Below are 140220 nucleotides of genomic sequence, written 5' to 3'. Positions count from 1 at the left end.
CAGTGAACAAGACACAGATGCTGGCGTATACACTGCACAGAGAACCTTTAAGAGTTACCCGTCACCACATTTAACACTTGGCTTTCATTTTTTTTAAAATAAAATATTTAAAAATTGTACAAATATAGTGATAACTCCAGAATACTTCCACATCTCCAAGCAATTCTGAGACTGTTTCTTTGTGACACATTGTACATTGCTAGGGGTAAATTTTTAAGTCCATAAACTTTGCCGTTTATTTCTGAAAATACTGGCAACTTAAAACATTTACAATTTTTGCACTTTGATTTTTTTTTCCTTTAGAACAGATAGTCATACCATGTAAAATAGTTAACATTTACCACATGTCTATTTGACTTTTTTTTTTTTTTTTTTTTTTTAAATGATTCTGAGTGTTCTCTAGAACGCCAGGAACCCTCCACAGGGTGTAGTGAGCATTTTCTACCAACAAGTTTTTATAATATTGGAATGTAAAACTAAAACACTTCCATTAAAATAGTGTTTTTCTTATATTTGCAAATGTTAACATGAAAAATTGCATTACAAATTCTGGAGTGAGTTTTGTTTTAAGTATGCAAGTTTACAGTATGTGGTCAAAAACTATTGTTCCTGCACATTTCAAAGCTCAAAAGGGAAGAATCATGATATCAGAGTGCAGATTTTACTGTTCTGGTTTGTGGATGCCATGTCACATTGGCAGAGCCCCTGAGGTGCCAGAACAGCAGAAACCACCCCCCACAAGTTACCCCTTATTACAAACTACACCTCTCAATGAATTCATCTAGGGGTGCAGGTGTTATGGCAATTTGGTTGGGATAAATCTATCCCTGTGTGTGCTGACCTTACCAGCTTCTTTCTGCTCAGCATGGGCCAGCAGCCATTTCTTTTCTTCCAGCATGGTCTCAGGTCAGCATTTGTGCACCAGTTTGAAGAGCTGAGTGGCTGTCTGCTGGTCCAGGGCCTGGATGAACTGATTGATTGCAGGGAGCACCTTCAGAATCTTGTACAATATGGTCCTCTCACGCTGGAGCCGGATGTAGCGCAGCCATTTCACGAAGCGGGTAAGGTCCCTTTTGGGTTGAATATCCTGGTCAATGCCAAAGTTCTTAGGCCGTTTCTCAAACAGCGGGTTCACCTAGACCTTCAGATGGTCAGTGACAGTTTGACTCTGGGTGATGGACAGGGGATGCTGGGCCTTATGAGGGTACGAGGTTCCAGACTTGAGTGACACCTGTACTGGCACAACTTAGTCTTTCCACATCCTGGGGTCTTTTGGACCATAGGCTTTTGGGTACTGTGTCCAGCACCTCCTTGGGTAGGCTTGCATCGGTTGTTTGAGGCTCCTGTAGGGCTGCCAGCATGATTGATTCTTCTTGGGTCGGGGGGGAGAAAGTGTAATTTTCCCATCTTCCTCTAACACTTTGGTCACCTTCAGCTTCTGCAGTAGGTCTGCTCCCAGCAGGTTGAGTGGGCAGGTCCTTGACACCACAAACTGGGACAGAATGGAGTGTCCTGGCTGTGTCCACACGCTCAGGGGCTTGTAAGCTGGGAATGTCTGACTTGACCATCAATCCCCACGCAAGACAGAGGATTCTGATAGGCAGGTGGGTTCGGGGAGTTCCACATGTCTCGTCACACTTCTGGCTGCACTAGTGTCCACAAGGAAAGATCTGACAACCCCATCCTACTTTCATTGTAATTTGATGTATTGGGCCCACTGATGGGGTTTCACATGTTAGGAGCGTGGTGTCTTGTAGACCTGTCTCACCCCTGTCCTATGGACGGGGTTCTACACTGCTTCCTGTGCTTGGGGTGAAGGGCACATAGTGTAAGGGTGATGCCTCTATCTGCTCCTGCCTTCTTGGTGTCTGTGGGTTTCTTTCCCTAGTACTGGGCAACATGTATGATATTTCATCTTCATCAGAGGAGAAGCTGTGGTATTGTGTGTTTGGGTCACATACTGGCTGAAGTTTGCACGTAGAAGTTGCCTTTTTGTGTGAGGATGTCCCCCCTCCCTGAGGCTGCGTTGGATTAGGATTAAAGTTCCATGATGTAAATGTTGGCAGCTCTGTCTGGTACTGAGGGTCCTCATTTTTAGCTGCTGCGTCCCCCCCCCTTGCTGAAGCTGCGGTTCTTCATCAGTGTCTGCACCTACACCTCCCCCCCTGCACCCCGAGCTGTGGGCTCTGCTGGCTGTTATATCTGGGGGCTATCTGCGGTGCTTGGGACAGAGAAGGTGCCTTATGGATATAGAGACACCACATTGTCTGGATTGGGCATTGGCCCAGCTGGTAACAAAGAACTGACAGGAAAAGAAAGGGTGGGAAGAAGGAGTAGGCTGTAGGCCAGAAGGAGGAGAGGGGAGTAACAGAGAAAGAGAAGGAGGAAAGAGGTGTGAATGTAAAGAAGGAGGAAATGGAGAAGGAGAAGAAAGAAGTGAGGAAGGAGGAGAGAGAGATGACAGGAGGAGGGAGAAGAGAGGAGAGAGAGAGCAGAGGAGGAGGGGAAAGAGAATTCCTTCCCCTTTTCTGCATCCTGAAAGGGCATGCTTGGACTAGTGGTGCCTTCTCCCTGGAGGGAGGGGTGAGGTGCACCACACACTGGCAGGTCTCCCTATACAATGGATACTGCTGAGAAAACCTTTTCCTATCTTATACAGGTAAAAAATCCTTCCTGGTCCGTTCATATAATTCTCAGTACCTTCTATGCTGTAAGTCTGATGCTACTTTATAAAACGCAGTCAGCAACCCAGCTTCAACTAACTTCCCTTTTTCCTTTCAATACATCATGCCATGCCGCAGCCTGAAGGCTGCCTGTAAATCCACATGCTTAAATCAATCGTCTAAAATTCTTATTCACACCTACTGTGTCTATTCCAAAAAACTTAAAAGGTGATTAAAAGACTTCAAAAAACGTTGGTAAAAAATTTTAAAAAGAAAAGGAAAAAATCAAAAAAATTGCTAAAACCTTTGAAGAGAAAAGAAAAAAATCAAAAAGTTGGTAAAAACTTTAAAAAGTAAAGCAGAATCACGGAGTTGGTACAACTTAACTAAACTCAAGGAAAATTTAAAAAAAATCAAAAGTTGGTAAACTTCCAACATTTCAACAAACACTTCCCCTTTTCTTGCTGGCGTATCTATACTCACTAAAGTCGCGTATCTAAAAAACATGTATCACCCTGCACATTTTCCTCAAAATTCCTACACTGCAGCTAACTCTCAGAATACAAAGAAAAAGACGCAGGAAACAGCACAAAAACTGATGTGACAGTGTGAAATACCAGAGACACGTCCCTGCAAAAAGGCAAAATGAGGAAGCATGTAAAAACGCTTTTCTGCTCCAGGTCTCCATTTAAAGCAGTAGTACATTACAGACAGACACACATGAATAGACATCAGGGAGAAATCGAAGCCCTCTTTATTATTTTGTGACACGTACAAGCCGCTATGGTAACCGACAACTGCCAATCACACAGAGCGCTTAGGCGCTAGGGAGTATCACCCTCCGTCCTGGGAATGGGCCCTGTGATATCCCTCTAGGTTATCACCATCCGTGTATGCACGGGACCCGTGATAACCTATCCAGTGATCAGCCTGTGATATCTCTCCAAGTTAGCACCATCCGTGTATGCTCGGGTCCCGTGATAACCTATCCAGAGAGATTCAACAGTCACAGTTCCAGCTCTCTCCTGGATCTAGACATGAAACAAATACAGCACGCAGCAGACACCTTGGCTTATATCCCAGGGTTTGGATATGAGTGTGGACTTTTTACACTACCTGGGAAATGCGGTGGTGACCATACCTGACCGGCTAGAGGTATAGACCCGGACTGGGCACAGGGGACATTCAGGTAGGATAAGATTTTCTTACCTTACTTATGGAGCTGCACAGTCTCCATCCCGTGAGCCAAGGCTGTTGCCGGCACCTCCATCTCTCCAGTCAGCAAGGTCCCCGTTCGTTTCGTCAACTGCCTCGCGTGCAGGCGCCAGATGTTATGGAAATTTGGTTGGAATAAACCTATCCCTGTGTGTGTGGCGGCCGTTCCCAATTAAACTGAGTATTTTGAGCACTCAAAGAATGACTCTGTACATGCATGGTTACAGGATAGCATTCCCTCAATACTTTTTTTTCAGTAAATATATTTATTAAAGTTTTAAACAGTAAAAGCAGTACAGAGAGCCATTTACCATGTCCAAGGCTAAACATTAAATCTCTGTAAAAGCAGCACACTTATAGCCAAACAAGGACTCAGGCATATATAGGATACATGCTTGCTATCTTGAGAAACATCTCCAGATATGAACCTTATAAACAAAGTAAATAACCTGTAAGAAAAGCAGTTATAGAGATAGAAGAAGAAGGAAAGCAAGATAAAAAGAGAGAAGAGAGAGAAAAAAAAAAGGGGGGGGTGGAATAGGAAAAAAGGGAAGTAGGGAGGGAGAGGGTTAAAGGGGACCCAATAGCATCAGTGTCCACGTATTGGGGGTTGTGAATATGTACGTAGCCAGTTCAGGAACCCCGCGCTCTCCTTGAAGGATTGCCAGAGGAACCAGGTGCGCCCCTGTTCACATGCAACATCACCGTCACCACCGCCACCCGCCACCATTGACTCCAGACGATGAAGTCTCTCCATTTCAGATATCCATTCCTCCGTGGAGGGAACTCAGTGGACCTCCAATGCCGAGGAATAACCGCTCTGGCAGCCGTTAAACAGAATCTTAGAATCCCCTTTTTAACCGAAGCTATCGAATTGGGAATCAGGGACAGTAGGGCAATTTGGGGGGAGGGCTCATGGCGGACCCCAGTCATCAGATGAAAGGCATCAAACACCGAGCTCCAGAAGGGTTGCAGGAGACCACAGGACCACCAAACATGAAGCATAGAGCCTGCGGCGGATCCACATCTCCAACAGGCATCCGGGGTCTCCGGGTTAATCCTATGGAGAAGTGTGGGACATCTATACCAGCGCGTCAGCAATTTATAATTCCTCTCCTGCGACTGACTGGACATTGTCATCTTATGTGCAAGAGTGAAAATTTTTAAACTATCCGCCTCAGAAAAGGTGATCCCCAGGTCCCTCTCCCAAGCCTCCATGAAGCCGAGTGTAGTAGAGGGAAGTGAGTTCAAGACCAGGCCATAGAGCACCGAAACCACATGAGAGGGACCCTCGGTAGGGAGCATCAGAGACTCAAATGGTGTCGGCGCCCCTAATGGTATACTGAGAAGGAAGCTCCGCAATTGCAGAAACTCCAGCCAGGACAGCGGCGCCTTTTGACCAGGGCCCTGCAACCCCCGCACATCGGAGAGCCCTGCAAGTTTATCCCTCACCTGACCCAGTACCACCTCGTCAGGTCGCGACCAACACAAAAACGTAGATCTATTCATTGCTGGGGGAAAGGCCGGATTGTCAAAAAGGGGACTCAATCTGCTCAATCGAGAAGTCAGGCGTAATTTCACGTAGGCTCTGTCCCAGAACCTCAGAACAACCTGTGTGAGTGGAGCATAACTTGACACAGGCGGGCGTCCGATCCCCCCCAGCCAAGGTAGCCAATACAAAGAAGAGGGCGATAAAAGTTTCTCCAAGAACACCCACTGTTTATGAGCATCGCCAAACCTCCAATCGACTATCCTAGAGAGCAAGACTGCCTGATAATAACGCTTAAAATCAGGGAGGCCCACCCCCCCTTTAGTCTTGGGTCTCACTAGTACCGAGAACCGAGTCCGCGGTTTCCTAGTTCCCCAAATAAAGCTATTGATAGCCGATTGCAGGTGCCTGAAAAAGCAATCCGGGACCTGCACTGGAGCCGTCTGAAAAAGATAGAGGAATCGGGGCAAGATTTCCATCTTGATCACTCCTACCCATCCGAACCAAGATAGCTGAGGTCTGCTATATCGTTTAAGGTCCAAGATAGTTTTCCGCAGGAGCGGGACATAGTTAAGAGCATATGTTGCCTTAATGTCAGCAGGTATTAAGACTCCTAAATATTTCAAGGCGGCCGTCTTCCACTTAAAAGAAAAGGACGTCTGGAGCTGAGAAACCAGATCATTAGGCAAGGAGATATTGAGCGCCTCCATCTTGGAGTAGTTGACTTTAAAATTTGAGACCTCCCCGAACCTATGGAACTCTCGGAGAAGTACAGGAAAGGCCACAGTCGGGTTGGTAATGTATACCAGTAAGTCATCCGCATATAGGGATATCTTAAACTCATGTTGACCAATCCGCAAACCCTCAATATCGGGTGTCTTCCGTAATGCCACTGCTAGGTGCTCCATCGCGAGGATATAGAGTAAAGGAGAGAGGGGGCAACCCTGTCGGGTCCCGTTCCTTATATTAATGGGCAGGGAGAGGGTGCCATTAACTGAGACGGGCTGTAGGTCTATGATATAGAGCAAAAATCCTCTCCATCATGTTTGGACCCACTCCTAGTTGCTGCAGAGAAGCACGCAGAAAGGGCCAACCTAAGCGGTCAAACGCCTTCTCAGCGTCAATGGATAATAAGCATGCTGGTACCTTTCCTGTGCGCATGTACGAAGTCAGAAGCAACGTCTTCACCGTGTTATCCCTGGCCTCCCTGTGAGGCACAAAGCCCGCCTGATCATTATGGATGGACCCAGGGAGAACAGGGTTCAGTCTACCAGCTAACACTTTCGCGAACACCTTCACATCTACATTAATACAGGATATGGGCCTATAACTTGCACATAATAGGGGATCTTTTCCCAGTTTAGGAATCACGGTGATTGTAGCCATCAGCGTTTGGGGGCAAAGGGACAGCTGGCCGAGATAGAGTTAAACAGTTTGATCATGAAGGGGACCAGGGAGTTTGCAAACAATTTATAAAAGGCAGTGGAAAATCCATCCGGGCCAGGACTCTTACCATTAGCTAAGGATTTTATTGTGTCGAGAACCTCCTGCTCTGAAAGAGGGCTCTCCAGGGTCTCAGAATCCTCCACCGACATAGGCGGGAGCCCAGAATCCCGGATGTAATCATCCACCCGTGCTTGAAACTCGGGGGGGGGACATATCAGACAACGGGCTATTTAAATTATAAAGAGAGTCGTAATATGTTCTGAACGAGTCCACAATCTCCCCAGGAAAATGGACCAGTTCACCCGTAGCAGATCTCATGGTAGGAATATAGGTGGTAGGGGCACGGGGATGCAGAAACCTCGCCAGGGCTCTCCCAGGTTTATCAGAATATTTGTACAAAAATTTACGGAAGCGGTCCCTCTGTCGTGCTAACGTCGCGTCTAACAAGGTGCTCAACTCACAGCGCGCCCGGAGGAGATCAGTCAGCACACCAGCATCTCTAGTCCGTTTATGGTCCGTCTCCAAAGCTTGGACACAAGTCAACAAACCCATTATATTAGTTTCCCTCTCTCTTTTCAGTCTGGCCCCTTGTTGTATAAATACCCCCGTATGACTCCTTTCAAAACTTCCCATTGATACGGAATAGCCGTAGGGTCGTGTTTGTGAAAATCTAGAAAGTCCGAGATTGCTGTTCGCACGGCCGCCTGACACGTTAGATCTCCAAGGAGACCAGGATTTAAGGACCAGGTCCATTCCTTCAGAACGAGACTCGGCAACCGCAGGGAGAGCAAGACCGGGGCATGGTCCGACCATAACATCGTGTCGATGTCGGACCTAGGGTCAAAAGACAGGAGCCCGTGGCTGATCAAAAAATAATCTAATCTACTGTAGGAATTGTGTATTGTGGAAAAATAGGTATAATCCCGGGCAGTGGGGTGCAGTAACCTCCAGACATCCACCAACCTTGAGTCTGTCAGGGCCTGACATAGTCTCTCCATCTGCGAGGGGGACACCGCTGACCTGCCCGAAGAGGAATCCATAGCGCGGTCCAACACCATATTGAAGTCCCCTCCCATGATCACGTAGCCCTCCGCAAAAGTCGATAGGTCCCGTAAGTACTTTCTGCATGCTCGGACCTGGTCTTGATTGGGGAGATAAATGTTAGCTATGGTGAACAGATCGTGGGCGATTTTAAGCTTCAGAAACACATATCGACCACCAGAATCCGTCTTAGAGGCGACAACCTGAGCCTGTAGAGACTTATGTAATGCAATGCTGACTCCTTTAGACTTGGAATCAGAATTACTTCCATGGAACCACTGTGTGTAGTATTTATGGCTAAGCGTAGGAATTCTGTCTGATCGGAAATGCGTCTCCTGCAGCAGAAGTATGTCAACCCGTTGCTTATGCATACCGTATAGAACCTTCGTTCGCTTTTCGGGGACATTAAACCCCCTGACATTAAGTGAGCAGAGTTGTAGGGATGCCATATGAACTATCGGGCCCACAGGTGGCACAATCAGGTCAGGGAGGAGTAGGGGGGTGCGTAGTGGGAAGAGATAGAGATAGTAAAAGTAAAGCACCAAGGAAAGAGAGTAGTTCAGCCAGAGGACAATGAACCGACCGAAAAGAAAAAAAGAAATAAAGGGAAGACCAAGAGGCCACTAGACCTCTGGTGTAAAGGACAATAGCAGAGAAAACTCTGAGAAGTAGTGTCACAGACACACCCTAGTGGGGAGGTGATTGGGCAAAGAGCAAGCAACCAACAGCCAAGCCCCTGCAGCAAAAAAAAAAAAGAAATCCAAACTCCACCCCATAGGTCTGTAGACCTGTCAATATAAACAATATTAACAAATACAACAGGACAAGTCATAAACCAGATACTTTTGCAGAAGTGAACACAGTCGGAACGGGTCTCCGAAGGGGCATCTCCGAATGCTAAATTTAGGAGAAAGAGTAGCGTTAGTCAGCCTAGGATATAATTAGTGGAATTATAAAGTAATACAACAGATAAGCACGTCATTTGGGGTTCCCATCGGAGTAGGAAACCATTCATAAACAGTGTAAAATAGGCTATGCTGGGAGCTCCATTAAAGAGTCCCAGATAGAATCTGATGAAAATGAAACCGCTACCAAACATATGGCTCCAGTCCCCCTGCATTAATCAAACTTGAGCAAAGTTCCGACCAGACTCCTCTTGGGAGCCCAACAATATGCAGGGGTACTGCAGGAGGAACAAAAGAGACAATAGAAAACAGATAATCTAGGATAGATGATCAAGTGTCGTCGGCCTGAGTGACGGATCCATGTCTCCGGCGGGAGCTCCGCTTCCTCTTTCCCATAGTCCCAGCAGGAGGTCCTCCATCGCGGCGCAGTCCCCATAAGTCAGACGCAGTGAGGCGAGGCCAGTCCCCCAGCGCAACCATGGGTAAGCCCAGAGCAGCGGTGAAGTTCCAGAGATCCGACGGGGATCTCAAAGTTGTCAGACCCTTATCACTGCGTACTTGCAATTGGAATGGGTAGCCCCAACTATAGGGGATCCTATTTTCCCGCAACATCTCCAAGAGGGGACGTAGAGCCTTCCGTTTGGCCAGGGTGAAGCGTGAGAGATCAGACAGAAGAAGAATATCAGATCCATTAAAGTCTATAGCATCGTGGTCCCTCGCCTTACGCATGATGTCATCCTTAGTTTGGAAGTAGTGGATCCTGCATATGACGTCCCTCAGCTTAGATGTGTCGGGGTTCCTTGGCCCTAGCGAGCGATGAGCTCGATCAATTTCAATGTGTTCAGTGGATGGTTTCCCTAAGAGCGAATTAAAAATGCCGTGAAGGGCCGAGGAAAGGTCACGTGGGGCCACAGACTCAGGGATCCCACGGAGCCTGATATTATTCCTCCGGTTTCTGTTCTCAGAGTCCTCCAGCATATCTAGGACCATATTAAAAGACTCCGAGTGTAGATCCAAAAGTTGTTGCTGGCTCTGTAATTGTGAGGAAAGCGACTCCACTCTCGCCTCCAATGCAGAGACGTTAGTAGTAAGGTGGGACACGTCCTCCTTAAGGGACCCTATTTCACCCCTGCACACCGCCTCCAGGCGCTGAATATAGCCCTCCATATCGGCACTGGTGGGGATGGCACTCAGCTGCGCTCTCAGCTCTGAAGCATTTATGGAATCATCAGGGCCCACAGGTCTAGAAGGAGCTTGTGCAGGGGGGCCATGAGATGTATTGGTGGCGGGGACACTGTCTTGGGACACCAGACAGGGAGAAGCCCCACTTTCATATCCCCCTGATGACAGTGAAGGGACCGCTTCTGTTATCTGGGTCTGGTAGGGCTGTAATATAGGAGGAGACCTGTCCTCAGCCTGTGCTATGGTCTGACCGCAGCTCTCACCTCTCCCATGCTTTGTGCCAGGCTCCCTCCTGTCTGCATCTGTGGTGAACGGCTGGTCACAGGAGCAGTAGTCCTCCCTCCCCCATCCAGCACCTTCCCTGCTACAGCTCCAGTCTTCTGAGTGCTTGTGGTCCCAGGCGAAGGGCATCCATGTGCATTCAGCCGCGCAGGGGAGGCACCTTCCCCCTCCACCATTGCCGAGGGCGCCGTTCTCTTTCCCGCGCCTCCCTGGGCCGACATATATCTGGCTATTCCGGCACCTCCGGAACCCGCAGCAAGCTCTATGGGTGCCTGGGAACGGAGACCAGTCTTGCCCTTCATAACAACCGGTGAGTGGAGCTAGATATAGCTGATTAATCGCTGCAGGGGCCTCAGGCACGCCGGAGCTCAGCAGAGATGCAGCCTCACAGCTCCATGTCCAAGCCACCCCCCCCCATTCCCTCAATACTTTGAAGGTTTATTGCACATACATGGTTTTATAATTACATATAGAAAGGAGTGGTTAGTTAATTACCATATTGTCAAGCTTCAAAGTTATTGGCTGTTTGAGTATATGGAATATACAGTATCGTGATCAATGCATGACAAAAGGCTGGATAAGTAACTAAAGTGTAACTCTTGAAACCAGGACAAAGTTGAGACATCTACTCATCACTTTTGCACATCTGTTGTACTTTCTCTTAGCCATGAAAAAACCCTAAAAGCTGTCTGGTTCGTGGCAGCCATTTTAAAGCAGTGGATTATATGTATATATTAGCTGTGATTATATATGAGTATATAGGAGCATACATCCAAGTGAGATCTATATGAAATGTATACAGTATATTTACATCACACAGGTAGCATATTCACACCATATGTGCCTGACAGAATTTTTTACCACTGAGCGATGAAGAGAAAAATTAAATTTTTTACATTAAAATATTGTCTTAGTCCCAGATTTTTAATTCTTACAGGAGGTAACAGGTGAAAACGAACTATATAATTATTCAATTTGTTGTGAATTTGACAATGCCACATACAGGTGCTTCTCACAAAATTAGAATATCATCAAAAAGTTAATTTATTTCAGTTCAATACAAAAAGTGAAACTCATATAGAGTCATTACTATCAGAGTGATCTATTTCTGTTTATGATTATGGCTTACAGCCAATGAAAACCCAAAAGTCATTATCTCAGTAAATTAGAATACTTTATAACATCAGCTTGAAAAATGGTTTTAAAATCCAAAATCTTGGCCTACTGAAAAGTATGCTCAGTAAATGCACTCAATACTTTGTCGGGGCTCCTTTTGCATCAATTACTACATCAATGCGCCATGGAGGCAATCAGCCTGTGGCACTGCTGAGGTGTTATGGAAGCCCAGGTTGCTTTGATAGCAGCCTTCAGCTCATCTGCATTGTTGGGTCAGGTGTCTCTCATCTTCCTCTTGACAATACCCCATAGATTCTCTATGGGGTTATGGTCAGGTGAGATTGCTGGCCAATCAAGCACAGTCATACTGTTGTTTTTAAGTCAGGTATTGGTTCTTTTGGCAGTGTAGACAGGTGCCAAGTCCTGCTGGAGAATGAAATTTCCATCTCCAAACCAATTAATAATAAAACACCGTATGCACTACTTAGAGAGGTGCACAAGTAGGATCCCACACCTTGTGTAAAGTAACAAAGAAACTTGCCACTCAACTTCTGAATGAATGCAGTTGTATTTAATGCAGCCAAATTAAACAAAATGTTTCGGCCTCATGTGGCCTTCATCAGTTAGTAGACTGCTCAGAGATAGGAAAAGACCTTGGTCAATGAAACAGCTAGGGGAATATATCCCATTTAAATGCGGCCGCTGGTAAGCAGCAGTAGGTGTGGGCACAATGCTGTACAGCATCCTTACAGACGTCAAAAGAGTGTGCGCGTGCTGACTGCAGTAACGCGGTTTCCACCGTTCGGACAGCCGACGAACGGTGGAAGCCGCATCACTACAAACCCGAGAGGAAGGATTCTCTACCGCCAGCGTTTAAAAGAAAATATCCCTGAGGAAGGTGCCAGGAAGGGCGCCGAAACACGTAGGAGGAAATAAAGGAGTACACTGCTACAACATCTTGCATCCCAGGTGATTTGTTAATCTCGGCAGCGCGTACTGCAACACACCCTGCTTCCCACAACTTTCTGAGCGTTTAAAAGAAGGTACCCATTCGAAGAGGTGGCATCATCCTCATGGGATAAAGCCCCTAAACTAGCAGTGGTGGTCGCCAAGGCGTGTAAAAGTACCTCCCTACCATTTGAGGACTTAGGGAGTTTGAAAGACCCTATAGACAGAAAGGCTGACGTGTTTCTAAAGGGTGCTTGGGAAACGTCGGCGGGGTCCCTCAGGCCAGCAATTGCGGCTACTTGCACAGCCCGATCACTAATGGTATGGTGAGAACGCCTAGAGGAGCAGCTCGAGGACAAGGTCCCTAGAGACGAGATCCTATCCTCCCTGCCTATGATCCAGGGAGCGGCAGCCTCTCAGATGCATCGGCAGACTCCGTAAAGTTAGCAGCCAGGTTAGCGGCCCTTTATAATGCTGCCCATATAGCGCTTTGGCTGAAATGTTGGCCAGGGGACATGCAAGCCAGATCGAAGCTATGCGGCATTCCATGTGAAGGGGTGCATTTATTTGGAGAAGACCAGATATGACAGTAACAAGAAGAAAGGTTGAGGCTATATGTTCATTTCCTCTTGTGACCACAGAAACCACAATGACTGTCGGACTAGGTTGGAGACAGGCTTTTGGCCTTCTACCCTGCCTGGTTAAATATTTAAAATAGCCCATGGATTCTCAGCATTATCAAAACAGGGCTAAAATTTGAATTTCAGAGGACACCTCAGGACACTTTTCTCCTAACTCCCATCTGTTTTTCACGTACAGAACACAACTGGCGCTGGAGCCTGAGGTCCAGGAACTTCAGTAGAAGTGGGTCTTGGTGAAGGTTCCTGCAGTACAAAAAGGTAAGGGGTTTTACTCCCCGCTCTTCCTGGTAAAGAAACCAGACGGTTCCTTCTGTACTATTATTAATTTGAGGACCCTCAATAGAGTCTTACTGATCCGTTCCTTCAAGATGGAGCCTGTGAAATCAGCAATAAAGCAGCTATTCAACAATTGTTTCATGGTAGTCTTAGATATTAAAGACACCTACTATCATGTCCAGATACACACAGACCATCAGCAGTTTCTAAAAGTAGCAGTTTCGCTAGGTGGAGTAATAAATCACTTCCAGTTCAGAGCACTCCCCTTTGGGGTGGCTATTGCCCCTCGAGTTTTCACTAAAATAATGGCAGAAGTCATGGCACATCTACATGAGCAGGACATACTAGTGATTCCCTATCTGGATGACCTGTTAATTGTTGGACACTCAGAATTACACTTCACTGCCTAGTTGAAAAAAGTTGTATCGACGTTGCAGAAATTGTGGTGGATTATTAATTTTAAGAAATCATGATTGCAGCCCCCGAAGTGCAGGAATTCCTGGGTCTTATCCTAGACTCTAGAACGCAAGAATGTCGTCTACTGAAGTCAAAGGTGGATAGTATTCGACAACAGACGCTCAGGGTGGTGAATAATCCTTCATTCACACTTAGAGGGGCAATGTCACTGTTAGGCTCACTCATGTCATGTATCACAGAGGTTCTTTTGGCCTAATATCACACCAGAACCCTGCAGTGGGATGTATTGCACAATGCTTGTCGCCTAGAGGGCTATGTTGAAAGTAAATTTTCCTTGTCCATCGCTTCCGTACAATCCTTACGTTGGTGGTTACACGTGACAAACCTATGTAGGGGAGTCCCTGGATAAATCATATCTCTTGAGTAATAACTACGGATGCTAGCCCCATGGACTGGGGGGCGCACATGAGGGATATGTGGGTCCGGGGGGTATGGACCCAGTCTGAACAGAATTTATCATCTAACTTGAAGGAACTGTTAGCTCTAAGTAGTTTCCTTATATCCCTACAGGGCCGGCACGTCAGGCTATTTTCAGACAATCAGTACCCTACACTAACCATTAAGGGGGAACTCGGTCGAGGTCATTAATGGAAGTGGCGGATCATATCTTTCAGATAGCCGAGGTTCATCTGCTGTCACTCACATCCATTCACATAAAAGGAAAACACAATGTCATGGCCGATTTCCTAAGCCGCAACAAACTCAGACAAGGAGAATAGGTGATAAATCAGGGCGTCTTTAATCAGATCGCAACAAAGGGAACAAAAAGCTGCACCAGTTTTGTTCCTTGAATCCCAGAGAAAATCCATACTCAGTGGACGCTCTCCTAACCTCATGGGACTTCGATCTGGCTTACACTTTTTCCCCATTAAATTTAATCTCGATAGTCCTGAGGAAGATATGGGAGGACAGAGCTCGGGTAATCTTAATAGCCCCATTCTGGCCCACGAGACCATGGTTTCCCTGGATGAGGAAGATGTCCATCTCCCAGCCATGGATTCTTCCAGAGCTCCCAGATCTCCTTTCCCAAGGTCCAATTTTCCATCCACGCGTGTCCAACCTACATCTAGCCGCTTGGAATTTGAAGGGGCATTGCTGAGGGAGAGGGGGTTCTCCAAGGGGTTAGTTAATAACTTACTAAAGAGTAGGAAGACTTCTACAACAAACATTTACGTCAGAGTCTGGAAATTTTTTTTTATCAATCTCAGGGGTGGAGCTTGGTCAAAGGGTCTGCATTAACCAGATACTGGAAGTCCTGCATAAAGGATTAGAAATGGTCTAGCCACGAGCACTCTTAGAACCCTGGTATCAGCTCTGGGAGCACTGTACAACTGTAACCTATCAGGCTATTACTGGGTAGCCAGGTTCACTAAGGTAGCGGCTAGGTCCAGACCCATTATTAAACAGAAGTTAGTTCCGTGGGATCTAAACCTGGTGCTAACAGCATTAACAGAAGCTCCATTTGAGCCTATTGATTCTGCCATGATAAAAATCCTGTCCTTTAAAACTGACCTTTGAGTTGCACTGATGTCTACTAGGAGGGTTAGTGACCTGCAGGCTCTCTCTACACAACCCCCATACACTCAGTTTAGAGAAGATGGAGTTATATTGAAGCCAGATCCCCTGTAATTGCCAAAAGTAGTTTCAAAGTTTCACAAACTACAAGATATACTTCTTCCCTCTTTCTGCCCTAATCCCAGTAATCAGAAGGAGCAAAAACTCCATTCATTAGATGTGAGAGGGTGTCTGCTTAGTTATGTTTCGGTAACAGCCCCTTGGAAAAAAGACAATTCCTTATTTTATATCCTTTCAGGGGGGTAGCAAAGGACTTAGAGTGTCCAAAAACACCTTAGTAAGATGGATTAGGGAGGCGATTTCTTTGGCTTATACAACAGGTGGCGTGGAAGTCCCGGAAGGTATAAGAGCTCACTCTACTCGAGCCGTGGCGGCATCATGGGCAGAGAGGTCTGAGATGTTGATTGAAGACATATGTAAGGCGGCCACATGGTCCTCTCCGTCCACTTTCTTTAAACATTATAGACTGGATCTGAGTGGCTCCTCCGATCTCACTTTTAAGAGAAGGGTGCTTGAGGCAGTGGTCCCTACCTAGACTCTTTACATCTCTGTAATTCTCTCGTGATGATGTCATGGGAGACTGGATAAATACTTAGATACTTACTGGTAGTGGTGTTTTTCATGAGCCCATGACAGCACCCTTATATTCCCTCCCTTTCACCTATGGGTTAGCACACTTTTCAGGCTTTAAGTTTAGTCACGCGTGTGAAGTATACTTTGTTTAGATTAACATTGTGCTACTAACCAAGGAGGTCCTCTCATGCTCTGTAATCCAACTGGTGCGGGAGAGAGGTGCCGCCCTTTTATGTCTGTAGGTTTCCTGTCCCCGAAGGGCGGATTCCCTCTCCCGTGGTGCTGTCATGGACTCCTGAAAACCACCGCTACCAGTAAGTAGCTAAGTATTTTTGCTGAATATTCTAATTTACTAAGATAATGACTTTTGGGCTTTCCTTGGCTGTGAGCCATAATCATCAACATTAACAGAAATAAACACTTGAAATAGATCACTCTGTTTGTAATGATTCTATATACCGTAATATACTGTTCTGTTTCTACCTCCGTGTGCAGTCGAATGAGCTGATCTACCACAGCCGAAACAGTGAAAATCCCCCACAAGTGTCCCTATTTTGGAAACTAGACCCTTTAAGAAATGTATCTAGATGTGTGATGAGCACAGTGAACAACCAGGTGCTTCTCAGAAGTTTATAATGTAGAGCTATAAAAATAGAAAATCACATTTTCCCCACAAAAAATTACTTTTAGCTCCAATTTTTTATTTTCCAAATGGTAACAGGAGAAAATGGAACTCAATTTGTTGTGTAATTCCTCCTTCGTACACTGATACCCCATATGTGGGGGAATACCACTATTTGGGCGCATGGCAGTACTTGGTAGGGAAGGAGCACTGCTTGACTTTTTGAAAGCAAAAGTGGCTGGAATCGAGAGCAGACAGCAGAGAGTCCCTGATGTACCTAAACAGTAGAAAATGTTATATAAAAAGTACTGAGGGCACAACAAGATTATACTCAGGATCACTAGCCCCACACTTGTAATAGAGCTCAAAAAACAAAGAAAAGTGTGTAAAAAAAATGGCCAGGATCACCATTAATATATAACAAATAAATAAAGCAAAATTTAATATAATGAAATTATACAAGCAAAATACAAAACATACATTTAAAAACAATTAAACCATCTATCTAGGGATTAGTATCCTCATTTTTCTCTGGTGATTTTGTGCAGCTTGATCTATAGAATTTGTATGTAAGAGGGTCCTAGCCCTGGAAATGTTGATATTACTGTTTGCTTGTACATGTTTTCCATATTTGAAAGTCCCGTATTTACTTATCTGTGCATATTGTGTAAGCTGTACATAAGTGTTTATTGCCATATTGTGACTTACAAGTTAGGGACAGTGTAGTTACTAGGAAATGACACAAGATGGGGGTACTGAGCACTTTCATAATAGAGCACACTTGTAGGACAGTAGAGAGTTAATTAGAGAAGTGTTAGCTGGGAACTGGAGGGAGAGATTTCCTGGAGATAGTCAGTTGGGGGTGGACCCGTGTTCTGCTCGGACGTCTCTGTTCCTGACCTATGTAGCTGCCACACAAAGCGTGAGAGGTGAATCCCTAGCCACCTGAAGTAGATGTGGTTGAAATTGTGCAGAGCAGAGAAGAAGTGAAACAAATGGTACCTACAGCAGTAGAGAAGCCAGTGGATGAGTCACTGTGGAAGTGTCAGCCAAAGCCTGGGTGCTGATGAAATAGAGAAGCCAGTGGATGAGTTACTGTGGAAGTGTCAGCCACAATCTGGGTGCTGATGAAGTAGTCAAGTGGGCCACCAGCGAGTGCACGGACTGGATAACTAGAAGGGGGTGGACAACCTAGTAGATGTGTATTTCTGTGACTGGACTGAAGTGGGTTCCAGGGAAAGAGATTGAAGAGTCGTTTTCACCGGGCTCCTCGTCCCGCTGTTACTTTGTGGTCCATTCTGGTGTAGTTGAAGAAGCTATGTGGAGCTGTAGAAGATGTATTGCTGGTACCGTATCAAGTGTGCAAATGGTGTAATTGAAGTGCTGTGTCCGTAAGAGAATAAAACCGAACTGTTGGAAACTATCCTGGGCTCTGCCTCTAATCCTTTGATTTCTAGGGAAGCAGCTCTCAGCACAGTAAGTACGGATTTTGCTGAAGAGTTCACCCCCGGAATTGGTTTTACAAGTGGCGTAGTCGACAGGATCTCACTGCCCAATATGGTGGTGAAACCACAGCGGCAGTAAAGAGAAAAGAAAAGTGTCGGTAGCGCCCTATAAAGTACAAATTGAAGACTGTGGCAATGGACGAGTGAAAATGAACATGATTAAGAAACAGGAATAGATGAATTAAGAACTGGGAAACGATTCTGTGGCCCCAAGATGACGACCTCCAAGATGGAGAACTGTGGTGCCAAAACGGACTGTCCCTGTCAACAAGGTGCGCTTTGTGGGTGTGACAGTGTCTGGATGGCGGCAAATGTAAGCTATCAACAATGTTGGGTCCGACCCTGGAAGGGGTGGTATGTGCAGATGGACGATCGCCCTTTTCCGCCCAATGCCGGAAAATGGGTGGAAAGGCCGGCGAGAGCCCTACCCTGGAATGGGAGGAGCCCAGAAACAGAGTACCTGGCGGAGGAAAATCTCTCATCTGTGTCGAATGAATCTAGGAGGCCGCCGGGATCTGGGCCTCGATGTCAGGAGCCAGAGCATCTCTCCCCTTCGCAGGCGTCAGTGACCGTGCCAGTGGGGCCTCGACCAAGAAGACGTGCTGTGTTGAAGTCACAAGAGGAAGGAGAACAGTTCCAGGGACATCAGGAGTCCGTGCGGGAACTAAGGCGGGAGGCCGAACCTTTGTCTCCGGAGCCAGTTCCACAACAGCAGGGACCGGAAGCGGTGGCCAACACCGAGGAGACGAGGCCGGAAGAACAGGTCATGCCGGAACCAATGCGCTCGGAAGCTGTTCCCTTCGGACCACCAGAGATGGAACACAAGTGCACCCTAGAAACAAGTACCAGCAGTGACCACGAGTTGACAGAACCCACCCGTCCAGAGGAGGACGTCACTGCCATAAACGAGAGTGCTGCTGACATCCATGAAAAGGAGAAAGTTGAGCCGGGAGAGAACCCGGTCTCCCGCATGAGGCAATACCTGCAGGAGATGAGGGCCAGCCTGAGCGGGACAGCGAGATCCCTAGTGGTGAGTAAGCCTTCACTCCAGCGCATGATGAGTCACACAACCCTTGCACCATCGCTTTCCCGGGACGGCACCGATACTAGGCCCAAGACGCGCGCCACCTTGCTCCCGCACTCCGGTCAGGATTTTGTGGAAAACAATCCCATTGGAGAAAATTTGGATTCACGCGCAGAGGCAACCGATGACACCTCTGCCTCTGACCATGCTTATCACCCTGGAGACCCTGCAGCTGCAGAGATCTCTCTGGGCCGCGCCAGGGCCCGGGCTTCAAGGGACAACACGGTGCAGGATACGCATTGCCAAACTATCCTTGGTCCCTTTCCCTTCTAGTGCACATTTACACCTCTCAGGGACTGTTCCGCATTCCCCCAGGGTAGGGAACCTTGCAACACTCCTACAGAGAGCCTATGAGGGTCTACAGGACCCTGTTTGAAATTTTTTTGTGGCGCCTGTTGTGCCCGTTACAGAACTACACCTGTAAAAGGTGACTCTGACTTTTTTTATTTAAGAGTGGACATACGCGGTGCTCCCCTCAGGAAGGAGGGAAGGACACTTCTTGCTTTTTTCTGAAGAAAGATTTTTGACATGTGTTGACATTGCTTTACAAGTTTCCTATCTCTCATTATTAAAAAATTGCACTGTATAATTTTTCTTGTGTGAAGTATTTTTGTTTTTGTAAAGAGGGTTTTGAAATGTTAAAAAAATGTACAGAATATTTATCTTTGCTAGTAAAATGCTAATAGTGCTTTTGCATTGCCGAGGATGGCAATGGTTTTAGGAAGGGGGTATGTAAGAGGGTCAGGGCCTAGCCCTGTAAATGTTGATATTACTGTTTGCTTGTACATGTTTTCCTCTTTTTAATGTCCCGTATTTACTTATCTGTGCATATTGTGTAAGTTGTACATACGTGCTTATTACCATATTGTGACTTACATCAGGGACAGTGTAGTTACTAGGAAAGGACACAAGATGGGGCACTGAGCACTTTCATAAAGAGCACACTTGAAGGACACTAGAGAGTTAATTAGAGAAGTGTTAGCTAGGAACTGGAGGGAGAGATTTCCTGGAGATAGTCAGTCAAAGGTGGACCCGTGTTCTGCTCGGACGTCTCTGTTCCTGAGCTATGTAGCTGCCATACAAAGCATGTGAGGTGAATCCCTAGCCACCTGAAGTAGATGTGGTAGAAATTATGCAGAGCTCAGAAGAAGTGAAGCATATGGTACCTGCAGCAGTAGAGAAGCCAGTGGATGAGTCATTGTGGAAGCATCAGCTGAAGCCTGGGTGCTGATGGATTTTGTGAAACCAGTGGATGAGTCACTGTGGAAGCGTCAGCCATAGTCTGGGTGCTGATGAAGTAGTCGAGTGGGCCACCAGTGAGTGCACAGGCAGGATAACCAGATAGGGGTGGATGACCTAGTAGATGTGTATTTCCGTGACTGGACTGAAGTGGGTTCCAGGGAAAGAGATTGAGGTGCCATTTTCACCGGGCTCCTCGTCCCGCTGTTACTTTGTGGTCCATTCTGATGTAGCTGAAGAAGCTAAATGGAGCTGTAGAAGATGTATTGCTGGTACCGTATCGAGTGTGCAAATGGTGTAATGGAACTGCTGTGTCCGGAAGAGAATGAAAACGAACTGTTGGAAACTATCCAGGGCTCTGCCTCCAATCCTTTGATTTCTAGGGAAGAAGCAGCTGTCAGCACAGTAAGTACGGATTGTGCTGAAGAGTCCACCTTCCAACGATGGCTTTACATGTATATTACACTTATTCTAGATCACTACCTTATTTTTGTCTGTTATTATACATTGTATCTATTGGCTAGTTCCCATTGAACCCAGATCTTTGTATTGGTGTGCAATTTCTTATTTCCGGTGCACACAGTGGAGGAGTCTTGATGGTCCCAACTGGGTCCGCTAGGGGTCACTTTAGCCTTCAATGGCTTTTTTGTTTTTAAATTTATGTTTTGTATTTTGCTTGTATAATTTCATTATATTAAATTTTGCTTTATTTATTTTTTTATATATTAATGGTGATCCTGGCCATTTTTGGACACACTTCTTTTCTTTGTTTTTTAAACAGTAGAAAACCCCAACAAGTAACCTCATTTTGGGACTAGACCCCTTAAGGAATGTATCTAGATGTGTGGTGAGCACCATGAACCCCCAGATGCTTCACTGAAGTTTATAATATAGAGCTGTGAAAATAAAACAAAATCACATTTTACCCACCGAAATGTTATTTTAGCACCATTTTTATTTTCACAAGGCTAACAGGATAAAATGAACATCAAAATTTGTTTTCCAATTTCTCCTGAGTACACCGATATCCCATATGTGGAGAAAAACTACTGTTTGGGTGCATGGCAGAGCTTACAAAGGAAAGAGTGACGTTTTGGAACGCAGACTGATGGAATGCTTTGCAGTTCTAATGATGCATTTGGAGAGCCCCTGATGTGCCTAAGCAGTGAAACAAACTACAAGTTACCTCATTTTTGAAACTACACTCCTCAAGGATTTTATCCAGGGGTATAGTGAGAATTTTAAGGCTATGTGCACACGTTGCGGATTCTGCTGCGGATCCGCAGCATTTCTGGCCCTTCGGGTCTGCAGCAGATTTAGGTGTGTTGTACAGTACCATTGTTTTCAATGGTAATCTGAAAAATGCTGTGCACATGCTGCGGATTTGTTGCGGGTTCAAATCTGCAGCATGTCAATTCTTTGTGCGGAATCCGATGTGGTTTCACACCTTCTTCATTGTAGAGGTGTGAAACCGCAGGGCTAAACCGCAGGCTAATCTGCAGGTAAACCGCAGGTCTTTTGACCTGAGAATTTACCTGCGTATTTTTCCAAATCCGCAGGCCCGAAAACTATGTGTGCACATAGCCTAAACCCACAGGTACGACACAGAATTTAATAGCATAAGGTCATCATATTGAAAAAGTTCATTTTTTTCACGAAAATGTTGTTTTCGCCCCAAATTTGAAATTTTCACAATGGATAATAAATGGACCCCATAGTTTGTTGTACAATTTGTTCCGAAGGCGACTATACCCCATGTGTGGTCAAAAACTTCTGCTTGGGCACACGACAGGGCTAGGAAAGGAAAGAGCCCTATTTGCCTGAGATAGATTGTGAATTCTATGTCATATTAGAAGAGCCCCTGACATGTGAAAACAGCAGAACCCCCCCCTACAAGTGACCCCATTTTGGAAACTAGTCTTCACAAGGAATTCTTCTGGGGTTGTAGTGAGTATCTTGAAACCATCGGTGCCTCACAGAATTTTATAACACTGAGACATGGAAATATGACATTTACATGATAAAAATGTAATTTTTGCATTTACTGCAAATTTGTCAGGTACACAAGGGTTATTAGGTGAAACTAGACCCCACTGTTTCTCCAGAATGTGATGCTGCCCCATATGTTGTCAGAAATTACTATTATGCCACACGTCAGGCAGGGGCGGGCTGGATCGGGTGACAGAGAGGCATTTGCCTCCCAGGCCGGTTAATTGGCAAAAGACAGGGCCGCACCGCTCGCCCGCCTGCAGCGTGTACATGTGACAGCATCACAGCAAACATGGCCGCGGTGGCGACCGTGCTGGTGCGGCCCACGGTAGGAGAGAAGAGACAGGAGAGTGAGCGGCCGCTGACTGCCACACACATAGCAATAGCAGACACAGCGGGGCGGGTGGGCGTTACTCAGTCACTGCACTGACTGCAGGCTGAGACCGCGTTGCTGTGGCAGCCGGGGGCGGCGTGCTGTGATTGGAGGATCCAGCTGGGGTTCAGAGAGGCGTGTCATACAGCGTGCTATGTAAGCACGCCTCTGAACTCCAGCCAGATCTGAGTCTGAAGGCAGAGAGCGGCCACCATTGCTCCCACAGTGACAGGCCACAGTCCACTGAGTGCTACTGCTCACCTCACATCAGGAGTCTCGTGTGTCCTCCAGCCCAGGCAGGCTCCTCCAGCAAGTATGGAAAAGTTTTAACCACATCACTGATCAGACATCAACAATGTGGAATGTGGATGTGGCCCTCTAAAATGTGGATGTGATGTGACCCTCTAAAATGTGGATGTGATGCGACCCTCTAAAATGTGGATGTGAGTCATGTGACCCTCTAAAATGTAGATGTAGCCCTCTGTAATGTTGATGTGGCCCTCTAAAATGTGGATGTGGGTGACATCATCCACATTTTAGAGAGTCACATCCACATTTTAGAGGGTCACACCCACTTTTTAGAGGGCCACATCCACATTACAGAGTCTGCAATGTGGATGTGGCCCTCTAAAATGTGGATGTGATGTGACCCTCTAAAATGTGGATGTGATGCGACCCTCTAAAATGTGGATAAGAGTCATGTGACCCCCTAAAATGTGGATGTGGCCCTCTAAAATGTGGATGTGGGTGACATCATCCATATTCTGACTCCTCCTGATGACTGCGAGTCCCAAGTGTTCTAACTATCAGCTTCTTAGATAATTGTATAACTCCTACTCACAAAACCAGGCGTCCTCAGATAGTTTTAACTCCACTGGCAATGTAACTGTAGAAAGACCAGGAGAAACGATGCTGATTTCTTCCAAAATCTTGTATTAGTTTACAATGGACAGTAGGTGAAAAGGGGTAATTTGTACAGGGGAGTACACATGCGTCTTGAGTAATGGCTGCTGTAGGCTAAACTGAAGAAGAAGGGAGGAGGAACCTAATACAGAGCTCAACTACAGGAGGGACATAGGGACAATTTTCACACAGTCTAATTCTACCTAGCAACAACAGGGAATTTTGCTGATTGGAGGAAGAACAAAACAAAGAGAAATATGCATTACAGGTTGTTGGAAGATAACATGGACGATCTATGTATCATAGGAATCACTGAACTCTATACTGAGTTTTTGAGAGCTGAAACCAGATACAAGACTGTGTACCTGAGAAGGCGAAAATCTAAGGCTAGTTTCAGACTAGCGTTTTGGAGCGCAGCGACAGCCTGCGCACGGCCGCCTCTAAGCCCCGCCCCCGCGGTAGCTCCGCCCACCGGTGCATGATGCTGCATGCGCCCTGCGTCCCCTATCTTTATCACAGGGGGCGCAGGCCGTGCGCAGTATGCGTTTGGCGGCGCATGCGTCCTTTTGATGGTGCGCCGACCTGCGCCAAACGCAACTTGCTGCATTTTGGTTGCGTCGGCGCACCGTCAAAAAGGCGCTGGCGCCGCCAAACGCATACTGCGCACGGCCTGCGCCCCCTGTGATAAAGATAGGGGACGCAGGGCGCATGCAGCGTCATGCACCGGTGGGCGGAGCTACCGGCGGGCGCGGCAGGGCTTAGCGGCGGCCGTGCGCAGGCCGTCGCTGCGCTCCAAAACGCTAGTGTGAAACTAGCCTAAGGGATGAGGTAGACGATTTGATTTACCAAAATTGTGAGTTAGAAGATAAGCTCGAGGAGTATAAGGAAAGATGTAAACTTAGGGAACAGCGAATTGCTTTGCTAGAAGAAAAAGAAGCAAAGTATAATGATGTTATGACAATACTTAGAAATCAGTTGCATGATGCTAATGTAAAGCTGGAACTAAAAGAAAATAATAGTATGTCTTTGAAATCACAGGAAAATACTAAAATGAATAATCATTGCTGTAATCAAATGTGCAAATCTAATGACCAGGAGGAAAGAGGCTGGAAAAGGGGGGAGGAGCAGCCTGTATGCACTGCTGATAGCCCTGAAGGTAACCCAAATCAGAGTTCCTCTCTCTTTACTCCTGAGTCAGGTAGATTGAGACAAATGAGGGAGAATTCACTGTTAAATGGCAGTAATCAAGTACATTGCACAACACTCACCATACAAGAGAAAACAAACCTATGCCAGATATTAGGGAAATTTGACACAAGCGCATCAGCCATTAGTCTCTCCAATAGGTTAGAGGCTGTAGTGACACAATACAATCTAGGTAATAGGGCTGCGTGGAGAGGATCAAGGTATAGAGGCAGTTTAAAAATGGTTACTGACAATTATGGTATTGGTTCAATCAAAGGTGCAGAATCTTTAGATCCAGCTATGCTTTTGAGGACAGATGATGAAATATTAGCTGACATCTTGTGGCAGCATAACAATGTGTGGGCGAATTCAAAAACCCAATGTGGCAGAGTGTCTAACATGGTGGTAATGGTAGAGGGTCCTGATCCCCCTCCCCAGAAACAGTATAAAATACCACCAGAGTCAGTCCCATACATTAAGAGAATACTGGATGATTTACTAATTCAAAATGTCATCAGAGAATTCCAATCCACCAATAATGCGCCCCTATGGCCATTTAAGAAACCAAATGGTTGGCGTCCGACATTGGACTACAGAGCTCTAAACAAGTGTACCCCTCCTGTCACTAATGTGGTTGCCAAAATGCCTGACATGATGACAGCACTCAAACCGTCCTCCACGGTGTATTCATCAATAGACATCTCAAATGGATATTTCTCCATTCCTTTACACCCTGATTGTCAATACAAATTTGCATTTACATTCCAAGGGAAACAATTAACATTTTGTCAGTTGCCACAAGGTTTCAAGGCTAGTTCTACTTACTTCCATAAGTGTATGGTTGAAATTTTGTCACCTTTCTCAGAACCTGATTGTATTATACAGTATGTTGATGACATTCTGCTCCAAACTGACACAAAAGAACAACACTATGCATTGTTGAGTGAACTGTTAACCATTCTTGAGAAGTCAGGACTTAAGCTTAATCCTAACAAAGCCCAGTTGATGAAAGAGTCTGTGTCATTTTTGGGGGTGATAATTTCAAAGGGAGGAAAAATTCCTGACCCCAACAGGTGTGAGACTATAAGGAAGTTGCCAAGGCCAAACACTAAAACAGCACTAAGACAGTTCTTGGGACTAGTTGGATCTTGCAGAGATTTAATTGAGGGATTTGCTGAAAAAGCAAAACCCCTCTATGAACTCCTCAAAGGTGATAAAAGGGAAGCTGATCCACTGGAATGGATGGGAGAGCATGAAGGGTCCTTTATCAGGTTGAAAACCAGCCTCACTCAAGCACCTGCTCTGAGCAATCCGAACTCAGATCTACCTTTTGCGTTACAGGTTCACGCCTCTGTGATAGCAATTACGGCTGTATTGCTACAGGAGAGACAAGGAAAATGGGTTCCTGTGGGATACCTATCAAGATTGTTAAGCCCTGTGGAAATAGGATTTGATGATTGTGTGAGGAATCTATTGGCAGTACATTGGGCAATACTATCCACAGAATACATAGTAGGATTTTCTAAAATCATACTACAAACACCCCACACACCCATCAAAATGCTCTTGGAGCGAACACTCAGTGGTGTATCTTCCCAAAGAGTAGCAAGATGGCTGGTAGATTTGACACCTAGGAACATCACAGTAACTCACGATACTAACTACATCCTGCCACAATTGATGCAATACAAAGGAGAAAAACATGACTGCGGGGAAGTACACATGACCAAGACCCAGGAAGTGTTTAGATTAGTGGCAGGAAAGGAAGATCTAAAAATTTGGGTGGCTGGATCAAGGTATTGGGAAGAGGGACAATTTTACACAGGTTATGCCCTGTGGTGTCCTCAAACAAATGAACAAATTCTCATTAAATGCCCAAGAAAATTCTCAGCACAGAGAGCTGAACTAGAAGCTGTGAGGGAAGCAATTTTACATTTCAGCGCAGGGCCTATCACAATTTTCTCTGATAGTGCAAATGTCACAAGATCACTTACTGAGTACATGCCTTTATGGCACACAAGAGGATTCAGTGATGCATCAGGAAAGACTCTAGTACATGGTTCAGTTTTGAAAAACATTTGGGACAGGGCTAGTGCAGAACCATGAAGAGTTGCGATTATAAAGGTGAAAGCACATCAAAAAGGCAATGATGAAATTACAGTTGGTAATAACAAGGTAGATGAATTAGCCAAAGAGGCAGCAGTGATAGGAGAAAAGTGGGCTTCCTATGATGTAGAGGGAAAGCAAGCCTGGGAAGAACAAGATTTTGAGGACAAGGATGAAGATGAGCTTGAGTTAGAGTGTTTCCCTGTTGTTAAAGTACCTACACCTTGTTTGGCAGCAGAACAGGATAAGGATTCAATTTTGAATCAAATCAAATACAAAATTAAGGAAGGGTCAACAGATAAGCCCCAAAAATATATCATGCAAGATGAGCTATTACTAAGAGAGACTTCAAAAGGCCCTAAGTTTGTAGTGCCATCTCAGTACCAAAAGGATATTGCTAAAGAAAACCATAGGTTGACAGGGCACATGGGGGTTGACAGTACTTTAAAGTTTATTCAAACCAAATACTGGTGGGAGAACATGGAGAATACTATTTCAGATATTATCCAAGAATGTTTAATCTGTGCCCAAATGAACCCTAGGCCAAAGGGATAAAAACCTGTGCTTTCCAGAGTACCTATGGCTGAAGGGCCATGGGAGAGATTACAGATTGACTTTGTTGGTCCCTTGCCAAGTGCTCCAGGAGGTTATCGGTACCTGCTAGTAATAGTTGATGTTTTTTCCAAATGGGTGGAAGCTTTGCCCATAAGGAAGGACACTGCTACTGCAGCAGCAACTGCACTGTGGAGAGAAGTTTTCTCAAGGTGGGGATTCCCAAAAGTCATTGAATCAGACAGAGGTACACATTTCACTGGCAAAATCATAGCTAATATGTGTGAAATGTTGAATGTAGAACAGAAGTTTCATGTCTCATATCATCCTCAATCATCTGGGATAGTAGAAAGAATGAATCGAGCTTTAAAAGAGAGATTGAAGAAAATGGTTTTGCAATCCGGAAGTAATTGGCTGTATCACCTGCCTGCGATTCAAATGGCAATACGTGGAACGGATGCAAAGAGCACTGCAATCACCCCATATCAACTAATGACTGGTAGAGTAATGAACCTTTGCCATCCCGCAGATCCCAAACTTAGTACTCCCATGAGAGAAAGTGCAGAGAAGGAAAAATTCCTGACACAGTTACAAGATCAAGTACAAAAATATTTAAATTTTGCAGCTGCTAATATGGCTCCAAAGGCAAAGGAAGGACCAGGCAAGCCACCAATAAAATTACAACTAGGTAACAGGGTGATGGTAAAGAATTTTGTACCCAAATCTTCATGGGATGCAAATTGGATAGGACCTTATGTCGTAACTATGACACTGAGTGAACAAGTCGTAAAAGTTAAACGAATAGACAAGAAAAGTGTCAAATGCATGAAAAGGAGAGATATAGAAAAGTGGGTTCATGTAGATCAGTGTAAACGAATATAACTGATAAGAATTTGATGCCGCTCTTGTTCTTGTTTCCCAGGATCCTAAATGAAGCGTGAAGTAAAAGATGGAAATTTCTGGATTCTGGATATGAGAATTGCAGCAATTTTGTTGGCAATTGGAATCATCAATTCTATGGAATCAACTCACATTGAACACTCTGGAGATATCGATAAGGGTATATTACCTAACAAGGAAAATGGAAACATGTTATTTACACACCCAGACATAACCATTGATGCAAATAGCGACTACAAAGATAATGGTGTTAAAATTAGGACAGCTAGACTGATACCAGAGGGTAAAAAGGTAACTGGGAGATATTATCAGGGTCCCAGCAGTCAGTATAGTGTTGTCTTATCGTTTGGGAGAGTCAATCATAGCTCTAGTACCCAGAGGCTAACGTATATGGAACGAGTACAAAATATAGATTCAAAATCACTACAGGCATTCATGAGCGCTACAATATATGTAAATGAAACTGGGTACTGGTTGGGGGAAGAGTCTAAGTTACCCAACAAAAATGAGGAAAAGGGGATAGATTATGGGTTTTTTAGTGACAACTTAAAAGAAGGAGAATATTTATTTGTATGTGATACAGTGGGGCAAAAAAGTATTTAGTCAGTCAGCAATAGTGCAAGTTCCACCACTTAAAAAGATGAGAGGCGTCTGTAATTTACATCATAGGTAGACCTCAACTATGGGAGACAAACTGAGAAAAAAAAAATCCAGAAAAATCACATTGTCTGTTTTTTTTTCATTTTATTTGCATATTATGGTGGAAAATAAGTATTTGGTCAGAAACAAAATTTCATCTCAATACTTTGTGATATATCCTTTGTTGGCAATGACAGAGGTCAAACGTTTTCTGTAAGTCTTCACAAGGTTGCCACACACTGTTGTTGGTATGTTGGCCCATTCCTCCATGCAGATCTCCTCTAGAGCAGTGATGTTTTTGGGTTTTCGCTTGGCAACACGGACTTTCAACTCCCTCCAAAGGTTTTCTATAGGGTTGAGATCTGGAGACTGGCTAGGCCACTCCAGGACCTTGAAATGCTTCTTACGAAGCCACTCCTTCGTTGCCCTGGCGGTGTGCTTTGGATCATTGTCATGTTGAAAGACCCAGCCACGTTTCATATTCAATGCCCTTGCTGATGGAAGGAGGTTTGCACTCAAAATCTCACGATACATGGCCCCATTCATTCTTTCATGTACCCGGATCAGTCGTCCTGGCCCCTTTGCAGAGAAACAGCCCCAAAGCATGATGCTTCCACCACCATGCTTTACAGTAGGTATGGTGTTTGATGGATGCAACTCAGTATTCTTTTTCCTCCAAACACGACAAGTTGTGTTTCTACCAAACAGTTCCAGTTTGGTTTCATCAGACCATAGGACATTCTCCCAAAACTCCTCTGGATCATCCAAATGCTCTCTAGGAAACTTCAGACGGGCCCGGACATGTACAGGCTTAAGCAGTGGGACACGTCTGGCACTGCAGGATCTGAGTCCATGGTGGCGTAGTGTGTTACTTATGGTAGGCCTTGTTACATTGGTCCCAGCTCTCTGCAGTTCATTCACTAGGTCCCCCCGCGTGGTTCTGGGATTTTTGCTCACTGTTCTTGTGATCATTCTGACCCCACGGGGTGGGATTTTGCGTGGAGCACCAGATCGAGGGAGATTATCAGTGGTCTTGTATGTCTTCCATTTTCTAATTATTGCTCCCACAGTTGATTTCTTCACTCCAAGCTGGTTGGCTATTGCAGATTCAGTCTTCCCAGCCTGGTGCAGGGCTACAATTTTGTTTCTGGTGTCCTTTGACAGCTCTTTGGTCTTCACCATAGTGGAGTTTGGAGTCAGACTGTTTGAGGGTGTGCACAGGTGTCTTTTTATACTGATAACAAGTTTAAACAGGTGCCATTACTACAGGTAATGAGTGGAGGAAAGAGGAGACTCTTAAAGAAGAAGTTACAGGTCTGTGAGAGCCAGAAATCTTGATTGCTTGTTTCTGACCAAATACTTATTTTCCACCATAATATGCAAATAAAATGAAAAAAAACAGACAATGTGATTTTCTGAATTTTTTTTTCTCAGTTTGTCTCCCATAGTTGAGGTCTACCTATGATGTAAATTACAGATGCCTCTCATCTTTTTAAGTGGTGGAACTTGCACTATTGCTGACTGACTAAATACTTTTTTGCCCCACTGTATATATTGGCATAATAGTATACACCCAATGTTCAGGCCAAAAAGGATTACCCTCACATATCGTGAAGCATACATTGGAGATGCTACAGAGGTGGAGATGTCAGTTCAGCAAGGGACAAATTTTATAATTGGTTCAATGTCTAAGCCATATGAATCCTATAGAGAAATGGTTGGTTATTGGGCATGTGGAGCACCAGAAATAGAGATAGGTGAGATGCACATTATTGATGCCGCTCCAGATTACATGAAACCATGTGTCACCAATGAATCTGACAGCAATCAGCAGACAATGTATTTAGAAGAGGGACACCCTTTACATGTCAACCTAGATTCTACTCAAACAATTGCTAGTGACGTTCAATATGCGTTTGTTACTTGTAGAGTTAATATCTCATTATGGTTGATAAAAACCTACTACCCAATTTGTACAGGATATACATTAAATCATGTACATGCCCTATATAGATGGTTTACTAATAAAAATTTGGGAAATCAGATAAGACACAATAACAAACCATTTAATTCAAAGAATGACAGAGGACGAAGAGATACTTTCAGCACACTGTTGGGAGGATTAGGAACAGGTATGGGTATCATTAATGAAGCTGATATCAGTAGTTTAAGGACAAAACTTATAGACATAGCAACCAATAGCAAGAAAGGTTTTGAAGTACAAAGGAAAATCAATGGTGTAATTAACAATTTGCAACAAGATCATGTAAACACTTATATCGGAGTAGCAAAAGATTTAATCCAACATTTTAAAGAATTAATGGAAGATACGCTGGCAAGAGGTAAGAATATGTCTTGGGCTCTAGTCTGTACACAAGGACAAATGGAATTATCAACTAACATCAAGCTAGCAGTACAAGCTATTTATGATGGACAATAGCCATTTGAATGGTTGTCTCAAGCCACTACAGTGTTACCTGAACTCATGAGCTGTACACATTCAAAATGGTGGGTGAACGCATGGGTTGGGTGCAACAACTATGACTTTGAGAAATGCTATGCCTCTTCATTTATTCTATATACTAATTCACCTTTAGAGCTCATACATAAAGTATGATAAGTATGATAAAGCACCAATCTTCTATCTAGGGCATCAAAGAGCTTGTTTCTTTCTCCTAAATACTGCCAATGTATCTATAACAACACAACATTGTTATGTAATGACATCTGTAGCTAGGGGAGCATGGTGCACTCTTAGTGGAGTTACAAAAATTAAGACAACTAACTGGGATTATGTAATTCCTACTATTGCTAATCTGTAAATTGATCTGAAATACCACACTCCAGTTAATTTGCAAGCCTTAAGCCTAGGAATGGGAAAAGAACTTGGAGAATGGTTGGTAAAATTTAATAGGGATGAATATTTATTGATGAAGCTTAATCAAGAAAAGGCAAATGCCACAATTCTATTACATCATGACCAAAATGAACTAAAGGAAGTTACCCATCTGTTAGGAAATAATGCTAAGGGTTATTGGTGGGAGGTAATATTTGGTCATTCAAATGGGGCAAATGGCATACTGAATTATTTAATCCACCCGATTGTTATATTGCTTATTGTTTCTGTAATTTTAATCCTTTTACAAGTCTATATGTGCTGTGTTACCCGCTACCTATATAGGAAGATTCAGAGCTTAACTGTGAAAGGACAAGCCAAAATTGCATCATGTGACACGGATGTACAAATTCCCATCAAATTAAAGGAAACTGTAATATGTGAGAACTGTGGCAGAAGAGGGCACAGTAAAAAAGGTTGTTTGATTCCAAAATGAAACCTATAGGTAATTCCTAGTAAGGAATTGGTATCCTATCACAAATTATAAAATTGCTTGTTTTCTATATGATTTTTGTGTGATGTAATGATTATATGTATAATATGATGTATTTTTTTTCCATGCCTCCTTCAATGTCCTAATAGAAATCCAGCTATAGCAAAGTTATTTTTTTTTCTTCTTTGGAGTGAATGTTGGCAGCTAATGAGTGAGTGTATCAAGACTCCTTGCCCTAAGAAGAATCAACCACAGTGGTGAAGAGGATTCTGGATTTGTGGCCTCCTAACAGTTGTGTGTCATTCAGACACAAAGGGGGGTATGTTGGAAGATAACATGGACGATCTATGTATCATAGGAATCACTGAACTCTATATTGAGTTTTTGAGAGCTGAAACCAGATACAAGACTGTGTACCTGAGAAGGCCTATGTTCTTGTGTGTTGTCCTTTTGTTTTAGACATAAGATAAAAGTGCATCTGCATACGAAATGAATACTGGCCTTCCAACATAATAGAAGATACAGGTGTAAACTGTGGAGGTCGTGAATGAATAGCCTCTATCCTGTTTGTGACCTATTGTTATCTACATACGTACACAGCTCCTGTGGGTTTCCATTATGAACCAGAGGTCCTGAGATAGACATCATGTCTCCGGTCTATGGATATGTATATTGATACACAATGTCTGTGGTGCTTGGATGATAAACTAATGTTCTTCAGATGGACATCTAAACTGAATACCCTCAGGCCTTTTGACACCAGGACTTTATGCTAAATACAAGGACGCCATCTACAGGAAAATGTTGAATACTGCAGCCAATGACAGTGTTCCTATTACAGGAAGATGACTGGATATTTGCCACAGAAGATACCGGAAGAAGGGTGGAGTCATGGGTTGTATGTGGGTGTGAATGTGAAATCTGGGTATAAATGAAGGAAGAATCAAGGCAATCTCTCTCGCTCCCTCTCTCTCATTATTGCCATGAAGAACCATTGCTAAGTATACTTGTATTACATAGATATTTGTATTGGTATTTATCTAATTCTAGGACATTGAAGAAAGGTTTTATTGTTATATTATTGTTTGAATTGTCTTATTACTATTTTATTTTACTTGTCATTAAATATCTTTGTCATTCTCCCAAACTTGAGTTATTGATTATATAGGAAATATTCAGGAAGGAAAACCACCTCCAACACAGGTTGTTCCCATTCGTGGGACACAACACTCCCCGCCTGAAATCGTCAGATTTCATAAGTCCTTGTGCGAGATAAGGAGAATCTGTCCCTCGACATCGTGAAACCTGCAATGAGAGGAGAAAAGAAAAACAATGCAACACAATGCAGAAATCAAGTCCATACTTGTAGTAAAAACGTAGAGCTTGAATAAAAAATGAAAAATGAGCCCAATAGAAACCCATCTTCGGATTGGGGAAGCCGCAACATGTCAACTCTTCCACCAACCCAACAGTAGAAGTTCCAGTCCATAAGGGGAAGTTAAAGTTCAGTTGGGTTCTGATAATCCTGTGTCCTAGCACAGCAGTAGCATGCGAAGGTATGCTCCCCGCCGTGGCAAAGTCCAGTGACTAAGATACATTCATGTGACTCCTGTTCGAAGGAGCCAGCAAACTGAAGCACTTGGAGAGGTTCCTGCAGCTGTAGTCTTCATAGATGCATCGTAAGAAACGTAGACTTGTCTCTTGATGACGGTTGAAAGAATCTTTAAAGAACTACAGTGCAGGACTTGGGGTTGCTGTAAGGCCTTTAGGGACTTCTTCCCCGTCTCCCACCTTTGCTGTCTCTGAGATGGTAACATAGTGTTCCTGTTGATGTCCCGAGTAGCGAGCTGTCTCAGTGATGCCCTGCCTTGAACTGCAATGGGTGTTTTGAACCCCAGAGGACCGTGGATGCTGTTTTGAACAGGCGAGGCTCCTCGTTCGATAGGAAGTTCAACACAGGGTGATGCTTGGGAAGTGAACGTGCCTTGTTCGACATCCGGCAGTATGCTGAAGCTGCATTGCGTGGGGCAAACGCTAGCACCATCGGTAAGAGGAAGACAGTTGAGAGAGGGGCTCTCACTCTGAGCACTGAAGTCTAGCATGGATTCGGCTTGACCAGGTTTGTGATGGAGATAGGCGTCAAAGGTTGAGAACTCAGCAGATACTTGCTGTGAATCCTTTGGCAACTCAGTCTTTGTGGGAAGGGAAGGTGAGGGAGCTACCCAGCTGTTATAGTTGACATTGGTAGGTTTGATGCTCGTGACCCTGATGATCACCTTGTCTTCCTCTGTTGGTGGTGAGTTGTCCTTTGTTGTAGGACCAAGTGTTGTTCTCTCAAGGTTGTAGTCTCGAAGAAAACGCAGACTTGAATTGTCATATGGTTGTTGCTGACATTTAGTGTCATTTGGTTTCTGCTTCGTCCAGTAATGGCCTGGGTATGGCAGGGGGGACAAGTCATGGTGATCTGACGTGATAAGCATTTTGTAAGAGGAGATGTTGCTAGGATCCTGTGTCTGGTCGCTACAGACATTGTCGATGATAACCCAGCCTAGCTCGAGGCGCTGAGCATACGGTTCATTGAGTCCGTGGATTTGTTGACGCATCTTGTGCAGTCGTATAATGTCTCTGCCGAGGAGAATTAGGATGTCTGCCTTGTCGTCCAGGGGTGGCATCTCTTTGGCTATCATTCTGAGGTGAGGATGCTGAAGAGCGACTTCTGGCGTTGGGATTTCCTCCCTGTTGAATGGAATTTGGTTACACTGAACAAGCATGGGTAGTGGTATTTCCATGGCTTCCTTCTCAAGAGAAGTTATTATGAGGCCACCGGCCCTTCTTCCAGAGGTTTTATAACGCCGCTGCAGGTGCCCAAAGTGTAAGGATAGACGTCTCCTTTTAAGTCAAACAAGTCGAAGAGTTCTGACCTGGCCAGTGATTTGTTGCTCTGGTCGTCCAGACTAACGTACACCTTGACTGCCTTCTCTGGATGACCCTTGGGATACACCCTTGGTAGGCAAATCTTCGCGCAGGACTTGTCTCGAAGACCTTCTCCGCAGACTTCGGTGCATGAGGAAGATACCGCAACTTGGTTTGTCGCTTGGTCTGAACTCTCCCCGCCATGGCTTGTGGTGGGAGAAGGTGTAGACGCAGAGTCGTGCTGTGATGGATGGAGCGCTTGTACATGGTCTTCGCTGTCGCACTCTAGACACTTGATGGCTATGACACAGTCCTTCTCAAGATGTTCAGTAGAGGCGCAGCACCTGAAGCATACTCCAAACTTCTTCAAGAGCTCCTTTCGTTCTTGAAGGGGTTTCTTCCTGAAGCCGATGCACTTCTTTAGGGGATGTGGCAGTTTGTGAATTGGACACCGGCGGTTCGGATTTTCAACCTTCTCACCTTCACTGCCTTTGTCTGGCGCTGATGTCGGTGTAGGCAGAACTTCTGTCTTTTTTGCAGACACCGGACCACTGCGGTTGCTGTCATGAGAGCACAAACTCTCTGTGGATGTGATGTGACCCACTAAAATGTGGATGTGATGCAACCCTCTAAAATGTGGATGTGAGTCATGTGGCCCTCTAAAATGTGAATGTGGCCCTCTAAAATGTGGATGTGATGCGACCCTCTTAAATGTGGATGTGATGCGACCCAGTAAAATGTGGATGTGATGCAATCCTCTAAAATGTGGATGATGTCACCCACATCCACATTTTAGAGGGCCACATCCCCATTACAGAGATCCACATTGTAGAGAGTCACATCCACATTATGTGACCCTCTGAAATATGGATGTGACCCTCTGTATTGTGGATGTGACCCTCTATAACAGGGGTGGGCAATTAATTTTCCTGAGGGGCCACATGAGAGACCATGACTATCATGGAAGGCCAAAATTAATTCATCTCAATATTAATATTGATATTTTATTATTATATTATTGATAATTTTATTAATATTAATTGTATCAGAATTGTATATATTGAGCAGAATTAAAGGGAATCTGTCACCCATTTTTAGTGATATCATGTAAAGATATCACCCAATTGTGCGTCCCATAAGGATTCTATTAGGACTTTTGATCCCCCCGACCCTGCACCTTTGATGCATAAATACCTTTTTTATCTTGGTGGAAATGTATGGAAATCGCCACAGTCTGGTTCGATGGGCGGGGCTTATTCGCCTTCTCCCCCCCTCCTCGGCTTGCTGAACATAATCTTCATCTGTGAATATCACAGATGCCGTAGTTTTCCGTGCTTGCACATTGAAAAGGCCTCCGGCGCTTGCGCAGTATGCTTTGCCCAACTGTGGGCGAAACATATAATCGGTACTGCACATGCGCCAGTATTTTTCAGCGCGGTCTATGCACCGGAAGTGTGTCCTGCACTTTGCCCAGGTCTGCACTATATTGTGGATGTGATCCTCTGTAATGTGGATGTGACCCTTTAGGTTACAGTGTGCCACAGACACAAAGGCCAGTCTGAGTCCCACTCCTACTCCAGTGCCTGCTGCCCAGTGCCTGAGCCCTGCGGTAAAGTGTCCACGTCCAATATTTTCCCTATTTGATAAATGGGTGAGCATATTTGACAATTTCATTATTTTCTACCTGTAATATACATACTGATGTTTGGGGAACTTCCTTAAGTTGATCGTAGGTCTTTAATCCCTGGTACTGTGTGCACTTTGGCAGCTTGGCTATATTAGACTTGCACATGTACTTGCGTTAAACTGCATTTTGGTGCCATAATGCGCAGATAATGGATTGTGATATTGTGACTTTATTGTAAATCACATTTATGCCTGGAGACCCATGCTTTTTTTACCAGGGTCAATTGTCCTTTTTTGTCTACTAACTGTATTTGTAATTATTAATAAAGTATTGTTTTTGTACATAAAAAAATTGCATAGAACTCCTTTTTTTGTTTTTAGGCAGGGGTTACACTGGCGAGGAATACGGACGAGTGAGAGGCGTTAAAAGCACGCATTACACACGGACAAATTATTCTCTATGGGTTTGCTCCCAACAGGAGTTGGAAGTTTCGCCCCCAGCATTTCGCCCCCAGGTACACTTCGCCCCCGAACATTTTGCCCCCAGCAGTTCGCCCCCGGAAGTTTCGCCCCCGGATGTTTCGCCCCCAGCAGTTCGCCCCCAGATGTTTCGCCCCCAGCAGTTCGCCCCTGGATGTTTCGCCCCCGGAAGTTTCACCCCAGCAGTTCGCCCCCGGATGTTTCGCCCCTAGCAGTTCGCCCCCGGAAGTTTCGCAGCCAGCAGTTCACCCCCGGATGTTTCACCCCAGCAGTTCGCCCCCGGATGTTCCGCCCCGATGTTTCGCCCCCAGCAGTTCGCCCCCGGCTGTTTCGCCCCGATGTTTCGCCTTGATGTTTCGCCCCCAGCAGTTCACCCCCGGATGTTCCGCCCCCAGCAGTTCGCCCCCGGATGTTTCGCCCCCCAGCAGTTCGCCCCCGGATGTTTCGCCCCCCAGCAGTTCGCCCCCGGATGTTTCGCCCCCTGCTTTTTGCCCCCAGATGTTTTTGCCCCAAATTAGGCAGGGAATTTCGGCCTTGTGTTTTAGCCCTAAGACCGCTTTCACAGTAGCCACTTTCCCAAGTGCTAAGCACTGGAAAATCGCTAAGAAGATTGCCAATTTTGAATATACTAGATGGTGGCCCGATTCTAACGTATCGGGCATTCTAGAAGGCACAGCCACGTGGTATGTTGCACAGGTTATGTAGTATATTGGACAGTCCACGTAGTACATTGCACAGGCCACGTAGTATATAGGACAGCCGACGTAGTATTTTGGACAGTGCACGTAGTAAATTGCACAGTCCACGTAGTAAATTGCACAGTTCAAGTAGTAAATTGCACAGCGCACGTAGTATATTGGCCAGCCAATGTAGTAAATTGCACTGGTCACGTAGTATATTGCACTGTCCACATAGTCTAAGAATGTGGGCACTATATTCGTGTTCGTGTTTAAAAAAAATAATAAAGATATACTCACCTCAGCCACGGGCCCTGAAGTCCTCGCGCCTCTCTGCAGTGCTGGCGGTGGCTTCCGGTCTGAGCGTAGGACCTGCGATGACGTCGCGGTCACATGACCGTGACATCATCGCAGGTCCTGGACGCATAGCATCGTTCGGACCGGAAGGCACGGCGTGCATCGGAGAGAGGTGCGGAGGACAGCGCGACATTGGAGGGGGTGAGAATAACTTTTTTTTTATTATTATTTTTAACATTACATCTTTTCACTATTGATGCTGCATAGGCACCATCAATAGCGAAAAGTTGGTCAAACAGGGTTAATAGCAGCGTTAATGGAGTGCGGTACACCGCGATCCGTTGACGCTGGCATTAACCCTGTGTGAGCGGTCAGCAGTGAGTGCAGGGCAGTGAAGTAGCGGCCATTTATATGGCAGACTGTGACCGTCGCTGATTGGTCGTGGCAAATCGCCCATGACCAATCAGCGACTTGGATTTACATGACAGACAGACGCCGCGACCAATGAATATACGAATAAAACGTTACAGACAGAAAGACGAAAGTGACCCTTAGAGACTTACACTCACTGGCCACTTTATTAGGTACACCATGCTAGTAAGGGATTGGACCCCCTTTTGCCTTCAGAACTGCCTCAATTCTTCGTGGCAGAGATTCAACAAGGTGCTGGAAGCATTCCTCAGAGATTTTGGACCATATTGACATGATGGCATCACACAGTTGGCGCAGATTTGTCGGCTGCACATCCCTGATGCGAATCTCCCGTTCCACCACATCCCAAAGATGCTCTATTGGATTGAGATCTGGTGACTGAGGAGGCCATTTGAGTACAGTAAACTCATTGTCATGTTCAAGAAACCAATCTGAGATGATTCGAGCTTTATGACATGGCGCATTATCCTGATGAAAGTAGCCATCAGATGTTGGGTACATTGTGGTCATAAAGGGATGGACATGGTCAGCAACAATACTCAGGTAGGCTGTGGCGTTGCAACGATGCTCAATTGGTACCAAGGGGCCCAAAGAGTGCCCAGAAAAAATTCCCCACACCATGACACCACCACCACCAGCCTGAACCGTTGATACAAGGCAGGATGGATCCATGCTTTCATGTTGTTTACGCCAAATTCTGACCCTACCATCCGAATGTCGCAGCAGAAATCGAGACTCATCAGACCAGGCAACGTTTTTCCAATCTTCTACTGTCCAATTTCGATGAGCTTGTGCAAATTTTAGCCTCAGTTTCCTGTTCTTAGCTGAGAGGAGTGGTACCCAGTGTGGTCTTCTGCTGCTGTAGCCCATCTGCCTCAAAGTTCGACGCACTGTGCGTTCAGAGATGCTCTTCTGCCTACCTTGGTTGTAACGGGTGGCAATTTGAGTCACTGTTGCCTTTCTATCAGCTCGAACCAGTCTGCCCATTCTCCTCTGACCTCTGGCATCAACATGGCATTTCCGGCCACAGAACTGCCGCTCACTGGATTTTTTTTCTTTTTCGGACCATTCTCTGTAAACCCTAGAGATGGTTGTGCGTGAAAATCCCAGTAGATCAGCAGTTTCTGAAATTCTCAGACCAGCCCTTCTGGCACCAACAATCATGCCACGTTCAAAGGCACTCAAATCACCTTTCTTCCCCATACTGATGCTCGGTTTGAACTGCAGGAGATTGTCTTGACCATGTCTACATGCCTAAATGCACTGAGTTGCCGCCATGTGATTGGCTGATTAGAAATTAAGTCTTAACACACAGTTGGACAGGTGTACCTAATAAAGTGGCCAGTGAGTGTATATAGTAGAAAAGTCAATGGCTAGAAAAGCGAGGTGTTGTTTCGGCCAGCTCTTTTTATTTTATTACAGGAGCTATTTTTGAGCACTTAGCGTTCATCAATAGCCTGTATCTTATGGGTCATTACCGAGAGCGCTCACAAAAGCGCTCTGAAAAATGCCAGTAAAGCACGTGCTTTGGAGTTCTAAAACAGTGGCAGCATAAGGGTGCTTTCACACTTCCGCTGCATATGCACTACAGGCCGCCCGTTCGCTTCTGTAATGCCGCATTCCGCTAACCTGCAGCAGAACGAAAGGAAGAAAATGCTCTTCCTTTTGTTCTGACACTGATAGCGGAATGCGGCATTACGAAAGCGAACGGGCGGCTGCAGATCGCGGAACCCAGCCGTTCACTTCTATGGGCAATGCAAGCGGAATGCCAGCATTCAGCCAGCATTGCCCCGGGGTCAGCTGGATGTCAGATCCAGAGCGGATCGACCTCTGGCGGCCACAAACACAAGTGTGAAACCACTCTAAAATTACAGTGTGCAAGAGGCCTAAAATCTAAACAATTTTGAACTTTTACCTGACCCAGCGCTGACCTGCTTTGCTGCAAGTTTTGTTGCAGATGTAACAAGTAGCAGGTCACATGTCCTGCAAGTTACATTAGACTAGCTTTTATTCCATCTGTACATCAGAATATAGCAGTGTCTGAAATCTCCACAAAGAGAGAAGTGTACTGCCACAAAAAATCAGTCAGCTTCCACAGCAATTCACTTTCTACAACTATGAATTCAGTTCTGTCCAAACGTGGAAGGAGCAAGTTGGTCCATGAGAATCACATTTACTTATTTTCCAAACGAACCGCTGACGATGTTCATTCCATCCGAGTATGTGAAAAATGGTCGACTTGCAAGGGACGTGTTTGGACCAATGAAGAATCTGGCGATGTTGTGAAAGTAGTCAATCTTCACAATCACGCAGCACAAGCTGCAAGACCTGAAGCAATCCGACTTGTTAATGAGGCTGTGACCCGGGCAAGGACAACACAGGAGACACCACAACAGATTCTCACAGACGTCGTTTCAGGAGCCCATTCTAATGTTGCAGCACTTCTACCAAGGAAAGCATCACTGAAGAGGACAATACAATTAGCAAGGCAACTTGGCAATATCCCAAGGTTACCTCAAACCCTTGATCAACTTGTTATCCCCCTGGAGTTCCAGTAGATCAGTATTGATGGTGTCCAGCAGCAGTTCCTTCTGCATGACTCTGGTAAGCTACTTAACCATTTAACATTGTATTAAAACAATTCCATTGTGCATAATTATTGCAAAGTTTATTTTGCACAAATGCGAAAAATGCTACACTATAAGGTGCCGATATAAAATACTATGTGATTTTTGCCTTCAAGGGAAACTTTGAGGGTAATATAATGTAGTGAGGCCTACTGATTCCAACTAGTGTTGGCCGATCACTGGAAAGATTGGATCTGAATTAATTCCAATCTTTCGGTATGATCAGCCCGATCTGATCCTATCTCCAGAGCTAGATATATATATATATATATATATATACACATGCACACTGTACGCCCGAACAGTGTGTGTGTATATGTATATATGTGGGTGGGTGATGGTGGTCTGCCACTTTTGGAACTTTGAAATGCAATAAAGGATTTGTATAGGACTTCAGCAGCGCGGAGGTCTTTCTTCATGGATGCATGTTAAGTACGGGCAGAAGCCAACCCCTGCTCTAGCAGCACACTGAGTCCTCAGCAACAATCTCAGTTGAGCCACTCTTCTTCCAGCTTTCTTGCATATACAGTATATAATGGCCCCAAGCTGCGCTGTTAAGAAATAAACAAACCCAGTTATTCAACTCTCTCTCCGGTGTCCAGCGCTGTCTCCGGCGGTGCAGGGAATTCCGAAATCCCAATGCTATGCATTCTGGGTTGTGCATCACCACCTCTGCACATGTGCCGGGCTGTTCTGTGACGTGATGTGGTGCTTTCCCAGGACCGTCTAGTGAGCGGTCCTGGGATCACTCTCCACTGTAGTTATAGTACGGCAGGCACAGAGGTGGCGATGCGCCGCCCGGATTTCGGGATTCCTTGCACTGCTGGGCTAGGAGCCGGAGCCAGTACTGGACACTGGAGAAAGAGGTGAGTAACTGGGTTTGTTTATTTTTTAACAGCGCAGCCTGGAGCCATTTACTAAAGCTAAATATGCACACACGCTGTACACCCGTATAGTGTGTGTGTGTGTGTGTGTGTGTATATATATATATATATATACGCACACTGTTCGGGAGTGTATGCCCAGACAGTGTTTTCAGATTACGGAGGATTCCGATTTCTAATTCAGATCATCATGATCTGGCTACAAATCGGATCGTAATTTAAAATAACGATCAGCCTGAAAATCGTAATAAATTACGATCTTCAGTGATCGGACCGGCCAACACTAATTCCAAATATGCAGCATTGTACTGGCCATACCTGTCCTGGATGCTGCCCCGGAGTTCAGCCTCGCCTGTCTGCGGCATGCACGGACTGAACTGCCATCGCCGGCTGATTCCTCGGCTCTCGTAGTTCAGTCCTGCAGATCCGTGGACAGGTCGGGCTGAACTCCGGAGCTCAGGTGAGATACGCCATGATTTGCAGATGCGTTTTGCCTGCTGCTTCCAAGCACTTTTTAAGCACTTTCCAAGCGCTTTGGTAAAACGCTTCTGCAAATAGGGGACGTGGCCAAGCTCTGCTATGGGCGTGGCCATGCCCTGCTATGGCCTAAACCGAGCGTATTTGGCGTGGTTTGCAGGCATTTTTCGGGAGGTTTCCCTCTTGCCCATTCCCATTCCTTCCGGGATCCACCGGAAAATAGCTTTGAAGCTAATTTTCCGGGGGGCGTTTTCCGGCCCCGGCCGGAATCCACCCGTAACCCGCACCATAGACATGAAAGGGCGGGTTTCAGGCAGGAAACACAGCAAGGAATACGCCTGTAAATCCAGCTTGTCTGGATAAAGCCTGAGGCCTCGTGCCCACTGACGGAGGGGGATTGCGGAGCGGCATCTCCGCAGCGGCTGTAATTGCGGTAGCAATTGCAGATCCCACAGGAATCTATTTGTGCCTGCAATTGTGGCCACTATTGTGGTACCCTAATTCTGTATCAAAATCTTCACTTAACTCTATGGATTTAGGTGCAGGTTTTAGTGCAGGATTTCAGCCCCTTGTCTGAATGACTGGAATTTTGTTTGTATAATGGCAGCATACATTTACATGCTGCACTGCATGTTTTTTTTTTTGTAAACAACATTTTTTCATCAGCATGTGGATGGGATTTACACATTAATGCTGCATATGACCCCAGCCTAATGGACCATTCAGTTATGCCTTAGGCCAAAAGCACACTGCTGATTTTACTGGCGTTTTTTGCGTCCTGCACAATCCTCTCAATGAGACAGCATAGGCAGCGCAGACGTCACGAACGTCCGCGCTGCCCACCCAACGACTAGCGCGCCCATCCGCCTGAATGGAACGCCTCATTCAGGCGGGCGGCCCGCCCAGTCGTTCATTCAGACGCAGTGGCGGATTAAGTGGACTATGGGCCAGGGGCTGTTCATAAAACCTGGGCCCCTGTACCCCCCTTCCCACCTGAGCGCTGCGGTCCCCGTGCGGGAATTGACAGCCGTACGGACCGCAGCACTTGGTTTGCTGCGGGTCCATACGGAAAACCCGCCACCATTCCACCACGTGTGGACATGGCCTAAAAAGACGTTGCACATAAGCTGTAGGCCTACGGCCAATACGCACAAAATCACGCTCCATCACCCCATCATTGCCTGCTCCATCACCCCATCACTGCCTGCTCCATCACCCCATAATTGCCTGCTCCATCACCCCCATCACTCCCATCATTGCCTGCTCCATCACCCCATCACTGCCTGCTCCATCACCCCCATCATTGCCTGCTCCATCACCCCATCATTGTCTGCTCCATCACCCCATCACTCCCATCATTGTCTGCTCCATCACTCCCATAATTGTCTGCTCCATCACCCCATCATTGCCTGCTCCATCACCCCATCACTCCCATCATTGTCTGCTCCATCACCCCATCATTGCCTGCTCCATCACCCCATCACTCCCCTCATTGCCTGCTCCATCACCCCATCATTGCCTGCTCCATCACCCCATCATTGCCTGCTCCATCACCCCATCACTCCCCTCATTGCCTGCTCCATCACCCCATCATTGCCTGCTCCATCACCCCCATCACTCCCCTCATTGCCTGCTCCATCACCGCCTGCTCCATCACCCCATCACTCCCATCATTGTCTGCTCCATCACCCCATCATTGCCTGCTCCATCACCCCATCACTCCCCTCATTGCCTGCTCCATCACCCCATCACTCCCATCATTGTCTGCTCCATCACCCCATCATTGCCTGCTCCATCACCCCATCACTCCCCTCATTGCCTGCTCCATCACCCCATCACTGCCTGCTCCATCACCCCATCATTGTCTGCTCCTTCACCCCATCACTGCCTTCTAGACCATCACTCCCATCATTGCCTGCTCCATCATACACACAGACATACACACACACACACAGACATACATACATACACACAAGACACCACCTCTCTCCTCTCACCTGTCCGCAGCATCGCCCGAGCTTCCTCCCTCACACAGCAGCGGCCGCTGAATGATGACGTCATTCAGCGGCGCTCCTCTGTGTGAAACAGGAAGCGCGGCCTCCGGGCAGGAAGCAGGACGGACCCTTGCCGCTCCGCTCCTGCTATTCACTCTTGCAGGCAGCGGAGCTGCCGTGATCGCATCGCTCCCTGCCCGCCGCTGCACAGCACTGCAGGGTGGAATTGCTGCTGCCGCGCCGCCCCCACACACATGCCGCCTGGGGCGGACCGCCCCCCCACCACGCTACGCCAGTAAAAAACCTTGGGCCCGGGGCGACCGCCCCATCCGCCCCTATTAAGATCCGCCATTGTTCAGACGTCCAGCCGCACGCCGCATCTGGATGCGGCTGTCAACTAGACGGCCGTTCAGCATGGCGGCGATCGGCCGTGCTGAACGGCCGTCTAGTTGAAGGGTCTAAAGGAACCCTAAAAATGTGACCTATTTCAAGTTTGGAAATAATTTTAATTTTAAACAAAAATATATAATTTTCCACTGGGACAATATGTGTTGTAAAAAACTATTGGTTGGCCCCTTCATACTAGATTTTGCTTCAGTTTTTTTATTATGAAATCAGAAAATCTGGAGCAAAATGTGAGTATTTAATGTGAGATATGAACAGAGGCTTCTGATTAGGATATTTTTTTTGTGAATTTATCCCAAAACTCTGTTTGCTGCTTGTTACACTTTTTCTGTTATTTCCTCTACTAATACTTTCATTTTAAATTAGGAAATGGACACAGCCGTATGTTGATATTTGGAACAAGAGACAATCTCCATCTACTGGCACAAAGTAAAGAGTGGTTTGCTGATGGCATGTTTTTCACTACACCAGCCTTGTTTAAGCAACTTTACACAATCCATGTAGTCCACAGCGGCCTTGTTGTTCCTGCAGTGTACACCTTGCTGACAGACAAGAGCCGTTCTACATACCAGAGGTTGCTGCAAGAGCTGAAGAACTTGCAGCCTGGACTGCAGCCACACAACCTGATGTTGGATTTTGAACTAGCTGCAATACAGGCATTTGAAAGTGAATTCCCCAACCTTGTGAGGCTGAGTGCAGACGTACTTTTTGGCCCTGTGGATTTTTCCGCGCAGAATGGAAGAAATCCGCAGGTCAAATGACCTGCATTTTTCCTGCGGATTTCTTCCATTTTTCATGCGGTTTTCTTGTGGTTTTTGTGTGGTTTCCATCGCGGTTTTCCCCCTGCAGATTTGGTGACAGGGGAGATGGAAAACCGCACAAAAGAAGTAGCATGCGGCAGAAAAATCCGCAGCATCTGCACAGCGGTTTTTTTTCTCCATTGATTTTAAGGCTACTGTACATCACAATGCAGATATGCAACGTTTCTGCGCGGTAAAATCCGCTGCGGAACCGCTGCAAATCTGCATCGTGTGCACACAACCTAAAGACTGGTTGCTTTTTCCACCTATCACAGTCGGTTTGGCGTAAAGTTCAAAATGAAGGACTCAAGATGCAATACCAAGATGACCATGAATTTGCCCGTTGGATACGCATGATACCTGCCCTGGCCTTTCTACCACCACAGAATGTTGTGCAATCATTTGAAGAATTGGTGGAAGATCCTGACTTTCCACAAGAAGCAATACCTATTGCCAACTATTTTGAAGACAGCTATATCGGTCGAATGAATCGCAGAGGACGTCAAGCACCTTTGTTTCCAGTTCAATTCTGGAATTTGTATGAACGAACATTGAATGATCAACAGCGAACAAATAATGATGTCGAAGGATGGCACCGTAGCTTTCGAGAAACATGTGGTACTCTTTTCCAAAATATATACCAGTTCAATAACTGTCTGAAACATCAGCAAGAGCTCCATAGTTTTTAAATTATTCAGATAATAGCAGGAAATTCCATCGCTGCAAGAAACAAAAAGTATGCTGCAATTTCAGCAAGTGTTAAATGTATCGTGCAAGATTTCAATAATAGAAGCTTGATGGATTATCTGAGAGGCATTGCCTACAGCTTTGATTATTAGTTCATGGTCACATATTGTATGTTTTGAGAGCAGTGTTTTTAGCTGTGAAATAATTCAAGCATTATAACCTGTAATTTGTATTTTCTCTTTTTCTCTAATCCTTCCCCTCTATACCTTTTTATGTTTCTTGTTAAAACAGTTTTGATATATACAGTTAAAGCATACCTCTACAAAAAACATGTTATGTTATAGTACCTGTGCCCATTATATTCATTTCCAAAGGAGACCTTCCAGCAGCTTCGCTTCTGTGTGAAAAGTCTCATCCAAGATAAAGCTCCATGTGCTGCAGGATTTCAGTGGTTGTTTCTCCTTAGTAGCAGTACTTGTGGATGGATTCTAGAGGGTGTGGCTGCACAGGAGCATGCAGCTAACAATATATTCCCTATGATGTATAAAGGGCTGCTGGTTTACAGCCCTCTGCAAAGCCCCCCCTATGTGTTCCGTCCTGTACACAGGCAGGGGGGAGCCCTCCTCTTGTCCAGGACAGAGCACATGAGCGGAGGGTGAAGGGGAGCTTTGCAGAGGGCTGTGAACAAGCAGCCCTGAATGTATCATAGGGATCCAGGATCCGTTCTGCTCCCAAGGGGGCACGACCTCCTTAATAACCAATGAAATCCTACTATTTTCCTGTCTGTTTGTAAAATTAGAAATCTAGAAAACAAAGTTTGAGAATAAAAAAAACTTATTTGATCAGAATTCTATATCTTAGACTCATATGGTGTATTATTAGTGATAAGCAAACCTGCCAATGTTCAGTTCAGGCAGGTCTTTCCCGGATGCAAGATCCAGGAGCAAATTGCTAGAGGCAAAACATCCAGGGATGAACTGCAGGGGGCGAAACATCTGGGGGTGAAACATCCGGGGGCGAACCATCCAGGGGCAAACTGCTGGGGGCGAAACAGCTGGGGGCGAAACATCCGGGGGCAAACTGCTGGGGGCGAAACATCCGGGGGCAAACTGCTGGGGGCGAAACATCCGGGGGCAAACTGCTGGGGGCCAAACATCCGGGGCGAACTGCTGGGGGCCAAACATCCGGGGGCGAACTGCTGGGGGCCAAACATCCAGGGGCGAACTGCTGGGGGCCAAACATCCGGGGGCAAACTGCTGGGGGCCAAACATCCGGGGGCGAACTGCTGGGGGCCAAACATCCGGGGGCGAACTGCTGGGGGCCAAACATCCGGGGGCGAACTGCTGAGGGCCAAACATCCGGGGGCGAACTGCTGAGGGCCAAACAACCTGGGGGCGAAATGCTGGGGGCGAAATGTTCGGGGGTGAACTGCTGGGGGCGAACTGCTGGGGGCGAAACTTCCAACTCACGAAGACCCCACTTCTTACCCCGAGACATAAAAAAGCCAGGCTGGAGTTTGCCAAAACTTACCTGAAAAAGCCTAAAACGTTTTGGAAGAATGTTCTCTGGTCAGATGAGACAAAAGTAGCGCTTTTTGGGCAAAGGCATCAACATAGAGTTTACAGGAGAAAAAAAGAGGCATTCAAAGAAAAAAACACGGTCCCTACAGTCAAACATGGCGGAGGTTCCCTGATGTTTTGGGGTTGCTTTGCTGCCTCTGGCACTGGACTGCTTGACCGTGTGCATGGCATTATGAAGTCTGAAGACTACCAACAAATTTTGCAGCATAATGTAGGGCCCAGTGTGAGAAAGCTGGGTCTCCCTCAGAGGTCATGGGTCTTCCAGCAGGACAGTGACCCAAAACACACTTCAAAAAGCACTAGAAAATGGTTTGAGAGAAAGCACTGGAGACTTCTAAGGTAGCCTGCAATGAGTCCAGACCTGAACTCCATAGAACACCTGTGGAGAGATCTAAAAATGGCAGTTTGGAGAAGGACCCTTCAAATATCAGGGACCTGGAGCAGTTTGCCAAAGAAGAATGGTCTAAAATTCCAGCAGAGCATTGTAAGAAACTCAATGATGGTTACCGGAAGCGGTTGGTCGCAGTTATTTTGGCTAAAGGTTGTGCAACCAAGTATTAGGCTGAGGGTGCCAATACTTTTGTCTGGCCCATTTTTTGAGTTTTGTGTGAAATGATAAATGTTTTGCTTTTTGCTTCATTCTCTTTTGTGTTTTTTCATTTAAGACAAATTAAGTGATGATAATAATACCAAAGAATTTGTGTTTGCAATCATTTTCAGGAAGAAACTGAGTATTATCTGACAAAATTGCAGGGGTGTCAATACTTTTGGCCACAACTGTATATATATTAGGGAAAAAATATGATCCCTTTATTAGTGCATCACCCAAGGTATTAAATATTATGTTACACAAATTTGCAGCCAGTCAGTAACCTGAAGTACATGGAGATTATAGATAGTCGTACCAAGGGCTACAATTCTTTTTTTTATAGGCTGCAAGAGTAACTACACAGCATGTACTCCATGCATCTGGCACTTAAAGGGTATGTGCACACGTTGCGGATTCTCCTGTGGTACCGCAGCGGATTTGGCCCTGCAGATCCGCAGCAGATTCTGCTGCGTTTACAGTACCATTCAAGTCTACCTATTTTTCAAAAACGCTGTGCACATGCTGTGTTTTTTCCCGCGCGGATTTGCTGCGGGTTCAAATCCGCAGCATGTCAATTCTTTTTGCTGATCTGCAAATTTTTTACACCTGCTCCACTATAAGAAAACGCAGGGGAAATCCACACAAAATCTGCAGTAAATCCGCAGGTAAAATGCAGGTCATTTGACCTCCGGATTTAGCCAAATCTGTGCGGAAAAATCCGCAGAGTAATCCGCAGCGTCTGCACATACCCAAAGAAGCACTCCCAATAAGTTTTATTCATTATATGTGTGTATGTGCATGTAGTGTGGTGGAAGTGTATTAATATACTCACCTACCGCATCTGAAACATATCCTTGTTTTCTTTGAGGAATCCCTTGCGGTCTTCTAGAGACTTCTCCCTGAAGGCTCTGCATTTTAGCAGATGTGGTTTCTTGTGTAGGGGGCAGTGTTTGCTGAGATCCTGAGGTTTGTCTTACTCTGGGGAGGACTTGCTTGCCCTGTAAGGAAACCCTGTGGGAGTAACATTAGTTTTGTGAACGGTCACTGGTGTATTACAGGGGCAGTGCTACACGACAGTGAAATCAAAACTGGGGTAATTTCTAACTCTTGCTTGTTGAGTAAAAGTCTACAAACACCTTGAAATGAGACCTTATGAGTCTGTTTGTAACAGGACCTGTGACTGACCCACTTCTCTTGTAGGTTGTAAGGGAGTTTTTGAACAATTTGGTTGACACCTCTGGCAGTGTCCATGAATGCCAACCCTGGCAGTTCTTCTGTCTGTGCAACCTGTACCTCTATTAACTAGTCACTCAGTTTTCTGCGCTTTTGATAACCCTTATTCACTATTCAGGGAAAATCATCAATTCTTTTATACAAAGCATTTTCTATAGCTTCTACTGACCCATACATTAATCAATTCTCTCCCACACCATACGGAGACCTATGTGTGGGTACTTTATGTTAAATGTTTCTGATTCTTTTGGTGTGTTCAGCAGACTCGTTCTCAAGCCACTTTACCAGTAGATCTAACTCTTCACAACTAGAAAGATCCAAGTCTCTAATGGCCTTCCGGAAGGAGGCTCGCCATGCTCTATAACTCTCAGCTCGATCGGTGAATTTTACAAGTCCCATGATCACCAGCTCCCGGTGAGCAAAAAACTTCGCAAAGTTCATAGTGGCTGGGTCAACGCCAACATGAGCTGGTGTGCTGTTGTCATGCATTTCGTGTGGTGCATCCTCATACCTGTAAGGAGCTTCTGGCTTAGGATAGTCTGTATAATACCGCTGCGATGCAAAGGGTGTCCCTTTCAGTCTGGGTGGAGGCTGTACCTTCTGTTCTGTACGGCGGTAGTTGTGGTCAAGGTCATTCTGTAGCATATTTTTTTGCTTCGAGTACTGTACTGTGGGTCAAAGAAGGATCTCTGGTAATCTGCATAGGCTAGTTGGTGTAATGGATGAAGGTTGTCGTCTATTCTGGGATGTTGGTAAACATATTCTGAGACGCGTTATGCTGGATCCTGTCGATCTAGGTCTGGTCCAAGTATGTTGCTGCCTCTCTCAGATTCCAGAGACTCCATGGCTTCTAAGAATGCAGCATTGGCTACCGCGGCTGCTGCCTCTTTTTCTGCGGTCTTTCCAAAGTCGCTTGTAGGCGTGCTCGATCGGCTTCTTGATCTGCTTGTCTTAGCTTTAACTGCATTTCTTGCGCAGCGAAGGAGGATCTTACTTTTGCCACCTCAGCTTCTGCATGGGCGAGAGGAGCACAATTCTTTGATGAAGACTTGCTAGAGCGGCTTGCATGGGACCTCGTCCTGAGTGAAGATGTCTGGCTGGTGGACAACGTGTGTCTGTTTGCAGACTGTAGGGAGTCTCAGAGTGGGTGAGAAAAACTTCAGCGTGTTCTGAAATGTGTCGAACTTGTTTGACGGTTGCTCTCTCGGTACTTGTGACTGTATGGCGGCCGCTGCAGTATCCACAGGCAGTGCGGTGTGGGTACAAGTGGCTCCTTATGTCGTATATGCTATCACAGGTGTCTAGCATCTGTTTTACTGTTCTTCCTTTATACACGTTGACACGGTGTACAATGTGGCATACAGCATAAACCACTTTCTGTCCTCCAATTAAGCAGACCGTTCTCTGTAGTCTAACTTGTTTAATGTATAGAACATGCGGTAAAACTATAAGAATACAAACAACATAGGTAGGTATTGGGCAAATAATCATACAGCTAACACAATTAACAGGAAAATATGCAGTGTGATGCAAACTTTAACATGGAAATACACAGATCTCTAATCACATCTCCAATGCACTGGCTGCTATACAGTTAATTACATCTCTGTACAATACTGCATTGCAAGAACAGAGATAGTAATCTTACCAGATATGCTTTACCGGGATAGCAAACTCAAGTTGAAGCAGTTACAGGACAAATAAACACGTGCGTACACAGAAGAAAATGGAGTCTTCCCAAAATAACTGCTTCAATCCCACACAATGCCACACTCTGTCTGCTGTTAAAGAAACAGGCTATAAATTCAGCCACCACTAGATGGTGCTATAACAACTGACCAGCACATAAATACAAACATATTGCCCTATATTCAGAGGGCAAAACAGTATAAGCTCAGCCAGGTTTGTGTGACCCTGACAGCTGGTACATGCGCACTGATCCAGGCAGCAGGTATAGGCACTTTAAGAGCTCAGACAGAGGGGTGTCGTAGCTGCTTTTGTTCTGACCAAGCGTCAGCTGTCCAGATCACCAGTGAGTCCGAATTGTGAGGTTTTTCGCCCTCTCTGTTGCAAGCGCTTGGAGACAAAGAGATTTCAACACACAAGCCGTGGTCAAATCACTTTATCTGACGTAATGAAATATAAGACATGTTTTTATACCATTTACAACAATATGTGACTCTATGGAGCTCATTTGGCCCCCACCATCACCTCAGGGTCGTGCCTTGTTTACAATATAGCCAGAACGGAGGCGTGGTTTGCAGGGGAAGGGAGCAGACCTGTGCTTCAGGAGCTCCTGAAAAATCCCCTATTTAAGCTACTAAAAGCTTACTAAAAGTGGAATTTTTTGGATTAAAAGCTGAAGAAATATGCCTGGAACTGACTACAGGATGCATGGACTCGGATCTACAAAGAAAAATCCCCTAACAAGACATGTGAATGGTCAGGGAGAACCTGGCAGGGGCCCACTCCCAGCTGGAGGACAACACAGACCGATGCTACAAGCAAAAGCCTCCAGCTCACCAGCAGTAAAATCGGGACTCCCAAGAGACTTACAGGCCCATGGGTCGCCCTCGGAGAAGCCGACGCATGTTACGGCTCCACTACCAGCTGACGGTAATGTGAGGAAGCGCTCAGGCATCAGGAAACAGCTGATATGGCAGGGAAGAGACAATGGTCACTCAGCAGCTTCAGCCCTGGGGCCACAGCTGATTGTAGAGACTTCCATAGCGCAGGGAGACCCAGGAGAGACCCACCATCTGGATGCCCCAGGAGACTCACCAGCCCACAGGTTGCCCTCAGAGGAACTGATGTCTGTATCTGCTCTGCTGTGTGCTGGCAGCAATGTGAGGAAGTGCCCTGGAGCCGCAGTGAGTTCAGAAGGAGGGGAACAGCTGATGAGGCTGGGTAGAGAGAGCAGTGACTCAGCAACTTCAGCTCTGCAGTCACAGCTGATTACAGAGACTTCAACAGCACTGCGAGACACAGCAGGGACCCTCAGTTTAGATGCCCCAGTGTTTGTGCCAAGATCAGCTCGTAGTGAAGAGAGTCGGGCATTGGAACCGCAGGTAAAACCAGAGGAGGGTGCCTGTCAGCTGCTGCACACCAGGGGGAAACGAGACTGCCACTCCGAGGAGGGGGATCACTGTGAGGCTGGGAAGAGACAGATTTTAGGCAATGAACCCCCTGTGTATACCACAAATAAAGATGAGCTTTTAACTTTAATTAGAGAGACTGCTAATTTAATACAGGAGATGGGAAGCAACACACAGCGATTCTTTCATACACCCACAGAGCTAAAATCTCCCCCTGATGACAAAATACAAGCTGACAGGTCAGAGGAATATAGATCTGTTCCAGGGGTTAATAATGGAGAGATATCCCCTAACCCATTTGTTAGTATTCCTATGCTTAAAGGGGAAGTGTATCAATTTACTGAGGGAGTGCAGAAGAATGGAGCTGCTAACACACATGATGGTAAAAGTTCTGATCTTACTCAGTCATCCTTGGGGGACTATTGTGACATGAATCTCCATTTGGATCAAGGCGGAAATTCTTTAAATTCCTCAAGTCCTTTGGAAGATCTTGATAGTCTGTATTCAGAGGAGTTTGTGGTGGAGGCTGATTCATATAATGATCATGGGAGCGATTCCTCTATGGACAGGGTGTCTGATGAGACTTCTTCCTCACGTTCATCTTTAGAGGTAAAGGACAGGCTCGAGAAAATTACCTCATTATTAGATGACATACCTGCCTCAGATGACTATCCCACAGAAGGCTTTGTAGCCAGGATGTTTAGAGCTTTTTTGGAATCTTTGGATGTTTCTGTTGGAAATCACGTTGTCCAGGGAAACCCACTTAAGCAACAAACAGAATCTAAGGCATCTGAGGTTTTTGTAAAAAATTTCTTTAAAGACACCTTGCTGCGTTTAACTGATGATTCCTATCCAAATTCCACTAAGGATTTTGATAAATTTACAAAAAATCAAAAAATACCGGATTCTCTTAAAAATCATGACACTATAGATTCAAAACCTCAGATCCTCCCTACATTCACGGAATCAATGGATAAATTACGAAAAGACATTATCTCCTTTAGGGATTCCTTGGCTAGTTTTGAGGATTATAAGCGGAGAAATAACATAAAGATTAGAGGAATCCCTGAATCAGTGCAGTCCTCACAACTGAAAGAATACATTTCCATGATGACCTCCCATTTGATCCCGAATCTTAAAGAAACCAATTTGATTGAAAAAACTTTCAGAATACGTAGACCGCCTTCACTGCCCTCAAGTGTAAGCAGAGACGTTCTTGTCTCATTTTACCCCAATTGGGTAAGGAATACACTTTTAGGGATATCAAAAGACCCGCTACTACTACAGTCTCCATATAAACACCTGATGTTCTTTAAGGACCTGTCTAGATCAACCCTACAAAAACGCAAGCTGTTTCAATTTACCACCCGTAAGCTCCTGTGTAGCGGAATCTCTTATAACTGGACTCAATTTTCTACTTTGCAAGTGAAGTTTGCATCCAGAATAATTCCTGTTTCCTCACCAGAAGAGGGAATCGACTTTTTAATATCTGCTGGAATAATCTCTTCTGGGGCCTCAATTGGATCATCCTCGCCGCCCAATTCAGATCCGTGTCCAAACTGAGTGTCTTGAGGTTTATAAGTATTTTGATTGGCAAAGAAGTATTTTCCACTTTATGGCTTTTGAATGAACCGGACTTTACCTCCCCAAGGTCTTAGGGTCACTTATATGTGTACCCGGACACGACAGGTCTATATATATTTATTAAGCGATTACTTGCAGTGATCTGTAGTCTCAAGTATTGTAAAACTATATACTTTGTGTACTGTCTTTTTGTTTTTTAACAAGTGTTGGCGTTTATAATAAGCAACTTTCTCAGCTTCTGTATTAAACTGTATGTGTTTTGCTAGGAGTAACTTAGGATTCATTGAGGTATATTATTGTATTGCTTTTTTATTTACAGGTGTTGGTGTTTATAAAAAGCAACTTAAACCTTGTGCAGATTTACTGTATGATATGCACACAATCCTTTACTGGATACTTTATTAAGCTTTACGTGTTCAACTGTATATAACCCATGATAGTGTGTATATATGTATGCCTGTCTTTCCCCTATCTTTATAGGGTCTTTTTTTTGTTTTTTTTTACTACTTTCCCCATCCCTTCTTTCCCTTGTTCCATTGCCCTTTCCTCCTTATCACCTTACCTTCCTACCTCTTTTCCCTACCCTTTACCAATACCTTTTAAAAATTTAAAATACCAATAAAGATCATTTGAAAACAATATAGCCAGAACATGTTGTTGAAAACAAATATGATAAGTATAGTTTCCTTGAAGACAGAGACTACTAGTCTACATAAGAATAATTCTAGCAATAATAAGGCAAAAGGCAATTGAAGTCTTAAAGGCATTTAAAGGGATATAAAAGCAAACCATTAACTCTTCTATATCAATTTCCCCCTTTTGTAAATGGTATAACCTTTGCCACAGGGTCAGCTGATGTCCACAAAGGAGCTACTGTCTCATGGGTCTAGTACCCATAAGGGGGCTTCCTACCTGCTTCGCCCATCCACCCTCAGTGTGGACACTCACTTTCCCCATCAGCAATGGCTACCTGGGGTCTATGATACACTACAGAAGGTTCAGCCTTAGATTCTTTTTTTCACACACACATTATTCAGTAGCTTAAGTAATACATATATTAGCGTTTTTACGGCTACATAAAATAAGCAAAACAAAATTTGCATACAAGTCTGTACAATGCCAAAAAAAATCCATCCTGCAAGGCCATTAAACCAATTTGCTAGATTTAGGAAAGAGAATGTGTTACCCCACCAGGAATCTCTGTTTGCACTGTGCTGCTTTAACCATTGGTCTCTAAGTTCACCTATTTTGTCTATACTGGCCCTGATCTGGAGATTGCCAGCAGGGTCGATATAATTACAACAGGTGGGACCAATTATTTGACACATTCCTCCTTTTGCTGTCAGGTAATCTAGTACTATAGTATGTTGGTTAGTAACTACGATTGTCTCTGTATTGTATTAGTTTCATTAAGAACTTCAAGAATCTGGAAAATCTGATCATCCAGGTAGTCGGTAGCTTCCACTAATTTATCCCACATTTGGGTTATGAAGGGGTATAATAGCATACTACTGAATATTTTATTTGTTATCCCCATTTCTACTAGATGTGGCCTACCATTTGGCTTATTGTCTGCAGCCCTTCTATATGAGGTGTGAATTGGAACTGCTGCAGTGTCTATTTTACTATGAGGAACTATGAAAGTGGCTGGTGTCAGTTTAGCAAGAATGCAGACCCCTCTTATGTCCAGGCTCACCCACCTGTGGGCACGATGTCCGCAAACCAAGAATACTCCTTTGGGGAGAACACAAACGTGACCAGGGGTCTGTATACATTGGTATAAACTCAAAAGTCCTGACATAGGCTTATGGGCGCACCAAGTATTATTAATTTGTTTTCCACTTACACCAGATGTACATTTACCCCTTTCTTTCCTTATTATTTTACCCGTAGATGATTTACAGCCTTCAACACCATCTTGGTACACCGTATCATTAACCTGTGTTTGATCGCGAGTGTATATGCGGAAGCAATTATTGTCCTCACCACAGGTGTCTGCTTCAGTGTGTTGAAGACTGAACTACAGTCCATCATTGGGAATAGGGTCTGAGTGAGGGATTTCAGTCCTCCTCCTAGCGACCATATTTCCGACATCTGAGTCATATTCCTGCCACCACATTTGTACCTTTAGGTCGCGTTATATTAAACTGAAACCAGGGATTAGCGGACCATTCGACTATAGCCAATGAGGCAGATATATCATGGGGCACACCTAGATTGAGTCTAAGTCTCATTGTGTATGCAGTGTGGGGTTAATACCTCCCATGGCTCCAGAGGTAAGGCTAAGTACGGCATAGTCCTCGCAGATACAGGGCTGTGTGTACAGATCCAACAGTCCATCGGTTTCTGTCCTTCCATGTCCTTTATAAGAGCATGATGCCGAATAAGTTTGTTGTCCCAATCAGCATTTAAGAGGTTGTCCTGTGTCTCTGTAGAGTGCAGTAACCCTGTCACTGCCAGCAAGGTGATGAGACCAGTCATTCTGCTGTTGACAGGACCTTCTTGCTGTGACTGGCGTGGATCCAGGTGAGCTTTCCCTCTAGTTTTACTGAAGTGGATGTGGTCAGCTGGACTTGGAAGGGGCAGTCAAATCGTGGGTCCAGGCTCCTTCTCACTTGTCTGCGTATAACCACCCAATCACCTGGATTCAGCTGATGCACATCTGCACTGGCATTAGGATCTGGAATGTATGAGAACACATGTTTATGCACCACATTAAGTCTTTCCTGCAAGGCCTGGACGTAGGCTGTCATAGCACCAGGTTGCATTTGTAGCACCTGTGGGAAGTACAGACCAGTCTTTGGTGCACTACCAACAGGACTTCAGGAGACAAGCCTGTGTTTCTATTTGGAGTGTGTCTGACTGAAAAGAGTGCAAGAGGCAAGCACTCTACCCAGCTCTTTCCTGTGTCTGCCATGGCCTTTTGAATTTTCAGTTTAAGTGTCCCATTTAGTCTTTCCACTTTCCCACTACTTTGTGGCCTATATGGTGTATGAAACGTTTGCTGTACACCCGGGGCCTGCATGACTTCCCTCAATATTTCTCCCGTGAAGTGTGTACCCCTATCTGTTTCTGTGGCTTCTGGGACACCATACCTGCAGATCAATTCTTTCATCAGTTTGTAGTCATTTTAGCATTTGCACATTTTACCGGATAGGCTTCCGGCCAACCAGAGAAGAGATCTACACATACTAGGATATTTGCATACACTCCTACCTTGGTAGCTGTATGTCGTCAATCTGCAGTCTCTGAAACGGGTAGAGAGGCCTAGATGTCGCTTTCTTAGGGACTTTTACTGTTTTACCTGGATTGTGCTGTGCACAGATGAGGCATGATTGTACAAGTTTCGCGGCTGCGTAACTGAAACCAGGAGTGATCCAGAAGGCATCTACCATGGCACACATGTGACTTTTTGAGGTGTGAGTGGGGCCATGTGCTGCTTGCGCCATGATTGGGAACAGGGACTTTGGTGGGCACAATTTATCCTTATTCTCCCATACTCCATTTGAGTTCAGCTCAGCTCCCAGTCTCCCCCGGTGTACCTTCTCTGTTTGGGCAGCTTTTTGCTGGAGGGATTTCAGGACATCTAGGCTCAATGTGGCTGGAATACGCTGACTCCCCGCCACCATCCACTGCTCTCTCTAGGCCGCCTTGTGCTACTTTAGCAGCCTCGTTCACCCTTCTGTTGCCCTCTACCTCCACGGAGTCACATTTGTGTGTGCTTTTACCTTGACAATGCCAACCTGGACTGGTAACATCAATGCCTCCATCAATTGTTTCACCAGCTCTGCATTTTTAATGGGCTTTGAATCTGTGAAAATATTAGCGACTTTACCTGCAGCGGCTCTACATGCCTCAGTGAGTGCCTTCAACTCTGCCTCCTGCGCCGACATGTGAGGAGAGAGTGGTTCCGCTCGGATTACCTCATGTGAGGATACTACTGCATATCCAGTGTAGAATTGTCCATCCTGGTGGTATCTGGAGCCATCTACAAAAAAGAAACTCAAAGTCTGCATTAGGAACAGGTTTTTCATGAACGTGTGCAAACCCAACTGTCTCCTGACTCATCAGTTCTATGCAGACATGTTCATGTGTCATGTCAAAGTATCCTTCCTCACTCACTAATACGGTCACCAATTCCCCCTTTTCTGAATCCACAGGCAGGAGGGTGGCTGGATTCAGAACGTTACATCTTTTGAGGGTGACATACTCAGGAATTAGTAGGGCACACTCAAGTCGGAGCTGTCTGGCCATAGACAGATGCTTTGGTTGAACTTGTACGAGTATGGCATGGATGTCATGTGGGGAATAGATTGTCAAAAGAAACGTCAGTGTGATCTCACATGCCTTTCCTAGTAGTAGTGCAGCTGCTCCTACCGCACAGACACAATCAATTTTGTGTGAGGTCCCGGGTCTGATGACAAGCAGTCATAAAGTGGTTGGAATATTTGTGAAGCGGACCTTATCCAAGGCCTACTGTAGGTCACTAAACCTAGGAAAGTGCATAGATGCTGATGTGACCTGGGTAGAGGGAGATCTTGAATTGCCTGTTTCCTGTCAGGTGTCTGGTACCTTCGGCAATATAATGTCCCAACAAATGTCACCTTTTTTAAAACCATAGTGGTTAAAAAAAGCTGGCGGAAGGGGAACTTTATTCAACAAATGTCAAGAGAAGAAAGTAGACTGATTTTTGAAATGAACACACTTGTTCCTAATGGACTAAACAGCGAGATTGAATTGTTTGCCTTTAATCAATGAACATGGAGTTTGGATACTGCGGGTATATATGAACGTAATTGAGCACCATAGACCATCTCTGAAGAAGGAATCCGGTGATTCCGAAACGCGTAAGATAGCTTTTTGGTCGTTTTTGTGCTCACTAGCCAGTCACGTGGTGTTCCACGTGACCGTGACGTCACGCAAGGTCCTGCACCTTTTGCTACCTTGCCGGCTTTTGGACTGTACTCGTGCCGTTATACTCGCCGGGTGTCGGCGGCGGTCACGCTACTAGAAGGACGCTTGCTACCGGCCGGAGCAGCGTCCAATACCTGCAGTCACCAACTGAACTCTAACGTTCTCAAGCTCATCTTCGTCAGCATCACTACGGTTTGCAGTGTCATCCTTGCACCGGGACCCTGCTTGAGGAAGTATCCTTCGACCAGTTCCTTATTTATCTGAACGAAGGTATCGGTACATATATTTTGTGAACCAGCTCCACTGTAGATATTTCTTTGAAACCTCTGAATGGTATCCTGCTAGCGCAAATTACTTACTTTTTGAAATGTCACCTTTTGTTTGTAATACTGTAATTTGTCATGTGAGACCTTGCAACCCTTAGGGTCATCCACGTACTGTAATAGTAGAATCAGCGGATAAGGTGATTGCCACTACTCAAGGATCCCTGCCATTGCTGCTGAATAGATGGCAGGGGATTTCTTTCCCCATTTCTGGGAGGACTGTCCAACAATATTGTTCACCTTTATGAGTAAAGGAAAAAGATACTGACAGTCAGGGTGCAGGGGTACAGAGAAAAATGCACCTGCTAAATCAATGACTGTGAAACATTTTGACATTACTGGGATCTGTGACAGTAGTGTGTGTGTGTGTGTGTGTGTGTGTTAGGGACGATTGAGGTCACACGCACTGTATCATCATTAATAGCCCTTAAGTCATGAACCTTTCTGTGTCAGCAAACCCTTGAGTCCTTTTTTTCCTAATGGGATACAAAGTGGTGTCGCAGGGGGAAGATCTTTGCAGTCCAGGGGGGGTTTCTTTGCACCAGAACCCCTGCCTTAACATACTCTCTAATATCTCTGCTTGGGGCAATTGATTTGGCTAGGCTCAAGGGGTATTGCTTAAAACAAGGAGGAGTGGTTCCTTTTTTTTTTTTTTTCAATTTAATCACGACAGTGGGAATGGGCATCTGACCCACATCATTTTTCCCCCCTTGCCCAAACAGTGTCTGGCACCTGTCCCATTTCCTCATCCTCAGGCATTTTGGTGTCAGGTGTTAGTTTCACCGCTTTTGTCATATACACCATTGCCGCAATCTTACACAAATGTTTATCTGAGAGGGGACTTGTGACTGTAATACCCTCAGGAGAGTACTGTATGATGGCCGGGATCGCACTCAGCACATCTGCTCCCCGTAAATTCATAGGGGTATTGTCACTAACAATAAGTTTTGTAAGTACCACAATTCCAGCACCTCACTGTTTCTATGTCCTTAGGTCCCTTAGTACGTCTCCACTTTTTTCCTTGTGCTCCAGCATACAAGACAGGTCGTCTTATTGTCCTTGTTTGCTCAACTTCTTTAGCTACCTTAAGGAGGTCTTTTCGGATCTACATATCTCCATTCAGGTCTGGCTGTTTGTACTGCGTCTCGTAAGTCTTTGTTCATACTGTCAATGAATGCATTCACCAGTATTCTAACATCAAGTGGGTTTATGCAAATGTACCCCATGTCTGCCCATTTCAGTTGTAACTGTCCAAAGTACATCTCTACCCTCTCTCCTTTTTGCTGTGTCACATTAGTCAGGAGTACGGACTGCTCTGATTATTCCACTGTAGCCCATTGTCTTAGTGACTCACAGTACGTCTCCCCAAACCGTGCAGATTTATCATCCATGCCCCAAGCCTGATTCTTTGTCACATCTGTGTGTGTCTTAATTAGATGTCTTAGTGCGTCACCTGCCTTTAAACTCACCAACCTCTCTAGGTCTGCCCAGGTACACTTATATGTCTGCTGTACTTCCTTTATGTGTCTGTAAAACGGGAATGGTTGGTCTTCAGGGTCAGGCAACTGCTTCAACAAAGCTAGCTGGTCAGAGGGGCTCCAGGGATAATACACCTGCATCTTTCTTATTCTAGTCGCACTTCTAGGTCCTGATGGGGTTGGTCGTCTGATGTCTACTGTCAGCTTACTCCTCGAAGGTCAATGTCCCCACTACCCACTATCCACATTATTATGTCAGCTTCTTATGATTTTGTCTGGATAGGATTTAGCGCAACTCGCTTAGGTCAGTAGCACAGGTCACACAAGTAGCTATTCAGTCTGGGTTTGTCTGAGTCTGACCACAGTGTTTACAAGTCCATCTGTTTTGTCTGGGTCTCTGGTTAAATTTTGTCAATCAAAACATTCATAATACACCTTCCACACTGCTGCACATTCATTCTCAAGCATCATTTATTCACTTGCTATTTTCTTCCCTTGTCTGTGCCTTTTTGTACATCCAAACATTCACACTCTGGTATTTTTGCCTTTTTAAATATTGGTCCAACCTGTTTCACTGCTTCCTTTCTTCTCTGTCTTTTACAATTTGCATAGCTGTCTTGGATCTCATTGGGGGCACCGACTGTACACAGAAAAAGTTGCCATGGCTTCAACCTTTTTCTGCCGACAGCTCACCTTTCTTCTGAAATGCCCTCCCAGTGTGCCTGGACCTCTGTCTTACAGGCCACACTTAGCAAGTCAGAGAGAGCCTGCCAAGGTGTAGCGGGAAGGCTCCTTGCCTCTCACCCGGTAGACCTACAGGATGTAACGGGAAGGCTCTCTGCCTCTCACCCGCTAGATCAGCTGACTAGATAGGAATAGGCCTTTTTCCTTCTAGCCCAGCTCCATGGATTGTGGGAAGGCTACTTCAACTTAGACAGCTCACCTTTCTTCTGAAATGCCCTTCTGTGTGTCTGGACCTCTGTCTTACAGCCCACACATAGCAAGTCAGAGTGAGCCTGCCAAGATATATCCAGAGGGCTCCTCGCCCTCGCCTCTCACCCACAACAAAAAAACCTGCTGACTAAAGTAAGAAGGCCCAGGTGTGATAGGCCTCTGACCTACTTTATCAGCCGTACAGTCGGCTACCTCCTCTGTTGATACACAATTTGCTATACAAATCAATCACACAACTAGAAGCAGGTTCGAACACATTAATGACCAAACAATTACTTACAATTACCAATCACTTACAATGACCAAACAATCACTTATAATGACCAAACAATCACTTACAATTTCCTTCTAAATTAGGCACCATATTTTACTTTTAACTTCCAACTTCAATTAAGAACTGTTGCTTTAAAATGCACAAATCAAATAGTGAGCATTTCATCAAGGACAACCACAGAGAATCTGAGCACAGCTCTGTGAATCCTCTCATTAGACACTAAGCAGAGATAAGACGAGGGGAGCGAGAGAAGGGGAGAAAAGAAACCGCGCAGCGCCATCCTTCCCCCTCCCATCAGAATGTAGTGTTGTACTTCAACTAATTCCGTAGTTCTTTAGACTTATCAAAATCAACTTCTACAAAGAAACTCAAAATCACGGGATTTCACTGTAAGAGCAGATAACTGTATAATGAGATTAACTGAGTCTTGCCCTTTTTCTGGCCAAATGCATTCAGGAAACTTTACAATGTAATGCCACATATAACACGAACTATATCATTACTCAATTCATTCAGTCTCAGATATAGATTTGAAATATCTATAACGCATCTGTCCGGGATTCCACCACAACTAGAAAGGTAACAAATCTCTTGACACAAAAATGATGTGTGATGATTCATTCATAGGTGCTCATCTCATTCAGGGATTTTTTTATACTCAATTACTCATCTCTCATCCTATTCAGAGGTTCTCATAGACCTATATACAAGGATTCACACAGCCTGACTATCTTGCACTTTGGATTTGATTGACACTTTAACCTACAGCAGTGTCCACTGACACTCCGAGAACACCAAAGCCAACTTCTTAAACAACAAGAAACATTGAAAACCAGAGCAACAAAAAAACCACAGCCTCATACAAAACTGCACAGAGTCTATCCCAGACTTTGTGCTACACAGTACACCAGTACACAACCAGTTAGTATATTAGTATATTGCCAGAACAGTTTAACAGATAATACAGATGACAATTATTATCTTATTACTCTATTATTCAACTCTCATACAGACATACTCACCACTCACTGGTGATGTGGGTTCTTTTGAACTGTGTTTGTACAGTCTTACCCAGAGATATGTAGACATCCTTAGAAAGGTTGCAGAATCAATTTAAGAATAAATGTTCTCACCTGCTGCAGCCTGGATTCTGCATTTTCAACCTCCCAGGAAGCTCCCACATACGGATTCCGAATAGGCTGGTTTCCACGGTCCCCGTTGGGTGTCAAAAACTGTCGTAGCCGCTTTTGTTCTGACCAAGCGTCAGCTGTCCAGATCACCAGTGAGTCCGAATTGTGAGGTTTTTCACCCTTTCTGTTGCAAGCGCTTGGAGACAAAGAGACTTCAACACACAAGCCATGGTCAAATCACTTTATCTGACGTAATGAAATATAAGACATGTTTTTATACCATTTACAACAATATGTGACTCTATGGAGCTCATTTGGCCCCCACCATCACCTCAGGGTCGTACCTTGTTTACAATATACCCAGAACACGTTGTTGAGAACAAATATGAGAACAAGTATAGTTTCCTTGAAGACAGAGACTACTAGTCTACATAAGAATAATTCTAGCAATATTAAGGCAAAAGGCAATTGAAGTCTTAAAGGCATTTAAAGGGATATAAAAGCAAACCATTAACTCTTCTATATCAGGGGTGACCCTGACAGCTGGTACATGGGGACTGATCTAGGCAGTAGTTCTAGGCACTGTATGAGCTCAGCAAGGGGTGTGTGACCCTGAGAGCTGGTAAATGTGGACTGATCCAGGCAGCAGGTATAGGCACTGTATGAGCTCAGCCAGGGGTGTGTGACCCTGACAGCTGGTACACCTTGACTGATCCAGGCACCAGGTATAGGCACTGTATGAGCTCAGCAAGGTGTGTGTGACCCTGACAGCTGGTACATGTAGACTGATCCAGGCAGCAGGTATAGGCACTGTATGAGCTCAGCCAGGTGTGTGTGACCCTGACAGCTGGTACACGTGTACTGATCCAGGCAGGTATAGGCACTGTATGAGCTCAGCCAGGTGTGTGACCCTGACAGCTGGTACATTTGGACTGATCCAGGCAGCAGGTGTATGCACTGAATGAGCTCAGCCAGGTGTGCGTGACCCTGACAGCTGGTACACATGTACTGATCCAGGCAGCAGGTATAGACACTGTTTGAGCTCAGCCAGGGGTGTGTAACCCTGACAGCTGGTACATGCGGACTGATCTAGGCAGAAGGTATATGCACGGTATGAGCTCAGCCAGGTGTGTGTGACCCTGACAGCTAGTACATGCGGACTGATCCAGGCAGCAGGAATAGGCACGGTATGAGCTCATCCAGGTTTGTGTGACCCTGACAACTGGTACAAGTGGACTGATCCATGCAGCAGGTATAGGCACTGTATGAGCTCAGCCAGGGGTGTGTGACCCTGACAGCTGGTACATGCAGACTGATCCGGGCAGCAGGCATTGGCACTGTATGAGCTCAGCCAGGTGTGTGTGACCCTGTCAGCTTGTATGTGCAGACTGATCCGGGCAGCAGGTGTAGGCACTGTATAAGCTCAGCCAGGTGTGCGAGACCCTGACAGCTGGTACACGCGGACTCATCCAGGCAGTAGGTATAGGCACGGTATGAGCTCAGCCAGGTGTGTGTAACCCTGACAGCTGGTACGTGCAGACTGATCCGGGCAGCAGGTGTAGGCACTGTATAAGCTCAGCAAGGTGTGTGAGACCTTGACAGCTGGTACACGCCTACTGATCCAGGCAGCAGGTATAGGCAGTATAGGCACTGTATGAGCTCAGCCATGTGTGTGACCCTGACAGCTAGTACATGCAGACTGATCCAGGCAGTAGGTACAGGCACTGTATGAGCTCAGCCAGGGGTGTGTGACCCTGACAGCTGGTACATGTGGACTGATCTAGGCAGTAGTGATGTGTCGTTCATGAACGATCCGATTCAAAGAGCCGGCTCCCCGCTGGGAACGAAATGAGCCGGCTCTGCACTGTGAACGAGCCGGTTCTTTTTTTTTTTTTTTTTTTCCTTCTTCTGGCGCCAGGCAGTGGCAGTGATTTATCTGGGAGGCGGCAGAGCTGTCAGGAGACAGAGAGAAATGTGTGCTGTCTGTGCTGGAGTGAGTGGAAATATTTAAAGTGATATACTCCTCCTAGCTTCAGACATGCATGCATGGCATACAGTATATGGCATGTGACTGTAGAGGGGTTAAACTCAAGTGACAGCAAATTGGTCTCATGTAGACTCTCACATATACTATAATATACTATTAGTTAAAATCAGCCTCAGCTCAGCAGCAGTGCAGCACTGAGTGAGTGAAGAGGATTCAGGACAGTCACACAGGACAGGAACCCTACAGGGAGACGCGTCAGTTCTTGCTGAGGGGAGGGTAAAGCTGGAGTCACACATAGCGTTTTACCAGCGATACCGACACCGATATCAAGGTGTCAGGATCGCTGGTGAGCTGTCACACAGACAGCTTCACCAGCGATCAGCACAGCGATGCCGAGCGCGCGGCATCGCTGGCCGTCCCTGTAAAAAATAGAATTTAAATAAAAAATATAGTTATTCTCACCTTGTGACGTCCCGTTTAGCCATCCCGCCTCTCTCCACGCTCCGGTCCCAGTAATCCTTTGCGAGAATGACCACGAGACGTCATGGTCTCGCGGGAGTGCGAAGTCTCGTGGTCATTCTCGCAAAGGATCACTGGGACCGGAGCGTGGAGAGAGGATGGCTGCGCGGGTCGTCGGAAGGTGAGAATAACTATATTTTTTATTTAAATTCTATTTTTTACAGCTGATCGCTGGTCTCCCGCCTGTCACACGCAGCGATGCGTGCTGGCCAGCGGAGACCAGTGACCAAAGAAATGTCCAGAGGTTTCTTGCAGCGATCACCGATACCATCAGGGGGGCCGGTCGCTGATCGTTGTCACACACAGAGATCTCGCTGGTGAGATCACAGTTACGTCACAAAAGTTGTGACTCAGCAGCGATATCACTAGCGAGATTGCTGTGTGTGACTCCCGCTTAAGGGTAAGCAATATAATAAAGTGATTTCAGGCAAGACTGTGCAGAGATCTAGGTCCAGCCCCAATCATTAGGCCATGTGCACACAATTTTTGGTGCTGCGGATTTGGAAAAATCTGCAGGTAAAAAAGATCTGCAGATTAGCCTGCGGTTTAGCCCTGCGGTTTCACATCTCTACAATGGAGAAGGTGTGAAACTGCAGCGGATTCTGCACAAAGAATTGACATGCTGTGGATTTGAACCCGCGGAAAAATCCGCAGCATGTGCACAGCGGTTTTCAGTTTACCATTGAAAACAATGGTACTGTACAACACAGCTAAAGCTGCTGCGGACCCACAGGGCCTGAAACGCTGCAGATCCGCAGCAGAATCTGCACCGTGTGCACATGGCCTTATGGGGTTAAGCTGGTGTCACACTTGCATATTTTGGCTGCACACGGATCCGTTTTTGTCTCCATTGACTTTCAGTGGTGACGGATGGGACTGTGCAGCCAGATGTCACCGTTTTCCCACAGATCGCTATGTCTGCATATTTTATCAGATGCACAAAAACGCAACCTGTTGCAGTTTTGTGTCATCTGAAAAGCACACAGGCACAGGGAGACGCACGGATCCGCGGCTACACGTCTGGAATTAACATGGAGCTCTATGGAGCACGGATCCAGGACAACACGGGTCCGTGTGCAGGGATCCGTGTTGCGGCACTGATGCTCGGAAGTGAGGGATGTGCTGTACGGGAAAGTGATGAAACTGCATGGGAACATTATGCAGACATAATATAGACTATGCCCGCATGCTGCTCTGTCATACAGTGATCTTTCCTGCCTCACTAGAAGGGCTTGTGCCCTGTGTTACAGTGTGGTAATGATAGTAAAATGTATTGGGAGCATGTATATGACATGGGGGCTCCTGGTTAGGGGCTGCACGAGTGGGGCTGCGTTCACACTAGCGTTGTGGTACTGTGCGTTGTGATACGTAGCAATCCTGATCCAGATTACATCTCTATACTTAACATAGGGACGCACGGACCTGCGTTTGCATCAGGGTTTTCCATGTTCTCCCAAAACGCAGCTTGTTGCGAATTTTGGGTGTTAAAAAAAATCTACAGACATCCTGATATGTGTCAGCAAAACCATATGATAGTCAATGTAGACGCACCTGAATCAGGAGGCCTGCGTCCAATCTGCATGTGGATTTCATACTGCTCAGGCTCCCAGCCCCGTTTTATTTTTTTCTTTCACCAGCCTCTCTCTCTCCTCTCTCTTCCCTCCCCTCTCCTCTCTCCCCCTATCCTCTGCCCCAGAAGTCAGAATTTCACATTTCCAACCAGATCCTGATCAGGATGCAGTTCCATGCGTTTGCATCCATTTGCAGAAAAAACACGGATGCGAATAAATCGCGTCCAAGAGGGAATGACTACAGCAATGAAGGTGCGGACTCCTAGTCTGGGGGAATAGACGTCCCGCTGGGCTACTGCTGGTCCATTATCAGATCACCAGTGCCGATATGAAACTATTCTTACTGCACATGACTTTATGACACTGCAGTAATAGGGGAGTCAGGAGGAAGGCGCCAGTGGGGGAACAGAAAGGATCTTTTCAGTGTAATATGGAAACAAAACTGGCCCTGGTCCAAATCATTTTGCAGGCTTCAAATAAGCGCACAAGCGAGGTTGTCCATGACTTTAATGCTGGCTGACCTTAGAATAGGTCAGCAATGTCTGATCAGTGAGGGTGCGACACGAGCACCCCTGCCCAGCAGCTGCTCTTAATGTCTGATTTTACCATTCAGTAGGCTTTGCTTACATATTTTGGAGTGTGTGTTGGCACAGTGTTTCCAACATACCTTTTACGGATTAGGCCGGGGTCACACTAAACGACGCAAAATACGGTCAGTATTTTACATGCGTAATAAGGATGAATGGCCCCTAAACAGTGCTCTGTATGTCATCCGTAAGCAAGGTGTGGGCGCGTATTTTGCGCATGTAAGCATCCGTATGTAATCCGTATGCAGAGATTTTCTCGCAGGCTTGCAAAATGGACATATAATGGAGCTCTATGACAGGGTTTCTAACAGAAACAAAAGAATAGATATAGACATATAGAATGTATATATATATAAATAAAATAAATCTTTATTTTTATATAGCGCTAACATATTCCGCAGCGCTTTACAGTTTGCACGTATTTTCATCACTGTCCCGGGTGGGGCTCACAATCTATATTCCCTATCAGTATGTCTTTGGAGTGTGGGAGGAAGCCGGGGTGCCCGGAGGAAACCCACGCAAACACGGGGAGAACATACAAACTCCTTGCAGATGTTGTCCTTGGTGGGATTCGAACCCAGGACTCCAGCGCTGCAAGGCTGGAACGCTAACCACTGAGCCACCGTGCTGCCCCTATATATATATATATATATATATATATATATATATATATATATATATATATATATATTCTATGTGTATATATCGTTTCTTTATTAAATCCATCAGTGTGAGTTTACTGTATAGCGCACTGAATTGCCGGCTTTACTAAAAAGACACCTGGTGCGTATTTCTCGCAAGTCACATGTGTGTTCCGTGTGTAATCCGTATTTTTTGCACACCCATAGACTTGCATTGGCGTATTACAGCTGTAGTACGCTGACAGTCCCAGCATGCTGCGATTGGCACGGAGCGTAGGATACTGAGGAGAAATATACGGCTGGTGCGAGGGACCCCATAGAGAATCATTGGTCCGTGTCTAATGCGTGCTTTTAGCGCCTCTCACTCGGCCGTATTCCTCGCCAGTGTGACCCCGGCCTTATACTCTTATACAGCGCCAACACGGATTGCAGCACTTACTAATCCAGACAGGACATGTACAAAAAACGCCACAGATTAGAAAGGAATACACGGTAAGACTGTCTGCAACCGAGGAGCCGGGGCCTGATCACAAGAGCTGACAATCTGAGGAAACAGCAATGCTGATTAACAGCTTACACTGCGTCACTAGATCCTTATACAGGTGGAGAATGAGGCCCTCACTTTACAGGCAAAGACCTGGAACGAGGACTGTGGAAAACGGATTAATATTAGAAAAAAGCCGTTAAAAGAGCCAAAAGAGCCGGCTCTTTATGGTGAGTGGAGCCGAATGAGCCGGATCGCCAAAAAGAGCCGAACTTCCCATCACTACTAGGCAGCAGGTATAGGCACTGTATAAGCTCAGTCAGGGGTGTGTAACCCTGACAGCTGGTACATGCGGACTGATCCGGGCAGCAGGTATTGGCACGGTATGAGTTCTGCCAGGGGTGTGTGATCACGACATGATGCAGGACCTCACAGTACACCATACGTTACATTAGGGCACATCGCTGCATTAAAGTTTAGTATTGGAATTCATTTTTGTCATTAACCCCTTTCTGACCGCTGACGGGATAGTACGTCAGTGGTTAGACTCCCCTGCTTTGAGGTGGGCTCAGGCGGTGAGCCCACCTCAAAGCCTCGACATGTCAGCTGTTATGAACCGCTCGCTCCTATTAAGTAGTTAAATCCTGCTGTCAAACGCTGACAGCAGGCATTTAACTACCGCTTCCAACCGCTGGGCCGGAAGGGAGCGCATCGCCGACCCCATGACGTGATCGGGGGCAGGCAACATGTTGCTTTGACAACCAGAGGTCTCAGAGACCTCTATGGTTGTTGCAGGCACATTGCTGTGAGCGCCGCCCGGTGGTCAGTGCTCAAAGCAATGCAGTAAATCAGCTACATATGTGCGATCTGCTCATCGCCCATATGTAGCAGAGCCGATCAAGTGTTGTATGCTTCTAGCCTCTCATGGAGGCTATTGAAGCATGCCAAAAGTTAAAAAAAATGTTTAAAAATTAAAAAAAATTAAAAAACTAAACGTTCAAATCACCCCCTTTCAAAAGATTGTATTTGCACAAAAGTGGTATCATTAAAAACATCACCTCAGTCCACAAAAAATAAGCCCTCACCTAGACATGTTTGGTGTCTATAAACTCATAATGACCTGGAGAATCATAATGGCAGGTCACTTTCACCATTTACAGAACCTAGCAAAAAACCCAAGCAAAAAACAAGTGTGGGATTGCACTTTTTTTTGCAATTTCACCGCACTTGGAATTTTTTTCCCGTTTTCGAGTACACAACATGGTAAAACCAATGGTGTCATTCAAAAGTACAACTCGCCCCGCAAACAACAAGCCCTCACATGGCCATATTGAGGGAAAAATAAAAAAGTTATGGCTCTGGGAAGAAGGGGAGCTGAAATTGAAAAATCGAAAACGATCCGGTCATGAAGCGGTTAAACTTGAAAAACCTAACCAGCATCATGTTTAGGGGCTCAGACTATTGTGTGCCACATGATGGGAACAACGAAGCAACAAAAGGAGGCAGTGGCTTAAAGGGAATCTGTCACCCCATTTTTGGACTATCAGCTGCCGGCACCACCATCAGGGGCTTATGCATTCTGTAATGCTGTAGCTAAGCCCCCAACGTAACCTGAAAGATAAGAAAAAGAGTTAGATATACTCCCCCGGGGTCCGGCGCCTCCCATCTTCTAGCGATGCCGTCCACGTCCTTGCTTCCCGTTGCGGCTCTGGCGCACTGTTGAGGGCAGAGTACTGCGCAGGCGCCAGACCTCTCTGACCTTTCCCAGCGCCTTCACACTGTAGGACTCTGCTCCCAACAGTGCGCCAGAGCCGCAGCAGGAGGACGCATCGTATGATGAAGGGAGGCGCCGGCCCCTGGGTGAGTACAATCTAATGTGTTTTTCTTCTCTTTCAGGTTACATCGGGGGCTTATCTACGGCATTACAGAATTCTGTAGATAAGCCCCTGATGTTTGTGCCGGCAGGTGATAGTCCAAAAATGGGGTGACAGATTCCCCCTTTAAGGAATGGTCTGGAGCTTATCGTACCCAGAGAGAGACATGGCCACCGTCGGTTACAACGCCCCCTGGTGGTGGCAGTGCAGAGTCGGCGGTGGTTCCCTCAGCTCCCGGCACACGAGCACTACTCCGGCCGCAGCTACAGCTCGTCTTCGTCCATCGCTTCTCAGAGCGCGGTCACATGACCGTACAGTCAGCCTTCCGTTTAACCAATCGCGTGTAGGATGAGCTCAGCCCCGCCCCTCCCACGTGACTCTGCAGCCTCGACTGTTCTCCGCTGTCAGAGCGTGGTACCCGGCTGCTGCGACTCCTGTGATCTGCGGCTGTCACCATGGTGCTGGAGCTAGACCTGTTCCGTGCGGATAAAGGAGGAAACCCCGAGCTGGTGAGAGAGACGCAGAGGAAGAGGTTCAAGGATCCGGGGTTGGTGGACGCCTTACTGGAGGCGGACACTGCGTGGAGAAAGTGTGAGTATCACTGAGGCCGCACTGTACACGCACGGCCAGCAGAGGGCGATGCCGGAAACCTGCGCTCCATGTGCTGGGGGCTGATGCAATCATGCAGCAAGCTGACTCCAGGGACGTGGCCAGTGACGTCATGGCAGGCTGCGTCCTCTAGGGATTGTGCCGGCTGCGCGTGGCGTATATATAGGCCGTGCCGCAATAGTGCGGGGGTCTGTCCTGAGACGATGCAACAGCGCCACCTACCGGCTCCTAATAGCCACGCGCCTAGTAGCGACCTCGCCCACCGTGTCCTGCAGAGCTCCCCTCTGTCAGGCTTTGTGTTCCCTCTAGCTCCGCCCCTCTTTGATTGACATCTGTCATAAAGCCAGAGAAGGGAAAGTGAAGCGGACTCTGTCATGGCCTCTACTGCCCTCCGTGTGGTGTTAGTGACGCCCATTGCATCAGTAAGGCTAGGGTCACATCAGCGTCTCATCCGCAAACCCACGTTCAGGCAGCATTTTCATGCATCATCTTCCGCATAACGGAGACATCCGCTGCGTGTATGCTTTGTTCTGCGCATGCGTGCGATATGACATCAGACGGCCACTGGGCGCCTCATGGGATTTCTATAAGGATTTTGGAGAACACATGCGTGCACATGTCCTTGCCCTCCAGTGCGTTCCCGTAGACAGTAATGTGGGGTTTTGGCGCACTCATCCGCATGCCTGTGCATGAGGCATGCGGGTCATACAGGCGCAAGGGTGAAGCCAGCCTAATGTGTTTCTCAAGCAAAACAGCCCGGTATTTACATAGTTACACCGGTTACAAACGTCCCAGGTCCATCAAGCTCCACCCACTTACCGATATCCCACAATGTTATATGTACGGAAGAAATCCTCCACTCTCTCTTAAAAGCTGTTCTAGTGTTTGCCATTACTACCTACCACAGTCTGACTGCTGTAACTGTAAAGAACCCTTTCCTGTTTAGCTGCAGGAATCACCTTTCTTCCGCCCGTAATGAGTGTCCCCTGGTCCTTAGTATGGAAGGAATAAGTGATCTGCCAGTCCCTTGCACTGACCATACTTGTATTTACATATATAAGTAAGATTTCCTCTAAGATATCTTTTATTCTAAGCTAAACAAGTCCAAATTTTCCAACCTCTCCACATATGAGATTCCTTCCATCCCTTGTAATAATCCAGTTGCCTGCCATTGAACTGACTCTTAACTTCTAAATATCCTTTTTAAAATGTAGAGTTCAGAACTGGGTCCCGTATTCTAGATATGGCCTCACCAGGGATTTATAAGGGGGTAATAATATATTGGGATCGCGGGATTGCCTCTCTTTTTATACACCCTAAAATCTTGCTTGCTTTTGCGGCTGCTGCTTGACATTGAGTACTGCTGCTCCCTTGTAACCAGAATACCCAAGTCCTTCTGTTCTGTAGTCCCGGGTATACTCCCATTTATTGTATATGCAGCATTAGGATTACTCCATCCTAGGTGCATTATTCTACATTTATCTACATTAAATCTCATTTGCCAAGTGTTTGCCCATTCAGACATAATAAAAAAACACTTTTTATACTTCGATGATTGCCCCACACACCTTCTGCTTCAGTCACGGGGGGGATCTCTAGTTTTCCCATCACGGTAAGTCAGATGCCTTTTAAATCCCCCATCCCATCATAATTCATTTCCTTCACGACTCCCTACATCACCAAAATCTCTCAGCAGATCCCAGGCTTGCGCAATGACTTTATGCTTTCTGGGAATGCGCACTGAATCTGGCTGTACGTCCCAGCTGCATATCATGTGCGCGCATGCTCCAGAGCCGCTGAGAGACAGTGGCCACATGCTCTGCGACTGTGACTCTCAGCGGCTCTGGAGCCTGCGCACATATGAAATTAGCAAATCTCACCACTGAGTATAGTTCTTCTGATTCGCTATGTCACTTACTCCATGTGCAGGGCATTGTAGTAGCTTAGGTATCCATGGTTACAACCACTCGTAGTGATAGTTAGTGGTCATAACCATGGATACATACCCTACTGCAATGACTGCACATGGGGTAAACGACACAGCAAATCAGAAGAACTATACTACGTTTCTAATTGAATTTATTTTATACTATTATTATTAGTATTATTACTAATATTATTACACCTACTACTTATTGGGATAGGAGCTTGGAGATGAGGATAGTCCTTGCTATGAGTTTGTTTGGTTTTTTTTTAGTTGGGAACTTGTGCTCCCCTGTTGCTCATACAATATGTGTGTTCTTTTATTATGTCTGTCTAATAGACTTCCATGCATGACGGCCTGGTGACTAACATTTGTCATGTGCAATTTTCAGAATATAAGTGCATTTGGACTTCTTCCTAGTGTATCACCCCGCCCTCAGTGCACTTGCACCTTGATTTGCATAATAAGCCAGATCTCTACCGAATGGCACATCAGATCTCTATAAAAAAGGTATTCTTATTATTGGGGCCAAGCGTCTACACAGGAATGCCTCTGCTTCCATATGTAAAAAGGAGATGAAATTTTTTTTTTTTTTTTTTTCTGCCTAAAATGATGCAGTAATAAACCTGCTGCTATACCTGCCTGCTGTATAATGACACTACCTGGGCAGACAACTGCAGTGCTGTGTAATGACCCTACCCGGGCAGACGGCTGCAGTGCCGTGTAATGACCTTACCCTGGCAGATGGCTGCAGTGCTGTGTAATGACCCTACCCAGGCGGATGGCTACAGTGATGTGTATTGACCCTACCCGGGCAGACGGCTGCAGTGCTGTGTAAGGACCCTACCCGGGCAGACGGCTGCAGTGCTGTGTAAGGACCCTACCTGGGCAGACGACTGCAGTGCTGTGTAATGACCCTACCCAGGCGGATGGCTACAGTGCTGTGTATTGACCCTACCCGGGCAGACGGCTGCAGTGCTGTGTAAGGACCCTACCCGGCAGATGGCTGCAGTGCTGTGTAATGACCCTACCCAGGCGGATGGCTACAGTGATGTGTATTTACCCTACCCGGGCAGACGGCTGCAGTGCTGTGTATTGACCCTACCCAGGCGGATGGCTACAGTGCTGTGTATTGACCCTACCCGGGCAGACGGCTGCAGTGCTGTGTAAGGACCCTACCCAGGCGGATGGCTACAGTGCTGTGTATTGACCCTACCCGGGCAGACGGCTGCAGTGCTGTGTATTGACCCTACCCGGGCAGATGGCTGCAGTGCTGTGTAATGACCCTACCCAGGCGGATGGCTACAGTGCTGTGTATTGACCCTACCCGGGCAGACGGCTGCAGTGCTGTGTATTGACCCTACCCAGGCGGATGGCTACAGTGCTGTGTATTGACCCTACCCAGGCGGATGGCTACAGTGATGTGTATTGACCCTACCCGGGCAGATGGCTGCAGTGCTGTGTAAGGACCCTACGCTGGCAGACGACTGCAGTGCTGTGTAATGACCCTAACCAGGCGGATGGCTACAGTGCTGTGTAATGACCCTACCCAGGCGGATGGCTACAGTGCTGTGTATTGACCCTACCCTGGCAGACGGCTGCAGTGCTGTGTAAGGACCCTACGCTGGTAGACGACTGCAGTGCTGTGTAATGACCCTACCCAGGCGGATGGCTACAGTGCTGTGTATTGACCCTACCCGGGCAGATGGCTGCAGTGCTGTGTAAGGACCCTACCCAGGCGGATGGCTACAGTGATGTGTATTGACCCTACCCTGGCAGACGGCTGCAGTGCTGTGTAAGGACCCTACGCTGGCAGACGGCTGCAGTGCTGTGTAAGGACCCTACGCTGGCAGACGACTGCAGTGCTGTGTAATGACCCTACCCAGGCGGATGGCTACAGTGCTGTGTATTGACCCTACCCGGGCAGACGGCTGCAGTGCTGTGTAAGGACCCTACCCAGGCGGATGGCTACAGTGATGTGTATTGACCCTACCCTGGCAGACGGCTGCAGTGCTGTGTAAGGACCCTACGCTGGTAGACGACTGCAGTGCTGTGTAATGACCCTACCCAAGCGGATGGCTACAGTGCTGTGTATTGACCCTACCCAAGCGGATGGCTACAGTGCTGTGTATTGACCCTACCCGGGCAGACGGCTGCAGTGCTGTGTATTGACCCTACCCAGACGGATGGCTACAGTGCTGTGTATTGACCCTACCCGGGCAGATGGCTGCAGTGCTGTGTAAGGACCCTACGCTGGCAGACGACTGCAGTGCTGTGTAATGACCCTACCCAGGCGGATGGCTACAGTGCTGTGTATTGACCCTACCCGGGCAGACAGCTGCAGTGCTGTGTAAGGACCCTACGCTGGCAGATGACTGCAGTGCTGTGTAATGACCCTACCCAGGCGGATGGCTACAGTGCTGTGTATTGACCCTACCCGGGCAGACGGCTGCAGTGCTGTGTAAGGACCCTACCCAGGCAGATGGCTAAGTACCGTGTAATGACCCTACCAGGGCAGATGGCTGCAGTCCTGTGTAATGACCCTACCAGGGCAGATGACTGCAGTGCTGTGTAATGACGCTACCCTGGCAGATGGCTGCAGTGCTGTGTAATGACCCTACCAGGGCAGATGGCTGCAGTGCTGTGTAATGACCCTACCCTGGCAGATGGCTGCAGTGCTGTGTACTGACTACCCGGGCAGATGGCTGCAGTGCTGTGTATTGACCCTACCCGGGCAGACGGCTGCAGTGCTGTGTAATGACCCTACCAGGGCAGATGGCTGCAGTGCTGTGTAATGACACTACCCTGGCAGATGGCTGCAGTGCTGTGTAAGGACCCTACCCGGGCAGACGGCTGTAGTGCTGTGTAATGACGCTACCCTGGCAGATGGCTGCAGTGCTGTGTAATGACCCTACCCGGGCAGACGGCTGCAGTGCTGTGTAAGGACCCTACCAGGGCAGATGGCTGCAGTGCTGTGTAATGACCCTACCCTGGCAGATGGCTGCAGTGCTGTGTACTGACTCTACCCAGGCAGATGGCTGCAGTACTGTGTATTGACCCTACCCGGGCAGACGGCTGCAGTGCTGTGTAATGACCCTACCAGGGCAGATGGCTGCAGTGCTGTGTAATGACACTACCCTGGCAGATGGCTGCAGTGCTGTGTAAGGACCCTACCCGGGCAGACGGCTGCAGTGCTGTGTAATGACGCTACCCTGGCAGATGGCTGCAGTGCTGTGTAATGACACTACCCTGGCAGATGGCTGCAGTGCTGTGTAAGGACCCTACCCGGGCAGACGGCTGTAGTGCTGTGTAATGACGCTACCCTGGCAGATGGCTGCAGTGCTGTGTAATGACCCTACCCGGGCAGACGGCTGCAGTGCTGTGTAAGGACCCTACCAGGGCAGATGGCTGCAGTGCTGTGTAATGACCCTACCCTGGCAGATGGCTGCAGTGCTGTGTACTGACTCTACCCGGGCAGATGGCTGCAGTACTGTGTATTGACCCTACCCGGGCAGACGGCTGCAGTGCTGTGTAATGACCCTACCAGGGCAGATGGCTGCAGTGCTGTGTAATGACACTACCCTGGCAGATGGCTGCAGTGCTGTGTAAGGACCCTACCCGGGCAGACGGCTGCAGTGCTGTGTAATGACGCTACCCTGGCAGATGGCTGCAGTGCTGTGTAATGACCCTACCCTGGCAGATGGCTGCAGTGCTGTGTAAGGACCCTACCCGGGCAGACGGCTGCAGTGCTGTGTAATGACGCTACCCTGGCAGATGGCTGCAGTGCTGTGCCCCCGCATTGAGGCCACCGCAGGTCGCCCGCATCATGTCATCACTGTTTGTATAACCTGTGGACACGTAAGCCAGAAGGGCAAAGCGACCAGAAAAGTGGCCAGGCCAAAACAATCTGTACCAAGTGAAAAATCCATTCTACTTATATTCACATTTTTAAGGATTTAGACTTGCTTTCGATGACATTATTAGCAGAGTTTTTTTTTTATACAGTGAAATATGGGAATGTTTCCCTCCCTATGTAGAACATTTCTGTTGTGATCAGTAGTGCTTTTATCACAATGTGGCATGTGGCATTCTTGTAATATTTTTCCCCATGGATTTGTCTATAGAGAAATGCTGAAAATGAGTGTGTGAAATATCACAAAATAAAAGAGGTGAAACCTAGGAATACCTGCCTTTCTTGTGGGTGTATGGTGCACAAAACTGGTTCATGCTTCTCATTTTCTGGGGTTTGTAATTCCAGGCAGATTTCAGGCTGATGCTTTAAACAAGTCCAAGAATCTCTGCAGCAAAAGCATTGGAGAAAAAATGAAGGTAAGTGGAAAGCTAGAAGTGGTTGATATCCTAATGCCGGAGTCACACTAAACGTCTGAAAAATCGGTCCAAGTCTCCCTGCCGAGAGTCTCACAAGTGTCATGGGAGTACAATTCGATTTTTTTCAAACCTAGCATCCGATTTACATCCGAATGCAGTGCGATTGCTATCCAATTGTAAAGCGATTTTTATCATGAGCTTTTACTAATAGCAATTCTCTGTCATTTACACATTGTTTTCAAAGGAAACACACATATATATAATAACAACCGGCAATTCATGTGCCGCGTACAGTATAATCACAGTGCCAGATTAGAATATATATGCACACAGAATACATAGATATATAGATGTCGGTGACACATATAAATACGTATATATATTACATAGATTGAAGAAAAGCCGGCAATTCAGCAGCCGCGTAGTGTAAAAGTAAATGCACATAGAATAGGTAGATGTATAAATGTCAGTGGCATATACAGTTAATGCAGCGTGTGTGTGCAGCTTACTGTACATGTATTTAATTAATAAAAGATTATTTTTCTGAAAAAAAAAAATGGCTTGGGCTCCTGCATAGTTTTCGGAAGTAGCGGAGGGAAAGCCGACGGCTGGGAGCAGATGATTATAGCCTGGGAAGGGGGTAATACCCATGGAGCTTCCCAGGCTATTAATATCAGCTCACAATTGTATATTTAGCCGGTACTGACTATTAAAATGTGGGACCCAAAAAAAATAATGTAGTTTCCTCCTTTAATTATTATTAGTTGCCTAGGAATGGGCCATGGATACTGCCCCCCCATCCCCAGGCTAAAAGCATCAACTCTCAGTTGCCCCAGAAAAGGAACATCTGTAAGATGCGCCAATTCTAGCACTTAGCCTTGCTCTTCCCACTTGCCCTGTAGTAGTGGCAAGTGGTGTAATAGTTGGGGGGTTGATGTAACCTTTGTATTGTCAGGTGACATCAAACCCCAAGGTTAGTATGGGAGAGGCGTCAATAAGTGTTAGGGACGGTGGAACGCACCAAATATAAATAATAGGAGGTGCGTTCGCCGCCCGGGGTCCACTGGGCGGCAGATGGGAAGACCGCTGCTGAATAATGGCAGACTCGCCAGGAGGCGGAGTACTGCGCTCGGGTTAGCGTCACCCGAGGCACTTAAGGCAGACTCTGTTGAAGGCACAGAGAAGCCCTAATGGGCCTGTTGACTTCACAGTGCCAGCCAGTGTGTGGCGTCGCAGCTGCAAACGCCAAGTGGTGCTGCTGAGCGCAGGGCGGCAGTAACTGCAGCCGCTTAACGACAGTGCCGGGAGGCCGGACACCGTCGGACGCTAGTGATAGGCGTGGTGAACACAGTGGCGCATAGCTTGCCACTACCTGGCGCTGACTAATACCAACACTCTGTCACCATTCGTAATATCAGAGGGAAGGGGTTTCAAATAAGTCAGTCACCAGACACATGCATCCGTCACCATACACACATAGCAGTTAAGTCTACAGTAGCGCATGGCCGAGGCGCCATGCAGGCTTTTTATAGCCATGCGCTTCCGGGACCTTCCAGTACCTTGGGAGGGACCAATCAGATCCGACGCAGGACCTGAGCATGTGACCCCTGTTCTCCACTGAGAGATCATCTTGCGGGCATGCCCAGTAGCACGGCGAGAGGACTTAGCCTCTGGGGCGGTTCCCTGCAAAGCAGGTTGCGCTACCATTGCTGCACCAGAGGTGGCAGCAACATCCAGACTCACAGAGCGGGTCTGAGCAGGACGCCTGGATTGCCGAGATTGCTGAGCAGGACCATGAGCGGTTGGAGGGGAATGGGAGACCGCTGGATGTACGACTCTGGATTCCTGTTGTGCAGAGTCAGAAATCCGATGCCTAACATTACCCTCCTCCTAGGGCCCCCCCCTCTGAGCCTCGCTACGCTCAAAGGCCGCGATCAGGAGTGGAGCATGGATATTCTCAACCGGCTCCCTGGTCCGAGCCTCTGGCCCATGACCCTTCCAATCCACCAAATAAATTTTTTTGCCATGGACAATCCTGCGTCGCACAATGGCGTTAACCTCGAACTCGTCAGACGACAAGTCTGATGACCTGGCAGATGACTCGGAGAACCGGGCCATATGAACTGGTTTGAGGAGGGACACATGGAACACGTCCGAAATGGCTAAGTGTGGAGGAAGAGCCAGGCGGTAGACCACCGAGCTGATACGCTCGAGAACCTTAAAAGGTCCAATGTATCGCGGCGCGAACTTGGGGGACTCGACTCGCAGCTTGATATTTCGAGTAGAGAGCCACACCATGTCGCCAGGGGAGAAGCTTGGAGCGGGTCGCCGATGTGTGTCGGCAGACGCCCTCATCCTTTCTTTAGAGGCCCGGATAGCATCCTGAGTGCGATCCTAAATGTCGCGAGCCTCCACTGCCCAGTCTGCCACCCTGGAGTCAGCGGAGGACACTGGCATCGGGACAGGGACGCGCGGATGTTGGCCGTAGTTTAAAAGAAAGGGCGTCTGACCAGTGGAATCAGCCACCGCATTGTTCAGGGCAAACTCAGCCCATGGTAGCAAGGATGCCCAGTCATCCTGCCTGGCAGAGACAAAATGTCACAGGTACGTGACCAAGGTTTGGTTGGCTCTTTCAACCAAGCCATTCGTCTCAGGATGGTAAGCGGAGGACAGGTTTAGCTCGATGCTGAGTAGACTGCAGAGCTCCCTCCAAAACCGAGACGCGAACTGGGGACCCCGATCACTAACAATTTTGTCCGGCATGCCATGTAGGCGGAGTACGTGTTTTATGAACAGTGTGGCAAGACCACGAGCGGAAGGCAACCGTGCGAGTGGCACCAAATGCACCATCTTAGAAAAATGGTGACCACCCAGAAGACTGTACTGCCACCGGATTTGGGTAAGCCAACCACAAAGTCCATGCCAACCATCTCCCAAGGTCTATCCGACACTGGCAGAGGATACAATAGCCCCGCCGGCCTCTGTCTACAAGGTCTGTTCCGTGCACACGAGACGCATGCTTGTACATATTCCTTAACATCTTGAGTCCTATGCGGCCACCAATACGACCTAGCCAGGAGTTCTGTGGTCCGTTTATTGCCAAAGTGACCACCTACCCTGGAGGCGTGTGCCCAGGCGAGAACCTCCGCCCGTAGCTGAGGAGGCACCAAGGTCTTGCCCGGTGGCACTGACTCGAGAGCAACTGGAGCCACAGTCGTAAGCTCTCTGGCGGGAGAATTAGCCGAGGCTCAGCCTCTCCTTCCGCTGAAACCACCGAGCGTGAGAGAGCATCCGCACGGACGTTCTTCTCACCTGAAAGGTAGTGCAGGGTGAAGCGGGAAAAGAAGAGCGACCACCTAGCCTGACGAGAGTTCAGGCGCTGGGCCGTCTGTAAATAGACCAGATTTTTATGGTCCATATACACCTGGAAGGGAAACCGGGCTCCCTCCAGGAGATGTCTCCACTCGGAGAAGGCCAACTTCATTGCTAGCAGCTCCCTGTCGCCGATGGAGTAATTCTTCTCCGCCGGTGAGAAGTTCTTAGAGAAGAAAAAAAAAGCAGGGATGCTTCCGACCTTGAGCATCCTTCTGAAATAGGACTGCTCCTGCACCGACGGAAGAGGCATCTACCTCCAGAATAAACGGTTTATCCACATCGGGACGATGTAAGATGGGAGCGCCAGCAAAATGAGATTTTATAGAGGAGAAGGCCTTGGAGACCTGTTTAGACCAAGCGTTGGGATTAGCTCCTTTGTTTGTGAGAGCAACTAAAGGAGCTACCAGTGTGGAAAAGTGAGGTATAAACTGGCGGTAATAATTCACGAACCCCAGAAAGCGCTGCACCGCTTTGAGTGAATGGGGTTCCTGCCAGTCCATTACCGCTTCTAGTTTGGCCGGATCCATAGCCAACCCCTGGGCCGAGATGATGTAGCCCAGGAACGGCAAGGACTCCTGCTCAAACTGACACTTCTCCAGCTTGGCGTAAAGAGAATTCGCCCGCAGACGGTCGAAGACCCTGCAGACGTCTCTCCGGTGGGTGGTCAGATCTGGTGAGAAGATGAGTATGTCATCCAGATAGACCACCACCGAGGTAGAAAGCATGTTGCGGAAGACGTCGTTGACGAAATCTTGGAAGACAGCAGGCGCATTACAAAGGCCGAAGGGCATGACTAGATATTCGTAGTGGCCATCCCTGGTATTAAAAGCTGTCTTCCACATGTCTCCCTCGCGAATGTGGATCAGGTTGTACGCCCCCCCCGTAGATCTAATTTTGTAAAGATCCGGGCCCCTCGCAACCTGTCAAATAACGCAAAGATCAACGGGAGAGGGTATTTGTTTTTGACCGTTATAGCGTTGAGACCTCTGTAGTCAATGCAGGGACGCAACTCTCCGTTTTTCTTCTGTACGAAGAAGAACCCTGCACCAGCCGACGACACCGATTTTCTGATAAAACTTCTAGCCAGATTCTCCCGGATATATTGAGACATAGCCTCTGTCTCAGGGAGTGATAGCGGATACACACAGCCTCTAGGAGGTTCTGTGCCTGGCAAGAGATCTATCGGGCAATTGTAGGGACGGTGCGGCGGAAGCGTCTCCGCAGATTTTTTTGGACAAGATGTCCCCGTACTGGTGGTAGGGCTCAGGAAGCGCGGAGAGATCCGCAGGCACTTCAGTGGAAGCCACCTGAACACTGCCCCTCAGACACCTTCCCTCACAATCCTGGCTCCAAACCAGTATATTCCCTGAAGCCCATTCAATATGAGGGGAATGGCAATGGAGCCAGGGAACCCTGAGAAGCACCTGGTCGATTCCATTTGGCAAAATGAGCAGAGACAGAATCTCATGATGAGAGGGTGAGATAGAAAGCCCGAGTGGAGCTGTCTGATGGGTCACCTGAGAGGGTAAAGGTGCACCATTAACCACCCTGATGGTCAGAGTTTGGCGCAGTAATACCAGAGGGATAGCGTGTTTCTGGGCGAAGGTTGAGGGCATAAAGTTTCCTTCGGCACTGGAATCCACGGTAACCTCTGCCTCCCAGGTGGAGGACCCACTGTCTAAGGTGCCCCGGAATACCGGTTTGGGTGAGAAGGGTTTCATATTGGACTGACCACCACCTACGGCCACTGGACGTGGATGTCTTTTCGCCCGCAGCGGACACGTGCTAGCTGAGTGACCAAACTGTCGGCACTGATAGCAATGTACGGAGCTTCGCATCGGACGCGGCTTGGGACCGGTGCGAGACACCTCCATAGGTTCGGAGGATGAGAGCTCCTGTGCGGGGTATCTTAGCGACTCGGTGAATGTGGGAGCCAAGTTAACCCTACGACTGGATTGCGCATGTTCCAGCCCGCGCTCCGTAAATCGGAGGTCAATGCGGGTGGAGACGGCAATCAGTTCCTCCAGACTTGTGGGAACCTCTCTGGTAGCTAGAGCATCTTTGACGTGCTCAGCTAACCCCCTCCAAAACACCGGGACTAATGCTTTATCCGGCCACTCTAATTCGGAAGCCAATGTCCAGAACCGGACGGCATAATGGCTAACCGAGAGCGACCCCTGTGTTAGGGATAATAATTGGAGCGAGGTATCGTGCGTGATCCGTGGTCCCAAAAAGACCTGCTTCAGGGCCGCGAGGAACTGAGCAGCACCCTGAACCACGGGATCACCACGTTCCCACAACGGCGTAGCTCATTGTAATGCCCTGCCAGACAAGAGTGAGACAATAAACCCCACCTTAGCCCGCTCTGTAGGGAACCGTGCAGCCAGTAACTCGAGCTGAATTGAGCACTGGCTCACGAATCCCCTACAGGTGGCGCTGTCACCCGAAAACTTGTCGGGGAGCGGGAGGCGAGAAAGTGTCGGCGTGGGCAATAGTGCGGGCGTGCGGGCACACGTGAGACAGCTTCAGCGACTGTCTGAGCAGCAGCTAGCGCAGCATTCGCAGCTGAGTTGGCGCTCTCAATAGCCGCCAACCTGCTCTACAGCTGCCGAATGTAGCGCTGCAACTGCTGCGGATCTGCCATTACCAGCCAGACCCTGGCACTAGTGTAATGTTAGGGACGGCGGAAAGCACCAAATATAAATAATAGGAGGTGCGTTCGCCGCCCGGGGTCCACCGTGCGGTAGATGGGAAGACCGCTGCTGAATAATGGCAGACTCGCCAGGAGGCGGAGTACTGCGCTCGGGTTAGCGTCACCCGAGGCACTTAAGGCAGACTCTGTTGAAGGCACAGAGAAGCCCTAATGTAAATTAGGAGTACACGCTGGGCCTGTTGACTTCACAGTGCCAGCCAGCGTGTGGCGTCGCAGCCGCGAACGCCAAGTGGTGCTGCTGAGCGCACCGCGGCAGTAACTGCAGCCGCTTAATGACAGTGCCGGGAGGCCGGACACCGTCGGACGCTAGTGATAGGCCCGGTGAGCACAGTGGCGCATAGCTTGCCAGTACCTGGCGCTGACTAATACCAACACTCTGTCACCATTCGTAATATCAGGGGGAAGGGGTTTCAAATAAGTCAGTCACCAGACACATGCATCCATCACCATACACACATAGCAGTTAAGTCTACACTAGCGCATGGCCGAGCCGCCATGCGGGCTTTTTATAGCCATGCACTTCCGGAACCTTCCAGTACCTTGGGAAGGACCAATCAGATCCGACGCAGGACCTGAGCATGTGACCCCTGCTCTCCACTGAGGGGTCATCTTGCGGGCATGCCCAGTAGCACGGCGAGAGGACTTAGCTTCTGGGGTGGTTCCCTGCAAAGCAGGTTGCGCTACCATTGCTGCACCAGAGGTGGCAGCAACATCCAGACTCACAGAGCGGGTCTGAGCAGGACGCCTGGATCACCGAGATTGCTGAACAGGACCTTGAGCGGTCGGAGGGGAATGGGAGACCGCGGGATGTATGGCTCTGGATTCCTGTTGTGCAGAGTCAGAAATCCGACGCCTAACATTAAGACACCTCCATTACTAACCTCAGTCACATTGTATGAAAATAGACACCTAGAATAAAGTCCTTTAATTGAAAGACACAGACTTCTTTAATAGATCTTAATTAAACCATACTTATGACCTCGCTCATTCCACCAACACCCTGGTCATCTGCAAAAGAGTTAAAAATAAAAAAAACAATAATATTTCTCACCTTTCCACAGAGATGCTGCTAATCCATTTGTCCCACGATGGGTCTAGCTCTGCTACACCTAGAAGGCAGGCTGCATGGTTGCATGATGAGACCATACATCCTTTCATCCAGCAGGGAATAGGAGTTCTCCCTGTGAACTCCTATTCTCTGGCACCGCGAGCGTGAGAAAGTTCTCCTGCTCGCGGTACCATCAGATAGGTCATGAGAGTTCACAGCCAATGAACTCACTTCACCTTTCTGACGTCAGCTCAAGAATTTTGGGAAGTTTTCCCGCAGCACTCGTGCCTTTTCTGGGATGGCTGAGAGCTGATGGTTTTAGCCTTCGGGGGGCAGTATCCATGGCCCCTTCCTAGGCTATTAATATCAGCCTGCAGCTGGTTATTAATTATAGGGAGGCCCTGCATCCTTTTTTTAGGGTCCCCCATTTTAATAGCCAGTAAAGGCTAAGTATACAGTTGTGAGCTGATATTAATAGCATGGTAAGCACGGCCCCCAGCAGTCGGCTTTCCTTCTGCTGGTTACAAATTTTTTTTTAAGGAAAATAATCTTTTATTAATTAAATACATGTACAGTAAGCTGCAAACACACTGTACGAATTGTAATTGTCACTGACATCTATATATCTACCTATTCTATGTGTATTGTAGGGATTCGACTCGCTCAGGTGCAACGGGAGTCAATCAGGAGGCACGTTTCTTTTAAAAGTTTACGGGGTTTATTGCTTCATAACCCATAAAGCAGCACATAACACAAGGAATAGCCTTTAGCTCAGGCGAAAGCAAGCATAAGTGTCCATGATTTCAGGCTCAGTCCTGGAGCCTCAGCAAACACAGGAGGCTTATCTGTCCTCCATACAGCCAATATCCACAGGCCTCACCGGGTCAGCAGCCTCAGCATGTGGTCTTCAGGAAGGTAGAACACCTTACTCCACCTAGTCCTGCCGGGACCTTCCACATGGCCCAATCAGATCCATGTGCTCTCTCGTGACCTACTCTGGTTGCCTTATATGGCCACGCCCACCGGGTCACATGGCTATGACCTCATCACAGGTCCTACAAGTATTCATACACTCTATTAAGGCGTTCTAGACACCGCCCCTAGGTGGGTTTGCAGGTAGCTCTCGCTGACACAGTGTAACAGCTCAGCAGTGCCTCTGCTGATCAACACACATATTCAAGCTTCCATCCCAAGGCCACCTACCTTAGGATGCATAACAGTCATTCAGCATCCTATACCTATTACCACAATGGATATGCCTGTAGGCCGTCCTGGGACACCCACACAGCGCCCCCTAGCGGACATAGTGGTCACTGCATCACAGTATTTACTGTATGTAATCCATCTATTCTATCCTGTCGGCTCGCATGGTCCGAGTGCTGTGCAATTGTTTTTTTTTTTTTTCTTCTTGCACCCATAGGTTTGCATTGGCGAGTCTTGGCCGAATCTCGGTGACAATCACAGCATGCTGCGATTTTACACGCACGCCGAATATGGCTGAGAAAATAAACAGTGATGTGAGCTGCCCCATAGAGTAACACTGGGCCAAGTGCTATGCAATGTTTTCTTGCATAGCGTTCGCCCGTATTCTGCGGTAGTGTGACTATGGCCTAAGGATAAGTTCCCACAATGAGTTTTTGATGTGTATTTTCACTGCAAAAAATAATGCAGAGTCCTACAGTTCCAGCAAAGTGGATGGGACTTATAGAAATCTGGCTCCCACTTTGCGTCTTTTTTATGCAATGTAAACTGACCTGCGGTGCTGGGTTTGAAATCCACATGTGAATTTCTCTTGAGAGTACGCCTTTTTTTTTTGCAGATTTGTCACATAGAATTGCATCAGCTATGGAAACTCCGCAGGTGAAAAACACTTACATTTTTTTGTGTTCCCGTTGCAGAAAACACATTTGATCTGCACATGAGTTTCAATAAAATTTTGTCTAAGTCAAAATTCCTGGAAGAATTAAGACAAAGACGTGTCATTTAAAACATGACATACCAACAAGAAATAAAAAGACTTCCGCGTCAATAGACGCACTGAAAGACCACAATTTATCTAAAAGGTGCAGAAAATCTGCAACATCAACAGAACATAGCTCTTAAAGAGGACCTTTCACTAAATTCTTCATGTTGAACTGAACACACAATGTAGTAATGGCTGCAGAGCAAAATATTTTTTTTTTTTTTTTTTTTTATTTTGCCCTTCTGTTGTAGAGATATTAGAAAACAAATATTGGGCACCTAAAGAGTTAACTTTAGGTCCAAGTGGGTGATTTACTAGATAATTTTCACTGGGGGAGCGTACTTCTGCCTCCTATATGATGCTGACCACTCATAAGCAGGCAGCAAGATAGAAGTGCAGAAGGACTTGTGGTGATGTCGGTGATGTCATCAGTTCCCAGGTCCTGCCAGCCAGAGCAGTAGCCCATATAAGCAGTGAAGATGTATTACACAGCACAAAAGTGGAAATATTGCCTGGAGTTGTACCATAGACATATAAGTATACAGCTTCCATCCTCTGTTCCCATTCAGTGCTGCTGTTTATCCATCACACGACTGTGGCAGATTAATGAAGGTCACATTCAGTTAATGAAAGTGCTGATCTTCAAAACCATGAATGAGGATAACGTTTTTATTATTTTTTTTTTCTTTATTGTGATTGCAGAAAAAGGAGCCAATTGGTGACACCGATGTTCTTCCAGATGGTATATGTAATGTGGAGGAAATAACAGCAGATATACTCAGTGTAAGTTTACATTAAAGTCACACTTTCTAAGGCGTGCTAATGTTTTACTCTGTTTTGCAGCTAGTTGAAACGGAATGCTAACCATAGAGAATGCACAAAAATTATTACCACTACCTTTGGCTCTGCCTTTCCTTATATTGTGCATTCTCAGAAATATGTTGTCTGAATCATATGTAAATAAATCTTTTCTCCTTCGTCTCATTGGGGGACACAGGAACTGTGGGTGTATGCTACCGCCATCTGGAAGCTAACACTAAGTAAACAACACAAGGTTAGCTCCTCCCCCCGCCGTATACACCCTCGCCCTGCTTGCGGGCAGAAACTAGTTTTTTGCTTAGTGTCTATGGAGGCACACGTCTGGTATTTTTCTCCAGACCTTCTTTTACTTTTTTTCTATGAAGATTAGACAGGGGCAACGGATCCTATTGAAAGGGTCCGATTTCCCCAAACCAACAACGGGCGAGCACGTGTTGAGTATCGTCTCCACGTATCCTTTCCCGCACAGTGGGACAGATCTGGGCAGTTTCCCCAGAATTTTTTTTTTTTTTCCTTTACTCTATGAAGATTAGACAGGGGCAACGGATCCTATTGAAAGGGTCCGATTTCCCCAATCCATCAACGGGCGAGCACGTGCGAGTGGCCCTCCACGTATCCTCTCCCGCGATGTTGGACATGATGCCGGACCTAGCCCTAACCATCCCTAGGTATTGAAACCATGGGCTGCACAGAGGCACAAGACGGTCCAAGCGGCCCCCACTGCTCCACCAACGCTAGACGGCGGTGCTGCAAGGCGGCGGACGGTCCCTCTCCTCGGCCCTGGAAGCTGAACGGAGTTAGGGGGCCTGCACCTTCCTGGATTCCCCCCCCACCCCTATTTCCCTCTACCTGCCAGAGAAGACGTCCTGGATGCAGGTGCAGACAGAGTGGGGAGGGCTCTGGAGGTAGGCGCCAGTGGAGCTCTGCATGCAGTTGTCGGGGTAGCAGAAGGAGCAGTACAGATACCTGGCAGAGACAATATGGCTGGGAAAGGGAAGACCCACACGTTCCTCTACGCTGCATGCATCTCCTGTAGGGCTTCGTTTCCGAGGGCGCAGAGCAGCAAATTGTGCCAAATCCTCCGGAATGGGCTCTGTCACTATCGTAGTCTATGGCATCGCTTACAAAGGTGGTCGAGTCTCTTCGCACTCCAGATAGGGGCAGAGATAGTGGCTCGCTTATCTGGGAAGGGTCCTCCACCTCACAAGAGCCTCCGGCCTGCAGGGGCCGCTCTAATGCCAGGCAGGTGCGAAGGAAGCGAACCCACACGGTATCTCCCGGCATATCCGGTGATTCGGCATCCGTGAGTTCAGCATCACGCTCTCCTTCACCAGTGGTCGGGAGCGGGCAGAGTTCAGATTGTGACTCAAACGAGCCACTGGACTTAGATACCCCGGGGTGTCGGGAAACCGTGGACAAGCCTCATTGATGCTGTTAATCAGACCCTGGGGCTGGAGGATGATGTCACCCTGGCCTCAAGCCATAAGGTATTGTCGGAGAAGGGATTTCTATGTCTCCTCGGGTATAGCTCAGGAGGAGCTTTTGCCTAGGTACCTAGGATTGGGAGAAATAAAACGAGAGACACAGGTTGCTTGTCTATCAAGTAAATCTTTATTGGGAGGGTCAGAGTAGATCTTTTATAGCTCATCAGAAAAGGAAATGAACAAATATGGACAATTTCGTAACATTGTGTAACAATTGACAAAAATGCCAGAGAGCTTACACAATAATTGGCAAGAATGATAGCTATATAACAAGATGTCAACTATATCATGTAATATAAGATATATTTAATTGGAGGTGATGGGAATTTTTGGCATTTCCCTTATGTCAATTTAACAATTCGTGGAACCATATCCTGTTAGTACTTTTTGGCCAGATAGATATTTGGCCTTGATATATTTAGACATTATTCAAGGGAATGAGAGGGGAATTTGGAAACTGACCACTGGCAGAATTATCTAACCACGTAGACAGATGATAACAATTAAAATGGTGTCATGGGTTACAAGTTGTTTTTCAGTTATTTTTCTAGAGTTTAGAGAACTAGGATTAACAATTTCTTTGACAGTATCCTTTAAGCGGGCTAGGTGACCGCATAGAGTGTTTGGCACTCAACCAGAGTTTGAGGACATAGTGCAGCGTCACAGAGAACGGCAAGATAGGCGTTTCTCGGGCTAGAAGACAATAGAGGCAAGATATCCTTTTGCCCCGGAACTCCGTAATAAATGGGCGGAATCCCCAGAGGTGGATTCACCAGTGTCACGGTTGGCCTCGAAGACCTTGTTGTCTGTACCTAGTGGCTCGTCCATTAAGGACCCCACTGATCGGCTCATAGAAAGTTTGGCTCGCTCAGTTTTTGAGGCGTCAGGTTCGGCTCTCTCTCCCTCGTTCGCGGCAATGTGGGTAGCCAAGGCCATGATGTCATGGTCAGAGTTGTTGAACAAGGCCTTGCAGGATAGAGACCTGCCTGCGGAGGTATCAGAGGTCGCGGGTCAGATTGCTATGGCTGGAGATTATTTAATCAATGCTTCCTTGGATGCGACCAATTGTGCAGCACTTGCAGCTGCAAACACTAGCCATTAGGAGAGCCCTATGGTTAAGAACTTGGCGAGCCGATTCTATTTCCAAGAAGTCCTTGACTTCCCTCCCTTATCAGGAAGGCCGCCTGTTCGGGGAAAGGTTGGATCAACTCATCTCAGATGCTACAGGGGGAAAAAGCAGCTTCCTCCCGCAGCAAAAGATTAAACAGCCGTTTCGCCAGGCTCCGGCACGTTTTCGGGCCTTTCGCAACCCCGGGTGAACGGCAGCAGCCAGCTCGGCCGCACCAAGTCGCTCCAACCAGGATAAGGAGCGACAGGTCTCATATAGAGCCAAACCATTGGGGAGGATGCACGCTCGCCAGCCCAGGTCAAGGGGAACCAGGGCCCAGAGATCCTCAGCTAAATGACTCTGAGCACTTTTTAGGCGACATCAGCAGGGTAGGCGGCCGCCTGCTCTATTTTCGCCATGTCTGGGTCAAGGTAGTGCACGACGCATGGGTGGCGGAACTGGTGTCTTCGGGGTACAAGATAGTTTATCAGGTACCCCCCAAGATGGTTTTTTCTGTCCCGACTTCCCAAAGTGGAGCCCCGGGCAAAGACGTTGCTAGGGGCCATCAATTCACTCCAATACAACGGAGTCATTGTTCCCATACCAGAGCACGAGAAGGCTGAAGTTTTTTATTCCAATCTGTTCGCAGTCCCCAAAAAGGACGGGACAGTCAGGCCGGTTTTGGATCTAAAGCTCCTGAACAGGTTCATCAGGATCAAACATTTCAGAATGGAATCTCTCCGTTCAGTTATATCAGCCATGGGGCAGGGAGAGTACTTGGCCTCTGTCGACATCCAAGATGCCTACCTGCACATCCCCATTTTTCCTCCGTAACAAAGGTTTTTACGGTTCGCCATCAATGGCCAACATTTCCAGTTTGCAGCACTGCCCTTCTGGCTAGCCACCACCCCCAGAGTGTTCACGAAGGTAATGGCAGTCGTGATGGCCGTCTTACACTCTCGGGGCATAGTCGTCTTGCCATACTTAGACGACCTCTTGGTGAAAGGTCCCTCGTTTCGGGCATGCGAGGAGATTGTCAGCATTACGCTGGATACCCTCTCCCGCTTAGGGTGGTTGGTCAACAGGAAAAAATCATCCCTTGTCCCAGCCCAGAGGATTTCCTTCCTAGGGGTGATCTTCGACACCTCCCGAGGGTTGGTAATTGTCCCTCAAGACAAAGCCCTAGCGCTCCGGCAAGGAGTCCAGAGACTTCAGCAGCCAGTCCCTCACACCATTCGTTTTGGGATGAGGGTACTAGGGAAGATGGTGGCAGCAATGGAAGCGATTCCGTTTGCCCAATTTCATCTTCGCCCCTTGCAGCACACCCTCTTGTCATCTTGGGACAAGAACCCGTTCACGCTCAATCAGCAGTGCCGGCTGTCCTTTCAGGTCAGGCAGTCACTAGAGTGGTGGACGAACAGATCCTCCCTTCTACAGGGAAAACCGTTTCCCCTGATCACTGGCTAGTGGTCACAACTGAAGCCAGTCTCCTCGGCTGGGAAGCAGTTTTTCGCCACCACACGACTCAGGGGCAATGGTCACAACAGGAGGCATGTGAAATTTGATATGAAATTTGTTTGTATAAAATTTCATATCAAATAGACTTAACAAGAGGCACTATATTTTGAAGTTTAAACTTGGCCGCTTTAGTACTGGGATGCTGTATCTCCTTCCAAGAATGTTACCCTATAATAAGGATTGTCGATTTTTTTTTTTTTCTTTTATGTTGTTATTCGATATATGTTATTCTATGCCTATTTGTGGGTTCTCTAGTTTTTAAATTTTTTTCCGTACTTGTACAAGGTTGTTTATTCCCCACTCCCTTCCCTACCCTGTTTATTTCTGAAAAACAATAAAATTATTTGAAAACAACAGGAGGCATGCCTCCCGATCAATTTGTTGGAAATACGAGCGGTCTGGCGGGCGCTGCAGCATTTTCAGCACTTTCTAGCAGGACGTCCCATTCGAATTCAGTCAGACAACGCCACGGCAGTGGCTTATGTAAATCATCAAGGAGGCACGGGCAGCAGGGCAATCATGTGCGAGGTGGCACACGTGCTTCAATGGGCCGAGAGGAACCAGTCGATATCAGCAGTCCACATCCCAGGCGTGGAAAATTGGGCAGCAGACTTCCTCAGCCGGCAGGAGGTCACAGCTGGGGAATGGTCTCTGCACCCCGAGGTCTTCCAGCAGATTTGCCAACGGTGGGGAACACCGGATGTGGACCTGATGGCATCCAGAGTGAACTCCAAGGTGCCCGTGTTCGTCGCTCCGTCTCGTGACCCGGGGTGTTCGCCGTGAATGCGTTGGTTCTACCATGGAACCAGTTTCGCCTTCCATAATTGTTTCCCCCGCTGCCACTACTTCCGAGGGTTGTCAAAAAGATCAAAACAGAAGGGGTTCCAGCAATTCTACTGGCCCCAGACTGGCCCCGTCGGGCGTGGTACGCAGACCGAGTGCAGCTGCTCACCGACGTCCCATGGCGACTGCCAGAGCGCCCAGATCTTCTGTCCCAGGGACCGATCTTCCACCCGAACTCAGGGGCCCTGTGTTTGACGGCATGGCCGTTGAATCTTGGATTCTAACTCAAGCGGGGTTTGGGCACAAGGTGGTCGCTACAATGGTTAGTGCCCGGAAAGCTTCCTCGGCGAGAATTTACCATCACACCTGGAAGGCCTTCTTCGCTTGGTGTCGAGAGCATGGGCTTTCTCCCCTGACATTCTCTATTCCCAACATCTTGGCTTTTCTCCAGTCAGGCCTAGACTCGGGTCTGGCCCCGAGCTCCCTTAGGAGACAGATATTGGCGTTGTCCGTCCTTTTCCAGCGAAAAATTGCTACCAATATGCAGGTGAAGACTTTCATCCAGGGAGTTTCTCATTTGGTACCACCCTATAAGGCGCCGATGGATGCCTGGGACCTTAACCTGGTCCTGAGTGTCCTGCAGGTAGCTCCTTTTGAGCCGCTACAGGATATTTCTTTGTCGTTCCTTTCCTGGAAGGTGGTATTTTTGGTAGCCATTACCTCCGTTAGGTGAGTCTCGGAGTTGGCGGCTCTGTCTTGCCGAGCACCTTTTCTCACCTTCTATAAGGATAAAGTGGTGCTTAGACCAGCTCCCCCCTTTCTGCCGAAGGTTGTGTCCTCATTCCACATTATTGAGGATATTGTCTTGCCTTCATTCTGTCCTGCACCGGTACATCGCGTGGAAAAAGCTCTTCACACGTTAGACCTGGTGAGAGCACTCAGGAGGTACGTGTCGCGGACGGCACCTTTTCGCCAGACGGACACGCTGTTCGTGCTGCCTGAAGGGCGCAGGAAGGGACTCACAGCCTCAAAATCAACCATAGCCAGATGGATCCGTTTAACTATTCAGGAGGCCAATCGCATCAGGAGTGTGCCGCTTCCATCAGGGCTCAAGGCGCACTCTACTCGGGCAGTGGGCGCCTCTTGGGCGCTTCGGCATGAGGCTTCGGCGGAGCAGGTGTGCAAAGCAGCAACCTGGTCTAGCCTGCACATTACAATGTCCATACTCAGGCTTCGGCAGACGCGAACCTGGGTAGAAGGATTCTCCAAGCAGCAGTGGCGCACCTTTAAACAAGAGGTGCATGTAGCTTGGATCGGTGAGTCATTCTTCCACCCAGGGACTGCTTTAGGACGTCCCACAGTTCCTGTGTCCCCCAATCAGACGAAGGAGAAACATGGATTTTTGTGATAACTCACCGTAAAATCCTTTTCTCCGAGGCGCTCATTGGGGGACACAGCACCCACCCTATTAGCCAGTTGGGCTCTTGTTTATTTAATGTGCATTGTTTTTTTGTGGGTGTCAGGGTGGTTCGTTTCCAGAGAATGTTTTTTGCATTAAGGCTGATTTTCGTTGTTCTCCTACTGCTTTTGTACTAAACTAGTTTCTGCCCGCAAGCAGGGCGAGGGTGTATACGGCGGGGGAGGAGCTAACCTTGTGTTGTTTACTTAGTGTCAGCCTCCAGATGGCGGTAGCATACACCCACAGTTCCTGTGCGTCTCGGAGAAAAGGATTTTACGGTGAGTTATCACAAAAATCCATGTTTCTATGGTTCTCTGAATCAGTTCACAGCATTTCAGTTGGGTTGAGCTCTGGTTGTTGATTGGGCCATTACAACACCCTGATTCTCTTTTTCAGCCATTCTGATGTATAATTTCTGGGGTGCTTGGGATCATTGTCCGAGCATGCTTGTGCATTAACTTAGTGTCTTTGGTGAGCTCGAAAAATATGTTTGAGTCACCGCCGGTGCATGTCTTGGGGCTGTTCGACAACTGAACACATGCAGGGATTTCCTGTTTGGCAATCCCTGCACGTGTTGCTGCTGTCTAACAGCCACGAGACCTGCAGTCTTGGGGACTCGAACATATTTTTTGAGCTCACCGAAGACACTTGGTTAGCCCACGAGCGTGCTCGCATAGCGCATAATCTGAGCACGCTCCCTCATTACTTTCCTGCTGATGTCGTTTCTCATTGCCATTGTGTCACATGCCTGAATGCTGCTTTTACACTCGCTGATGAACAATCTATGAAGAACATTTGGCCAGCAGAACCTAGCTGTGACTTGCCCTCTCCATTCCCATGGAAGCAGTAAGAATCCACTTACAGACGGCTTCGGCTTTTTGGCAAGTGCTTTTGTCCATCTGAGGTTGTATTTACCTAATTTTAACAGCTTCTTAAGGAACAGATTTTTTTTTTTCTGTCCTAATATGTAAAACTTATTTTTTTTCTTACTTGTACATGTGACTACCGCATCAGCCTTTTTATAAGGACTGTATAGCCTCAGTAAAGACTGTAAATCACCAGTACATTTATCATAACCTTTATTTGAAACACATGCAAACAATGAAAAGGGCAGAACTAGATACTAGTACCCCTATGTTTTACCCCCCGCTCACTCCTATTACAGTGTTTGTTTCTTTTGCTCATATTATTGTATTATTATCCAGGACATTTGTCCCTTTGAATTATTTCTCTTTGTCTCTATAATTCTTTTCACTGATTATGTAACCCTGCCCATTATGATATAATCATGGTTTTTGTGCTCTCTGGGCATTTCAACTATTTATTATATCCATTAAAGGGGTTATCTAGTCTAAAATGAAAAGTTTGCACTCTGTGTGACTGTAGACTTATGAATCTCCCAGTGTACCCACTGTGTTCTGCGAGGATTCGCCAGTGTCTGAACTGGGACCGGCGGTGATGTATGCGCTCTGCATACTCCCGGGCAGAAGTGCGTCTAGTGGGTGCAGACTCACTCCATACAATTGTATAGAGCGAGACGGCGCCCCCTAGACAGCCGCGCCCACTAGATGGCATACTTCATTTTTATGGAGTGAGGCCGTGTCCACTGGATGGCTTTTGCCCAGGACTAGGCACATCACATGCATTACTGCTGCTCCCAGCTCAGAAACCGGTGGATCATTGCAGGCAGCGCACAGTGCATGTACGGAGGGATTCATGAGTCTGCAGTCACACAGGCAAACCTGACAAACTATTAAGAGGAGTGAGTTTTAGGAAAGAACTTCTAATCCTACAGTAAAAGAAACACTAGTTATCAGTAACTCCATCCCATCGAAGTGTTCCTTGGTTTCCAGAAGCCCTTGAAAGGAGGCTTTCTTTTGCACATGTCATGGGGGACAGTATCTTTAACAATTGAAACCTTCTATTTCATTTTGCACTTAATGTGTTTCGCTTGTTTCAGTCGTTGACAGTGACACAAATCAAGAAGGTGCGGCTAGAAATAGATGACAGAATAGCAGAAACGGATGCCGAGCGCTTACGGTTAGAAGCTGCAAGATTTGAGTGTCTGCGAGAAATTGGCAACTTGCTTCATCCGAGTGTCCCCATCAGTAATGATGAGGTATGGAATCCATGGTACACGTTCAGCTGAAAATACATTTCTCTTGCGTAGCAGTATATTTGGTTGGGGCAGGACTTTGCTTCCTCATAAAATAACATACATTTGTATTTACAGGATTGTAATAGATTTTTGTTTTCATCATAAGCTGAGACAATTGCACTAGTTTTAGTTGAATCTTCCTTTATTGTACTAATGGCAGTTTGGACATTATTGGCTTACCACAAGAAATACCCATTAAAATGTAACATTAATCCCAAAAAGGAAGGTAGTGTAACTAGTAATAGATATTGTGCATGTTGGAGAAAACACTCCGTGTTGGAGGTAACAGTATTGGCCTATGCTAAAAACTGTATGAATACCACAGCAAAAGACAAACACTGTTAAATATACCTGTTTCCTCTCTCACCCTAATATGTCCCTGTAGAATGTCCATAACTCGCCGCAGAGGTTGGCATTCTAATTTGAACACAAACTGGCACTCACCGATGGCTGACCCTTCTAGGTCCGGTTATTTGCTAGACTTATTTTATAATATAGTAAGGGAAGCTCAGGGTCTTACAGACCAAACAATATATACTCTAGTGTAAACCATCAAGACAAATAACATCAGATAACATCATAGCCACAACGGGTGTAGCACCCCACTGAACAAGCTAACAGTAATGAAATAAGGTGGGACGTGGGGATCAGATGAAAATTTGATAGTCACAGGGTGGTTACGTGAGGGAAATAGTCTTATGTACCACCCATTCATTTATAACATAAGGGCATACATTAAAAATATAAATAACAGGACATCCAGATCAGAACGTTACTTATCTGCAGCCCATGTCATGTAAACAGCCTCAGCAGTCAGAGGAGGTATGGTCGCTGCTTCAAGAGGTAGGCAGCAGCGGCAAGAGTGCAGCGATGCTGGGAGAAAGAGGTGTGAGGCTGCGGCGGGCTCCGGGCTGTCACAAAATGTTGGCGGAGTCCCCGCACTTTCCATTGTTTTCACTGTGGTGGAATTCGGAAAATGGCTGTCATAGTCAGCGCATGCGCTGATTGAGATGTCTGCTAGTAGCATCTCCCCAATCCTGTCTCCTGTGACCCCACTCTACTGCATCGCCACCCCTTTCATGTAAGCTACCGTAAAATTAAACTATAAAAGATGCACCACCCTTTTATTTAAAAAAAAAAAAAAATCCTATTTTCCTCCCCAAAATTTGGGATGCGTCTTCTGGTCCGGTGTGTCTTATAGTCTGAAAAATACGGTATACTGAGTAATGACTTCAGGCTCGTCCACCAAACACTGGAGTGATCCGGCAGATCACATCCAGCAGAAGGTGACTGGAGAAGCACTGAGAACAGAACAAGATGGCAGCTGGTAAGTATAATCACTAGGGTCAATAAACATTTGTTAGTGACACCACTCTAGCTATGCAATAAGAAAAAACCGCTGGAGTGGTGTTTCTAAGCATACATTGAGAACATGGGGAAAAAAATGATCTGAAGTTTTTGCTTCTAGGACAATGATAACAAAGTGGAACGATTGTCTGGGGATTGTACTCAACGAAAGAAATACTCCCATGTGGATCTTGTCACGATGGTGGATGGCTATGAAGGGGAGAAGGGGGCAATAGTTGCTGGCAGCAGAGGCTACTTTCTGAAGGTGAGTACTGCTAAGTCAGCTGCTCGTTTGAAAGATAATAAAATGATTTATTATTGTCTAAAGGTAGCCCCAAATCTGAGTGTTCTAGATTACAGTAAAACTAAGCCTTTCATGACAGGCCATGTTTTTTTTTTTTTTTTAAATATTCACTTCCACATCTTCCATAACATTTATATTTTTGCATCTACCTATCTAGACGAGGGCTTTTTTTTGTCTTGTCGGATGAGATATAGTATTTACCAAATAATGTCCTAAAAACAGGAAAGAAATTCCAAGTGAAGTGAAATGGTGAGAAAACAAAGCAGTCCACCATTGTTTTTTGAGTTTTGTTTTTATGGTGTTCTTGGTGCAATAAAAATTACCCAGCAGTATGATTCACTGGGTCAGTACAAATACAGTGTTACCAAGCTTGTAGAGGGTTTTTTTTTTTAAATGTTTTAGTGGGTAAAGGGGTTTCCTGGCAGGTTTGAAAAACTGATAGTAGTAATCCATTGGGAAGAAATAAGACGTCCTGGCCCCGGGAATCCGCTCCAGAGCTGCCATTCTCTCCATTGGACCATTGCTATTGTCTCATGACCACCATTCACCTGACTTTATTGTTTCTGGCCTGGTGGAAACTGTTGGAAATACTGTCAGGAGCAGATTCTGGGGTGATTAAATTTGTTTTTTTTCTTTTGGTACCCGCATGTGTTGGCACTGTCATATTAATTTAAATAAGTGGGAAAACCCCTTAAAATTAATACCCAAACTTAAGAAAAAAAAAATTGGCTTTTTTTTTTCAATATAAGTAAATTTATAATTTTTTCTGTTGACGAGGGCTTGTTTTCATGTATGTTTGATGCTTTGAAAAGTATGCCGGCCCTTTTTATTAAAATATATAACTTAAGATATTTTCGTGAGTACAATGTACTAAATTTTTGTGTGGGGAAAAGAAGGATGATTCAAACTTTAGTTTCATACTTTTATTTTTGTTAACGTTTACTAATTTTGTTCTGGAATTGAACCTTTCATATTGCATAAATCAATAATTCAATACTGAAGTATATAGTAAAAATGTCAAAACTGGTTTTGATGTGAAGGAGTTCATAGTGGTGGTGCAAGCTTCAAATGACTTACTCCAAAAGCACAGCTGAAAGTCTTCAAGCAAAGGCCTAATTCACACATTGGAGATTTTTCTCCTTTTTATTAGCGTTATGGACCAGATTTTTGAGATTTTTATCCAGTCTATTTTTGTTTGAGAATTTCTCAAGTTTCTCCTATCAAGCAAACCTGAAAATCTGTCAGCTCATGAACTGCACCCTGGTGGTATCCAAGTGCCGTCTAATCTATTCTGTTATTTCTAAACACTGTTTTTCGGTGATCATTTTGTATCCCCGTTCATACTGCACCCACACACACACAAATGATACACCATTTGAAAGGTAAACTTGCCCCCTTCAGCAAGAAAATAGCCAAACAAACCACACATCCACGATTTGATCACAAAATACAGTTTAACCATTAATTTTCATAAACCTGCAGTAAGGAAAAATGACCTGCAGGTGGCACCACAGTACCCCAAAGCACACCACCACAAAGCTGCTAACAGACATCACAAACAAATGCAAACATTTGCCTTAGGGGCTTTCCAGCTTGCGTAACTGCTTGGCCATCCTACTTTAGCCAAATTGGAAGATTGCACACTTCACTGCAGGTGAGGCACATACGCAAACACAGTTGTAAACATGCACTGCCTATTGAATTGCACACTTGCTCCGTTCATACTCCAACCACACAAACAAATGATACACCATTTAAAAAGTCAGATTACCTGCAGGTGGCAGCACACTACCCCAAAGCACACTACCACAAAGCTACTTACAGAAATCACGAACAAATCCAAACGTTTGTCTTAGGCTGGAGTCACACTAACCTGCACAAAATACGGTCATTATTTTACATGCGTAATACGGATGACAGACTCCTAAACAGTGCTCCGTATGTCATCCGTAATCAAGGTGTGGTCGCGTATTTTGCGCATGTCGGCATCCGTATGTAATCCGTATGGCATCCGTATGGTGAGATTTTCTCGCAGGCTTGCAAAATGGACATATAATGGAGCCCTATGACAGTTTTAATAAAGAAATGAAAGAATAGATATAGACACATAGAATGCATATATATATATATATATATATATATATATGTGTGTGTATTCTATGTGTTTATATCTATTCTTTAATTTCTTTATTAAACCTGTCAGTGTGAGTTTACTGTATAGCGCACTGAATTGCCGGCTTTGCTAAAAGACACCGGGTGCGTATTTCTCGCAAGTCACATGTGTGGTCCGTGTGTAATCCGTATTTTTTGCGCACCCATAGACTTGCATTGGTGTACTACGGGCGTAGTACGCTGACAATCGCAGCATGCTGCGAGTGGCACGGAGCGTAGGATACTGAGGAGAAATATACGCCTGGTGCAAGTGACCCCATAGAAAATCATTTGTCCGTGTCTAATGCGTGCTTTTTGCGCCTCTCACTCTCCCGTATTCCTCGCCAGTGTGACCCCGGCCTTAGGGGCTTTCCAGCTTGCTCCAGTGCTTGCCCAGCCCATTTCAAGCACATTGGAGGATTGCACACTTCACTGCAGGTGAGTCACATATGCAAACACATTTGTAAACATGCACTGCTTTTTCGCTGATTATTTCACCCACACAAACACAAATGATACACCATTTGAAAGGTAAATTTGCTCCCTTCAGCAAGAAAAGAGCCAAACAAACCACACATTCACGATTTTATCACTAAATACAGTTTAAACACTCATTTTCATAAACCTGCAGAAAGACACAATGACCTGCAGGTGGCACCTCAACCGGAAGACATTTTTTGGTCTCTACTTATCAAACCAATTTATTGTATTACCCAGCTACATATATAAATATATAAATACCTAGAAAACAAAAAACACAAATATCCTAAAATAAAAAATAAACTGCAAATAATGCATAAAGGTAATAATAATAATAACGGTATTTATTAAACATAATTTTGATCAAAATAATGTACAAGCCATCCCGCCACGTCAAGGCAACCCTTGTGGAACAGTCCTAACTCTAGTATTTAAAACCTTTCCACTTGCCAAGTGACGTGAATGAGAACAAGGATCGAGGGACTTTTTTTTTTATTTTAGGATATTTGATTTTTTGTTGTTGTTTTTTTTGTTTTCTGTGTGTAATTGTCATGTGTTAATATGTACTTACATTGTGCATACACATTAACTTACTTTCTCAGTTCAGACTCCAGTTTTTTTTATATATATAAATACCTGTCTGTGTTCATCCTCTCATGAAATACATTTACATTTGACTAGCCTGCTTTTTCTGAAATTGTCTGCGCCCCCAACGACCAGTGTGCGGAAATTTCGCACATTTATAGACCTGAGTTGATAGCTACTTATTAGTTGACTGTCACAGTTTATTTAAGTTGCTGTTTTCAATATTTTTCTGTAAAAATTTATCAAAGAAAAAATGTATTGCATAAAAAAACTTGTCACAAATCTGTTTTGATTATGTTTTCCCATCTTTCTCTCTCTTTAGGGTCCATTGGTGTTTTTGGAACAAGCTGTTATCCAGTATGCACTTCAAACGTTGGCTGCAAAAGGTTACACCCCTATTTATACACCATTCTTCATGAGGAAGGATATAATGCAGGAAGTCGCCCAGTTAAGCCAGTTTGATGAGGAGCTGTATAAGGTGTGTGCTGTACAGTGTCGGGTGGAAATTGTGTCCCGTTCATAAATGCACGTGAAGTCCGTACACAATCATGTTGTCACTTCACTGAGGCTCGGATTCCTCGGGGATGCTGATGCATCTGGCTGACAGTCATGCCCATCTGCAGCCACGAATGAACATGTTAGTTTTTCGTAACGCTGAAGTGCTTGTGTGTCCCTGCAGGTGATCTAGGCTTTTAGCCATATGCAGTAGCGCACCGTGTGACTTCACTCATGGGGCCCAACGGTGTTGCTAAGGGGGCATGCTGGAGTCAGACTGCTGTTCATGGAGAGTTGTATGTCTCTTCATGAATCTGGAGCGACAGACAAGTGGCGTGCCTTACACCAGAAATCTGAAGGAATCGTAAGGAACGCCGCAGTTCGTTATGAACTAGACGAGTGTTGGCTTCCAGCTCCAGCCCGGTGTTTTGTTTTGTGTTTTTGAACTGGGAGAAACTTGGGTGAAACTGTGATAACACAACATTTAGGGACAACTCTGAATTGTGACTAAATTTTGTGACTTCAGCCTACATTCCCACCATGAGCTTTCGGTGAATTTTACCTGTTGCAGATTTTCTGTACCCATTAAGGTTACTTATATATTAAATATGCAGACCACGTTCACACCATCAGTATTTGGTCAGTTTTTTACCTCAGAATTTGTAAGTCAAAACAAGGAGAGGGTGATAAATACAGAAGTGGTGACGTGTTTCTATTATACTTGTCCTCTGATTGTTCCACTTCTGGTTTTAGCTTACAGATATTGAGGTAAAGTTCTGACCAAATACTGAACGTGTGAACGTGGCTTACAAAGCTCTTACACTAGGATTCTGGCATGAAACTCTGATATATTGGGCCCTTAGAATTTCTGTAATGTTACTTGGTGATCGAGAACAGGTGAGTAACTGCAGTCCACAATTTTGCATACAACTCAGTTTATCTCTTTAGATCAGAACACCTTAATAGTTAATATCAATTAGTGGCACTACAAAATGCCCTAATCCAACCAATTCAAGCTCCCAGAATTAAAGGGAATCTGTCATATAAAATCTATTATATAATTGCCAATCGGCTCTGTCACAGCTTCCGCCTATTGTGTTGCTATCCCACAAGCCACAGTGGCCGGAAGCTGTGACAAAAACGGCACCGCCATATTGGAACACCCAAGTTATGGGTATTCCGATTCAATGAGCGGCGCAGGATTCAAATCCCCTGCCCCGCCGGCTGAGCCAATGAGCGCTGCCGCGCGGGATCTTAGTCCCCCGCCAAACCGCGCAGCTCCGCTCACTGACTGAGCCGGCTGAGGCTTGGCAGGGGATTCAAATCCCGCGCGGCACCGCTCATTGGCTCAGCTGGTGGGGCGGGGGATTACATATTTACCTGACCGGGAGGAGCGTTGCCGCAGCGCTTCTCTTCTCGCCGGAGACTGGGGCAGGAGTGCAGTGTCGGAATCGCGCATGCGCATAGCGCTATCCGGCGCCATTTTACTGAAGACACATTTGCAGTGTGCCTTTAGTAATATGGCGCCGGCCAGCGCGGTATGGGCACGCGCGTACTCCAGCGCCACACTCCTCCCCCCACACTCCTCCCGCGGCCTTCGGCAGAACGTGACAGCGCTGGAGCGCAGTGAAGAAAGGCGAGTATAAATGTTTGGGGTTTTTTTCGTATGTGTGCAGTTTAATAGGGGTGAGAGGACCATACATATCAGGATAGGGGGGTGAGAGGTAGCATGCATACCAGGATAGGGGGGGTGAGAGGACCATGCATATCAGGAAAGGGGGGTGAGAGGACCATGCATACCAGGATAGGTGGGTTCGAGGACCATGCATATCAGGAATGGGGGGTGAGAGGACCATGCATACCAGGATAGGGGGGTGACGGGACTATGCATATCAGGAAAGGGGGGGTGAGAGGAACATGCATATCAGGATATCAGGATTGGGGGGTGAGTGGACCATGCATACCAGGAAAGGGGGGTGAGAGGACCATGCATACCAGGATAGGGGGTTCGGGGGCCATGCATATCAGGATTAGGTGGTGAGAGGACCATGCATACCAGGATAGGGGGGGTTCGAGGACTATGCATATCAGGATTGGGGGTGAGAGGACCAATGCATACCAGGATAGGGGGGTGAGAGGGCCATGCATACCAGGATAGGGGGGGTGAGAGGGCCATGCATGCATTGAAATCCCGCGCGGCACCACTCATTGGCTCAGCGGGCGGGGGATTTGAATCCAGGGGCGCTCAGCCAATGAACGCCGCTTATTGGCTGTGCTGCCCGCCTGCGGATGTTCATTTCACCGCACTCCCAATAGCATCGGGCCTATTTCTAGTAACTGTATAAAAGACAAACTGCTTGCAGGTTTTTGCTGTGTAATCTGAAGCTAGCAGGAGATAGAGACTGAAACACAGAATTCAGGGATGTGTCACTTGTCAACGTTTGTGCTGTTGTTTACTAACTGAAGAATTTATCACAAAGAGATTAACATTGACGGACTAGTCCGCCTACGCCCCCTTCCCCTGTGATAAGCAGCTCACTGTCTATGGAATAGGTGCTTACACAGCATCGTGTGGGTGGAGGCAGCTTTCTCAGCTCTGCTTCATTCTAAATCTTAAAGCTCTGTTTACTGGGTGCAGCAGCTCTCACACAAAGTAATTGATGCATCGTTGGATTCAGGGTCTCTTTGCCTACATTATGCTGCTCCTAGATAAGGTAGCAAAAACCTGCTGACCGAGTCCCTTTACCCTGCAGATATAGGGTTATCTGCTGGTTAATAGCGTTCTGTCTCTGTGCAGCGCCCACACTGAGAAACCCGGCTGCTGGGGGGGAAATGAACTGGCAGAAGAGATACGGTAAGTTTCTAACTGCAACAGAGTTTGGAAAAAGTCATGTCTGTATTGGGGGGAGGCACTACAGAGCAAAAGTAAGGAAATGTGGCAAAGTTCGGCCTCATTTTGCTTTCATATCTGTGTGGACTTGTTTCTTCAACATTTGCTTATATTGTATTTTATATTTCTTCGGAACTGTGATGTGTGAACTTGGCTTTAAAACAGGAATTTAGCTAAAAGCATCACTAATTATTTTACGTATATTTTTTTTCTTATGCTAAGTGAGAAACTGACTACCAGTGTTGCTATATGCTTCCCAAGAAAAAATGTACTGTAACTATATAGGCAGACATACAAGTAGATTTTAGTTCATCTTTATTTGGGAAAAAAAAAGCTCATTCACATGTAGGGAAAAAAATCCACACTTAATTAAATACATAATGTCAAATATGGTGTGCATTTTCAGTGAGGCTCCTGATCATGTGACCCTGACTCCTCCCCTCCTGTGACCTCATCACAGGTCCTGTGCGCACAGAACAGCCGCCTGCACTCTGTAGTCGCGGAGCTCCATGACTGGTCACTAAGTGGTGTCGGCAGCAGGTCTCATCCTCCATCACCTGAGACACTGGGGGGTGGAGTGCAGAGCTCAGAGTGAGGGGAGGAATAACCGAGTCCATGCTGGAGGAGGGGGCACTGGTGTGATGGAAGCCCAGCTCCCACATGAAGCTGGCTGCTTCTTTGCTGGACTGGGTGGGCCCCTAATCACTCCAGCTGCAAGCCCTGTGACCTCAGTAGTTACGCCCCTGCTCCTGTGTGAATATAAATTGTCACACGACACAAAATAGATAGGTGACCCCAGTGTCTAGTGCCCTCGTGGCTTCACGGTAGCTTAATATTTTGAGGCAATACCTGACTTTTTGGACAGTACAACAAAACTGATCTTTTGTTTTCACAGGTGATTGGAAAAGGTAGTGAAAAACAAGATGATGGCTCCATTGACGAGAAGTATCTGATTGCTACGTCAGAACAGCCAATTGCTGCTTTGCATCGTGATGAATGGTTGAAACCTGAAGACTTGCCGATCCGTTATGCAGGTCTGTCCACTTGCTTCCGCCAAGAAGTGGGTTCCCATGGAAGGGATACTCGTGGCATCTTTAGAGTGCACCAATTTGAAAAGGTAATTGAAAGCTAAGAGTATAATGTCACTTATCTTCTATCTGTGCACCTCACCAGAAAATAAAATGAGTTTGTAGTTTTAAACCATGAACCATTACCAATCTGTCTGTGAACTTTGCATGCAGTGGACTTTTAAACAACAATCTGCTTCTTCTATTTTGCTGACACTCACTCCTTCACATCATATGAAGTATATGTATATCTCACATCGGGTGGGGGGTGTTTGGGGTGGACTCAAAATGTCTTCTAACAACAGCGATTTGCGCTAGCTCTAATCAATGCTGTTTCCTTAAAGGGGATCTGTCATCACATTTGACCCATCTAAACTATTAATATGGGCATACAAATTATAGACTGCTGAGAAAAGTTCTACACGTGTGTCTTATATCAGATGCCTTATTGCTGAGAAATCATTTATCATTTTATATAAATTACCTCTTCTAGACTTTGTGAGGATGTTACCTGGAGGATAACTCTGCCTCCAGAGCTCCCACACATGAAGTGGAGATACAAGTGTGAGACAAGTAACTAACACAGAACAGAAAAAATTTAAATTTTTTTCTTCCTGCAAACACATTTTTTGCAGCTCTTGAGCTCTGCTGTATTGTAGCAATGTTGGAGCCCTATTTGCCTGTGAGCTGGAAGCTGAGAGGAACCTGCAGATGTGTCAGTATAATCACACACAGCTCTGCAGTGAGATCAGGAGAGCAGAGGGCGGCTATTACATATCATACTGGTAACTCCCCCTTCATGTAAATTAAGCTCTGGAGGCAGAGTTATCTTCCAGGCAGCTGAAGTGTGAAGCAGCCAGAACTAAACAACGTATTGCATACCCTGAAAAGCTCGTCAGCGTACCAGCAGATTATGGGCTTCATAATAATAGGTGCTGCACCTATAATAAACAGCGTCGTAGAAATCGAGCCGAACACATTCTTGGACTTGTTAAAGCGTCCGACCAACATAACGGCCATCGTCCAATTGTTGTATGTGTTCCCCCTGTATCCATGTACTAATGTTCTACAGTAAAGATGAATTTTGTATTGGATCATGGAGTACCACCTTTTCTTCAGCTGGATTTCTATTTTCCAGGCAACATCCTCCACATAGTCTGGAAGAGGTCATTTACATAAAATAATATGATTTCTCAGCTAAAATGCATCTGATATGAGACACACAGGTATCGCTCTCCTCAGCATTATATAACCTGTGAGCCCATAGTAATAGTTTAGATAGGTCAAATGTGATGACAGATTCCCTTTAAAGTGGACCTTTCACCCGTTTGAGCAAGAAAAACTTTGCCTTCATCATGCAATAGTAGCTGTGTAACTGAGTTTTATTTTAATTTCTTCTCTGCTTTGTGAAGTTATTAGCTTGTAAAGTCAAGGTTATATTTCGAAGGTGGTGTTACCAGAGATTGTTCTCTGGGAAATTGACTTCCCTTGTATGACCATGACCAATCTTAACCAGGTAGCAAACTGCTCGAGGGGAAAAAAGAACATGCCCCCACAAAAGCTGAGAAGAGGCATTCTTCTGGATCAGACATATAATGACAGATCTTACTGCAAATTTGCAAAATGTTCATCAGTCTCAAATTCGACATGAACGTAGCTCATTCGGATTAGTGTTCAGATTCACAAGTATTTTGCCTAAAAATCAGCAACATTCTGCCAAAGTTCGGTAAATGACTGAGTTCACTAAGGACTCTTTCAGAAGTCAGTGTTTCCGCTAGCAGCACAGGTCGCAAATCGTCCAGCACACGTTCACACTGATGACATCCCTGTGGCATCAGCGTGACACGTACCAGCGCTTGGGGGTAAAAGCGTGACTGTTCATGCTGTTCCCCAGCGCCGGGTTCTGAAGTGAAGATAGCTCATATCACGGTGCCCTGATCACGCTCTGATCAGCACTAGCAGGTAGCTAGTTGAGTGTTGTATTCAACTGTTAACAGCCAGAGCAAGTGGCGGCTGATGGGAGGATTCATCAGGCGCCAGCAGGGCTATAGATAATAATAAAAAAAATGACATGGGGGTTCCCCTGTATTTTTTATAATCAGCCAGGCAAAACTGACAGCTGCGGGCTGCAACCCTCATCTGTCAGCTTCAGTAAGGCTGGTTATCAAAAATAGAGGGGTCCCCATTCTGTATTTTTTAACTTTTTAAGTAATTTAAAAAAAAAAAATGACGTGGGGTCTCGCCCATTTTTGACAACCAACCAAGCTACTGTAGACAGCTGGGGGCTGGTATTTCCAGGCTGGTAAGGAGCCATGGATATTGTGCCCCCGCCCACACTCCCGCAGCCTAAAAATGGCAGCTCCAGAAAAGGGTCATCTATCATTGCTTTGTCCGTCCCTTTCCACCTGCCCTGTAACACATGGGGTTCATACTTGTGTGGTTGATGGCTATTAATATCGGGTCACAGCGGTAAACTTAGCCTGTCCAGGTTATTAAAATGCCCTCACCCCACCAAAAAGTGATGTGGGGTTCCCCTGTATTTTTTATAGCAAGCCAGGCAAAGCTGTGGGCTGCAATCGTCAGCTTCAGCAAGGCTGGTTATCAAGAATAGAGGAGTTCCCACTACATTTTTTTTTTTTTTTTTTAATTATTTAAAATATTGAAATAAAAGGTGTGGGGTCCTTCCATTTTTGACAACTAGCCAAGCTAAAGTAGAGAGCTAGGGGCTGGTAAGGGGCCATGGATATTGCCCCCCAGCCTAAAAATAGCAGCACATATCCACCCCAGAAAAGGCTCATCTATTAGATGTGCCAATTCTGCGTGTTGCCCGGCTCTTCCCACTTGCCCTATGGCAAGTGGGGTTCATATTTGTGGGGTTGGTGTCACCTTGGTATTGTCCGGTGACATCATGCCCACGGCTTAGTAATGGAGAGCCTTCTGTAAGACGCCTATCGATTACTAACCCTTTGGTTATATTGTAAAGAAACACACAGCCAGAGTAAAGTATTTTATTGGAAAAGTGTGTTTTGTTTTATTTCTATTTTTATTTAAAATAACAAACTGTTCTACTCCCCTAACACACATTACATTGAAGCCTTCATCTCCTGTAATAAAACAAAAATGAAAAACATCCCATATCCCTTACCTGTCTATCGTTGGATAAACAGTTTTTAACCAGTATGGTGCCAAAATGCAACCATCCAGGTTGAGAACCACTGAGGTATGAACTGCTGCAAGCATAGCATCAGTGAGCAGCGGTGACCTCATTGAGGTTACTGCTGATCATTGAGGCTGCGTTCCCAGCCGGGCCCCTGAACTGCGGTGGCCTCAGTGAGCTCACCGCTAGCACTGTGAGGGGAAAAAGTCTCACAGTGCAGCACTGATCTCACCAAGGTCCCTGGAGTTCACGGGTCCAGCTGAGAACGGAGCCTTAGTAACTGGCGGAAACCTCAATGACATCATTGAGACTGCACTTGCAGCAGCTTATTCCTTGGGCCGGCTGCGGGCTGCTATTTTTAGGCTAGGGGGTCAAAAAACCTGGCCCCTTCCTAGCCCCCAGCTGTCTGCTTTAGCTTGACTGGTTGTCAAAAATGAGGGAGGACCCTACACCATTTTTTAAATTATTTATTTAAATGATTTAAAAAAAAAAAAACAGCCTGAGACCCCTCTGTTCTTGATAACCAACCTTGCTGACATCTCAGGGTTGCAGCCCCAGTTGTGAGTTTTGCCTGGCTGGTTACCAATAATATAGGGTAATCCAAATCATATTTTTTTTTCATTTATTTATAGAGCAAGCACTGGCTGATAAATACTCCCATCAGCGGCGCCTGCTCTAGCTGTTATCAGAGGCAGTGGGCGTGCGCTGATGGGAGCAGTAGTCACATCAGCTGACATCTGTGACCGGAGGTAAACTTTTAACCTCCAGTCACAGCTGCGATCTCACGCTGTCATCTGACAGATTTGGCAATGACAACCACAGGGAAATCCGCCGTTGGAAGTCTGCAGCTTCATTTAAAACATGTTAACAGCCACGGGTGGATTGCGATTCCACCCTCAGCTTTTAGGGGCATATGACAGCTGATCAGATCATCATCGTTTGATTATGTTCTTTGAACAAGTGGGCGAAAAATGTAAATGTTCGCCGAACCGAACTGAACATCAAAAGGTTCTCTCATCTCTAAAAGTATATGAAAATAGCCTTTTCAGAGAGTAAAAGGACTTGAATTCTAGTGCGATCTAAAAAGTTAATATCGACCCTTCAATGAGCCTTGCTAAATGACTTGGGTTAGGAAACCAAACCAGAGGCTCCAGTTGCAGACACTTTTTTTTTAGAATATTTGCCCCTCTTGAGTGCAAAGCAGAAGGTCTGATTTGGCTGAATGAGATTCCTCTAATAGGGTGTAAAGTTTCTCTTTGTGGAAAGTGTTAAGTCAGCGCAAGAAGACTTATTAACCATGCAATGATGACTGCAAATTTAAATATGCAGATAGGTCGATAATGATATTTAGGATGTTGGGGCTATAGAATAGAAGAGAGACTATTTGCATATTTATATTCCGAGGGGAATACTGTGTGACATGAAACATCTCATTATGTCTGCTTGGCATTCTTAACATCCAGAAATGTTCAACCCTAGGGCTCACTAACGGATTCAGCATGAGACAAATAATAACGCAGCATGCTTGAAGTTGGGTGCATGGTATTCCTTGAACTGAACTTGGATGATGTCTGACTGCAGTCCGATGTTCGCGGACTCACAGAAACAATGAAGAAATTTTCTTCTTCTCCGCACATCTGCTACGGTTCTCTCATCCAAGAGAATCTGATCACACTAAGCTGACTCTGATCAGAGCTTGGTTGAAGTGTTACTATAACCGACCCATATCTCTCGCATGTGAGAATCTACACTCAAGTGACCCCAGCCTTAGAAATCATATGAGTGTAATGGCTGTTAAAAGACTATGCGGAAAAAACAGGCACAAAAACTGCTTAGATGAGAAGGATTTAAAATGATTGAACTTGTGAGGAGATATGGCACAGGATGTATATTGGTAGCTCGGGTGCCATGATTTGGAGCGATTTACACCAAAAAAACTGTATTGGAAGTCATACTACAGTGTTTAGTGTATATTCCAGTATACATATGTATGTCTGTGATGTGTGAGTATCTGGCTGCAGACATGTTGTAATGTCTTTTCTCTCCTTTATCATTCTTTTCCTTAGATTGAACAGTTTGTTTATGCATCACCTCATGATAACAAATCATGGGAAATGTTTGAAGAGATGATCATGACAGCAGAAGGGTTTTATCAATCGCTGGGCATTCCATACCGTATTGTAAACATCGTGTCAGGTATGCAGACTGTTGCTCCAGTGCTTTATAGAGATGTTTCCATTATGTGCTGGGCACTAATGAATAGCCATACGTCCCCCAGACATATTAGGTCTGTTTCACACTTCCCTTTTTGACCATCAGTCAAAATCCGCCGTTTTGCAAAAAAACGAATCCACCATTTTTTTGGCGGATGGGTTTTTTTTCCCCATTGATTTGCATTACCGGCGGATCTTGACGGATGGCCATCCGTTGGATCCGGTTTTTTGCGGATCCGTCAATTTTTTCGCGTCCGCCGAGATGCCTGGACGGACCATGCTACGTTTTTGTGCTGCAGGATCTGCATTTTTATAGTGCGTATGCCCGGAGGAATGAAAATTCTCTCTCTCACTCACACACACACACACACTCTCACTCTCTTTCTCACACTTTCTCTTTCTCTCTCTCTCTCTTCCCGGGCAGCGGTTCCTTTAAAATTCTTCATTCTGCAGATCCGTCAAAAAAAAGGTCCAGTGGCATCCGTTCACATCAGTTAGCAACGGATCCGCTTTCTGTCATTTTGGCGGATTTTAACTGACACAAAAAAAACTGAGCTGTGAAACATGCCTTAGTATAGCATCGGCCAAACCCCCCCCCACACCCCATATCGACGAATCTGATGTTTATAGGGGGCCCCTGACAGATGATGTCAGAGGAGATAAGGATCCACAGTGGAAAATCCACACCGGCACTGCTGAACCCATTAAATCCCGGCTTTTTTAGCATGTATCCAAAGACCAAACTTCTTTTCAGGGTTGCAAGTGCAGACAGTAACAGTGCTCAGCAGTAGTCCTATGCCATTCGTTCAGAAAGGGGAAGAAAAAACTTGCAGGTATACAGGATAAATGACGTGAAGACACAAATCCTTGAGACAAGCACCTGTTCATGCAAAACAGCATTGCCCAGAGGGAGCACCATTTAGCCTATATTCCTGCGGTATGTTAGAATAAAGCGCTTAGACCAGTGGTCCCCAACCTTTCTGACCTTCAGAGCTACATTCAGCTTAGAGAGAGGGTCGTGAGCCACATTCAGCACTGACAGCACTGAGAGAGAGCCACATCCAGCTCCCACCACCTTCAAAGTAGTGTCAAGCAAAGCCCCCATTATAGGTATAATGATAACCAAAGCTTTTCCACACAAATCACTCCAAAGCCGTACACTGAGATCCAGGGTTCCCACAATACCCCAATTCTGTATTCTCCCATCAAGCACTCCCAACACACTGTCACATCCAGCTTTGAGCACCTCCTCTAACAGGAAGTACCGTCCTCCAGTGTACCTTACCTAAAATATCTCTAAACCCCAAGACCTGTAAATGTGCACCCAAATCTGCCCATCTGGGCAGGGTTACTCACACAATTCACCATTTTGAGATGTACTTTTCATACCTGTTTGCTAGACCTGGACCTAATGCACCAAGCTGGCAGACAGTCGCGAGCCACAATTCATGAGACCACGAGCCACATGTGGCTCCTGAGTTACAGGTTGGGGACCCCTGGCTTAGACTCTTCATCTTGGCGGATCTCTGTTGTGCAGCATCAGATATTCCCCTCCCACCAATATTCTATATAGGGGGAGGGGACAGATAAGGGTTGATTCAGAAGTGACCTGGGGAGCTGGGATAACTAGGGTGCATCTAGTGTCAGGGATGGGGTAGGAACCCCTGGTGCCGAGTTATTAGACAACAGAATATTGACAGTTGCAGGATATTAGTGTTGCGAAGCTGCTCGGCGCCTGCACTGAGAGCCCTGTTGCCGGGAACAAATTACCATTATTACCCCCTACAGCCTCTGGCTTTCAGTTATAGTGGCATGAATGGCGTGGCTTCAATTACCACTCTGTAACCTTGCCCCAACACTGACTGACAGCCGCCTCGTTATTAGAGCTAATTTATAAAATGTTTATATTAAAACCCTATTTTAAATAAGTTGTCATTTGCTGATGAAATGATTCCTTTTTTTTAAGGTTCTTTAAATCATGCAGCTAGTAAGAAGTTGGATTTAGAAGCCTGGTTTCCAGGCTCTGGAGCCTTCAGAGAGTTAGTGTCATGTTCTAACTGTACTGACTATCAGGCTCGACGGCTACGGATTCGTTATGGACAGACCAAAAAGATGATGGACAAGGTAATCTGTAGAAAATGATCAATTTAAGCTTGTTACTACTAATATTAATTTTTATTAAATAAGTCAGCAACTTGGAGTTACCATTTCCCTTGTTAATAGGGTATATCCTCAGGAGTTTGTTGGTGATGGAGGTAATTTTTTAATCTGCTATAACCCATTAATTTGACAAGACTTCGGAGTTGGCAGGTCCTCCCTAAAGAGGTTTCTTACCTCGTAACGTCCTCTATCCACAGTGCTTGGATTTTTCTCATAATGCCACATGTTTAACCATTACGCCATTCATGTTAGAAATGTGGGCAAGAACCTGCTAGTATGGGATCTAGTTGTAGAGATCACCAGTTCTGTGGATAGGTGATATAAATGCATTTTGAAAAGAAAACCCTATTAAAGGGATTATCAACTACTTTGCAAGTCCCTCTCATGTAAATTCACTTCCATAGAACAATCTATTAAGCACTTTTGTAAATGCGTTGCTTTCTCAAATTCTTCTGTAACATGAGATGCTCCTCTGGTCCCTTGATCTCCAGCTGAGAATCCTCTGGCTATATTGTCCCTGATTAGGGGGAGACCTGTGATTCCAGAGCAGTGGGCAGCGAGAAGCCATCAGGGACCCGCCTACCTGTCTAGTCTCCAGTGATGCTCAGTCCCCGGAGGCTTTAATATATGCTTTTTTCTAAAATGCCTCAGCGTTTCAGTCCCACATACCTGGCTGAGATCATACAGTGTCTGATACAGGCTGCCCGTTGATTGGGCAGCATATACCAGATGTCAGGTTCTCTTTAACCCCTTTCCTACATTTAGACGTACTATTCCGTCCATGTGACCTGGGACCTAAGTCCCAAGGACGGAATAGTACTTCTAGCGCGATCAGCTGGGGGGTCTCCTTCCCTGCAGGTCCCCGATTCCAAAATGGCAGCGGGGGCCTGCAGGGAGGCGGCTTCCTCATGCCTGCAGAGCGCTGGTATGAGGAAGCCTGCAGCACTGCCTGTGACAAATCGCTGATCTGTCACATGACAGTGATGTCCCCCCTGGGACAATGTAATAAAGTTAAAAAAAAATAAAAATGTAAAAATAATTTATAAAAAAAAAATCGCTAAATAAATTAAAAAAAAAAAATTCCCTAATTCATTTTTTGAAAAAAAAACAAACAATAAAAGTACACATTTGGTATTGCCGCATCCGTAACGACCCGCCCTATAAAACTGTCCCACTAGTTAACCCCTTTATTGAACCCCTTAAAAAAAAAAAAAAAAAAAAAACGAAGCAAAAATAAAGCTTTATCATCATACCGCCGAACAAAAAGTGCAATAACGCGCAATCAATAACCATGGTACCGCTGAAAACGTCATCTTATCCCGCAAAAAACGAGCCGCCACACAGCGTCATCAGCGAAAAAATTAAAAAGTTACAGCTCGCAGAATAAAGCGATGCAAAAATAATTATTTTTTATATAAAATTGTTTTCATTGCATAAAAGCGCCAAAATATAAAAAAACTACATAAATGAGGTATCGCTGTAACCGTACTGACCCGAAGAATAAAACCGCTTTATCAATTTTACCGCACGCGGAACGGTGTAAACGCACCCCCCAAAAGAAATTCATGAAACGCTGGTTTTTGTTCATTCTGCGTCCCAAAAATCGGAATAAAATGATCAAAAAATGTCACGTGCCCGAAAATGGCACCAATAAAAACGTCAACTCCTCAAGCAAAAAATAAGACCTCACATGACTCGGTGGGTCCCCGCCACAGGTATCGGCGTACTCAGGACAAATTGCATAATAACTTTTACAGTCCAATTTCTCCTGTTACCCTTGGTAAAATAAAAAAATTGAACGTTAAGTACTTTTTTTGTGAAAAAAAAGTTAAATGTTCATTTTTTTTTTTTAAACATTCAAAAAATTCCTGTGAAGCACCTGAAGGGTTAATAAACTTCTTGAATCTGGCTTTGAGCACCTTGAGAGGTGCAGTTTTTAGAATGGTGTCACTTTGGGGTATTTTCTATCATATAGACCCCTCAAAGTGGCTTCAAATGTGATGTGGTCCGTAAAAATAAAATGGTGTTGTAAAAAGGAGAAATCGCTGGACAACTTTTAACCCTTATAACTTCCTAACAAAAAAAATTTTGGTTCCCAAATTGTGCTGATGTAAAGTAAACATGTGGGAAATGTTACTTATTAAGCATTTTATGTGCCACATCTCTGTGATTTAAGTGCATAAAAATTCAAAGTTGGAAAATTGCGAAATTTTCAACATTTTTGCCAAATTTCCGTTTCTCGTTCGCCTTATTGGGGGACACAAAGACCATGGGTGTATGCTGCTGCCACTAGGAGGCTGACACTATGCACAAAAAAAAGGTTAGCTCCTCCGCAGTGTACACCCCACCGACCGGCAGGGAATTCCTCAGTTTAGCTTAGTGTCAGTAGGAGGTGGACACGGGTCTTTAATTAGACCCATATCTACCTCGATGTGTATCGTTCCTTTTCAGGTTTTCCCGGAGGGATACAGTGTGAATGGTCACATCTGTACTCCCACAAGGAGTCTGTGAGTACGGCGTGTACTGCCACCCCGTATCCTCACAGTTCTCCGTAGCAGGACCACCAGCCTTCCAGGCGGACGCCAACACGAAGATGTGTCAGCGATCCAGAGGGTCCTCGTCGCCAGTCTCCCACCCACTCGCCTACCAGAGCCTGTCGGTTGGTTGTGACGCAGACTCTTCATGTACAGGTACTTTCCCGGGACGGGTAAGTATGGGGACCCTTTGGCCAGCAGCATTCCTCCCTGAGGGCGCGTTCGCAGCGTCTTCCCTGGAGCAGGGATGCGGTGGCGCTGCGATCTCCTGCGCCCATTCTGCTCCTACAGCCAGCCCCTTCACCGTCCTCTTCTCCCCCGACACTCAGATCGGGTATCCCAGGGTCCTCTCGCGGCGGCGCTCGCATTGTGGCACCTCCGCGCCGACCCCGTGCTGACAGGCGGCCGCCGCTAGTAATTTAGGCCCCGGCTTCAGTTCGGGCCTACTCCGGTATCGCGGCCACGCCCCCCGCCCCTTTCTACTAAGCGGGCTTCTCTCCCGCCCGTTCCAGGCCCTCCCACCACCCTTCTTAGCCTGTTCCTGGCCGGGGCGGTGCCTGATTCAGCAGGCGGTTAGCTCCGCCCTCCTTCTTCCCCTGGGAGCGCGTTTTCCCTGATTCCTTCAGGCGGTCGCCATCTTTGCAGCCGCACAGCCGGACGCCCCTGTCAGCCAGATATCGCTCCCTGGGCCTGTCCGCCGGACATTCCTCTGACCTGCATCTGCAGAGTGGTGGATACCTTCGTCTCTGGGGTCACCGGACCGTGAGTAGCTCTGCATCTACAGGCTGACACCCTTCTCTGCACCCTGTCCCCCAACCTTCCGGCTCTCCCTCAGACTTTCACTATGTCTAACTCCAAATCTGACCGTAACCGCCCTGCGGCTCCCCCCTGCACTCTAGTCAAGTTCTTTGCATGCTCTTCTTGCAATCGCAAACTTCCCTCAGGTCAGTCCACTTCCCTCTGCCTGGATTGTAGCAATCCTATTCAACCTGACGCCGCCCAGGAGCCATCTAGGGCCCCAGGCGAGAGTGAACCCCCCATGCCCGGCTGGGCCTCGTCTCTATCACAGTCAGTGGCAGACCTCACCAGGGTGTCTCAGTCCCTGGTAGCCGTTCTGGATAAGTTGCCCCTGGACACCTCTACAGGGTCCAGCAGGCCTCAAGAGGTTCCATCTGAGTCGGCCAGCGTTAGTCGCAAAAGACACAGGCAGGATCTCCAGCCGGAATTCTCTCCTCGCCCCATGTCTCCACATAGTCCACGGCAGCCTCCCTCCCGGGCCTCCTCACCCCAGTCAGGTGAAGCGCTCTCGGACAGGTCATCTGAGGGGATCTTAGAGCTGGATTCGGACCAGGATGCGAACATGAGGGTTACTGTGCAGAACCTCATTGCAGCGATCCATCAGACCTTCGACATTGCTGACCCCCCTGCGAAATCCTCAGATCAGGAGGTTTCGTTCAGACGGGAGGAAACACCCTCCAGGGTATTCCCTTTACATTCCGAGTTTGGAAAGATTTTTACCAGGGAAAGAGGAGATCCGACCAGACGCTATCAACGAGGAAAACGTCTCGGCGTTCTGTACTCGTTTGCTAAAGAGCTCACGGACAACTGGTCTGCTTCCCCCTCGATCGATCCGCCCGTGTCCAGGCTTTCTAATAACACGGTTCTCCCGCTGTCAGGCGTGGCGTCTCTGAAGGATTCTAATGATAGGATTATAGAATCCCTGGCGAAGTCTGCCTTCGAAGCGGCTTCGACGGCGGTATGCCCAATTTTTGCCTCATCTTGGGCAGCAAAGGCCATAGCCACTTGGGCAGAGGATCTTCGTCAGGGCATCCTAGAGAAAGCACAACCAGATCGATTGGCCGATCTCGCCAATCAGATTTCCCATGCGGGGGATTATCTGCTTTCTGCTTCTTTGGATGCCGCATCCTGCGCAGTTCAGGCGTCAAGTAACGTTGTGGCAATCCGACGTACAATTTGGCTCAAGGCCTGGCAGGCGGACCTGTCTTCTAAAAAGTCTCTTACTAATCTCCCTTTTCAGGGAGGGCGCCTCTTTGGATCCCAATTAGACCAGATTATTAAGGACGCCACCGGAGGCACGAGTTCTCTCCTGCCTCAGTCCAAGCCTCGCAGACCCCCAATAAGGCGTCAGTTTCGACCCTTTCGGGCTTACCACCGTTTCAATACGGCGGAGACCTCCTCCAACCAACAAAGACCGCAGGCACGCCAAGATAGGAAGAAAGTTTCCTTCAGACCCACTCCCTCCTGGCGCTCCCACTCTTCGTAGGGCAGACCATCCGGATCTGGACGGTCCACATCAGCATGACTATCCTCGGACTCCCAAGGGTCCCTTCCAATTGGGAGGTCGACTCCTGTTCTTCAAGGACGTCTGGCTGGCCTCAGTAGAGGACGCTTGGGTCAGGGAGGTTGTATCGTCAGGATACAAGATAGAGTCCGTCTCTCTTCCACGGGATCGTTTCTTCGAATCCCGTCCTCCAAAAGATCCAGCTTTGATCCTGGGGTTCTTTACGGCCATCGACTCTCTCCTCAGTTCCGGGGTGTTTGTGCCCGTTCCCGAATCGGAGCGGTTTACAGGGTTTTATTCAAACCTGTTTGTCGTGCCGAAAAAAGACGGGGCAGTCCGACCCATCTGGGATCTCAAGCTGCTCAACAAGAGAGTTCGCCTTCGCCACTTCCGGATGGATTCGGTTCGTTCGGTAATCGCTTCCATGGAGGAGCAGGAATTCATGTGTTCGATAGACATCCAAGATGCCTATCTACATGTTCCCATATTCTCCGGACATCAGAAGTTCCTGCGTTTTGCGGTTCGCCAGGAACATTACCAGTTCGTCGCGCTGCCCTTCGGTCTCGCCACCGCTCCCAGAGTCTTCACGAAGATCATGGCTGCGTTGATGGCCTTGTTGAGGATCAGAGGTCTCGTTCTTTTTCCGTACCTCGACGATATTCTGATCAAAGCTCCCGCTTTCCAACAGGCACGTCTCAGTTTGGCGATCGTCCTAGACACTTTTTCCAATTTCGGGTGGATCGTCAACAGGAAAAAGTCCTGTCTGGTCCCTACTCAACGTCTTGTGTTTCTGGGCCTACTGTTCGACACTCGTCGGTCAAGGGTCTTTCTCCCACAAGAGAAGATTCTCTCCCTGCAGCAGGATGTACGATCGCTGCAGACCACACGATTTCCGTCCCTCCGTACAGCTATGCGGGTCCTGGGAAAGATGGTGGCGGCGATAGAGGCAGTTCCCTTTGCCCAATTTCACGCCAGGCCTCTCCAACAGGCCATTCTGTCGAGGTGGAACAGGTCGGCTCTGTCCCTGGATCGCCCTGTTCGCCTTTCATGCCGGATCAAGCGGTCACTCAACTGGTGGTTGACGTCACCTTTCATCCTCTTGGGGCGGTCTTTTCTTCCTGTTCACTGGTAGATTGTAACAACGGATGCCAGCCTTCTCGGCTGGGGTGCAGTGTTCTGCAATCACACTGTTCAGGGTCGTTGGTCGACTCAAGAATCTGCTCTGCCGATCAACGTCCTAGAGATACGAGCGATCCATCTTGCTCTCGTCCACTGGGAGAGGCTCCTCAGGGGCCTGCCTGTCCGGATTCAGACAGACAATGCCACAGCGGTGGCATATGTCAACCGCCAAGGAGGGACACGGAGTGTCTCAGCCCTGGCAGAAGTGTCAAAGATCCTTCAGTGGGCAGAGATTTCGGTACCGACAATCTCCGCGGTACACATTCCCGGCGTAGACAACTGGGCCGCCGATTTTCTCAGCCGCGAGGGTCCCTACATCCGGAGGTATTTCTTTAGCTCTGCCGTCGTTGGGGAGCCCCGGACGTAGCTTCCCGCCTCAACAGGAAAGTCCCACAGTTTGTATCCAGGGCTCGAGATCCTCTCGCAGTGGGCGCTGACGCCCAGGCCATTCCCTGGTCGCAGTTCGAGCTCCCCTACCTGTTTCCTCCCCTGCCTCTTCTTCCCAAGCTGTTGAAGAAGATCAAAGCAGAAGGAATTCCAGTCATTCTCATCGCCCCGAATTGGCCCAGAAGGTCTTGGTTCGTGGACATTGTCAACCTTCTCGCGGACGCCCCCTGGAAGCTTCCGGACAGGGCAGATCTGCTGTCTCAAGGCCCGATTTGCCACCCCAATTCTCGGCCGCTCAATTTAACGGCGTGGCTGTTGAGACCGAGGTTTTGAAACGAGCAGGATTCTCCGGTCGAGTAATTCATACCATGATCCGAGCCAGGAAGCAATCATCTTCCAAAATTTACTACCGTACTTGGAAGGCCTATTTCACTTGGTGTGAGGCCAATAACATCGCACCCATGTGCTTTTCGCTCCCTTCCGTTCTGGCGTTTCTTCAGGCAGGGCTGGATGCGGGGCTTGCTCTCAGTTCCTTGAAGGGTCAAGTTTCGGCGATGTCCATTTTGTTTCAGAAGACGTTGGCCTCCCGCCCTCAGGTCAAAACCTTTCTTCAGGGCGTGGCTCACACGGCTCCTCCGTATCGAGAGCCCGTGGATCCATGGGATCTTAATCTGGTTCTTGAGGTTCTGCAAGGTTCTCCTTTTGAACCTCTCAGGGATGTTTCCCTTTCTCTCCTTTCTTGGAAGGTAGCTTTTCTGGTGGCCATCACTTCCATCCGGCGCGTGTCAGAATTGGCGGCTCTTTCTTGCCGCTCTCCTTTCTTGGTACTTCACCAGGACAAGGTAGTTCTGCGGCCTCCGCCCTCTTTTCTTCCAAAGGTGGTGTCCTCCTTTCACCTCAATGAGGATATTGTTCTGCCGTCCTTCTGTCCGAGTCCAACTCACCCTCGGGAGCGGTCCCTGAACAAGCTGGATCTGGTCAGGGCAATGAGAGTCTATCTGTCTAGGACGACTTCCTTGCGAAAGACAGACTCTCTTTTCGTCATTCCAGATGGGGCGCGGAAAGGTCACCCGGCTTCCAAACCTACTATTGCTCGCTGGATCAGATCGGCAATTTTGGAGGCCTACCGGGTTAAGCATCGAGTGGCCCCTCCGGGGATCAGAGCGCACTCTACCCGGGCAGAGGGTGCCTCCTGGGCGGTACGCCACAGAGCCTCCGCGCTGCAGCTTTGCAAAGCTGCAACCTGGTCTTCGGTTCACATGTTTGTGAAATTCTACAAGGTCCACACCTACGCTTCGGCGGACGCCAGCCTAGGTAGAAGGATCCTGCAGGCAGCGGTGGTGAGTCCACTGGCCTGATGGAAGTTTGTTTCCCACCCCAGGGACTGCTTTGGGACGTCCCATGGTCTCTGTGTCCCCCAATAAGGCAAACGAGAAAACAGGATTTTTGGGTTGCTTACCGTAAAATCTGTTTCTCGGAGCCTTCATTGGGGGACACAGCACCCTCCCATGTTCTACTACTCCTGTTCTTACTTTGGTTGATTGGTTACAGTTGAGTTGTTTGTTCTGTTTTCAATCTATTCTGTTACTTCTACTGCTTTCTCACTAACTGAGGAATTCCCTGCGAGTCGGTGGGGTGTACACTGCGGAGGAGGAGCTAACCTTTTTTTTGTGCATAGTGTCAGCCTCCTAGTGGCAGCAGCATACACCCATGGTCTCTGTGTCCCCCAATGAAGGCTCCGAGAAACAGATTTTACGGTAAGCAACCCAAAAATCCTGTTTTTTTGCACAAATAAATGCAAGTTATATGAATGAAATTTTACCAGTAACAATATGTCACGAGAAAACAATTCAATGTTGGAATCACCAGGATCCATGGAAGCATTCCAGAGTTATAACCTCATAAAGGGACAGTGGTCAGAATTGTAAAAATTGGCCCGGGAGTTAACGTGCAAACCACCCTTGGTAGTAAAGGGGTTAATGCTATTGTGGGGACTCGGAGTGCTCTTCCTTCCCAGTGTATTGCTGCCTGCTTATTATTGGTCAAAGTTAGAAAGAAGATGAAGTACACAGTGAAATAGAGCTCTCTGGTAATTCCCATTTGTACTGAAAAAAAATAATTTGATCTGTGTTATCTCCGCAAATGAGAGGTGAAATTAAAAAAAATAATAATCTGCAGTGCCTATTACATAATGAATCACATGAAAAATTTGGTGAAAGGTCCTCTTAATTTTGTAACATGCTTAGAAAGTCACAAATTGCGTTATTTGATTACTTTGTTTTATTTGGAAGTGTAGTAAACATACTTATAAAGGGAACCTGTCAGCAGGATTGTGCACAGTAACCTACAGACAGTGTCAGGTAGGTGCTGTTACACTGATTACAATGATACCTTGGTGGATGAAATCTGTCTTGTGGTTGTTGTGTAATCTTTTTTCAGTTTTCAGTTAATGATATGCTCGTGCTCCGTGGCGGCCTGAGGGGAGGTCTTCATGTGGTGCTCTGACTAGCTATTCATACTGATGGCTTCTGACAGGTCACTGATCCCTCACTGACTTGCCCTCTACTTTATATGATGCATAGAATTAGGGCTTGGAAAAAAAAATTCAGATTCATCTAAGGTGAATAATATGCCTGTCTTCATGTTATTTACACATAATTTTCATTTTTATTTTTTTTTTAGAACAAAACTATATCTTTATCAAATTGGCGCCGGCGGCCGCGCCTATGCAGTACCATCTATCACGTTAGGGTGCCTGATGAATGTGATTTTTTTTTTTTTTTTTTGTTTGTTTTTTTTCTCCCAACCATAATTCTATGCAGTATGTAAAATAGGAGGCAGGTCAGTGAGGGACCTGTGATAAGCCATACAGATGAATACATAAGCAGAGCACCACATAAAGACCTCCCAGAGGCCGCCCCGCAGCATAAGAATCTCAAACTGAAAATAAAGAAACAAACATAAGACGAATTTCATCACCAGATATCATTTTAGTATAACGGCACCAACCTGACCTTGTCTGTAGATTACTGCGCACTGGTATAATTTGCACCAAACCCTCAATAACGTGCAACATTTGATAAATGTGGAGTGGCAAAGTTGAGGGGAGTACACTAAAGATTTGCTGTAAATTACCTCGTTGTGACACCATTTTCGTTGGCTTAGAGGTTTTATAAAAAAAATAAAAAATAATAGTGCAGTTTTTGATGTAGTTGCAAAGCCAAAAGTGAATTATAACAGTAAAAATTAAGTTATTGCTTCTCTTTCCTGCTGGCTTTGAATCAAAAAGTGAAACTGCAGTTGTTGTTGTGTTTTTTTTATTTTTATTTTTTAAAAGACAAAACCAACTGTCAAACCACACTAAAGTCCCCACATAAACCTGGCAAATTTGTTGGCACTTGTAAGTCTATGTCCTGGTAAATTGCTGCAGCAGTTTAATGAAATTTGTGTAATCTCCTCTATATTACTATTGGTGTTGGAGTCGGAAGTAAGGGAAATTGAAGCGTCGGAGTCGGTCGTTTGGCTTACAGACTCCACAGCCCTGACTATTAGTATATCACGCTGCAGATTTGCCACTGGAGAATGGTGTTGTGTATTTGCAACTAATGCACAATGCATTAACCCTTTTAGTGCAAGTTTTTCCAAGATTAGATGTTGTTGAAATCTCTAATTTTTGTTACAGGTTGAGTATGTACACATGCTAAATGCTACAATGTGTGCTACAACACGGACCATCTGTGCAATTTTAGAGAATTATCAAACAAATGACGGAATTATTGTACCTGAAAAACTAAGAGATTTCATGCCTCCTGGTAAGGATGAGAGACTGTTATCCTTTATTTCATTGAATTTGTCACTTTTAAATATGTTTCTGCAGCTGATGAGGTTTTGTACATTACATGCAATAGCTGCCATGCTGTTATCAAACCTTAACGGACATTTGGGAAATAACAGCAAAAACAGAATAAATTGCTAAGATGTATCACAGGCCTATTAAAATCAGGCCTTGGTATAGTACATTCATTTAGCTATATCATTGGATGTAACCTCTACCACTTGCAAAACGAGTTCCTCTTAAACTGTGACTGGTGTTACGCTTCACGGATGTCTCGCACTATTGCTGGAAGCCCTCAGATGTAACAGGAACACTAGATGTAATGCATTCACAACTAAGGATATCAGTCTCATCTATTAATAAGTTTTCATGTATCCTTTAATAAGATGTGTAGTAGAGGGGTTACAAGGACACTAAACTTCAGGAAGGCAAATTTCCAACGGATGAGAGATGATCTTGGTGCAATTAACTTGGACGATATCCTGAGACATAAAAATACACAAAGAAAATGGGAGACGTTTATTAGCATCCTGAATTGGACCTGTGCACAATATATACCGTATGGGAACAAACATGCTAGAAATAGGAGGAGACCACTATGGCTAAATAGAGCTGTAAGGGGTGCAATAAGAGATAAAAATAAAGCATTTAGAGAATTAAAGCAAGTAGGTAGTGATGAGGCATTAAATAAATACAGAAAATTAAATAAATTCTGTAAAAAGCAAATCAAGACAGCAAAGATTGAGACAGAGAGGACTCATTGCCAGATAAAATAAAAATAATCCCAAAATATTCTTTAACTACATAAATAGTAAGAAACTAAAAAATGATAGTGTTGGCCCCCTTAAAAATAGTCTGGGTGAAATGGTGGATGAGGAAAAAGCCAATATGTTAAATGACTTTTTTTCAACAGTATTTACAAAAGAAAATCCCATGACAGATAACATGATCAGGGATAAAAATTCTCCATTAAATGTCACCTGCTTAACCCAGCAGGAAGTATGGCGGCGTCTAAAAATCACTAAAATTGACAAATCCCCGGGCCCGGATGGGATACACCCCCGAGTACTGCAGGAATTAAGTACAGTCATAGACCATTATTTTTAATCCTTAAAGATTCCATAATAACAGGGTCTGTACCACAGGACTGGCGTATAGCAAATGTGGTGTCAATATTCAAAAAGGGGACAAAAACTGAACTTGGAAATTATAGGCCTGTAAGTTTAAACTCAACTGTGGGTAAAATCCTGGAGGGTTTTCAAAGAGTTACTATACTGGAGTATCTGGAGAAGAATAACCTTATGACCCAATATCAACATGGGTTTACAAGGGACCGTTCCTGTCAGACTAATCTGATTTTATGAAGAGGTAAGTTCCGGACTGGACCAAGGGAATGCAGTGGACGTGGTGTACATGGACTTTTCAAAAGCTTTTGATACAGTGCCACACAAAAGGTTGATACATAAAATGAGAACAATGGGGACAGAGGAAAATATGTGTAGGTGGGTTAAGAGCTGGCTCAGGGATAGGAAACAAAGGGTGGTTATTAATGGAGCACACTCGGACTGGGTCACGGTTAGCAGTGGGGTACCACAGGGGTCAGTTTTGGGCCGACTTCTTTTTAACATATTTATTAATGACCTTGTAGGGGCATAGAGAGTAGAATTTCAATATTTGCAGATGACACTAAACTCTGCAGGGTAATCAATACAGAGGAGGACAATTTTATATTACAGGAGGATTTATGTAAACTAGAAGCTTGGGCTGATAAATGGCAAATGAGCTTTAATGGGGATAAATGTAAGGTCATGCACTTGGGTAGAACGAACAAGATGTATATGTGCTTAATTGTAAAACACTGGGCAAAACAGTCACTGAAAAAGACCTGGGTGTATGGGTGGACGACAAACTCACATTTAGTGGCCAGTGTCAGGCAGCTGCTGCAAAGGCAAATAAAATAATGGGATGCATTAAAAGAGGCATAGATGCTCATGAGGAGAACATAATTTTATCTCTATATAAGTCACTAGTGCGACCGCACTTAGAATACTGTGTACAGTTCTGGTCTCCGGTGTATAAGAAAGACATAGCTGAACTGGAGCGGGTGCAGAGAAGAGCGACCAAGGTTATTAGGGAACTAGGAGGTCTGCAATACCAAGACAGGTTATTACACTTGGGGTTATTTAGTTTGGAGAATCGAAGGCTTAGGGGTGATTTAATTACAATGTATAAAGATATGCGGGGACAATACCAAGACCTTTCTAATGATCTTTTTACTCTTAGACCTGTGACGGGGACAAGGGGGCATCCTCTACCTCTGGAGGAAAGAAGGTTTAAGCATACTCACAGATGCGGATTCTTTACTGTAAGAGCAGTGAGACTATGGAACTCTCTGCCATATAATGTTGTAATGAGTGATTCCCTACTAAAATTTAAGAAGGGACTGGATGCCTTTCTTGAAAAGTATAATATTACAGGGTATATACACTAGTTTCCTTAATATTGCGTTGATCCAGGGAGCTAGTCTGATTGCCGTATGTGGAGTCGGGAAGGAATTTTTTTCCCCAATGTGAAGCTTACTGTTTGCCACATGGGTTTTTTTTGCCTTCCTCTGGATCAACATGTTAGGGCAAGTTAGGATAGGATATTGGTTGAACTAGATGGACTTAAAGTCTCCCTTCAACCTTAATACCTATGTTACTATGTATTTATATAATTGCCTTGTAATGTTTTCACTTCTTGTTCTGTCCAGATGTCACCGTATCCCAAAATTCCAAGCGGAGGAAGTTCACCGACCGACATATTGGGACACCCAAGTGATGGGTGTCTCAATATGGAAATTGCTGCAGGTACCAACCTATTGCGCGGTACCATCAGCGGAACACCGTCGCACCACACACACTCACGCAGCCTCTTGCGCAGTACCACCAGGGGAACACCATCGCACTGCGCCAGTTTCGCGCAGGCGCAGTGAATCATTCAGCTAATCCCAGAGGCAGATGCACGACGTGTCTACAGGCAGAGGAAGTCGGTCACATTAAAGGGGATTTTCCCACGAACGAAAGTTCATTTTAAAAATTGTTTGTGTCTGATCGTGTACGGAGCATACCACATCTCCTGGGCAGGGGAGGAAGCAAAAGACAATACTGACATTACAGCAGGGGATCACAGAGGATTCATGTTGTGAGGTAAAATATTTCACGGACTGTTTTTAAACAATATTTTACCTCACAAAATGTATCCTTTGCGATCTCCTGTTGTAATGTCAGTCAGTATTGACTTTTGCTACCTCCCCTGCCCAGAAGTTGAGGTATGTTCTGTACACGGTCAGACACAGGGGTGAGAGAGACAGAGCACAGGGGGAGACAGCTCAAACGGGAGAGCACATGAGGGGAGAACAACACAAAGGAAGGGGAGACCGCAGACAAGGGGGATAGCATATAGGGTAGACAGATCAAAGAAGAGAGCACAAATGGGAGAAGTCAGCACATGGGGAAAGAGAGAGTGGATAGGTGGGTGAGCACATGGGGGAGAGATTCTCATCGCTGCAAAGCCTGCCCCCATCGTGACATTACCGCCCTCTCGATGCGATAGCATCGGGACTCCATCTATTTTATAATAATAAAGTAAACTTTACTGTTGGAGCTGATGAACCATATGTATAATAGGTAGCCTGTCCCAAAGCTTGTATTTCACATCTTCTAATTTACACAATCACAATGTCTTCATGTGGCGGCACTTGTTACTATCATTCTAGCAGAACTCAAGCATGATTTTAATACACCACCTTATCCTTGTCCTTCATTAACCACACTACCACTGCATTGCCACTGTTCCAGCGATGTCTGCATCGGGTTTCCCATGACGCTCTTGAAATTGGTATGCCACAATAGCAGTGCAGCCATTTGGACGACAGCTAGAGGGCTGTTTCACTCACACTTCCTTTAGACGAACCTTTGATGTCGGAAGGAACTGTGTGAACTGCACCCTGTTAAGGTCCTTCAATTGGCCGCAGCGCTCACATAGCATAACAATGTCACGCAAGCCCTGTCATACCCGCTGCTGGAACAGCAGGAGATGAGTATCTGTTGTTTTTATTTTACACTAGGGAATATAGTGTTTAAGAAGGGTTTGTTAGACAACATCTTTAAAGAGGTTGTCCGGACTTTTCACATAATCTCAGTGCATATCTGGGCTGCAGAATGTTGACAATAAGTAATTTACCTTCTGTGGCCAGTTTGCACGGTTTCCAAGATATCAGCTCTTGCTTGTAAGAAAAACGTCCAGGGGGGGTGTTCTCGCATTGAAATGAGAACTGGTCGTTTCCTCCTCAATAGTTTCATTTTCCATAGATCACTGTTCAGCGTGTGTCTGGGGGGAGGAGCAGCTGGGTGGTCCTGATCTCTGCACTGAGGCTGCTAGAGGGGGAGGATTTGTTACTGTGTGATGAGGGCTTCTTCATGTGGTCGGGGAGGGCCTGTTGCTATGGAGGGTGGGGTTGTTGCGATAGAGGGCATGTTTTTAGTAGAGTAGGAGGAAACGACCAGTTCTCATTTCAATGTCATAACACACCCCCCCTGGACGTTTTTCTTACAAGCAAGAGCGGATATCTTGGAAACCGTGCAAACTGGCCACAGAAGGTAAATTACTTATTGTCAGCATTCTGCAGCCCAGATATGCACTGAGATTATGTGAAAAGCCCAGACAACCCCTTTAACGATAGATTATGGCACAGAGTCATAATGTTCATTGAACACTTGCGGAATCACCACATCCTATTCATAGAACAGTGCTATTTATCTTGTGGAGACCGTGCGTCTCCGCAAGATAAATAGACATGCTGCGGTCTATAAAGACGTGCCGCATGTGCGTATACGCAGGGATGCCAGAGGCACGCATAGTGGAGATGGGATTTTAAGAAATCCCCTCCACTATGCTGTAACAACCTGGACGCTGCGGCCGTACGCAGCGTCCAATCCGCAGCAAATCCTGACCATGGAAACATACCCTTAATACCCTTAGTGATACAGACAATATTGACCTTCCTGATAGAGTCCCATTTTTCTAATCTCACGTGTCACTTTATGTAGTAATAACCTTACGTGACCAATTGTACTTTGTTAGTGGTAAATGTAGGTCAATGTTTGGCTTTTTTATGAAGATATCTAAAATTTGAAAATTGCCAATGTTTCTAAATTTTCATTAAAGTCAAATGCTTATATACTTAAACCATACAGTCATACCACATTAAATAACATTTACCATATATCTAGTCTTATGCCAGCATCATTTTTCAAATGTTCTTTTATTTTGTTAGAATGTCAGAAGGTTTATAATGTTGTTGCATTTTCTTTTTTTTTTTTTTCTTCATTTTTACAAGGGGTAAGGCTGTGTTCACACGTTGCAGTTTTTCGCGTTTTCGCGGTGGTTTTTAACATGCGATTTTGCTGCGAAAACACAAGAAAACAGCATTGCATGCAATCCTATGGGATTCAGCCATGCTGTGCTAATGCTGCGGATTTTCCCGCAGCGGAATCGCATCGCGGAAAAATACGCAGCATGCTCATTAATTTTGCGGAATCACGGCGATTCCGCCCACATAGGAATGCATTGTTCTGCTTACTTTCCGCATGTGGCTATGCCCACCATGCGAAAAGTAAGTAGAACATTTGCAGATGGTAACCAGGGGGTGGAGGAGAGGAGACTCTCCTCCAGGCTGTGGGTACCATTTCCCTGTAAAAAAAAAATAGAATTAAAATAAAATATCGGGTTATATTCACCTTTCCGGTGTCCCGCGCAGCCTTACTGATGCTCCCGCCAACTCCCGTTCCCAGTAATGCCTTGCGGCAAGGACCTGTGATGATGTAGCAATCTCGCGAGACCTCTACGTCATCAAAGGTCTCGCAAGGCATCACTGGGAACGGGACCTGCCAGCAGCATCGCGATGATCGGGGACGCTGCGCGGGACGTCGGAAGGTGAGAAAAACACTATTCATTTTTTTTATTATTTTTAACATTAGCTCTTTTTACTACTGATGCTGCATAGGCAGCCTCAATAGTAAAAAGTTGGTCACACTCGTCAAACACTGTTTGACGAGTGTGACCAATCTGTCAATCAGTTCTCCAAGCGATGCTACAGATCGCTTGGAAAACGCTAGCATTCTGCAAGCTAATTACGCTTGCAAATCGCTAGTTTTTCCGCGGAATGGGATTCCGGAATTCCCGTGGTAACTTCCGCGGGAGTTCCGCAACGTGTGCACATAGCCTAATACAAGAAAATGAACCCCAGAATCTATTATGCAATTTCTCACAAATTTGTCAAAATCCCATATGTGGTTTACACCTGTTTGGGCACGTGGCCTGGGTCAGAACACACAGAATTTTATAACCTTGTGATTTGGTGAAAATAAAAAGTGTTATTTTTATGAGCTGCACATTTTTTCATACAAACAAAGGTAATAGATGAAAAATGGACCTCACATTTGTTGATGCCAGTTCTCCCGAACTCATTGAAACCCCTAAATGGGGTATCGGCGGCCTCATGATAGCTGGGCCTTTCTGACATGCCGATTGGCACAGTTTGCAAACCATAGCAGTTAAACAACTTCAGTGTTAATGGCCATGCGCCTACTCAGCGATTACCAACAAGAGAGTATTTAACTGCTGTCATTTGCAGACTTATTAGGGAACAGGAGGACCTGCCTGATAAGCAGCGCACCATTGTCAGAAGTAGAAATAAGACAAATAGAACAGTAACTAAAGACAAATCTATCACGAGGTATCAAAAGTTGCTCTCTTTCCTGGGTCAGGAAATAGTGACAAGCCATCCTCAATGCCTGGTCAGGGAATCCCTTTGTCAATAATCTTTCTCTATGATCATCAGATTTGTGTTTGAAATCTTTCCTATCTGAACAATTTTGCAAATCAAAAATTGAGGTTGTCTCTGGGTGGACTCTGTACAGTATCGTTGTAATTCAAAAATTTGTGAAGGGTCTCAAAGTGTGTCCAGGACACAGCCATGTGGAAAACTGGAGTGTTATATGTATTAGGCATCGAGTTTACCCAACTGCACAGGGGAAATCTCAAGCCATGTCCTCTGCTGCCGCAGAGATTCCTGCTCAGCAGAGACGTCGGTCCAGGCGTCTTGCCCAGGCTAATGCTAGGCGTCTGGTTGCTCCTTCAGGTCTGCTGCAACACCATGCTTGAGTCAGCAGCAAGCTGACACTCCAGGGACTAAGTCCTGTATTTTGCCTACTGAGCATGTCCATGGGACGACCTCTCATTGGAGGTCGGAGGTCACATGCGCAGGTCCCGTTCCTGCTCTGATTGGTCCACTACTGGGAAGGTCCCGGAAGGACGCCGCTATAAAAGAGTCACATGGCCATACCATACGCTAGTATAGACTTTTATGCTTAAGGTGTGTATGATGATGGATGCATGTATCTGGTGACTGAAACCCCTATCCTTGGTTGTGCCTGTTGTTAGGGTATAGTGGTTAGAGTCAGCGCCTGTCAGTGGCTAGGCTTTATGCCACAGTGCTTCCAGGTCAGCACCTCACGTAGCGCCATATTGTGCCATCCAGCTCAAGGCACATAAGTACCGCATCTACTGCGGCGCCGAGTGCTGGTGAGTCTAGAGGGACTCCGACCCTGTGTCTTGGGGCAGAGTCCTGTGACTTTACACCAGCGCTCACTTTGCCAAGCTCTGTGAGATTAACAGGCTTCAGCATTTATATTCAGCAGTAGTGTGGCTCTATGAGGCAACAGAGTCCACCTCGTACACACCGGGTGACGTTAACCCGCGTGCATTCGCTTATTATACCGCCATATAGTATCTGCCATTACTTAGCAGCAGTATTCCATCTCTGCACGGTGGACCCCAGGCGGCGAACGCATTTCATTATCATTTTATTATTTGGTGCATTCCGCCAGCCTAGCAATATGAAATTACAAGATTACCGTATATACTCGTGTATAAGCCGAGATTTTCAGCCCATTTTTTGGGGCTGAAAGTCCCCCTCTCGGCTTATACACGAGTCATATTACCTGGGGGTCAGAGGGGGAGCGGGGGTGTCAGAGATCATACTGACCCCCCCCCCCACGGTCTCCCTTCCTGCCTTCAGCGGTCACGTGGTACCGCTCATTAAATTCGTGAATGTGCGCATATTTATGAGTTTAATGAGCGATACCACGTGACCGCTGAAGGCAGGAAGGGAGACAGTGGGAGAAGTGGGGCTGCAGAGACCGCGCCAGGAGGGGGTAAGTATATCCAATATTCACCTGTCCCGGGTCCATCGCTGCTCTCCGCTGTCTGCTGCGTCCTCTATCAGTGACGTTTAGGCAGCAGAGGGCGCGGCGACGTGGTTAGTGCGCACCGCGCCCTCTGCTGGATGAACAGTCACTGACACAGGAAGCGGCAGACAGTGGTGAGCAACCATGGACCCCAGACAGGTGAATATCTCAGGTGTCGGGTCCTGAACAGGAGAGGTGAGTATGGCATTTTTTTTTTGCAGCATATGGGGGCATAATATATGGAGTATCTTATGGGGGCATATTCTATGGAGCAGCATATGTGGGTATATTCTATGGGGCAGCATATGGGGGCATAGTGTATGGAGCAGTATATGGGGGCATATTCTATGGGGTAGCATATGGGGGCATATTCTATGGGCAGCATATGGGGGCATAGTGTATGGAGCAGCATATGGGGACATTCTATGGAGCAGCATATGGGGTCATATTCTATGGGGTAGCATATGGGGGCATATTCTATGGGGCAGCATATGGGGGCATATTCTATGGGGTGGCATATTCTATGGAGCAGCATATGAGGGCATATTCTATGGGGCAGCATATTTAAGGGCAAAATCTATGGAGCAGCATATAGGGCATATTCTATGGGGTGGCATATTCTATGGAGCAGCATATGGGGGCATAATCTATGGAGCAGCATATGAGGGCATATTCTATGGGGCAGCATATTTAAGGACATAATCTATGGAGCAGCATATGGGGGCATAATCTATGGAGCATTTTATGGGGGCATAATCTATGCAGCATCTTATTGGGGCATAATCTATGGAGCATTTTATGGGGGAATAACCTATGGAGCATCTTATGGGGCCATAATCATATTGGAGCATTATATGGGGCATATTATTCTATGGAGCATCTTATGGGGGCATTATTATCCTTTGTGCAGCATTATATGGGGTGTATTTTGTATGGAGCATCTTATGGGGCCCATTATGAACTGTATGGAGCATTATATGGGGCTCATGATTCAATATGGATATTCAAAAACATTTAACCTACTGATGTCTCAATTAATTTTACTTTTATTAGTATCTATTTTTATTTTTGAAATTTACCAGTAACTGCTGCATTTTCCACCCTAGGCTTATACGCGAGTCAATAAGTTTTCCCAGTTTTTGTGGCAAAATTAGGGGGGGTCGGCTTATACTCGGGCCGCCTTATACACGAGTATATATGGTATCTTGTTTTTCCCACTGAGAGTAATGTAAAATATCAGTATTTCAATATTGCCGAACTTCTGGCTTCTTCACTATCCAATATGGATCCATCTCACTGTAGTAGACATCCTTGGGTGTGCGGAGCAGAGGAAACGCTGCGTCAAGGTGTGGAGCAATCACAAAACAGGAGAAAATCCAGGTCAACGAACTAGTGAACAAATTTCTCTCTTTATTCACTGAAAAGGTGTGCAGTAACCTGATAAGCGTCAATGTCGCATATCATATAACTTACATCGCTTATTCTGTTTTGCCCTCCACTGAGCACTTTCATTGAATAAAGAAAGAAATTTATTCACTAGTTCATTGAGCTGGATTTTCTCCTGTTTTGTGATTTCTTCACTATCCCCATGTGAAGGACAAGGCCCCAAAACACAGACATTTGTAATGTATCTACTGGGGTCTAACTAGCATATGATAAAGTGCGGATTTGGGCAAGAAACTATTGGCTTGTAAGTTTGGGCCACCATGAGATTTACGAAATTCTAAGAGAAAAAGACTTTGAAAAAGTTCATTTCTGTGAGGGCTTCAGTGTCAAATTGGGTTCCTGATTGGGCCACAAAATCAGGAATCTGAGACTCATAATTTTCAGGAGGTGAGGTTCTTAGAGGGTCACTAACGGGGGTGCTGGCTCATTTGTTGTTCCGGGGTGTCTGCGTGTGTGTTCATTATCACTAGGGGCGTAAGAGGAAAAATAGAGGAATGTGGCATCCTCTCACTTACGATCAGTGTTGAAGGGAAAGGCTTTGTATGCCTCTTCGTCTGAATACCGGGACATTTTATTTTTGACGTGTGTGTGTGGTGTGTAAAATAACCACATTTTATTCAGGTGTGTGTGCATTTGGTGTAAAAAAAAATGTATTTATTTATTAGAATAGAAGAAAGAGAAAAAAAAAGAATAGAAGAAAATAATGTAGAAAGAAAAAGATAAAACTAAAATAAAAAGAATATAAAAAATTGGGAAAATAAAAACAAGCTAAACAGATGACAATAAAAACAATAACTGAGCCATTGCACCTAAATCATGCTAACCGTAATTCTATGTAGTCGAAAAAGCTAGTATCATTACAATGAGAATTTTCACTAAAATTCTGAAACACCAATTATTAAACGTCATTAACAAAAATTACTGTACAACTGCAACTATGAAGTTAATTCTGATTATTTTAGTAAACAATACTGTAGTAGAAGAGAATTATGACAATATATATTACTGTGGATTATACTGTCCCTTAAATCAATTTCGATTAGTTGGTATTTTAATTTTTTTTACAATCGGATGCTGATCAGTGATGTGCGTCACTGATCAGTGGCTGCAGGACCGCACGCACGGACGTAGTGCACAGGGGGGGGGGGAATAAAAAATGTACAGGGGAAAAAAAGTACTACGCCAAAAGGAAGCAAGTATGCCCATCAAGTGATATGCGTCGCTGATCAGTCGCTGCTCAGTGATAGAGGTGTTGCAAGAAGGGGGAGGGGGTTAAGAAAAAATGGACAGGGGGAAAAAAAGTCCTGAGACAAAAGTGAGCATGGATGCCGATCAGTGATGTGCGTCACTTTAAGTAGTGTTCAAAATAATAGCAGTCCAATATGACCAGATTAATCACTGTTTTTGGTATAAATTATATTACCACATAATAAACAATTTACTAGTTGGTGCAGTATATTATAAGAAAAGCGACAGACTCCGCATTCATGATCTGCATATTTTTGAGTCTATTAGAATAATTAATTGAAAGGGGGTGTGTACAAAATCGCAGTGTGGAGTTCAATTTATGAGGTCAATCATGCTGTTAAGAAACAGGTTTGAATCAGGTGGCCCTTATTTAAGGGTGAAGCTAGGACATATTGTACATGCATTTATCATTGAAAGACTGAGAAATATGGGTCGTTCGAGACATTGTTTCGAAGAACAGCAAACTTTGATTGAAAAGTTGATAGGAGAGAGCAAATCTTAGAAGTGCAGACAATGATAGGCTGTTCACCTAAAATGATCTCCAGTGCTGTAAAATAGAAAGCCAATCCAGAGGGACGTGGAAGAAAACTGAAGACTAACATTCGAATGCATGGAAGAATAGCCAGAATGGCAAAGGCTCAGCCAATGATCAGCTCCAGGATGATCAAAGACAGTCTCAAGTTACCTGTGACTACTTTGACAGTTAGAAGATGCCTGTGTGAAGCTAATCTCTTAGCAAGAAGTTCCCGCAAAGTCCCACTGTTAAAAAAAAAAAATAAATAAATAAAAAAAGGACATGTACTGAAGCGGATACAATTTACCAAAACGCACATTAAAATACTTGAAGAGGTCATGTTGCCTTCCGCTAAAGAGGCAATGCCTTAGAAATGGGTGTTTCACCAAGATAACGACCAACAAAATTAAGGTTATGGAGTGGCCATCCCAATCCCTGGACCTTAATCCGATAGATTGTGAGGCAAAGCCAACTAATGTCAAAAAGTTGTTGGATGTAGCCAAAGCATCCTGGGCTGGAATAGCTGTTGACAAGTGCTAGAAGTTGGTTGATTGTGAAGCAGTTCTAAAAAACTTTTGGTATACAACTAAGGTTACTGACTCAGAGGAATGCTAAATCCTCAAAAAATAGTACTTAGGGCTCATACTCACTTGCGAGAGACACGCACGATTTTCGTGCGAGTCTCTTGTATGAAAATATGGCACTGCCACCGGCACTGGGACCGGAGCTTGCGGCTACATGTATTTCTATGCAGCCGCACGCTCCAGTCCGAGTGCCGGGTACTCATGCGAGTAAGTTTACACTTATTAGTTGGCTTACTTTTGTACACTAGATTATGCAAACTTGTGGTGCAGTTTGAGCACCCAGGATAACAATTTAGGCCACTTCCCAATCCCACCCATTTACCAATGGGCCATGACCCCTTATGGATCATGTCTACAATGCAAAATAAATGTGCAGGGCATGTAAAACAGTTTTTTTTACGGATATTAAGTAGAATTAGAAAACTGAATTTTCTAACAGTTTATATTAATAAACTTTTTTTTTTCCCAGGACTGAAAGAAATAATCAAATTTGTGAAACCTGCTCCAATTGACGAAGAACTTACAAAAAAGCAAAAGAAGCAGCAAGGAGGAAAGAAAAATCAAAATTCTGGTTTAGAATCTCTGATGCAGAATATGGATGTGAATAATGCATAATTACCCCGCACAGTTTATTGATGTCCAATTGACTAATTGCTGCTCAGCATCAACCAATATTGAACTATTTGAACTAGTCACTTGCAGAATGTCTAACTGTTACTGGTCTTCAGATCTGTTCCAAAAACAATAAAAAATACAAACTTGGTATGTACAAAGCATTTAACGATAATGACTACAATGGCAAAATGAGATGGAATAAAGAAATACTTTACAAATTTAAATGTACCAATTTTATTCAACTCTGAGTGTTCTTTTGGGTGTAGAATCACTGATCACTCAGGTTTTTCATTACAGTACATAGGTACCTTGGGTGTCTGCTGCTACCACCGGAAGGCTGATGCTAAGATACACTACCGTTCAAAAGTTTGGGGTCACCCAGACAATTGTATTTTCCTTGAAAACTCATACTTTTATTCATCAAATGAGTTGCCAAATGAATTTAAAATCTAGTCCAGACATTGACAAGGATCGAAAAAAAGATTTGAAATAATAATTTTCTCCTTCAAACTTTGATTTCGTCAAAGAATGATCCCTTTGCAGCAATTACAGCACTGCAGACCTTTGGCATTCTAGCAATTAATTTGCTGAGGTAATATGGAGAAATTTCACCCCATGCTTCCAGAAGCCCCTCCCACAAGTTGGTTTGGCTTTATGGGCACTTTTTGCGTACCATACGGTCAAGCTACTCCCATAACAGCTCAATGGGGTTGAGATCTGGTGACTGCGCTGGCCACTCCATTACAGATAGGGAAGAAGCAGGCAGCTGGTATTCTAAATAGTTCTTGCATAATTTGGAGATGTGCTTTGGGTCATTGTCCTATTGTAGGATGAAATTGGCTTCAATCAAACGCTGTCCACAGGATATGGCATGGCGTTGCAAAATGGAGTGATAGCCTTCCTTATTCAAAATCCCTTTTACCTTGTACAAATCTCCCACTTTACCAGCACCAAAGCAACCCCAGACCATCACATTACCTCCACCATGATTGACAGATGGTGTTAGGCACTCTTCCAGCATCTTTTCAGTTGTTCTGCATCTCACAAATGTTCTGTGTGATCCAAACACCTCAAACTTGGATTCATCTGTCCATAACACTTTTTACCAATCTTCCTCTGTCCAATGTCTGTGTTCTTTTGCCCATATTAATCTTTTCCTTTTATTAGCCAGTCTCAGATATGGCTTTTTGCCACTCTGCCCTGAAGTCCAGCATCCCAGAGTCACCTCTTCACTGTGGACGTTGACACTGGCATTTTGCATGTACTATTTAATGAAGCTGCCAGTTGAGGACCTGTGAGGTGTCGGTTTCTCAAACTACAGACTCTTAATGTACTTGTCTTGTTGCTTAGTTGTGCAGCGGGGCCTCCCACTTCTCTTTCTACTCTGGTTAGAGCCTGTTTGTGCTCTCCTCTGAAGGGAGTAGTACACACCGTTGTAGGAAATCTTCAGTTTCTTGGCAATTTCTCGCATGGAATAGCCTTCATTTTTAAGAACAAGAATAGACTCGAGTTTCACATGAAAGTTCTTTTTTTCTGGCCATTTTGAGAGTTTAATGGAACCAACAAATGTAATGCTCCAGATTTTCAACTAGCTCAAAGGAAGGTCAGGTTTATAGCTTCTCTAATCAGTAAACTGTTTTCAGCTGTGATAACATACTTGCACAAGGGTTTTCAAGGGTATTCTAACCATCCATTAGCCTTCTTACACAGCAAACACAAAGTACCATAAGAACACTGAAATGATTGTTGTTGGAAATGGGCCTCTATACACCTATGTAGATATTGCATTACAAACCAGACGTTTGCAGCTAGAATAGTCATTTGCCACATTAGCAATGTATGGAGTGTATTTCTGAATCATTTAATGTTAGCTTCATTGGAAAAAACTGTGCTTTCCTTTCAAAAATAAGGAAATTTCTAAGTGACCCTAAACTTTTGAATGGTAGTGTAACACAAAAAAATTCAGCTCCTTTTCTGCACAGCAGGATACATTTATCTACTAGTGCCAATTTAACACCAGTTTAGCATTGAGGTTCCATACACAATAGACAGCTGTTAGCCAAATGACGATCCGGCCAATCGTTCTGCTGGCAGATATCTTGCCTTACTCTTTGTACAGTAGATCCGCTGCCAGACTGCTATGGTGGAAGCTTATCTTGATAAGAACAGGTTTAAAATTGGACACGCCAGATCCTTGATCTGGCACCTAAAATGTATTTTCTAAATATCTATCCTTACACCCTAATTACTTTTGTGATTGCCTTTATTGTGCAATACTGTCACGCCCGCAGGTGGGTCATGTGGTTTGTGGACCCACTGTGCCAGAAGGCCAGGCTTTCCTAGGAAGTGGTGTAACTAAGCAACATTGAATATAAGTTTGACATACTCCTTATAAATTTTTGGAAGGGTGCTTTTTTCATGGTATTTTTTTTTTTTTTATAAAGTCACTATAAATTCTTCTTCATGGAGTCCCTAATTGACCCATCTAGAAAGGAACGTGCAGTGCAAGTATTTCAATCAATGACAAACTGTAGATACTCCCCCAGATTTATTAAATATCATGCATGAATTTGAAAAACTAGCAGTGAATTATTTATCTGGTGGGATCAAACTACAGGGGAGAACTATATTGATCAAAACATGATCCCCAGAGGATTAAGGATCAAAAAGGTTACCACCACAGTTTACAATAACGAATTTGTTGCTGAATATAACACCATTTTGTCTAAATTTTGAACTCAGCTGATGCAAATGTCAAGCATGAAAACATCTAAAATTCAAGCTGACCTGAATAAGAATTTATAGTCACTTAAATCCACTGACCCTTGACGTTTATGATAATTTCCATAAGGCTGTTAAGTCTAAAATACACTCTTTGGAGGACGCGATTGTTTCCCTAAAGAAAAAGAAGTTCAGCACAGATGTATTTGATAGAGATGGGCAAACCCGACCAGTAAAGTTCGGTGTCCGTACCAAACACCTACTGTTCGGGCACGGACACTGAACACGGACTTCACCAGGAAGTCTGTGTTTCCAGTATACCTCTGGTCACTGGTGTCAGCTGATGGGACTACAGCTCCCATCATCTGACACCTGCTGTCGCTAATTACAGTGAGAGCAGGAGCGGCGGATGGGAGCATTCATCAGCCGGTTCTGCACTGTAAATAATTTTTTTTTTTTTTTTTTTAACGACGTGGGTTCCCCTGTAGTTTAGCTATCCAGCCAGACAAAACTCAGAGCTGGGGGCTGCAAAGAAAATACACATATAAAGACTAAGCATATTAAAAAGTGGGAATCCACGAGATGACGCCAAAGTGCTAAAAACCTCCACACACAGAGCTTACAGAGGTCATTGTTGAATTGTGAGTGGTAATATAAAAATTTAAATACATGTGGTGCTGATATATAGGACTAAGTGATCAAATACCTATGGTTATCAACCAAAAGCCCAAGCATTGCTTGCCACTACAACATCAATGTACAAAGTATAGTATATGTGAAGCAATACCTGTAGTGTAGGATACAGCACGCGCCATGAGACCCATGGTGATAACCATAGGTATTTGATCCCTTAGTCCTATATATCTCCACCATATGTATTGGTCTAATTTTAATATTTCCACTCACGATTCAACAATGACTCTGTAAGCTCTGTGTGTGGAGGTTCTTAGCAATTTGGCGCCATCTTGTGGTTTCCCCCTTTTCAATATGCTTAGTCTTTATATGTGTATTTTTTTTTCAAGAGTCGCCTGAAAAGTTTCAACAAGACTCCACA

General features: G+C 45.9%; 1 protein-coding gene across 1 annotated transcript; it reads left to right on the top strand.

Annotated features, from left to right (window-relative positions):
• The first annotated feature begins 71721 nt into the window (after window positions 1-71721).
• Window positions 71722-136669, top strand: SARS1 (seryl-tRNA synthetase 1). Its single transcript, XM_073560740.1, has 11 exons — window positions 71722-71962; window positions 78163-78233; window positions 88035-88115; window positions 96464-96622; window positions 98130-98273; window positions 101851-102006; window positions 105809-106030; window positions 111204-111333; window positions 113317-113474; window positions 123595-123724; window positions 136300-136669. Exons 1-11 carry the CDS (start codon window positions 71827-71829, stop codon window positions 136443-136445), a joined length of 1533 nt encoding a protein of 510 aa, XP_073416841.1. The 5' UTR covers window positions 71722-71826; the 3' UTR covers window positions 136446-136669.
• The last annotated feature ends 3551 nt before the right edge of the window (window positions 136670-140220 follow it).

Source organism: Dendrobates tinctorius, unplaced genomic scaffold (genome assembly GCF_039654945.1).
Source record: "Dendrobates tinctorius isolate UK_male_01 unplaced genomic scaffold, ASM3965494v1 ptg000304l, whole genome shotgun sequence".
In the NCBI taxonomy this organism is placed as follows: domain Eukaryota; kingdom Metazoa; phylum Chordata; class Amphibia; order Anura; family Dendrobatidae; genus Dendrobates; species Dendrobates tinctorius.
Note: the sequence above shows the minus strand (reverse complement) of the source record. Positions and strands in the feature narration are given on the sequence as shown.

Excerpts from the sequence above, each read along its gene's own strand:
- SARS1 (XM_073560740.1), top strand. The coding sequence starts at position 71,827 with ATGGTGCTGGAGCTAGACCTGTTCCGTGCGGATAAAGGAGGAAACCCC. Across the intron at positions 96,623-98,129 it reads TCCCCATCAGTAATGATGAG|GACAATGATAACAAAGTGGA; the intron begins GTATGGAATCCA and ends TTTTGCTTCTAG. Across the intron at positions 98,274-101,850 it reads GCAGAGGCTACTTTCTGAAG|GGTCCATTGGTGTTTTTGGA; the intron begins GTGAGTACTGCT and ends CTCTCTCTTTAG.